The sequence below is a fragment of the Mugil cephalus genome, chromosome 20 (assembly GCF_022458985.1).
Source record: "Mugil cephalus isolate CIBA_MC_2020 chromosome 20, CIBA_Mcephalus_1.1, whole genome shotgun sequence".
Classification (NCBI taxonomy): domain Eukaryota; kingdom Metazoa; phylum Chordata; class Actinopteri; order Mugiliformes; family Mugilidae; genus Mugil; species Mugil cephalus.
Window position 1 is genome coordinate 4,901,225 of NC_061789.1, and position 107,062 is coordinate 5,008,286.

A 107,062-nucleotide genomic window follows, 5' to 3' on the forward strand; every position below is an offset into this window, starting at 1 on the left:
CTGAATGTATGCAGACCTGTTGCTGTGGCTGTAGATTGTATTCAGCTTCACATTGTTTGGTTTTAAAATGTGTGAGAAATTCCTTTAACATGATTGGACTCCATCTCTCACTGAACTTCATTGAGTGAGACAGTGTTTTTCCATCATCAAGAGTTTATGGTGCTAGATGTGAAGAGAGGGTTGCTGATTAAAAGAAACGTGACACGACGGCTTTAAGTCTGGGAGCAGGAATGAAAGTGATTCTGGGATGTGATTCATTCTGTGATAACCGAACTCTAATCATCGGCCAAAGTTATCACAATTCACCCACTAATAACCTTCTATTAACCTTCTCACTCTACTAAACAAGATTCAAGATTCAAGGTCACTTTGTTGATCCCCACAGGGAAAATGTTTTGTCCAAGAACAAAGAACATAAGTGAACCAGACATAGACATGGAATAAGAGTCAAAATGAACATAAAATTAGGTAAAATAAAATAAAAATAATCTTAAAAAGAAAGAGGTAGTAAATAAGAATTACAAAAGAAATATAGCGTCCAATCTACAGCCCTTTTTACCTGGAATATATAGCACTTATGTCCAGATATGAGATATATAGTCATTTTAAAGTGTCTCAGTCTCAAATATTCTCAGCGCGGCTCCAAAATGTCTTATTGTGGTGTTATATAAAGTGTAAAGTTTCTATAAAGTGTCTTGAGTGCAGATGCATAACAGTCAGGGCAATCAGCCAGTGAGAGTTGTTGAAGAGAAGGGATAAATTACTTTTATTACATGCAATAAGTGAAATTATCTTCCAGTAGCACACTTCTTGGCAAGACTTAAACCAGTAAATATATCCAGCCTCAAATAACCCACAGATATATAAAAACTGTTAAGCATTAATACAAATCATTATTTTATAGGAAAATGCAGTGTGTGAAGCATGGGGGTGGCAGCATCATTCAGTGATCACTGAGTCAATGAGTGTCCTCACAACTAAACAAAGAAACACTGTGTGTCCAATGTGTTATCGGCACTTCACATCAGTGTGACCATAAAACACACACATTCAACTGAACACCACAAACATGAGAAACAAAATAATAATAAAAACAAGAGTCTACTTTTCTTTTATCTTGTCCAATATATATATATATTTTATTTTTGATTGGATGTTGAAAAAAAAAATCTGTTTTCTTGGTTAATGTAAGAACAAGTGTATAAAAATATATACTAATTTTGAAAACATCTAAAAACATTTATTCTCATAAACTAATCTTCTAATGTGAATTATTATTATAATTAAAAGGTGAAGAAACGTTGTATGTATTGTTATTTTGTCTTTTATTGATGTTTTTTATTGGTGCAATTCCAAACCAATCAGAAGATGGCAGCAGGACGAAGCTCAGCTGAACCTGACTTTGAAATGTATTCTCCTTTCAAAATAACAGACTGTAAAAGGATGGACTAAATGCATCGCGTTCATGTAATGTATATAGGTATTTATATATTTAATTAATTATTTCTGCCATGTATTTATTTATTTAATTATTTGTCAGAATTGGTCCTCCATACAAATTTGTGTGGAATTTGTGGTGTTATATCCCTGGAAAAAACGCAATTAAATATTCACAACTCCAATTCCCAACATCCACTCCGCCTCAAGCTTGTACTCGTCTTCCGCATCTGCGCAGTGCGACGACACGTTGGGGCGAGAAGCATGGCGGACGACTCCACGGAGAGCGTGAATCCAGACAAGGATGAAACACTCGCAGGTTCGAGCAGTGAAGATGAGGACAGTCAAGATAACGGCGGCGAAGGCGAAGAGGCAGTGAAGACCTTCAAGGATCTGGTGAGTTTGTTTCAGAGAGCGAAGCAAGAAGAGGAGTTTTAGTTAGCTTAGCTATGCTAAACGAAGCTAATGATTTACGTAAACACAGCGTTCTCTTCGTTTTTAAAAGTGTATAACTGGTGACTGCCTCTAACAGGGTGTCACCGAGGTTCTCTGCGAGGCTTGTGAACAGCTGGGATGGAAGAGTCCGACAAAGATCCAAGTAGAAGCGATACCGGTGGCTCTGCAAGGTAGGAAACCACTTTAAACTCACCAGAGATGCCTTCACGGCCGCTCTGTTTTCTGTGAAACACGCGTGTTTACCTTACAAAAAAAGCAGAAATATCCGAGTATAATTACTACATTATGTGTTTTTTTTCTTTTTTACTTCTATACTTTATAACTACTGACTGGTGAAATAATTTAATAATAACTCAGATTATTTAGTTGTTACGGCACCTGTCAGGGGGTAGGATATATGACATTTAGTCCTCAAAAGTTGATATTAGAAGCAGGAAAAAGGGTAAAGTGGAAGGATTTTATCGACTTAAACAAGGATTTAATTGTGATGCGACGGGTTCAGATGGACTGCAGCTCTTGTGTGTGATGTTCCTGGTCTGCAGTGGTCCAAAGGAGAAAAGGAGGTGAACTGAAAGCAGGTTTATGAATGCACATGGGGAGTGAAGTCTGGCCTGTGTGGTCTGATCCACCAGACAAGCTGCTGTTACTTCCACAGGTTAACTGCGGAGTCTTGCAGAGATGACCATGCTTTCAAACTGGCACTCTCCAGCAGCTTGTCATTTTATCTGTGCTCCCTCCTCGACCTGCAGGGAAGGACGTTATCGGCCTCGCAGAGACCGGTTCGGGCAAAACCGGCGCCTTCGCTCTCCCCATCCTCCAGTCGCTGCTGGCCTCGCCTCAGAGGCTTCACACCCTCGTTCTCACCCCCACCAGGGAGCTGGCGTTTCAGATCTCCGAGCAGTTCGAGGCTCTGGGCTCCAGCATCGGCGTCAAATGCGGTACGTGTCGTTCATTCCTCAGCTGTGAGGCGTTCGCTGTCATGGCTCCGCGCTCATAACTCCGTCTCTGTTGCAGCCGTGATAGTCGGTGGAATCGATATGATGTCCCAGTCCTTGGTGTTGGCTAAAAAACCACACATCGTAATCGGTAAGACCACACCACTTCACGTTCTGCTTTATCTGACAGTCTTGTAGTTTTTATATATATGTATATATATAAATGTGCTCGCCCCATACGTTTACAGCCACACCTGGTCGGCTGATAGATCACATGGAGAACACGAAGGGCTTCTCCCTGCGAGCGCTCAGGTTCCTGGTCATGGACGAAGCAGACAGAATCCTCAACATGGACTTTGAGACTGAGGTCAGTAAATCAGACCCTCCTCACTGAGCTCATTCGTTCTCATTTAATCAGTATAAACATGTTTCTCATGTGGATCTAACTTCCTCTTGTGTTTCCTTTGGACCAGGTGGATAAAATCTTGAAGGTGATTCCCAGAGATAGACGCACCTTCCTTTTTTCTGCCACCATGACCAAAAAGGTAGGAGGATGTTCAGTTATATTTATTTCACTTATATTTATTAGTTTTATTGGAGGTTTTTGTGTCCCACTCCTTATATATAAAACTGGTTATTGATCTTCAAAATGGACTATTTCCCTCTCTTCCTATTACTTTCTTTACATCCATCAGAATTTCCATAATTTCTTTTTGAGCTTTCACCTTCCAACTAAACTCTGCAGCACCAATGACACAGTGTTTGTATGCAAGATGCAAAGCTGAGGTAGTGAGACAGATGAGTACAAGCAGAGGAAAAGTAATACGTTGGATCTTTAGTGGTAGTTACTACATTATTGAGATTGACACATTTTGCAGTTAATGCCTTAATGGGATACGCCAGCTGTATCACTCACCGTATTCCCCACTTTTGGATAAGTGAGATACAATGTTTTTAAATCAGTCCAGGTGTTGTCCTCATCCGGAAGAGCAGCTGTTAGCTTTAGCTTAGCATAGGCGCTGTAATGTAGCGTTGCCAATTAGCGGGTCGTTTGCAAAAGTGATGAATAAACTCAAGAATTTTCCTAATATAGAGGGTATACGTCAAAACTAGCGAAGTCTCCATGGTTACGACCACTGAGTGGCAATAAGTGACAGTTGAACATGGAGATTAGCAGCTTTAGCTTGAATCATAGAGTTTAATAGCATTTAAATTGTAAAATGAATTAAAAAATGCAAAAAGCTGTTGTGCGATTGACTGAACCAACAGTATTATATGGCTAAAGTTACTTCTCAGTAAAGCTCTTAGCGCTAGCGTCTTTTATTTAGCTACATTTATCATAACTGAAATTAACTTAAACTAATGGAAGCTGAGGCTAATCCACTTTTCCAAATCCAGACTAGTTCATATGGATCATTGTTGAGTTCAACTGTCCTTAATTTAATCTGATAATCCACATTTTTCCTGTCTCTTTGTATTTACTGATACATTTCACCGTGTTTTTGCCACTCGGGGGAATTTAACAGGAACTATACACATGACAATGCCACAGACTACTGGGAAAATGTGATTAATGTAAGACTTTTAGTTTCTGCTAATTTGCAGTGTTTGTCTTTTGACCAGGCTTTTAAATATAATTGTATTGTATTGGTCCGTGGGTAACGTACAGTCACACTGCAAAACAAATGACCCAGGGGAGCAAAAGACTGAGTCTCTGTCTGACCTCAGCTTGGTTGATTTAGGCAAAACAAACTGACTTGAAACACGAATTCAGAACAAAGACCTTCATGTGAAAGTCGCCGCAGTAAGAACATACCGATGCTCAGTTAGCTGTTGGCATATATCCCACTTGGAGCCAGCGTTAAGGTGGCGACACAGCAGTGCAACAAGTATAAATGCTCCACAAAGACTCTGACATCGACTACAAACCAAACTTTAAGTGTTGTTTCCTTTCACTAATGTCGATTCATTCGTGAACAGGTCCAGAAACTCCAGAGAGCAGCCCTGAAGGATCCCGTGAAGTGCGCTGTCTCCACCAAATACACAACAGTAGACAAGCTGCAGCAGTACTACGTCTTCATACCGTCCAAGTACAAGGTGAGAGTTGCACCCGAGAGCTAAACTCAGGCCGCGAGTCGTCTCCGCTTCAGGGCCACGGGGCACTGTGATGATTTTTAATTTTGTTTCCGCTGCAGGACTGCTACCTGGTGTCCATCCTCAACGAGCTGGCCGGCAACTCCTTCATCATCTTCTGCAGCACGTGCAACAACGCCCAGCGGGTGGCGCTGTTGTTAAGGAACCTCGGCATCACTGCGATCCCTCTTCACGGACAGATGAGTCAGGTAAATGTTTACACACAAACACACAACCTCACATTCTTTGTCATGGAAGAATTTCTAATGATGTTTTAAATTAAATTATAACATTTTAAGGAAAAAACGTTTATATCCTGTTAGAAAAACTAAAATAATCCGTGTCTGCTGAGTGCTCAGTAAGTGGTTTAAACTTCTTCCTGCTCAGAATAAACGTCTCGGAGCTCTGAACAAGTTCAAGTCCAAGTCTCGCTCGGTGCTGCTGGCGACTGACGTGGCCTCTAGGGGTCTGGACATCCCTCACGTCGACTGCGTTATCAACTACGACATCCCCACTCACTCTAAGGTACCGCGACGCTTCTACTCACATTAATGATTATGACTTCTAATGACGAGTTATTTAATCTGAGTGGATCCCTGGATCTGTGTGCCCCCCACAGGACTACATCCACAGAGTTGGGCGAACAGCCAGAGCGGGACGGGCCGGGAAGTCCATCACTTTTGTCACTCAGTAAGAAAAGCTTGTTTTATTTGTTTCTTCTCCAATTACATGATGTTTGATTGGATCCGTGTTTATGATAAACACACATTTGAGTTTTAAACATTTTTTTTTTTTATTTAAGGTATGACGTGGAGCTTTTCCAGCGAATCGAAACCTTGATTGGGAAGAAACTTCCTGCTTTTCCCACCCAAGAAGAAGAAGTGATGATGCTGGTGGAGAGGGTGAGCGAGGCCCAGAGGTTTGCCCGGCTGGTACGTCATCTTCATTTTTACCTTAACATTCGTACCCACACAAGTTAGGAAACCTTAAAGCCAACAGTTTTCTTTATCGTAACTGCTTAAATGTAGAACATTCTGAGGGTTGAGCAGAACTGTAGATTTTATCACTAACGGATAGTAGAAAAAAAAAAACGTGCATGCAGCTTAATTTAGTGGCCAAATGGCTTTTAAGTTATTCCAGATCAGACCATAATCGTCATTATTTCTTCGGCACATATCCAGACAAAATTATAAGGAGGTTCTCTGCGATCTTAGAAGCAGACATAGTAAAAAATGCAGTTAAAAGCTTAAATTTAAACTCAATTTTAATTGTTAAAGTGTGTGTAAGTTGTGTCAATCAAGCAGGTCCCCAACTAGCAAAAATTATTTATATATATATTATACATATTACTATTTTAATATCTATATGTATGTATTTTAAGTTTCACCAACACAGTGATCAGAAAATATAAATTTAGTGTTTAACATGAAATTTTATTTAGTATTTTATGAGGAAATTTATCACAAAAGTCTATTGTGGCGGCACCTATTGAGCATCCTTGGTATTGCACTTTAAACACTGGCATCTAGTTCAAGTCATTGATATTGCATCTTTGATTTTTAAAGTATCTTCAACTTGTGGTTAAAATACACAATAAAGGAAGTAAATTAAAGTTAAAAAGAATTATAAATAACTGCAAAAGTGGTTAATTACAGTAAACGTAATTTGTTGAAAGTAGTGAATAAATAGCTGGAAGTATAAATGGTTCAAATATAATAGCAATATATTATCAGGCAGTCTTGTATTTATCCTACAGTAGCAGATACTGAGGTTCATCTCAGGGTTTCTGATTGATTTCAATGAATAAAAACCGCTTCCCAATAAACGTGATTAATTGTCTTCCTCAGGAAATGAAGGAACACGGTGAGAAAAGGAAAAGGTCGAAAAGAGGAGATGGAGATGAGGATGACACGGAACAATCGAGCGGAGTGAGGAAGAAAGTTAGAGGAGGATTGGGTGCAGGAGGAGGAGGAGGAGGAGGAAGAGGAGGAGGAGGAGGAGGGAAGAAGAGGGGTGGAGCAGCATGGAGGGGAGGACGCTGAGCTTTTCTTACTTTCATAGATTGTACATAACTTCAACACACGATACCTTTTCCTGCGTTTGATGTAAAACTTAATTACTATGACGGCATGTTTTCCAGTATTCAGTATGGAAGCGAAAGACTATTTAATGACAAAAAAAAAAAGTGCTTCTCTTTGCTTCTGTATGAGACTTTTCCATTTGTAATAAAACGCCTCTTTAAACCCAGAGCTTATGTTTGTGGTACGATGATGTATGGTCGCGTGAGTTATGTCCACCGTAAAATGTGGTTGCTGACGCTTTCGGACACAAGAGGGAGATATTTCATTTCACAGCGTGGGAACTGGTATGACGACATACAGTCAAACACGGCTTTTTAAGTCCTACTGTGTAGGACGGAAAGAAAACGAGCAAACAAATAACTCAGTAAATATATGAATATGTCATTAAATGCACCAAAAATATTATTCTAATAATATTAACTTGTAAAAGAAGACCTGTTTTAGTTAACTTTATTATCCTTATTTATTTATCTTCCCATTTAACTGATTAAATCCATTTAATTATTTTTCTGTTTTGCTATTATACATTGTTTCATTTAGAGTTTTGTTAAATAGTAGAAAATTCCTTATTTAATTTATATCTTAATGTTGGTGTGCTAAATTTCATTCATTTGTATTTAAACTTAAATAATTTGACTTCTTTCTTTGTCTCTTAAAGGACATTTTGCTAATGTTGGATGACGGTAAGTGTTTCATATATGAACTTTTCTCCATGCAAATGACAGTACAAAATTAAAACTTTTTTGATGGCCAAAGTTTGTTAAAGGTTATATTACTGTTGTCCCCACAATCTAATTTCAGCTCTTTCAGTTTTGGCACATTCAGTCATTCCTTCATTACATATTTTGACTCCTGTGCTTTGTGAAGTTTTCTTTAGGAATATTTTGGTACAGGATAAAAGTAGAAAGTGTTTTCAGATCCAAACAAGTGACCATATTGGTAATTTCTCTCCGAATGACGTTGGTTTCCTGCAAATTCAGGATTTAGGTGTTGATTGACCAGTTTTTCCCACTAGATGGCCCCGTATTATTTGTAAAACTAAAATGATTCTGCAGAAATAATAGGGTTAGAGTGACTAGGACAAACGTATAAAGTAAAATAAAATGTTATTTTCCCCATCCATATGCTAGTTCATATGTATTCTGAATTTTTGCACTTTATCTTCTCCATACGTGGTGTTAATAAATTGGGTGACTTTCTTGTTTTATTGTTTGTTTTCCCCTTTCACTAGCATATTTCAATAGTTTCTAATTTATTTATTTGTATCTGTTTCTGTGTTACGAAGTTTTATTTTTGGCACATCTTATCCTCCATACATAGCCTGAAGAAATAATTTGGCCTCCTTGTTTTGTTATTTCTGAAACAAATATTTTTCTTTGAAGACCTATTACGCGAGGGATTACTTTTTTTTCTACGCATGTCCTCGGTTTGCAGCACATTTGGGGGGTTGGTTGGTTCCAGCCAATGACGGAGAGGGCGAGAGAAGGACCGCAAAGTGAGAGCCCAATTGTCTGTAGGCTGCATCTGGTGGGTGTGTGCGATGCCTAGATATTGGTGTGATAGATTTAAAGCGCTGTCGATCATTGCAGAAAACCCCCCTCAAAACGTTCATTATCAGTGAGTCATTAAAAGAGACGGGCATCGGCGCACGCAGATCCCATTTCCCCCCCAGGTGAATCATCCAAAAGAGGGTGACGGCCTTAGGCGCGTGATCTGCGTGATCGGTATCTATGCGCGCTCGGTCCGTCGTAGGCGGGCGCAGCAGCGGTCAAGTCCGCTCGGTTTAGGAGGGGCCCCCAGTGTGAGAGGCTGCACTGTGGCTGTGGCGCATACCGAAGCCCAAATATACATGCCTGCATTTCAATCGTGTGTAGCAGCTCGTCGCGTACAGGGGAGAGATCGGACCGCTCGGTGAACAGGATCTGACCGCTGCTTCGCTGCACCAGGTGAGTCTGAGTGAGGACCCGGGGGAGGAAAAGGATGGAGTATAGAATATTAGACAGTGGATGGAGGGGAGCAGAGGAGAGAGGATGGAGGTCTGTTTGGAAACTTTAGTCAGTTCAGAAGCCAGCTTTTCATGTAAAACACCTGACATTTCAACCTATGTCAATATTATAATTACATAACCACCAAGACAGTTCATCCCACACATCATCCTCTACACAATAACTTGACTTTTATATGTTTTTGTATTTACCGTAATACCACATTCAGCTGCCGGTTTATTACGGTAGCTGGATGTAAGTGAGCAGCAAGTTTTATACCTCCCATGGCGACAGCATAAGGTGGATTGTTAATATTCTAGAGCAGTAGAATAAAAGGTGATGATAAATGTGAGATTCACGACGTCGCTGCGTCCCGCTTGACGCGCTGTGCAGCCTGCGCAGTATGCGCATTGTTGTAATGCAGACTCCCAGATCCACGCTTAAGTCTGGCTTGTTGATGTGGACCAGCTTTAATGTCCTCACCATGCTGTAAACTGTTATTTATAGCAGTTGTGAGGCAAAGCATTTGTTTCCGTCGATGCACTGCATCGCACAGAATGACTGATGCCTTTAATGTGGTTTGTCGTTTAGTAACTAAAGATGTGCTGCTCTAAATGGAAGTATTAGTGATAGATGGCACTCACTATTGGTTCACATCATCACAAATAAACTGTTAGTAATCAACCTAATCAAATGGAGAAAAAATCCATCATCTAGCTGAACATCTAGCTCTGCTCTGCTGTACTGTTGTATTTACCCTATTATTTATTTATTGAGAACTTTATTATAGATTTTAGCAGTTCAGGTCCTCCATACATGTGACTTCCTTTTAGTTTACCCCATTTTATCCCCCTTTTTGTTATGTAATCAATATGTAGGGTATTTGAATTTCTCAATTGCTCTAAATTAACATTCTTTGTGTACTTGTGTATTTAAATGAGGTAGCTACTTAATGTCTCAAGAAATACTTTTGGCTTCCTTTTCAGTGGGATTGAGAGGAGTGGTGTACACCTTTGCTAGTTTGTTTAATAGGAAAACATTGCCTTTGTATAACCACATGAACACTTGATCTAATGTTATTTGTTTTCCCTCTGGTTGGCATAAATCCCTCCTTTCTGAGCATGTTTGTTCCAAGGGGTAAACATCTGATAATGAGTTTCCCGGAGGGACAGAAACATGGAGGTAGTAAAACAACGAGATGTTCAAACAAGTGTTTGAAAAGATAAACAAAGCTGGAATCAGTGTTCCAAGCTATCTCCATCTTGGTCATCTTCTCTTTTCTCAATGAGTATTGTCAAAAAAGGTGGAGGAAAGATGGCTGATTTGATGCTCCACAGCTGGCAGAATGTTGAAAAAAACTATTTAATAGCTAATGTTATATGGTAAGCATTATGATTAAATGATGAGTTCCCAGGAAGTACAGAAACACTGAGGTACAAAACAACCAGATGTTCAAAACAAGTGTTTGAAAAGATGAACAAAGCCAGAACCCATGAGGGAAGCAACACTGGAAACGTGGCTCCATTGTGGGTCATCATCATCCACAGCGATTGATGTTTTTGTACATGTAAACACAGATCACATTTAATATCTCAGATTCTCATCTGTCTCTGGCCGGTGACGCAGTTTTTCTCTGTTAAAGCTTCAAGCAAACCAGGCAAACACAGACCTACAACTATTACATAACTGTATTGAACGCTACCCAGGTGCTAACTGCAGTTCCCACTTATGGCCACAGATGTCACCAAAGAAAACTAAAATGCTCCTTTAACCTCCTAAGACCCTGCGTCCTCATATGGGGACATTACGTTTTAGGTTTTATTGCAGCTTATTCTGCTTCAAAAGTGGACGCCCCATTAAATTCTACAGTTAAAACTTATTTATTTATGCTTATTAATGTTTCTAGTTTTATATGACCAACAAATTTAACAAATTCTCAGTAGCAATGAGCTACAACCTTGCCAATTAATTAGCAAATACTCGTTTCAGGACGTTGGGACTTAATCGTTTGCAATTCTGGTTTTGCTTAGCCATGTTCAGGTATTAAAATAATCAGTTTTATATTTTGTCACACAGTGGTGACATTATTATAATATAAATAATGAATTAATCCCAATGTCCACATATGAGGACATTTTTTTTTTGAAAAACTACTACTTCCTGTTTAAAGATGGTGCTTAGTTTTTATACGTCTTAGGACCTACTGATCCCAAATACCTTGGAGAAGTTAAAAATGCAAAGCAAACAAAAGCTTGTGTCTCAGGAAGTTAAACATTGAGTAACTTTCCAGTGATATAAGCAAAAAATTGTGCTTTACATGCAATATCTAAGATTCTGATCCCTGTGTGTCCTAGGTGGCCACGTTGCTCTGGTAAAACCCAGCTAAAATGTCTCATCGGAGTGGGCAAGAGGACCCAGAGCGGTACCTGTTCGTGGACCGGGCCGTGGTTTACAACCCGGCCACGCAGGCCGACTGGACGGCCAAGAAGCTGGTATGGGTCCCCTCCGAGCGGCACGGCTTCGAGGCGGCCGGCATTCGGGAGGAGCGCGGCGAGGAGGTGCTGGTGGAGCTGGCGGAGAACGGCAAGAAGGTGGTGATCAACAAGGACGACATCCAGAAGATGAACCCGCCCAAGTTCAGCAAGGTGGAGGACATGGCCGAGCTCACCTGCCTGAATGAGGCGTCCGTGCTGCACAACCTGAAGGACCGCTACTACTCCGGACTCATATATGTAAGTGGCTTCAGATCTCTCAGGGTGTAGCAGTAGAGACTGTTATAGATTCAAATTGATGGACAGCATTTTTGCTTTTTGTTTTGGAAAAAGTGAAAGTGAGATCTCATATTTATCTTTACTCTCCTGAATTACATATATATATATATATATATGTATATACTCACACAGCGAATGACTGACAGTCAGACCTCTTCTAGTCTTTTAACCATTACCAGATCTCCTCTCGTTAGTGCCTCTGGGTTACAGACTGTTACCTCCCCCCGTGGCCTTCTCCCTCACCTCAGCTTAAGGCCGACCTCTTCCATAAACACTGCTGCTTTCAGTTTGTTTGTGTTGCTCCAGCCTTGTGCTGGAGGCCGTTGTCTGATGCCTTGACCCCTCTCTCTCTAAAACTTGAAAAAGTGTTTTGGTGCAGGGAGGAGTCCGTTATCTCCAAAAGTTTGCAGCCGTCTTTATCACAGCCTCGCTTCTGTCCCCATAATCTAATTTCACTGCCGCTCTGTGACGTTCCTCTTGTGATCTCGACCCATTTAGTGACATCTTTTCCAGGAATAGAATGTGGGTTAGCGATCACCTGAGAGATTCCGCTTTAGAAAGCTGCAAAGCAAATTGTTGCGCTCGTCAACTCCCGATACAACATCAGCACCAGCTCTCACACGAAGAAGCCCCCTGGAAGTTGTGATTATAAATTGCCAAATATCATAGTGCAAGAAAAGATTCCCATATGGCTTGAATTTCCACGCCTTTCCTTAAAGCTCCCTACTACGCTCCTCTTCAGTTTCTCTCAAATACCGTAGTGTCATCGTTTCGACTTTTTCTTGGTTCAGGGTTGGGGCTTGTTAATTGTCCCCTTGCCTGAGAGAAATTGAAAACATGTGTCCGACTGTGTTGGTTTTCTATCAGGAAGAGAATTCTCCCTGTTTGTCTCGCTTTGAGGAGGAGAAGGAGAGAAAAAAATACTCTTTCCAGCGTATTTGACTTACCCCCCTGGAGCTCTGCAGCACCTACTGCAGACATAATATAACGTCTCCTGCAGGCTGTGCTCTGAGTGGAGGTCAGTGGGAAGACTTCTGTGACTGATCATCACAGAAATGCAGAAGTCTGCTGAGAGTTAAAGGGCATAGTTCAAGCTTCCAGTCATGTTCATTTTAAGAGTAGCTAAAGTTTCAACTAATGTGGGAAACAAGTATAAAAGTAGCCGATATTAGCTTATTAAATCTGCTCTGAAAACCAGATTTTGGAAACCTTTGGTTTTAAGCAACTTCATGCACAGACCAACATTTCGTTAGCCTAATTAGCATAATTGTTTGATTGTATTCGGAAAACAAGAAAAAACTTCAATTTTAGCAAGCACGCACTGTGATGGTGCTGCTTGTTGCTTCTAAATGGGTCAAAAAGTTGCACTCGAACACATCACAAAGACTAGCCCACAAAGTGTCTTCTAGTTATACATTAGAGGAAATAACTCTCCATACCAGCAGGTGGCAGTAGTCTGCATTCATCATTGAAAGGGGGAAACAGGAAGAGCTACTACAGAGGGTATGCATGTGATGTCACAGCTAGCGGAAGTCTCCATGGTTACGGCCACAGAGCGGTAAAAAGCAGCATTAGCTTGAATCATAGCGTCTAAATTATAAAATTAATTATGGTGAAAAATAACCATAATGGAGAGTTGTTGTGCGAGTGACTGAACCAACAGATTTGAAAAGTAGCCAGATATATTTTTACAGATATCTGCCAAAGAAAAGAGAAGTAAATGGATCTCTGCAATAGAAGAAACAACTGAACACATAAGCCCCGGGCGGCAGTGACGTTACTGCACACTCTCTATTAGCTGGGAGGCTAAGAAGAGCTGCAAAGTGTCGCAGAGCGCTGACGTCTCCTGAGTCATGCTGATTGTGTGCTTGTCATTGTGAAAGATTTTTGGCTCTTGCCAGGTTCAGCTGTACGTGCCAGCTCGTCTTTGTCGTTTGCTTACTATCGTTAGCCAGCTTTTGGCTTAGTGACGCATGTTTCCTCTGCGAGGGTTTCAAGGAAGCTAAACAAACGTAAATTACTCTTACAAGACAAATGCCAACAGGAAATGGGAAGCGTGGCTCACAACACAGCTGTAATTCCCATGTTTGGCCACAGGTGTCGCTAAAAACAACACAACGGAAATATTCTCCTTTAAACATCCATTAAATTCCTGTGATATTATGAAAAACCGTATCATACTTTTGCTCTTTCGCGTCTTTTATCACACATTTTATTCTCCAGGAAACCTCTGACATGTGCCGGATTTTATTCCGTCCCATTCCACGTCTTTTGTCGGGCTCTCTGCCCGTCTGACAGCTTCATCCTTACGAAGCCAGTCATCCTGTTAGGGTCAACCTTTTCACGGGAGCAGCTTTTATATCTGTGAGGTGGTGAGTCACAAAGCTGCACAGCGGGCGACGGCACAAGAGCGGTCCCACAAGCAGGCCTTTGTGTTGTTAGATAAGCTTCAGCTGTCAGAAAGCCTCAGCATTCTTCCACGGGCGAAAAAGACCGTCCGTCTGTCTGTCTCCTGCCGCCGCCCACTCCAGCTCAATGTCTCTAACTTTCACCTCTCATGTCCCCACTTCTTCTTCTTTTTTTTTTTTTTTTTAAATTAAATTGTCAATCTACTCTAAAATTCAGTCATTCAGTGGGTCCTCCCGCTGTTCATGTGATTTGACACCATCTCAGTGTATTGATCATATTCCAAAAGTCTGAGGTGTTTGTTAACTTTGTTATGAAATCAGTCAGAGGGACGGTCAAAGTCTCCCGTACCCCGCACAGATCGATGGGACAGGGTGCCCTTTCCCAGCCTCTGGTATGGAGCGCGGTCCGTCAGTGCAGGCACGCCGCCTGACTGATCAGGGGTGGCAGATGGGGTCGGCTGTTGTGTCTGCTGTTGCTCAGCTGTTACTAGGCCACTGTATCCCTTCCCCTGGATCTGATTTCACAGTGGAAATATCACCTTCTCTTTCCTGGACAGGGGCAGCGGGCGCCCTGCTAGCCGCACGCTACTATTGCTAGCTGGCAAAATCCCCGTGGCGTTGATCCCCATGCAAGATTCTTGCACAATAATTGCCGGTTTGCACGTGGCAGTGGAGCGGTAATAAGCATGTGGAGGAGATGTTTCTTTTTAATTTGAAGGATTTGCCGTAGATTCAGAGGTTATTAAGGAACTCCTTTGCTAAATAAATAAGTAAATTCAGTCAACCGCTGTATTTATTTTTAGAGTTTATAATATGTTTCACAAGCAATGGAAGGGAAATGCAGATGCACCGATCTGTGTGGTTTTAACTAACGACATAATGCAGCAAATTACAATCTCCCCTTTAACCCTTCATTTGTCTGGAAACGTCCACAGTGAAAAATAAAGCCTCTGTGCTAGAGACGCACGCTACAGAACCCGAACCGATAGAGCGGAACAGGCTCCCTATTTATAGCATCTCCAGTTTTCAGATGCAGGGGCCGAATAAATTTTTCATTAGCCTCGAAAAAAGGAGAGTGGAGAGTTAGAGTTTCGCCAGCTCCCTCTAAACTGCCCTCCTCTCAGGTGAGGAGCAATTTGCAGAAAGGCTGAGAACACGGTTCAGCGTTTGTTACGCCTCTGCTGCTCCACTGGATTGGACCTCGGGGAGCTCTGTCAGCCGGATCATTGCTCTCTCACTCTTCATCTCCGTCTGCCTCCCACCCTCTCACTCTCCTTCAACACCCTGTTTTTTTTCTTTTGTATCAGCAGCGCAGCATCAGTTGCTCGGTGCTGACTGAGGGCCATAACTGAGCCGTTACGTAACGGCTACAGTCTGCAGTCTGCTCTCTGGGGGCCCGTCGTGAACCTATGGGCTGCTGAGTCACTCCCGGGTCCCAGCGCCTCGTCGCTCTTGGATGTAGTTTTAATTGTCGAGCGAGCGCTGTGATGTGTCTGGTGCTTTGATTTAGAACGATCCCTGCAGCACATGACAGGACAATTTAAATAAGCCAAGCAACTTAAAACAGAGGCTCAGCTGGTTATTACAGCCGACAGCTTGTAGAGTGCTTTTTTTAATTCACTGTTTATGAACTTCAATCAGTCATTCGGCATAATTGTGAAAAGATTTGAACCGAGTAGTAAAAACCTTTTACAGGTCATGCTTCTAAGTTACATTTTCTGGGCTCGTTCTGGACTCCTGAGGGCCTCCATCCATGCCGACCTGAGTGCTTCATAACATGAATGTGCTAAATATACATTTTTATTTAGTATTATTAGTAATTCATTTGCTGAAGTCCAGTATTTGAATGTCTTTTACCTTGGGGGGGGGGGGTCCTATGGGTTGAGTGTAGGGTCCTCTATTGTTCACCCCACAGATACTTGATTAGTTTGGGATTTTATGAAGTTGGAGGCCAGGTCAACACCTTGTGCTGTTGCTCCGAAGCAGTTTTTGTGTGTCCTTGAGTGCTATGGGGTTGAGGGGGGTGCCTGGTCTGGTCTGGTGTAGGTGGGTGCTACATGTCTAAGTAACATCCACATGAATGAATGTCAGGTCCAAACGTTTCCAAGCAGAACACTGAATTCTCACAAGATGGCCAATGTCCAATGCAATTTCCCCTGCCAGTGGTCATAATGTTATGGCCGATCAGTGTATGCGTACATGCGTTGAAGTGTGGGTAATCTTTACATTCTTTAGGCATGTGCTCTATGCACACCTGTGTGTGAGGTACACTGAGGTTAAACCCAACATGCCAGTGAAGTAGGTCATACCACTGGTACTCCTTTCTTTCTCTGTATCATCTATAGGGGGGTGGTGCGCAATGCAAAGCTTCTATAGCATCTAATGGGAAGGAGCCACCGCCCCGCCAGGGCCTCTCGCTCGTTCCCGGCTGCCTTGCTGCCTGGTCGAGTCAGCCTACAGCATATCTGAGAAGCCTTCATACCACACACACTCTCTGGGGAGGGATTGCCGGGCTAATTGCAAAGCCAAATGCAACGCCACAACTCTGAAACTCTGGCCTAAATGTTTGCAGGCTATTTGCTGCGACCTTAGAACAATATTCATACGGCCGCGTTGTGCTGTATTTATATTTTATGACCACCATTAGGGAGTTGTTATTATTTTTTTATTTTTTTTTGCTGTTGTTTTCTGTAAAACAAAGAGAGTCTGTTGAATATGTCCGTCTCTGAACAGCCTGCTCTGTGTCTATCGCTGCGCTGCGTGCCCACGGTGGTGATGTAAGTTCTTAAAAGTGGGTAATGACAAGTCCCGCTGCACTGATCAAATGCAGGCCAGATGATTTATAAGGCTGGAAATGTGCAAGTTCCTTGTAATCTAAAAGTCACTGAAGTATTACGTATTCTCTTTATTTCCACTTCCAGTTGTAAGGCTATCGACCATAAAGGCCTGAGACTTTATTTGACCATCTTAAGCCGATTTGGTAAAAATAGCTACAGCATCATTAGTTTGCTTTTATTCTGAAGCTCCTCTGAGCTACTGTGATGTCATATCACATCGCATCAACTTCCTTGATTAATGACACATCACATTCTGTCGTTATCCTGTCATACACAACAGCTTCCTTGATTATCGTATCGTATCGTATCGTATCGTATCGTTTCGTATCGTATCGTATCGCATCGCATCGCATCGTATCGTAACCAACTTCCTTAATTCCTCATGACCCCATTATATCATGTCACCTACTTGGATTTATCTATTGTACCGCAATAATATCGTAATCCTGCTTTTGGATTTACTTGATACTTTGATCGTATCATTTTGAATCGTATTGTGATCCCACATCACATGGCATTGTATCATTATCCTGTTTTGTGATGTCCGCTATTTTCATTTATCATATTGTATCATATCACATCATATTGCATCCTATAGTATCGTATCATATTGGGTCATATTGGATGGTATGATACGGTATGGTATGATATGGTATTGCACTGCATTACATTGCATTGCATTGCATTGCATCGCATCGCATCGTATCATATCGTATCGTATCGTATTGTATCGTATCGTATCGTATTGTATTGTATCGTATCGTAATCCTGCCTTATCGTCCTATCTTGATTTGTCACATCATATTCTATCATGTCTATCATGGATCATTGGATTTATCTTTTGTATCACATGATAATCCTGCCTTTGAATTCACTTGCTACTTTTATCGTATCATTTTGCATCATATTGTGATCCCACATCCCATGGCATTGTATTATTATCACGATATTATCTTGTCATACCGTATTGCATCGTATCGTATCGTATCGTATCGTGTCACATCGTGTTGTAAAGTTTCCTTTTTATCATATTGTTTCAGTGGCTTTGAGTCATCGTATTGTTATCGTGTTGTATCATTATCCTGTTGTATCGTATTGTATTGTATCATAACACATCCCATTGTATAACTATCCTTTTGAAACAATATGATTGTATCGCATCAGTTCATGATATATGATGATATCATGATGTCATATCCGTTACTTATTGTTTCGCATCGTCAGTTTTATCATAGTTGATACAATATAGTAACATATACAACAACGTATAGCATCACATCATATCATTATCTTGTCTTAACATCATATTTTATCATTTTGTATAAACTGCTCTGTTTTATCTGTTGTATAATAACTTCATCCTGCCTCTCTTTACTGCAGCTTTACTTTACTATTTCCCGTCCGTTAACTCCCCACGTTTGTTTGCTCGTCTTGTTCTTTTGACCACAGACGTACTCGGGCCTTTTCTGCGTGGTCATCAACCCCTACAAGAACCTGCCCATCTACTCAGAGAACATCATTGAGATGTACAGAGGGAAGAAGAGGCACGAGATGCCTCCACACATTTACGCCATCTCTGAGTCGGCGTACCGCTGCATGCTCCAAGGTAAGAGCAGCTCTTATACCGTCTGCCTGATTAGTTCATTTAGGGTATTTTTACCTTCACTCGCAGGCAGGTATGATTGGGTTACCGTGGAAACTGGGGCAGGTATATTAGCATTTTTTGTGCGTCTCAGACTTTATCTCAGTTGCAGGAATTGTGGAGATTGGCCGCATAGCACAGGAGATTAGTCTGTGAAGTGTGTGAAACGCCACAAGGTCATCAGTGTGTCATTTTAGGAGGGAAGGGGGTGGAGTCATGTAGCAGATTAACTACCTGTCAGGTTATCCAGCTTTATGGTGTGGTTAATGGGTAATTCCACGCTAATATAAAGGCTGTTGCACACAATCTTGAACAGTGTGAAGGATTTAAGATTGAAGCGTTGCGTTACATTGTTCGCATTGACCTTCTTCTCCATATTATTGGCCAGTGTTGTGGTTATGTAACGCTTTTGGCTCCCATGCGCCGTTATTTCTCCAAACCATAAAAAGGATTTTTTTTTTTTTTTAAAACCGCTGCAGGGATTCTTTTCTTCTCTTTTTACTTTTACAAGTTCAGGAGAAGACTTCGTACTGATGTCATTATTTGAGAAGGGCAAAATATGGGTTTTTATTCATATTTTTACGATTAGATTCAGCTTTTTGCGGAAAATTACAGCGGTCGAATCGTTCTTTTAATTATCAGTTAAAGATTTTTTTTGGTTTCTGCAGTGGAGCTGGGTTAGCGTAATTTCTGTGGCTCTCAGAAGAGTGAGTGCTGTGAAACAGCCCTCTAAGCTCCTAATAGTGGGTGGTGAGTGGTTTGCCTGCTGCAGCTGATGCCCTGATTTATAGAGAAAGTAAAAGACAAACAGAGATAAGGAGGAGACACAGAGAGAGGCCAACATCACCCTTCGGGCTGTTATTAAACGCACCTGCTTCTTTCCTTTCCTATGCATTCACCTTTTAGCTACAGCTGCTGCACGGTCAAACTAGCACGACAATATTAAACCTAGTTAGGGAAGAGCTTCACGACTCGTTTCTGATGGACACGATTTGCAAAACAACCCCGGACCCACAAGACACCGTGGGCGGGCCGATTGTTTTTTGAATCTCTGATGTAGAAGAACCGCTGTGATAAGCAGAAGCTTTATCGTGGCCTATCGGTGTTTAGACAGCTTTAGCCCGTCTGCTGTGCGCCGTCGCTGTCACTAGAAACAACAGCGACAGTTTATCCCCCCCTTTTATTTGTTTTGTTTCTCTTGGATGGTCTTTCTCATCTTGTGAGGGATGTGTTTCTTTAAATAGCACGTTTGAATAGCCGGCATTGCCGTAATAATAATAGAGGTAACCACCTTCAATCACCATCATGTGATGGTTTATCTCTGGATGGAATAAATCTGTTATTTCTGAGCATGTTTATCACACATGAAGTAAAAGAAAGAGTTTCCAGGATGGACAGAAACATTGATGTAGCAAATAAAAGATGAAGAAATCTTGTGGAGGCATTGGTGGAAAACATGGGTCTGTCTGTTATATTTTCCTTTTTAGAAAATAAATAAAGTTCAAGTCTGATGTCTTTTTAGTTGTTGTACATCTAAACATGTTTATCTTTTCAAACATCACTGTTGGAATCTCTGATGAGAACGATTTCCTCCCTGTTTCTGGAACCCCCGCTCTCCTCCGTGCATCTTAGACGATGAACCAAAAAGACGAGCCACATCTTCTTTTACTGAATGGACACAGTATTAGACTCAGACCTAAACGGACTTTATTGTTCCATAAGGGAAATGTCTTGGTCACAGTAGCTAAGTTGCACATAAAAAAACAAACAAAGAAAACAATCTTGAAAGCTGCTAGAAAAAAGAATAGGTGTAAGAAAATTAAAAAAAAATATATGAATAGATAATAAAAAAGACAAAAAATACATAAAATAAATAAATAAAATAGAAAATTAATAAAATATAAATTATACAAAAACGATAAGTACAAATCTACGATAAATTTTCTTTTTAACATGAATAAATAATTAAACAATAATTATTAATTAAACAAACACAACAAAATAAAGGCAAAAGTAAACCAACGAGCCAAACAGTCGAATAATAATAATAATTTCAAATTAATAAAATTAATATAATAAAAACACATTAAATAAACGAAAACTAAATAAATGAACAAAGTAATAATAAAAATATTTCAACAATAATCAAAAATGAATCAACCCACAATTAAACTAATAACAGAAAGGTATTTACAATATGTCCAAAAATAACCTGTAAATCAGTCATTACAGCTCCGAAGTAATAATAATAATAATAATAATAATAATAATAATGATAATAATAATAATAATAATAATAATAATAATGATGATGATGATGGCAGATAAACAAAGTAAACCAACTACTAATATTATAATAAAACAAACAATCACCAAAGAAGAATAAAGAAAGAAAGAAATGATGCAGTAATTTGGACAGAAAAGCACTGATATGAATATGAATCTGTTACAGAAAGGTGAGTTGTTGTACAGCTGGTACGAATGACTGGAGAATGAGCTCCTCTTCCCCCCCTCCCCCACAGTGTGGGTACGTCCGTGTGAAAAATCAGCCAGAATGCATTCATCTAGTGTCCATGTAAACTGTTAGGTCGCGAAGCCTGTAATTACAAGAAAACATCGTCCACGGAAACGCAAGGCATTGTCACCGACGGCCTGGCAGACGTCCACCGCTGCAGCTGCAGAGCTCCAGGGATTCTGTCTGATCTGCCGTGAGCTCCCTATCATTACACGCTGCTCTCGTGGCTCCGACTGAACCGGGTCAGAGCGTCGTCGGACCTCTCATTTATTCTACGCCGAGCTCACGTCGCTCCCTCTGAACTCTGCTTCTCTTCATCTCTTTACCATGTGTGCGCCGCACTCTAATTATAGTTTTTATGCAGGAACCAGTAACACTCATACACATACACGCTCCTATAAGCACGTTATTGCTATGCTAGATGTTAGTCGAGATCACGGGTGTCAAACTCATTTTAGTTCAGGTGGCCACATAAAGCACAAATGGATTTTAAGGGGGATAACCTATAAATAACTGCAAATCCAATTGTCTCCTTTTGTTTTAGTGCAAAAAAAGTACTCTATTTGATTCAACAGGGGGTCCGCGACCCCTAGGGGGTCTGTGGAGGTGCTGCAGGGGGGTCGCAAAATCTTTGGTTGATTAGACATTTTTTATATATATTTTTTAACATAAAATTCACGCTGCAGGTCGGATTAGACCCTGGCAGTTTTGGATGTAGGACACCTCTCTTGTGCCTTCATTCCTTTCTCTGCCCCCCCCTCCCTCCCTTCCTTTTTTTTTTTTTTTTCTCTCCCCGCTCATTCTTTCTTTTGGACCCCTCACATACGGGAAAGCCTGTGGAATGAGGTCAGCGCCGCTCCGGCTTTCCACAGCACGCTGGGCTAAATTCTACCAGCTGAGTCACCATCGGGGTCGTCGCAGCCGTCCGAGCTGACCCGTCGCTCGCTTGTCGCCGGGGCACGTCACCATGGATACCTGTGTGTCTGTGTGTGCGCGACCAAAATAACCTTCCCCTTCCCCTCCCCTCCCAGGATATAGAATAGAGCTGTCACTTGGTGAGTGACGGTATTTTCGCCCGCGGGGACTTTTGTTGTTGTGTGTTACCGACTGACTCCTTCGGTCTGCGTCATACGGCTACTGTCTTGTTATTTGGGATCTCCCACTGTTCTATAATTGCTTTCTTTCTTCTCTCTGTGAGCGGAGCAGCTGGCCTCTCTCTTGTTTCCACCCCTTTTCACTTTGCTTTACTCACCAGTGTATTCAGCCCTGTTCTTTCTTTCGCTCTTTCAGCCAGAATGTGGCTTGGAAGACACCGGAGGGGAAAAAATCCCCCCGTTTTTTGGTCGCCTTTCGCTTAACATGAAAAATACAAAACCGCGGCTCTGCTGGAAGCTCCGCGGTGGCTCCGTTCGCTTTGTTCCTTCCTCATCGGCCTCTGATCGGGAAACACGGGAGGACAAGTGCGGGGATTGTCCACCTTCTCATCACTCTTGGCCATGTCCGGATAGAGTTGCCATGGTTGCCATGGTTAGGCCTCTACGCCCCAGTTTTCTCTTATTTCACCTCCATATTTTATACTCTATATCTACTGTAACATGAGGTTGAGGCATACTTTCATATCCTTGTTTATTGAGTATACATACACCAATCAGGCATAACATTATGACCACCTTCCTGATATTGTGTAGGTCTCCCTTGTGCTTTCTGAGGGTGTCATATGGTGTCTGGCAAAAGCTGTAGTTGTTAGTGGGGGCCTTTGGGTCCAGTGGGTTGAGAAGAGGAGCCTCTGTGGATCATCATGTGTGGACCACAGCTACTTGATCAGTTTGGGATCTAGTGGGATCCAGGTCAACACCTTGTGCTGTTCTTCATGTTTTGTGAGTCGTTCCTAAACTCACTTTACACAATTAATTGAATTTTAGTCATGACCACGATTTTGGCTGCCGCCATTAAATTCATTTGAAATTCGGGCTCTGCTGCGTCTCTAATCGAGCACTTTCTCAACCTGTAGTCAGCCAACCACCAGGGGGCGAACGCATTGGTTGAGGCTTCATTAAGCTGCCTAAATAACAAGTGAACGCTCCTTGCAGCGGCAACTTCAGGTCACTTGGTGGACTGATGAGAGCAAGTCAGTATGTCGTGAGAAGAACATTGACTGCATACACCATGGACAAACCCACTGCGACGTCACCCATCGGGTTCTGAACCTTGAAAATGAAGCCTGACGTGGGCGGAGCCTGGATGAGCTTTACTCCGCCCACACTTACTCCAGATATGGACATTGGGGGTTTGTGTTAGATGTTGAGACCATCCCACTCAACTCTGTGCTACCTGTTAGCTCAGGCTACCACTTGTCACTCAAAATTAATTATGCAGAATTTTAAACCTTAATAAAAAGAAAATAAACTAATGTAAAAAAAAAAAATTCAACCCCCTTACATTGGTCATGAATAGTGAAAACTATTGAGACCAAATTTGTGTTTTTTGTACCAGGCTGTAAACATGTTAACAGCTGTAATAATGCTGTAAAGTAGGTCTTTTTAACATGGAGGTCTATGAGGATTTCCTCCCTGTTGGAGCCTCAAGTGGCCACTCGATGAACTGCAGTTTTTTGCACTTCTACATGGGTTTCATTGCTCAGACCCAGAGGTTGATGCTTGGAGAAGAAGCTACGGTATTGCCTTTTCTGTGTAAGCTGTAATTGTTTCCATTGAGTTGCACTTTGTAATAGCATCATTTTGGTCATAATCATGGAGCCCTATGTGTACCTGTGTCAAGAGTGTCACTGCTATGGGGTGGGGGTGACTGGTCTGGTCTAGGTTGGCGCTACATGTCTAAGTAACATCCACGGTTCATCTGTCATCTTATCTTTTAGTATTCTTTTAGTTTCTTCTTCCAAGGAAGACAGATTAGGCAGCGTTACATTCACAATCCATCCATTATTTTCTGAGTAATTGATTGGGTCCCTATCACTACCCCTAACCCTAACTCTAACCCTAACCCTAACTCTAACCCTAACCCTACCCCTACCCCTACCCCTAACCCTAACCCTTAATCCTAGGGCTGGTGCAACAACCTGGCAAAGATTAGATTAGAGAAGCACATTCTGCAGTAGGATTTCTTTTGGTTCTCTTGGCGCCAATTATTGCTGCGTTTTTAAGTTCTAAAGACACGATTGTCTGGAATCGTTCCTGCACTTTGGAGCAACACAGATGGCACTGTTTGCACAACGACTTCACAAATGACTGAACAAAGAGAAAGCAGAACCAACTGTCAGTTCATAGAGTAGCAGAAACCTCTGATACCACTGCATAAATGTTGAAATAGATTTCAGGTATGTGGCTGTTAAAAGATTTAAATTTGTGTCCGGATCGCAGACACATGTCTAATATATAAATGTGAATCTTTAAATGTCTGCCCTATATCAATACATAAGTAGTTTAGCGAAGCATCTTTGGTCCAACCAAACCTGCAGGTTAGCCAGTCTTCTCTTGCTAAAAAATTCAGAGGTTTGTGGATCAGATATCATTTTCCAGATTAAGTATCCAAATACAAATTGCATGTTAATACCAGGTGAACTTGGAGCCTTGGAGACTGTGTGTGGAGCTGTTAAACAGGGGGAAAGGCAAGGAGGAAGAAGGAGACACATTTAGCTTTGTTTGCTGCAGGGTGTGCAGACAGACCTGTCCTCGTTACAGCTGCACCTTTCACCGGTGCCAGGGCGCTGTTTGCTGACTTTGTATTTTCAAGTTAAACTAGTTGTTCTCATAGTTTTTAGTCATGTGTTGTTCTTTTGATTGCAGTCAAATACGAATTGCAGATGGACGAGGATGCGACTAGGTTTCGTAGGCCTTTATTTAACCCTGTAGAGAAGCTGCAGGGTTCAGAGATCCATCTGACTTCTAAACATGTTTAATTTGGATGCACAGCAAAGATGCTGTTTAATGGTTTAATGGTGCTGAAAATAGACTGTTGAGAAACTTCATCCAGTCAAATGGAGAAGAGAATAGACTATAGGAGGCAACACAACAGTCAGAGAAGTGGGAAATGACTTGGAGAGGTGGGGCAGGGACGAGGGGGGAATGTTGAAGGCTTTAATATTGACACAAGAGCCCCACAGACACAATCGACTACATTGATGGAGGCAATTTAAACGTGAAGAGTTGAGAGGAAGGAAGGTAAAGACCAAAAATTCAGAGGAGGGGGTGTGGGCAGAAGGGACAGAGTTTATGGGGGGAAACAGAGTAGAGGGTCCGGGGGAAAGGCAGAGGGGGCGGCCAGCATTGTGCCTGACAATGAGGGCTTTGTGCTGCCTGAAGGGGGCTGGGACCCGGGTGCTGTGTGTGTCGATGCAGGCAGGGAGGCCTGGAGTGGTGGAGTTCTTCTCTGGGAAATGAGGCCGCTGGTTGGGGCAGCGAGGGCTGGAGAGGAGAGGTGGGGAAGGGCACGTCCAGGGTCTGAGTGACGTGACAGGTGTGTGTGTGTGTTTGTGTGTGTTTGTGTGTGTGTGAGAGGACTATCTGTGCTCGTTCAACAAACATGTTTCAGACCATCGAGGGGAATCCCGTTTAAACAGCGTACCGCGAACACACACGTATACACACACAAATATGCACATGCAGCTGTGCGGTTCGTACAGGATGGAATCATATTTCTCTTTGAGGATCATGCATCAGCTCTGATTCGTGGTTTCTGTCCTCTTCACATGTGCATACCTACGCACATGCCAGCCATGCCAGTCTTTTAATATTCAGTATCTGATAAGGCTGGGTGGTATGACCAAAAATGTATATCACGGTGAAATCTAGGGACATTTGGAGCTTGTTATCAAGATGAAGTGAAGAAACTGGAACAATTAGGGTTTCATTTATTTTGACATATTTATTCATATTTAAACATATTTAGAATAGCAGCATGACCGACTACCGTAATAATTGTAGTCTGTGCGCCTCATTTTTTTTTTATCTTTCATAAAAAGCTAAAATTGGGGGTACAGCTATAGCCAGGGAACAGGTCATCCAAAACGGGGACTGTCCCCAGAAATTGGGGACGTTCGGTCACTCTAAAAAAAAAAAAATCCAAACAACCGACACGGCACCTTTCATTTGGCACAAGTCTTCTCGTTCTGCTGCTTAATTTTTCAGACCTTTCCATCTTCACCACGCCTCACAGTGATGCAGTTGTGCATGTTTAGAAGTGCTACATTGAAAATGAACCGGTCTGAAACATTGTCTCGTTGTGCAGTGTTCCTTACGTTGTGTAATCAAATACACCTGTATGTCGGTAGGTATAAACTGGTATACCGCACAACCCCTATCCAATCTTAAGTAAACCAAATTTCCTCCCTTTGACATTAATAAATCTTTTTCTTTTCCTAGACCATGTGTGACCCATGCAAGTGGATTAAGTCCAATAAATAGTGTTGATACTTATTACAAATGTAAGGTTCCACCGAGATGAACTCGGATCGCTGGATTCAGAGTCCAGAGTGCTGACCATTACACCATGGAACCACCATAACACCTTGTTCTCCACCACCAGCTACAGGTTCTCATGTTTTCTGCACCACTATAGCACCTATTTCAAGTTTCTCAAAGTGAAACTTGCAAAGTGTCCATGCCAGCTCAGCCTGCAGGCTCACGCATCGGCAGTCAACAGTTAACTGACCCATGGTGGTGTGCGTGTGTGCATACTTGTGACATTCATGCATCCGAGAGAAGTTGTGAAGATGATTTAAGGTGGAGTCACTTTCATGTAATGCCCACTCATTCTTGGATAGTGTTGTCATGAGAGACACATAGTGCTGATGCCAAAAGGCCTCGGCGCTGCAGATAGGGTTACCTGGCCTCTCACCGACACCCACAACCCCCTGTAGGCCAGTGGAGATGCTGACTGCTTGAGCCTCTCTGTCACTCTGTTTAATGAGCTACTGACTGCATTTGTCTATTTATTCATCTGCACTCAATCTGTCTGACCCTCAATGTGATACTGCAGTTGAATTTTTCAGTGTCTAGTATCACCTCTACTTGTTGGTGCTCCAGTAACCCACATTGCTCTAGTCAAACATGTAAGCTTCTATAAGCGACTATTCTCTTTTTTATATTCAGATTTAGTTCTCACCTGTTGCATTTATTCTGCTAATAATTTGAACAAAACATCTGAATATTTAGTCAGATTGAGAGAGGTCGTGGAAGTCTTTGTTAATCTGTTCCGGATATTTGTGCCTAATATCCAGATAGATAGATACTATATTCATCTCTATGAGAAATTCACAAAAGTGAATTCCGTCATGAACAGGATTCGAACCTGTGCGGGGAAACCCCATTGGATTTCGAGTCCAACGCCTTAACCTCTCGGCCACCATGACTGTATATGAATATGAACAATGATCCAGTGAAGCCATGTTGCGACTTTGGTGTCAGATTGGGCAGTACGGTCCGATTGTGGAGCCACACTTCCTACCACGCTCTACTCTACCTCCCCCAATCCCACAGGGCTGTGACATACTGAGTGGTTGTCATGGCAACTGGTAGTCACCATTACGTCACATCCTGTCCATTTTGCATCAATTAACTAACTAAAATGGAGCTTATTCAAAAAGATTGATACTTGAACATGCATCAACATTATATCAACTACCTAGAATGACAGAAACCATCCTTGAAAAAGTTTTTTTGGACATGTACTTTAGTGTTTTAGTTCAGCCCAAGTCGCATTCACTAACAAGGAGGAGATTGAGTTTATGATCTATGCTGCAGCCTCCAGCCACCAGGGGGAGCTCTACTAGCTTTGGCTTCATTTTTGAGGAACTGTTCCATCATTTCTCTCTGGTAGGAATAAATTTATTCTTTTTGCACATGTTTGCCATTTGTGGGATGAGTATCAGGGGAAATGAGGCAGCAAAATGACAAATTGTTCAAATAAAATTTGAACTGTTGGAATGTTGTAATTGATGTGGGCATTGATCTGGAAAACAACCTTCTTCTTCGTCCTCTTTCCCCTATTTCCTTGATGCTCCATTTTGGGTTACATCATAAGATAAGATAAGATAAGATAAGATAAGATAAGATAAGATAAGATAAGATAAGATAAGACACACTGGGGAAAGTTGGGGGAAAAAATAAAAACAATTAGTGTTCAATGGAATGAAGTGATAAGGAGGCTGAATAATAATGAGAAAATAAACATTTATGAATATCATGAGTAAAGACAAACTTCAGTAGAGGTTGCACCAAGTATTGCACCAATCAGATCATTTTAATTAATGTCTAGGTAAACACAATCAGTTATGGAGAAATATTGTCCCAGTGAATGTGTCGTCAGTGACACAGTTACTTCCCTGTTTGTGAACCCCTGCTCCCCCTTGTGCGTCTGGAATTCCTGTGGGGCTGCAGAGCTTAACACTGCAATATTAGAGGTACGCACACACACACACACACACACACACACACACACACATGAAAACTGCCTTGTCCCGTTGGATTACGGCAGGCCTAGCCATCACAAAGAACCACTGTGGACCAAACAAGCCACCCGACGGCTGCCATCTGCAATCGATTACATTGCCAAATGCTTTCTGCCATATCTCCCGCAACTGCTTTCCCTCCCCTTTCATTGGCGTGGAGGCAACACCCAACAGTGCAGGGCTAATTTTACACTCTCTGTAGGCACACTGTGTTGCAGCACTTAAGCTCTGTTAGTGTATAAAAAAAGTCAAAAACGTGTTGCTCAAACTGCCGCCTTGTCTTTTATGTCCTTGGGGAATAAGCCCAGCCCAGAGGACAGTGTTAACTCTATCTGAGATATTTGTTCAACAAAAGCAATAATGGGTGTTGTATTTCCTTGGGACCTTGTGCAGATAATCCCTTTTGACAGTGACAAGCAAGGAGATTGGATGGATATTAGGTGTGGCAGCACGAAGTCAATGACACACAGGAGTTGAATTGTTGGGATGTCGAGGGAGATTTGAGATCCTGTGTGTGCATGACTGTTTGAAGAAGGTTTGTGTTGGCACATTGACTTGTATGCTGACAAAATCACAGATCTTTTTTGGTTCCTCATGGGTAAAATGTAAAAGACAACAGGTTTGTGAAGGCTCTCAGACATCCAGGTCAAGGTATTACCAAAAAGCAAAGCCGACGCAAAGACATTGGGACATTTCACCGTCGTTCAAGTAGCTTCCAAATGACTAGCAGTTTAGGGCTAGAGGAAGAGTTAGGGTTAGGGTTAGGGTTAGGGTTAGGGTTAGCCTGACTGGGGTCTCTTACAACCAGTTGCCTTTTCTACAGCTTTGCATCTTTGGCTAAAGATCGGCGCACATAATCAGAATAAAAATGCATCACCACCTCAATCAGAACAGACTGACTCAGTTGGAAAGTATTTTTGAAACAGTGATGTAAACCTTTGATAATCTCTTCAACAGGAACACATTATCTCCTAATAACCGTGATCTTGATCTGGTGACATTCTTCCTGAGCATGTTGGGGGATAAACATCAGGTGAACTGACGAGTTCCCAGGGGGATAAGAAACGTGGAAACACTGAAAGCATTTGAAGATATGAACAAAACTGGAATCCATGTGTGCTCTGTATTTAATCAACTAACTTTTGATGTTCCGCATGTTTTCTGTCATGTAAACACATACGGTCATTTTATTCAGTGTCCACGTGAATCTCGGTGTAAATTTAGCCACGGATGAACTTGTTTTGCCCGGCTAACGAGTAATGGCCTGAATAGTGGTGGAGCCAATCAGACGCAAAGGATGAACCCCACCTTCTGTCGCTTTTGTGGGAAATGAGAACGCGACTGTTTGTGCTATTTTGACACCGCTGGCATTTTGTCTGGTACGACCACTGTGCTCAGTGAACCAAATAACTAGATTATGTGTTATTATGTTGCCATGTCTCAGTCTTATCCGTGTGATTGTGTTTGTGAGTAGTCTCTGGATCTTCTTCTACAACTACCCCACCCACCTATTGCTAGTATTAAACTGTCTCATTCCGACCCCCTGACTGGGAATTTGAGCTGTAAATTTCCATTCCACTGTCAACGCGCACATGTTGTCTCTTTGCTAGCATGCCGTATAACTGGCACATGTCCTCTGGGTAACTTAATGCAGCAGGATGGACATATTGAATTTCAAAGAGTCTTCTAATTAGTCATAGGATGTTTACCACACCAGTCCAGCACCCCTCCTTGTGAAACATGTGGGACTTGGTTCTCAAAGCCTCTCTCTCTCCCACTCTCTGTATCGTTGTATCTGACTCGATATCCCTCTGTTTTCCCTCCCAGACTTTTCTCATTTCACCCCTGCATGAGAAGCATTTCAAAAATGTGCTTTGTGGGACTTGAAAAGGGAAAGGCTCCAAAAGTCTGTCTGAAGGCTCTCTGTGGAGTACAGCTCAGACAGTGTAACACAAGCAGAGAGGCCAAGGAGCTGATAAAATGAATTAAATACTCAAAAGGCTCGACTTTCCATGCACTTTTAATTCTGACTTATTTCCCCCACCCCCTGCGGGTAGGTTTAAAGCCAATATTAGCAAAGACGAAGACACAATATTACATTTTTGTTGGGTCTAAGACTGGTTTTCTTGGCTCTTACTTTGAAATCCCACTGTGTCTGTGCTTAGACAATCTGAAACTCTTTATGAATGACGTTTGTTATGCCTGCTTTGATATTTTTAATCCAATATACATTCACTGTGGAAAAAACAAATCTCCAACCACTTATGTGATGTCTTTAGTTTTCATTTACCCCAACACTGTAATCTCTAATTTATTTCTACAAATACTTTTTCTAATTGTAAATTAATTAGAAGGGATGGGCTGATATTAGCATAAAAATGTAATATCTGGAAATGTCGGGTTTTGTAACTGATGTTCAACCGATGTAAGTTTCAGCATTTCCAAGCCTCCATGATTGCAGTATGCAACGTTTACTAGCACACGCTACAACAACAACAAGAACAACAAGTGGATTGCTAGCTGTGGCTAACAAGTTTGCTCGTCAGGTCCCTGACTAAAGTTACAGGAGATATAGTTTTGGGGTAAAAAGCCTGCACATATCGGTGTCAGCTGATATCGGTATCGGAAATTAAGAATTGGACAATATCGAGCATCCCAATTGACTTTATATAAGGATGGCCAATATCACCACAACATCACCTGTAGGGGTCCCCAAGAGTGGTTTTGAAGCTCAGCGTTGTGTATCTGGCTGCCGCCATCTTGGCAGCGCCTGACTCCTCCTACCTCAGTTTTTTTGGCACTTCCAGGTAAATCTGGGGAACACAATGTGATTTATAATGTAGCTAGCAGATATTCGAGTTGAATTTCAGAGACAATGTGTGCAACAGAATAAAACGTGGTGTTTAGCCACTTTCACTGTGGGAATCTTGTCCCATGTCCACAGGTCTTGTTGGCTACACTTTGAGGCAGTTTGGTTGCAGTTCTGCCTGTGGATTTGCATTGTTTCCACATACAGTATAAACCGAAACACTTGTCGCCCCATCCCATTGTAGCCGACAGCTGGGAAGTAGTGGGGTTTTGATGTGGTCCTGATTGTCTCGGCAACCCTCTTGTTTATTTTCCACTCCAAGTGTTTGTGAGCAAATGGCAGTTAGTTAATTCTTCTTGCCGTCACCGCTCCCTATTTGCTCTCTCTGCTCGGCCACTTCATTTAGGTTCATCCGATACTCCAAAATATCAGTATTCTGAATTTGGCGGTGGGAATCAAAGTGGTGGACGGTGTTTTTTGTCATTCAGCTGACCCGAATGCTGCCATTGATTGTCGACTCAAAGTTGAGACGAGTTCAACTTTGTTGTCCAGTCGCATCACGTTTCCAGTGACAACTCAATGAATTTCATTACACGGGCCCTCGTCGCCTTTTAACTTGTAGTTTGTTTCCAGTTTTCAAGTACATCCCCTCAAATTCTCTTTTCCCACGTTTTCTTTCAAACTCTTTATCTATCAGTCTGTTCATTTTGCCAAAAAGGGATCCCCGTGATCTGACGTGGAAAAGAAAGAGGTGGTGGGAGAGACGAATGAAAGCTTGGCTTCAAAAGAGCTTCCTGTTTTACACCTCAAGGTGAAAATGAGCTTCTTCTTCTGCCTTTATCTTTGTGTGTGTGTGTGTGTGTGTGTGTGTGTGTGTGTGTGTGTGTGTGTCTCCCTATACCCAGGTGGTCCCTCATCACACACACACACTCCTGTCATTTCCGGGAGGGTGGGGACATTCCATAAGCCGTTATGACAGTCTATTTCCGACCCGAGATCTCAGCTGCCAACTGTCATCGTATCGTCCTGCAGCTGAGTCAGACGTACTGAAACATGCTCAGGATTTTATCCGTTCAACGTGTCATTGTGCGACGCTCTAATTTTGTGTTTTTCCTCATTACGCCATGACTCCATTGTGCCACTCTGAGCTCTATCCCCTCGCTATCTCTGTTTCCCCCCCCCATCACTCTGCTATCTGTCCTCTTTCCCCCGCCACACCCTTCTCTGCCTTACTAGACTCTTCCCTCTCTTGGGAAGTATTCGCTTATGCCAGATGCACATCCTGTGACTCTCAGGGGGGTGGAGGGGGGCATTAGAACGGCCTCCGCCCATTTGTTCATTTGTTGCTGGTGAGAAAGTGATCTCACTGGCATGTTCCACCTATTGGCACAGAGTGATAATGACGTATCAACTAAAAAAGTGTAAAACGGTGCCTTTAATGTCACCTCTGTTGCTGAAAACAACACCTGTTCCCCACCCAAGAGGCCCCCGGTGCTGGAAGCGAGGGAAACCAGGGACATCCAAATTCCAGCTCACACACAAACACACTCACAGAGATACTGTAGGTACACGAGGCCAAAGGGACAGACAACTCTGTGGGTCTCCCTGCCCTTCTGTTCATAAACTAACAAATGCCTAACTGGCAGCTGGTGCAACAGCGTTAATAATGTGTCACTGGGCGGTTGCAAATGGTCAGATGTAAAGAGACTTTTAGCTGGATTGTCTAGTTTGTTTTTTAATTGCATCTCCCTAGTTTTAAGCCTTAAATGTCTGATGGCAGTTTCAGTTACAGATGCCCCGATCAAGATTTTTTGCCCCTCAATCCAATCATTTAGATCTGAGTAATTCATGTTTTCTCCTAGATGTGACTGGATTTAGTCCAATAAATATTTCTGTCAGGTTAAATGTAGTGTGGAGAAGGTAGCTCGTACCTTGACGCTGTTTCCAGGAAACCTTTCTCGTCTTTCAAACGCAGGTTTCAGTGTTTGTCGTTGTTTCGGTCACAGGATTTTGGTTCCTCCTCTTCTTCTTCTGTGAATTTTGACAGATTTGTTGCTAGCCAAACGCCACAAACAAAACAAAAACAAACAAAGAAGAAGTTTTGGTTGGTTTTGGTTTATGTAAGACCTAAAATAAATAACTACAAAAGCTGGGCCTTGACTGAAGCCTGATATGGATCTGATCCAATCATTTCAAAGAAACTGCTTGGATTGGCCCCAGTGGCAATTGGGATATCTCTAGTTTCAGAGTTAACGTTTGTAGGATGTTTTTGGACATTGTGCTTTGTTTTTCATCTTTTAACTCTACTTTTGTTACTCAGTCTCCTCAGCACCAATCTGGTAAATGACTCCATCAATGTACAGTCTATAGTGGGTGATGACTTCTTTGTTTTGGAGATTCTCCACCCAAAATACCATCTGTGGCTCTAAAGCTGTGTTCAGGCAGAATGCAAAGTCAATTTGAGACACTGAAGTCAAACGAAAGACACAATTTGCACAAACATGAGGTGAAAATGTGTGCACGAGTACTAAAGCCAGTTTTCCTTGGTGTTGAGAATTTCTCCGAAAAGGTGGATCCATTGCAAAACTGCCTCTTGTTGTAGAAATGCTGTAGGACATATCCCAGGCCTATGGGACCTGGCTTCAAAAAGGTCCGGATCCAGCCTCCGAAAAATCTGGATCCGTCATGATGGTCGGCAGAAACGTGCAAGACTTACGCGGTTTCACCCAAAAACCGTATTTGTGTGGACATAGCCGTAGAGTGGAGTAACATGACTTGATGACTCTGTGTTTCTGTCCCTCCTGGAAATTTGTCACCTGATGTTTTTTCCCCACGTAGAGCAAACATGCTCAGAAAGAATGGATTTATTCCAATAACCAGAGAGAAACCAGCAGATCAAGAGTTTACATGGTTATTAGGAGCTAATTTCTTCCTGTTGAATGGATTATCATAAGGTTTACACCACCCCTCTAAATCTGTTTATTCAGTTATTTCTCATTATTAGTGGAGTACCGTGCAATTCAATTCAATTTCATTTACGTAGCTTCAATAACAATACAAATTGTCTCAAGAGGCTTTACAAAAACCGGCCTGAAGGCAACGTTGGCGAGGGAAAAACCCCCTTGGTAACTTTAACCATAGCTGTTTCTGTACTGTATGATGGACTCTAAAACCTGATTGGTCACACATGTAATTGGCAGCAACCTTTTCTAAAACTTTAGAGATACAAGGAAGTTTATACATTGGTCTATAGTTGGTTAAAACCTCTGGGTTGAGAGTAAAAGTGTAATTACAGCAGTGGGGCACATATCCTGTTAATTAAGATAAGTTTATCTGATTTAATATGGAATTGTTAATTAATGGAAAAAAACCTACTTGAGCAATTTAGTCGGGATAGGATCTCAAAGACGTAGACTAATGTCCATGTAAACGTAGCAGTTGTTTGCTTGAGCTCAGGCTCCTTCTTTACTCCGTTCCACAGATCGGGGTGGAAATAAAGTGGCTGTTAGTATTAACCTTAATCGCCGCTGTGGGATTTATAGTGTCTAAGTTTATTTATCTTATCAGAACCGCTTTTGGAGGATGTAGCCTATTACCCCTTCCACTTAAACCGCGCTTAATTTGCATCTTATCATAATTGTCGGTGACAGTTATACACCGCAGGTTCCCCCCGGACCGCGACACTTCCCAGATCACGACGACTGCATTGCTACTTCTACTGTCTGGGAATGTGAATGAGCTCCGTCTCACACACACACACACACACACACTTTAACACACACTCAGCGCTTTGTTCCTCCGGTTTATAAGTAGCTCTGGATCCTGTTCTGCGTCAGCTCGAGGCCTCTGCGAGTAATCAGGCCGCCATTTTCATATCACCTTTGCACCAATATAGTCGACACTTTGGGAACTCGTTCTGCATGAATATATATATATATTTTTTTTTTTGTGTGTGTGTGTTTTGCCGTGGGATAATCCTGAGAGTTTACGAGAGAGCGGCTCGCTGGCTATCGCTCAGGATTTCACATGTGTGTGAAGTGGTTGCCATGGCGCTGGGATTTTCACCGTGTGCAGTTTGCGCTTTACGACTTCTTTTATGAAGCTTTGAATTGTGAGAGCTTGGGGCTTCAGTGTGGAAAGAAACGTGTTACATCCAGTTGTAAAGATCTCGTGCTCAGAGTTAAAATCAACAATTAAGAACACGCTGAGCGAGCCAGACGTTCGGGTTGAACTAGAACCGCGTTACCGAGCGCGGCTCATGGCAAATAGGCGTAATTATGATCCTTGCGTTAAGAGTGTTTTTGTAAGCTAAAGGTCTGGTTTCAGCTGCGGATGTGGAGAATGTTTTTGGTGGCTGCGGTTAAAGGAGCCATCAGACCTTTTCAGCCTGGAGTGTAAACGAGAAAGTTTGGCTCAGGGCTACCTAGAATTTCCGCGCAAACCCATTTTGCCACGCGAGCTTAACAAGAAGTGCTATTGTTGTTCTGTGTTTTATCAGATTAACTGCAAAACCTATATAATTCACGTTTACCATAATGGGGTTTTAATATGTTCCATATGTCTTTGATTTGGAAAATTATCCTCCTTAGTGTGGAAAATTGTCTCAATTGCGGGTACAGTGTTGACAAAGTCCATGGTGTTGATTGAGTAAATACGCCAGATTTACGACACGACGCGTTTCAGTGTTTCAGTTCATCCCATTCATTCATCATTACACAAAATAAGATGTTACAATCCCTTGAGCCAAGATCCGAGGCAAAACACATTTAGGAGCCCACGTCCAAGTGAAAAACAGACCAGCACGTTAGCAGTCAGCTACCAGCTAGCAACCAACAAGAAGACACCAGCTAACTAGCCTAGCCGTCAGCTGTATGCCCACGTAATCCCGTCCCCCAGTAGAGTGTGAGTGGGAAACGCCAGCATTCCCATGCACTGTAAAAATGAAATGGTCTACCATAGCAGCACAATGGCTATGCATGAGCATTGAGTTTTGCCTGATTGCCGGTTGGTCTTGTTGCTGGGTTATTCTCAGTTCTGTCTCAGACGAGAATGCAGTGGTCAATTAGTCTGGGGCCTTTCTCTGCGTTAGGGCTGTGCATATCAATCTAAATATCGATAGTATCGATACCAAGGCTAGTATTGGTACCAGATCGATATGTGAGTGCTGTTTCTCTCTTCTGAGAGAGTTTGACACTGAAATAGTAGCATCAGAAATAGTAGCATCACAGCAGCATCGCACAGCTGGCACTGATGCCATCATTGAAATGTGTCAGTACTCGGAAAAGAAGACAATTACTCGGGGTGCGGACCCACTTTTTGGTGGAAAATGAATGAGCCAACATTTCCCTCTCTTGCTGCATTTTTTCCTAAAATAATTATGTGCAGTAAAAGGGTAGTTGCTTAATTTTACACTGTTAAATTATTTTATATTGTGATTAGTTCACCCTAAAATATTTGTCCTGTGTTTGATCGTAAACAAGGAACTAAAGGCAAAATGACAAAGTTATTTGATGATTGTGACGACGAAGTGACGAAGTATCGATATCGGCGATGCTAGCCCTGTATTTACCTTGTATCGGATCGATACCAAAGTTCCCAGTATCGCCCACTCCTACTCTGCGTGGGTTCTTTCCGGGTACTCCGGCTTCCTCCCACCGACCAAAGACATGCTCATTAGGTTAATTGGTGATCTTAAATTAGCAGTAGGTGTGAGTGTGACTGGACAGACAGGTGACCTGTCCAGGATGCACCCACCTCTTGTCCAATGACAGCTGGGATTGACTAGATTTCCATCGACGTCACTCTCTAAGTTGGTGCAAGCAGCCTTTTTGCAGATAAATAACACACCTGCAGTTCTAATCACAGTCAGCACAAACCATTCAATCAATCCTGCTCAAAACACACTCAATCCAGTTGTACAACAACTCACCTTATTTATCCTTCCTATGTATATAGTACATATTTGCTTCTGTCTCTATTTGTACATTTGTGCATATATGCAAATGTTGTACACTTTTTTTTCTCATTTTATCATCTTACACCTATTTTTATTTGTGTTTTTTATGTGCAGCTGAGCTACTGTGACCAAGCAGTTTCCCTTGTGCATCAATAAAGTTTGTCTAAATCTAAAAACCAAATCGAAAAGTTAGTTCTCACTCAGCTTCTGCTAGTGGTATGATTTTCCCATTTAAACCCCACCAGTCTACAAGAAGTGATGAAGCAGCTTAGATGAAACATCTTCAAGAAACTCTAAAAGTTCAGTTGCTCTTGTTTTAGCATTTTTTTTTATCTACCATGACCAGGATGACTTGGAGCCCCCACAGAGATATTGAAGTTGGTTTCTTCCTTCATAGATTTAACGTTAAAATATGTCATTATGAGAAAAATATTTGAAAAAACTCTTGAAATATTAATGGATTCATTGGAAAAAATAGTCAATTGTTGCAGCCCTTATTGTAAGACTTATTGTTAATAAAAGTCACCGTGTGCGCTAAGAACTGGGACTGCACGAGGTTAAATAAGGTCGGCATAATGAGGGGTTATGGTAATGATCGGGGCTTTAGTGGAGACGCAGGGCGACGGGGAAATGCTCTGGAATGTGAAGAATGAGGGTTTGTTTAATCCTCATAGGGGGATAAATTATTAGCAGCGAAGGGAACCCTGCTGCGCAAGACAGGCCCATCTCTTATCACATAAGCCTCAAGCGAGAATGGTGCATGTGAGTGTTCTGCACCTGAGATTTCCTGAAAGGTTTCCCGTTAATCCCCCGAGGACTTTAACACACTCTCAGCCTCTGCCTCGTTTATATAATTTGAGATAATCAGTGACGTTTACAACAAGCTCAGGAAGTAAGTGCCACTATACGTTAGAGGGAGGCGTTGTCATGTCACTGCAGCGTTACTGATATTTAACTTGTGTCCAGACAGAGGCTGAGCTGTGGTCTTACACTGACATTAGCTTAATGATTGGTTTGCGAATCATCGAGGAGGAAATACTTAAAGGGTCTGAAAATGACGCTGAGGTGGTCAAATTGAAAACATGTGTGATTCCTTTCTAGCAGTGTCGATGTGAGTAATCTGGCTTTGCACCATTCATGAGAGGGGAAAAAATGGGAAACGAGAGCAACCGGATGAAAAGGGGGGGGCACACAAAAAGGGGGATAAGATTTATTGAGGCAGTAATGAGCTACTGGGGAGGGAATAGCACCTTCGGTTTGACTGGTCCACCCACCCATGCTTGCCTTGGCCTGGCCGTGGCCTAGAGTGGCATCCTGGGCAAATATGACCCATGCACTTAGTTGCCGTGGTGACGCAGGAAGCAGCAGCAGATGCCAGATGAACCAGATGGATGCACTCACTCAAGAGATTTTACCAAACAAAAGCTTTTTTCCGAAAGCTAAGTAGAAAAGCTAAGTACACACCTTTACTGTGACCAGATGCGTCGTGTCAAAGGCAGAAACAAAGCTGAGAATATTAAGGGTGGCATTTCCATTGGTATTTCCATTTGCAGACTAAAGTGGTGTGGCCCCCCCTTCTTGCCATGTAGGTTTGGATTTTGTTTTCCCTTAATAATAAAAAACCTTCATTTAAATGTGTTTGATGATCTGAAACATTTAGACGTGACAAACGTGCAAAAAATAAGAATTCAGGAACCGTTTTTGACACCATTTTATGTACTTGATGCATCGGTTTGATGGAAGAGGCGGATTTTCTCAGGACTCCCACTTCAGCTGTGGAGAATGTGGTCGATATCTTTTTTGTTCTTGTCTGACCTTCGGAGGAGAGACATTGGAAATGTCACGCTAGATTAAAGGAATGATTGGCAGTCGGGGGAGGATGATTGAAGGTACAATGCGACTTATAAAGAGAGAATCAGGGGTATGAAATAGATGTCAGACGAGACAAGCAGGGAATGATGTGACTGAAAGTACTGCTGTAGACTGTGTGCACTTGTGTCTGCTCACCCCTTTCAATTTCTTGAACAAATGGCAATCTCTTCCCATCAGCCAGGACTGACACGTAGCTTAGAGTACATCTCAACCCCACTTTCATTGCTGCATCCGCTGCTATTCCTGCCCTACAAACCTGGTCTGGTCAGTCTGCTGTGTTGTATAATCAGATAAATCTGCAGGTTATGAGGTTGTGATTAAGTCCTGACAAACCAAACCAACGTCAAAGGGAAACATTGCCTGTTTCCAGACCAAAAACAGGCACTTGAACACAACGCAGCGGCTCTAGCCAATGGACCTAGAACTAGAGGGAAAGTTTGGAGAGCAGCTAATTGCCTTGCAGAGCTGACCTTTAGCAAATCATGATGATTGATTTGTTGGTTTAGAGCAGATGCTAATGGTCTGACTTCTCAGTGAAATTATTTTGTTTCTGTGTACACAGCCCCATAAAGCTAAACAGCCTGGATTTCCATCAGTGTTACTTCATGTTAAAATATGTCATTATGAGAAAATGCTTGAAATACTAATAGATCCATTGAAAAGAATTGTTGGTAAATGGTGTCGTTTCTGAACCAAAAACTGGCACTTGAGCACATATATGAAAGGAAGTAACTCTCCATACCAGCAGGTGGCAGTAGTCTGTATTCGTCCCTGACGAGGGGAAACTGGACTTAGAAGTAGCTGAGTCATGCTGACTGATCTACAGATGTTTTTCCCATTCCAGATGTTACTATCATGACGTGGCACTGGATCGCTTGCAGGAACAGTCAGAGTGACTGATGTTGGCTTGGTGCATCATGGCCTTTATGCTCTTGCAGTAACGGGAGATTTCTTTTTAACATCAGGTTGACATTTAAGGACAAATTTTTACAAAATATGAAAGACCCATTGTTGTATTTTTGTCTGCATAGCCGGTTTTTCTGACTGCTTATACCACCACGGTCCAAATTTGGGGTTTGGGCTTTCAGCCTGACTATAGTGGCATGTTGTTGTTGGGTGTTTTATCCTGTGCAGATTGCAATCAGGTGCTAATTTCAGAAGCATGAGGTCACACATGCAAATTCCTTCCACGTTTAATCGTGTCAAGCTGAGCCGATGTTGCACAGGAGTGTGTGTTGGATCTTTTTATTCATGATGGAGTCGGGTGCCTCGTGAAAAAGCAACATGAGGTTCATATGAGGAGCATCAGGTCTGAGTAGAACCGTGACAGAAAGACTAATCAAACTTTGACCCGAGTTTCAACAGCTTTGTTATTATTAAGGGGGCTGACTGAAATCTAATGAGCAGCTAATTCATCATTCACACTGTTACCAGAAGTGTCGACCGTTGCAGGTGCGTCTATCTGTTGGTTTTCAAATCCAACAAAGTAGGTGTTCGCTGAGGAAACCATGGCAAAAGGTGTTCAGATGCACGCATTCATTTGTTGCCAAACTTTTGTCACTTGAAGGCCTTTGTCGCTTCAATATTGAACAAAAGGCAACTACTCTGGTGAAAGATTACACCTCGGAAACTATCGGAGCCACCTGTGAAAATCTGACCCACATCAACAGGGTGTGAGTAAATAGCTGAGAACTCTGTTGTTATCCATCAGAGCTGCTAACTAGCCATAACCGTTTTCTGGAAAATGGAAAGAAGTGAAAAACAAAGGTGCTGTGTGATCCTAGTCAGGCTTCTTTCTTCATATCACACACACCAGCAGATGTTGCAGTTTTTAGGTCACAACTGTAAGTTTCAGTCACAGTGAACAGCTACTGCCAGATTTCCTGATTCACTAAAGCTGATAAGAATGGAAAATGGGTTTAATGAGGAGCTTTGTGTATTTGTGGATGTGTTAGGTGAATCATATATAACAAAAAGCAGTTCCTTCTACCAGATCATTGGGTTTTAAGTTGCCCTTTTCTCATTGAGGACTTAATCCTACATGTTTAAACAAGCCATTGTGCTTTTATGACTTGTGTTAAGGTCACATTACGCATTGTCGCCAAGTCACCATTGAAGGGTTTGTCAAACCTCTGTTGGGGTTGTGATGCTATCCTTCATTTAGAAATGAACACATTATTGTTGGGTCTATTTTGGCTTGTAGAGTCGGTCGACGATCATCTATGACCAGCAGCATGTTGCCCTTTCACCGGTAGGCTGAACACACTGAACACACCGTTGCGGATGAGATCATTAGTCTAACTACATCCAGCATACTCACCTTAGATAGAACATAGGTCTTCAACAGGGGGTTTGCGACCCCTAGGGGGTCCAAAGAGGTACCGCAGGGGGGTCGCAAATTCTTTGGTTGATTAGACATTTTACATCTTTGCCTCTTGTACAGAGTAGGCCCCGCCTCTATTGCTGCAGAGCCAATCATGAGGTTGTATATTACACACTTACTCTGTTAGCTTCCCCGCAACTGGCCAAGAGCCTATTCAGTCCCCAGGTTTAATCCCAGATGCATGCTGCAATATTAGCAGAAGAGAAGCTAACAGTGCAGCTGCTAACATTAGGATGGTAGGTGTGTTTATATTTATGCTAGTTGCATGGCCACCCTACTGTTGCACATGTTTGAAATTAAAAAAATGAATATCTGAACCTGTTTATTATTTGAACAGCTTAATATTGAATGCAAAATGATAATAATAATGTAAATTTATAAAAAGCACTAGGTCGAGTTTAATATAGAACACATATAGTAGGTAGGGGGATCCTACTTAATCTCTCCATCAGTTTGGGGCCTGAAAAATGTTGAAGACTCCAGCCTTAGAAGCTAAGTTGAAACTCTTTTGAAGTAGATCATAAAAAGTAATGAACAAGTCATTAAAAGGGAAGCTGAGTTAAAAGAAAGAAAATCTATTTGCATATTTTGCTAAATGTGCCTGTTGAGTGAATAGTAGAAACATTCTGCTTATTTGCCAGGTAATAGAGGAAGGGCAAATGCAAACTTGAAACCAAACTTCTTTCATATGTGTGAAGGAAATGCTTCATGATAAACAGACATTTTGGAACACTAAAGGCCTACCGTACTCACTGTCCACTTTAATCATGTAACCACTGAGTTAGAGCCGTCGTCGTCTGGAGTTACTATTTGATGACGGACGTGTCAGTTCCCCGCTGATTCTGGCTCTTTGTAGTCCTCTTTAGTGACCTTCGGAGCTGAGGGGGTCACTCCCTTCATTGGGCATAGCTAATCCTGTCATCTGGACTTTGGTCTGAGCTCCTCTGTGATGAAAGGTGTAAAAGGGCTTTGGTTAAGAGTCTGGATGGGTGTCCGTTTATGGCCAGTGCGCGGCCTGGCTCTGCAGGGCAGCTCTGGATGCTGCAGCCAGAGGAATGCCTGCAAAATGTGCTCTTGACACAGACTCGGTTCATGTGATTCTGATGCTGGTGGAGCAATATTTTATGTCTGTCTCTCATGAAAGATAATACTGTTCATTTAGAAATCATGGGTTCGGCCTAATAGGTGATGTATTTGCGCGGTGAACCAGACTGAAAGTTGCATTTTAGTTTGTTAAAGCTGAAGCAGTTTTACCACTAAAGACCATGTTTGTAGTTATTCTTGCTTTTAAAAAAAACAACATGCAAAGATGCTAACTGTGTCTTTTTTTTTCTGTTTTCTCTGAACAGACCGCGAGGACCAATCAATCCTTTGCACGTAAGTACTGCAACTCTCCTAAATCCTCTCCTCTTCCCCACCGAGCTCATTTCTCTGTTAGGACAGATGGTTCTGTTGACAAAGCAGCTTAATGGCGTGGAAAATTAAACTGTCCCAGGTTGAAGACTATATAGCTTCACCTTAATCCCATAATATGTCTCACTTCTTGTCCTTGTGTGTGTAAGAGTCACAACTCTTGGTCTTTCTCCATCTCCCTTCATGCTTCTGGCCCGCTGCCATCGTTCCTGCTGGGTTGTATTTAAAGACTAGTTTCAAATAGCTTTTTTTTTTTTTTTTTGAGGATGCTGGGCTGCTCTACCCAGTGCTGAGGGAGTTATGAGTGCGGTTTGGTGGGCCTGCCTTCATCCTCCGTGGCAGAGAGTAATTAAGTGCCACTCTGTTTCTGCAGCGAACAGACAAGAGCAGTTGCATAATCTGCCCTAAATACTGAAAACTACACCCTCTGTTGGTGACAGTGGAGCCATTCTATTCTATTCTTTTTTTTTTGGTCTGTTTAGTTGTTCAGTTGTCATTTGTCTTTGCAGAAAATGCGCAACTTTTGACCTTCTTGTGCATAGAATTAAAGAAAACCTTGATTAGTTTTGTACTTTAGCAGTTTTTGAAGAAAAAATCTAAATCTTGTATTTACAGATAAATGCAAATGTCCAAGCATAAGAAGGAGTATATAATAGGAATGATGGAGGTGTTACTGAACCCCCACAAATACTGGTAAACTTTTGGACCTGGCATTCATTTGTGTCGTAACGTCACAGAGACCCTCCCCTCGACCCATAGGGTCCAAAGGCCCCCACTAACAACATGGCCCATGTCCATTCTCTGATGAAGCACAACTGTTTTGGAGGAACAGGGGAGACCTACACAGTATTAGGTCATAATGTTATGCCTGATCAGTGTATTGTAAAGTTGGCTTTAAACGAAAGAAGTGCCAAAAACTGCAGTTCCTCAAAAAGACTACTTGAGGTCGACTCCAAAAGTGAGTCAGTCCCCAACTTTCAACAGAAATGAGGACGTTAAAAGTCCAGTTTTCCATTAATAAGAACTGTATGAAGGATAATTCTTATATAATACACCTATTTAAATAATATAAGTTATATCTTAGGGTGTGGCCTCTCTAGCTGTCAACCTCCACTCACTCTGCACCTCTCTGCAGATTCAGGCCAAGATGGCGGCGCACAGAGCTGCCGCATTGAGCTTCGAAAACCTCCCTTGAGGAATCCCCTCAATATTATCGAAATTAGCCTCAGAGAGCTGCTTTGAGAGTCATATGAGAATTCTGTTTGACCCGCTGACTCATGAGAACAGTGAAACGGGAAATAGTAAAACTTCCAATGTAAAACGTCTCTTCAAACCACATGTTTGCATCATTTATAAAAGTAAAACTATGAAGACTTCACGCCAAACTCCGATAGCTGACCTATATTCCTATGCCCATTTTCTGCATTCGAGGACTCGCCCGTTAAATTCTAGCTCAGCAGCTAAATCTGCAGTGCACTCCATGTGCAGCAGAGCTAATGGCAACCTATACTAAAGCCACTGGCATGCAGCTAGATGTAGTGTCGCTGGCCTGGTTTTGCCGTTGGGTTTTCTGGACTCTGAGCCGTGTGGATGGCCCTGCCTCAACACAGCTATCATTAGAAACAGCCCAGAAGCGGGGCCTGGAAACTTAGGAGACCGTTTCACCAAAAACCACAGCGTTCTCCAGTGAAACAGACTCACAAACAAACGGATAGATTAACAAAGAAAAGCCTGATTTTTACTCGCTCGCCTTGCCTCCCTTTTCCCTCTCTATTCATCGTGTCTTTTGGGTTTTTACAAACTTTCTTTCTTAGCAGCTGAGATAATGAGTGGGAGTAATTTTGGTGTTGGGTTTTTACCACATTTTGGTTGTGCTCTACCAGACAGATTATTTCCTAAAAATGTGTCTTAAAAAGGTTCTAATTTATGTTTAAACCTCTCACTTTTTCACACCCTTTGTTTTCAGGGGCGAATCAGGCGCCGGCAAGACCGAGAACACGAAGAAGGTCATCCAGTACCTGGCCCACGTTGCCTCCTCACACAAAGGACGCAAAGACCACAACATTCCTGTGAGACCCCTCTGCCTACGTTTCTCCTCCTCTAGCCCTGGCAAAAAAAATCCTCTCCTCTCCTCTCATAAACGCCAGAGAGCGTGCAAAGCTTGATATCACTCTCGTTATTTTATGGGTAACCAGCGAGCGTTTAGCCTAGCATAACACTGTAAATAGCTAACTGGGCTCCCCATTTGTTTAATCAATTGAAAAACCAAAGTATAATTGAAGTGTTTGTGTACAAAAGTTTTTCTTGGCTGGGATCAGCATTATTCCTCTCTGCCCGGTTGCCGGGCAACTGCTCAGAGCCAAGAAATTATAAAATAGTGAAGAGTCAGTTTTCCCATCGTATAAACAAACATGGTTTTAAAAGGGAACGTTGGCTCAGGGTTTAGGATTTTTTTTTTTTTTTTTCCTTTCCCGACAATTGGATCAGCACAGATTATCTCGTTATGTGTGGCATTAAAGATCCACCCTTAAACCTCCCGAGACATCGAGAAACTCGTCAGTCCAATTTAAATTAAACATGTTTGAATCTGGATAATCACGTTCAACATAACCACGATAGAAACGAGTCTACAAGAAGAAGCAGCAGCTGGTTTTGTTGTCGATTAGAATGAACTAGTGAACATGACCAGTACCTACCTGTTCTGTTTCTGTTGGACAGAGCTTGGCTAGCTGACATCTTATTCAAAAGAAATTTTGAAAAGCTAGGCTAATGGCTGTAGCATTCAGCAAAAACTTGTGAGAGTGGTATCAATCTTTTCATCTAACTCTAGAACTTTTGCTTTTCCCAAAATGTGAAGCTGTTCCTTATATGTACAGTAACGTTAATGTGTTCTAGGTAAAGTACCTACAAGTACCGCCAATGAAGCAGCTAGCAGCGTTAGCAATAAAACATTCCTACCTTTCAGGCTAACAGGCAATCCTCTAGAGTATGCTATGTTGAGATTGTTGAGACTGAGACTATCCGTCAAAAAATTAGCTGGTGAATTTAAGTACGCCGATTCTGTTTAATTTGGACAGAGCCTGGCTAGCTGCTATCTTGTTTAATGGCTGTAGCGTTTAGTGATATCAGGTTTTTCATCTAATTATCCATCTTTATCAAGCTTTTCCTTACATGTACTGTAATGTTAATGTGTTCTAGGTAAAAAAAACTGCTTAGCTTAATTTTAGAAAGCTTTACTTATCAGCTAACCAAACAGATGTTCACTGACCAATCACTGCTAATGCTTCATGCTATCCAATGCCATTCTGCTAGAGTGTAGCCAGTGTATGTACTGGTGTTCTGTTTCCTGACATGAGCGCTTCAGGTTTTTAACACTTGCATTTGTTTATCCGTAACAAACAGCCCGAATCCCCCAAAGCATTCAAGCTACAGGCAAGTGTATCCTCCCCCTTTCTCAAAAACGACTGTGTGGTCCTTTTTTATATATATATATATATACATGTGTTTTTTGTATTTTTTGTCATGCTTGTGTGCATTTGCATGCCCATTCTCTCTAAATCTCTGCCGCTTCCGCGACAACGTTGACGGACTAATCTAAGCTCCTTTCTTTATGAGGTATTTGTTTGTGCTGGCTCAGTCTCCTCACATGATTGTTTGAATCTGCCGTCAAACCAGCAGGCTCATGATAATAAAACGCGTTGTTTTATCAGTCGGTGCCGGTTTATTAGAACGGTTGGAAACCGCTTTTATTGGAAACACATGTCGTGTCAAATACCTGCCATTAAAACTTTACGTGGCTCTGGTTTGTTATTTCAATTTACTCGACAAGAACAGCGTGAAAGACAGACCGCAGCCTCACTAAACATCTCTCCTCAAGCTTCATGTTTCTTTAATCACGTATCCAGAGATAGCAAGGACCGTTCCAAAAGTCTTTAATTGCATGCTTTCCTTTTGTGATGTATTATAGACGCATGTTTAGAGTTTGAAGACAATTTTAAATGATTTCTGTAATGACTTCAACCCATCTTCTCTTTCTTGTGCTTTGTTTATTATTTTTTTTCTGCCTGATTTTTCCAGAAGCTATTTTTCTTTCTCCCGTAAACCAATACCCGATGTCTCTCTGAAAATCTAATAACTATCGGAGCGGAGGGGAGTCCTGAAACCTGCAGCTTTCGCGTGCACGCAACTCTCTCTTTTTCCGAGTGAATTCGTGTTTAAGCGTTTCGGTAGCTGACCTCCTCAATGCCGCTCTCCCTCTGCGTTGCATTACGGCCGCCTCCGAGCGCCGGGCCAGAGGAATGTAGAGCCGGGGATTTAGGGAGAGGAAAGACATGATGCAGGAAAAGACGCAGAGCAGGCTTTTTGTCATTCCCTCAATGAGAAAGAAGAGCAGGCACGCCATTTGTAAATGGATGTATACACCGTAGCGTGGAGAGTGACTACTCCCTACTGTTGTCGGCAGTTTTTCTGCAGGGACTCGTGCATTCATCAACACATTTAGACAGGCCGAGCAGACCGAGCAGAGACATCGGAATGCTGCATGAAGGATTATCCCGCTCCTTATACTTGTATATTTTTCTGCAAAGGTGCTGCATATTGTATTTCCATGTGTGGCCCATATGTCTGTCCAGAAAGATTAAACTTTGAATTTAGACCCCTGCCAGAACTCAACATTCTTGTTTCCAGACCTCTTCTGAGATTGTTGTTTCCTTCTGTTTTTTGTTTTTTTTTGTGCTGGTGTTGTTTCTGTCTCGTGGCGCCAAGAAATGCTTGGAGGATTAACCCCGTAGTTTTTTGTTTGTTCATTTAATTGTTGCGACATTCGGTTCGCGCGTTCACAAGTGTCAGTGAAAGATTGAGAGGATCTGTTTGTGGGTTTCGGCATGGTTTGGATTTGCACAAGAGGTTCAAAGCAATACTCGTTTCGCCCTATTAAACCTTGTATACCGATCCGGCATAACATTATGACCACCTCTCAAACTGATGAGACATTAAGTAGGGACCCTCTACCTGCTATATGGGTTCTGTATTAAACTATTTATAAAGATTAAGCTTTTCAAATAACACACAGGTTCAAATATTCTTTTTTTTTATTATTTCAAACGTGCAACAGTAGAGTGGCTGTGGGACTGGGATTTCACCTCGGGACTGAATAGGATCTCGGCCAATTGCAGGGAACCTGACAGTCAGCAACATATTTTAGTTATCGAGGTCTAGTTTAATATAGAACACATATAGTAGGTAGGAAGGGGGTCCCTACTAAATGTCTCCATCAGTTTGGGGTCCTTGTCCTGAAAAACGTTGAGGACCCCTGTCCTAAAGCATGTTTGTGTGTCTTTGCTATGGGGTGGGGTACAGGTGGGTGCTTTCATATCTAAGTAACATCCACACGAATGAATGCCAGGTCCAAACGTTTCCCAACAGAACATTGAATCCTGGCTGTGGTCATAATGTTGTGGCTGATAGGTGTATGCGAAAGGAATTTTTTGGTTCTGGCCCCTGTGGAGTTTCAAATAACCTGCTAACTGAACATAACTAAGAACTTTTGTTTTTCTTTAACTTTATTGACAACACTGAATTAAATTAAACACTGTGATTGAGGTGGTTAAATGCGGCATTTTATTCAGATTGTTAACGGATTATTATCAAGTCCACAGAGAAGAATCCTCAGTCTGTTCAAGACGGGGTCTAAATTTCCTATTTTTGGCTTTGGCTGAGCTTCTAGGGAATTTTCCAACCAACCGCCTCTCAATGCAGGTTTTGAGATTTTGGGAGGAAGCCATCATTACCATCGTGGTGGTACACTTTTTTCCTTTTTGTTGTATATAAATATGGTGGTGTAATCATCACAGCCGGAGGAATGTCTTAGACGGGAAGAGGCCTCTCACTCCTCGACTCAAACTAACCACTCTACTATAGGCCGCTGAGGGTGATGCCTACTTGTGGTTTCGCTGGTTCTGTCAAATTGTTTGGCTTTTCTTGCCGCTTGTCGAGTTCGCTTCACAGAAATCACACCGTGCCGTGGTTGGTTTTCGTAAAGCCAGCAGATAAACTGTCTGACAGGTTGTTTTACATCATACAGACCTGGCTACGTCTTTCTCTTCTGCTACCCACATTTAAGCCTTGCAAGCTTCCGTACGTTTTACTAGATGCACAAAAATAAAAATAAAAAAAATACATGAACAAATAAAAAGTCAGGAGTTGGAAATGTTTGACATTTGGCTTGTTACCCCCTTTTTTTTTTTTCTCCGCAGGGTGAGTTGGAACGCCAGCTCCTGCAAGCCAACCCCATCCTCGAATCATTTGGCAACGCGAAGACGGTGAAAAATGACAACTCATCTCGCTTTGTGAGTTTGCAGCCCCTGTTAAAATCATCATTCTCTCCAGTTAAATATACAGCGAGTCCGGATCAGGTCCAGAACAAACCGACAAGCCGACTATCGGTTCATTTTACACTTGCAGCAACACGTGTGTGCAAGGAAACGTTCATAATTCCAACTGTGGAGTATATACTACATGTTTATGTCCAGTTTTTATGTTCCTATACAGTATTTTAAAGTCATAATCTGATATATCATTAGGCATTTGGCTTTGTGCAGCCTCCATGTTTTACATTTATATCATATTTTATAGAGAAAACTCATGTACTTTAACTATTAAAAAGAAAATTATAGGCATTTGTGCACATTTGCGTACAAGGTTTGTCTTTTTAAACACTTTAACATGTAAAAGTGATACATCAGAACACTGTGATGGTCAAGAACTTTCACTCCAAGCTTTTTTGGATAAACCATGTGGTTGAGATTAACCACATGAATCACCGGCGGACAGATGGGCACGAACTCAGTGTCAGGAAACCACACAGATGCCTGAGATTCCTCCTGACCGGTTAACCTGGCGCTTCCTAATATAGACATCTCGCTCCTCGACGCTTTTCTTTTCTGTCATCGGCAAGAATTCACAAGGTGGTATTTAAAAACGCAGCTGCGCCCCGAGGGAGGTGGGGAGGGGGGCAACAGATACAGGGAGGACAGCTGCACTCGCGAACACGCTCTCGTCATTCGTATTAACCTGTGAGCTGCGATGACTGTTAACGCAAATATGCGCATTGTTTTTTGTTTGTTTGTTGTTTTTCCTTGCAGGGGAAGTTCATCAGAGTGAACTTTGACGTGACGGGCTACATCGTCGGGGCAAACATTGAAACCTGTATCCTCATCATTGAAGGAGGAGGATGTGGGAAAATAAAAAAATAAAAGGCAAAGCGAGCTGAGGGCAGGGTGCACGTTGAGTTTAGGGAGCAGTGGTAGGGTTTCACAAGTCCCCACAGCTTATGTGTAACCACAAAAAAAAACAAAAAAAATTCCCCCCTTCGACCAGAAAACGCTAGAGAGCATTTAGCACAAAAGAAATCATTATTCTTCATTCTTTTACATTTTTAGTTTGTTGTTCCTGACGAGGAAAAGAATAAACTTGTCTGGTTTCTCTAACGTTCCTCGGGAGAGTAGGATCATTTTTTTTGGCTGCTCCTAAAGCGTGACAGGGACGTTTCTTAACCCCGAACCCTCTCAGATCTCCTGGAGAAGTCGAGGGCCATCAGGCAGGCCAAAGATGAGAGGACCTTCCACATCTTCTACCGCCTGCTGGCCGGGGCCGGAGAGCATCTTCGAAGTGAGTGTCACCTCACCGCTCGGGATCTCGGGATAAGTGACTCGGGGGTGGGGGGAGTTTGCTCCGGGGGAAGGGAACAAAAAGCTGGTTTGAATTAGAAGCACCGGAGCAAACAGTTCCCTCTTGTTAGCGTCTAATTTACCTCGTTAGCACATTGTTTCATGGTGAAGTACAGACACTGACAAAGCCACACTTTACATATTTCTCCTGTGAACTAGTGGATTTAGAAGGTCGGCCAAGTCTCCGTCACTTACGTAATTTGTCTCGGAGCCTTTGACTGGATCTTTTTTTCTTTTTTCTGGGCTATCGAATAAATTTAATAATTGTTTAGTAAACAGCAAACATTTGTTGGAATAACAAGAGCTTGTGTCGTGGTTAAATGTGATGAGATGGAAGGAACATGAGGGGATGAGGGTGGGAGATAGAGACGAGTAATAAGCAGCAGAAAGGCTGATAGAGAAGAAGAGGAGGAGGAGGAGGAGGAGGATGACTGCACGGTAAACGATTTGAAAGTCAGGGTCACAATTAATTTAAAGGATGGGAATTTAGGAACTGGCTTGGAGAACTGAGGTAAGTGTAAGTAGTGAACATGCTTCCTGCACTTGTCCAGTGCATTGTTTACTTCAGTTCTTGAAACCAGTTCCAAAGTTCCCATCCTTTAAATTCATTGTCATTCTGGCCAAAAAAAGCAAAAAAAATATAAATGTGGCCGCTTAGGGATTCCGTAGTTATCTTTTCTTGTGCATTTTTTTTTTTTTGGCCATTGTATTTTATTTATTTTATTATTATTATTGTTAGTTTGATTCTATTGCTTAATTTTGTTTTAATTTATTTATATATTATTAATACAATTTAATGTATTATTATTTTTTATTAATATATTTTTATTTCTGTTTATTTTAATATTTAAATTATTATTATTTTCTAATTCCACGCAGTTTTAAACTGATTTTTTTAAGTGCAACTAAGCTATGATGAATTTCCTTTGTGGATTAATAGTCTGTCTAGTCTTAAGAGAATTAAACTACAGAAATAGCCCAAATTAACCACAAGACTGTGCATCCAGATATTAAACCTTATTATACTTTCGCTTAAGCTTCATTAACATAATTTAAATTGTAACGTTTCAGGACAAAATGGCCTTAATGCACTTTAAAGACACTCTAGGCTGGATGACTTGTTGTTGCACAGACATGTATTATGATTATGATTAAAATTGACATTGACTCCATTTCTTCCCTTCCCCTTCTTCAGCCGACCTGCTCCTCGAAGGCTTCAACAGCTACCGCTTCCTGTCCAACGGTAACATTCCCATCCCAGGCCAGCAGGACAAGGACAATTTCCAGGAGACGATGGAGGCCATGCACATCATGAGCTTCTCCCACGACGAGATAGTCTGTGAGTAACGCTTCCAGATGTGTCCCCCGATTCAAAGTGCACCTCCTTTCTCTCTCTCTGACGTTACCTAACTCCCCCCTGGGCGTCAGTAAAGTTTAGTCTTGTCCGGTCCTTTTCTAGGCATGTTGAAGGTGGTCTCCGCCGTGCTTCAGTTCGGCAACATCATCTTTAAAAAGGAGAGGAACACCGATCAAGCCTCCATGCCCGAGAACACAGGTAAACACTGAGCTCTCCTCACGAGTGATTCGTGAATATCAGGTAGGTACCGCAGAGGGCTGAGGGGTCACAAAATCTTTGGTTGACTAGACATTTTTTTTACATATATTTTTAAAATTTTGACCCACAATTTTCCCCACAAATTAAAATTTCCTTACATACACATGAACATGAATCCAACATATTTCAGTAAAGTCTCAACAGAGCACCACACTAGACCTGTCAATCTAAGCTTCCTGTATACGGTAGGCCCCGCCCCTATCGCTGCTGAACCAATCAGGAGGCAGCATGTTATACACTGACTCTGTCAGGTTTCCCACTATTGGTCGAGAGCCTATTCCAGATGCACACTGCAACATTAGACATTTGTTTTCTTTTCTTTATATGTTCAGGTATGTTTATGTTTATGACAGTTACACAGTCGTCCTACTGTTGCACGTGTTTGAAGCAAAACAAAAAAAATATATATATATATTTGAACCTGTGTATTATTTGAATAGCTTATATGGTAGCTTATATTAAAATAATTTCTTTCAGAAGTTCAGTTTTAATGTATTTGTTTGAATTCAGCATCAAACGTCCATCAAATTCGGGAGATTCAACAACAAATTGGTGATTTTATGAAACTGAATGTCACGTATTCTCTTCTTCTTCTCCTCCCAGCGGCGCAGAAACTCTGTCACCTGCTTGGAATGAACGTCATGGAGTTCACCCGGGCCATCCTGACCCCGAGGATCAAAGTGGGACGAGACTACGTGCAGAAGGCACAGACCAAAGAGCAGGTGAAGTTGCACCGAAGCCATTTATTGATTGATGAAGGCGCAATAATATCTACGAAGATGAAACCCAAAACTCCGGATTGGAAAAACGTCCAAATCAATTAGAAACTGTATATCACCGGAACCTGAAAAAGGTTCATTTTGTCTCTGATTTTTATCAAACTCATAGCACATGTTTGGACAGGTCATCCGCCAAAACATCTGGGCCATAATTCTCGCTCGGTGCCCGACGTCCGTACCTTGTCTCACTTTGATTACCTATTATTTATGGATGTCTTTCATGTTAATCTCCTTGGTTTTTTATCTCAGGCGGACTTTGCTGTCGAAGCCCTGGCCAAGGCGACGTACGAGCGGCTGTTCCGCTGGCTGGTCCATCGCATCAACAAAGCGTTGGACAGGACCAAGCGGCAGGGGGCGTCTTTCATTGGCATCCTGGACATCGCCGGCTTTGAGATCTTTGAGGTAAAGATTCTGGAGCCTTAGTGCACAACAGAAAACATGATCTTTCTACGGTGGATGCAAAAAGTAGTAATTTAAGGTTGCACACGCCAACAGTCGGTTGTTGGGTGTTTTTTTATTTATATCTTTTTTCCTATGACAGGTGTCACTTTGGTTTTACCGTGCTGACGTAGTTTGTATTTTTTAAAATTAATGTGTAAAAGTTTGAATATGATTTATCATTGTTTGAATTTTTCAACAATACACCCAGTGGTCCGACGTGACGTAAAATTCAATTCATGCGAATGAATAAATCACTAAACAAGAGACTTTTTTTTAATTTAATCTCCTTCCAGCTGAACTCGTTTGAGCAGCTGTGCATCAACTACACCAACGAGAAGCTGCAGCAGCTCTTCAACCACACCATGTTCATCCTGGAGCAGGAGGAGTACCAGCGGGAAGGCATCGAGTGGAGCTTCATCGACTTCGGCCTCGACCTGCAGCCGTGCATCGACCTCATCGAGAGGCCGGTCAGTGGCAGCTCTTCTCCGCATGAGCGTCTGCTCTCGAATGTGATGTATTTAACGAAGTATGTCTTCTCAGAATAACCCCCCGGGTATTCTGGCTCTGCTGGACGAGGAGTGCTGGTTCCCCAAAGCCACGGACAAGACGTTCATCGACAAGGTCCTGCAAGAGCAAGGCACCCACACCAAGTTCCAAAAGCCACGGCAACTCAAGGACAAAGCCGACTTCTGCATCATCCACTACGCAGGAAGGGTATGTACATCAGGCCTGTTAACTTTACTATTACTAGTAATAATAAACTTATATTTATAAGTTAGCACAATTCATGCATAAAATGCAACACAAAGTGCTTGTCACAAAAGACAGTAAAGACATTTGTCAGAAATAAAAAAAGCATAAAAACATGTATGTAAATTCCTAATAAAAACAAGAAAATAAAAGCATGAATAATAAAAAATAAAATAAAAAATAAATAAAAGCATGAATGATAAAAAGCCTAATAAAAAAGCAAAATAAAAGCATGTATAATAATAAAATGCCTAATAAAAACAAGAAAATAAAAGGAGCCTAATAAAAATATAAAATAAAAGCCTAATAAAAAAATAAAAGCATGAATAATAAAAAGTCTAATTAAAAAAACTAAGTAAAAGCATGAATGATAAAATGCCTAATAAAAAATATAAAAGCATGAATAATAAAAAGCCTAATAAAAAGCAAAATAAAAGCATGAATAATAATAAAAAGCCTAATAAAAACAAAATAAAAGCATGAATAATAATAAAAAGCCTAATAAAAAAGCAAAATAAAAGCATGAATAATAATAAAAAGCCTAATCAAAACAAAATAAAAGCATGAATAATAATAAAAAGCCCAATAAAAACAAAATAAAAGCATGAATAATAAAAAGACTAATAAAAAACTAAGTAGAGCATTAATAATAAAAAGCCTAGTAAAATCATAAGCACATAAAAACGCATCTCAAGCAGAAGCAATGCTTAAAGATGTGTCTTAACATTTCATTTGAAGGTTTCAACAGATTTAAAGCTCCTAAAACCCTCAGGTAGACGAGTCCAGAGCTTAGGGCCATAATAAGCAGAGGCTGCCTCTCTGTGCATTTTGGTTGAAACATTTGTAACAATCAGGAAATTTGAGCCTGAGGATCTTTACATATATCTTTAACATGTCAGACAGAGGTAATTTAGAGCTTTAAAACCCAATAACGCGCTGCCGCATTTAGCACGAACTGCAACTTAGAAATTGCTTCCTGCATTCTGGTTGGTAGTTAAAAATGCATTTTGCCAGTTTTAGAAGACAATTTAAGTTCCCTTCATAGCCTCAGATCCTCTGTGCTTTCCTATATATACAGTAACAGACCCAGCTCCTCTGCCAGCGTGGTTAACCAGGTCGCTGCTCAAAAACAATAGCCCGGTTGTGGAGCTGCCGCCGCATCAGGAAAAACCACATCTGGTTCGCATTGGTGTGAGATCTTTGAGTCTTTGATGCCTGCTGCTTACATAACGGAGGTTTTCAACTTTCACCTTTCGCGCGGCGGCCTGCCATCCGCGGAGAGGAAAACGATACGGCGCTCCAGAGCATTCCAGAGGAGACACTTGTCGGTCGTGGCGCAGAATCGGAGCTCTACCTGTATCGCTCATGGGCTCACGGAGTCCAAACATCTGTCTCGGGCTTCGCTCTTATTATGACATACAGGAAAGATAGATATTTAGGATCCAGTAATGAATACTTGATTGAATTTAAAATTCATCAAATAAATATTCCATGACAGGCTGATCCAGAGGAGGGAAATTAGTGAAAACAGTCTGAGTTTGTTTCTTTCTTCCAGGATTCTGATTGAACCCAGATGAATTTCTTACATTCTTCTTCTCAGGTTGCCATCGGTGTCAATTACTTATTATATTCTGCTGGAATCTGACGCTCATCATTGTATGTCAGACGTTCTTTTTTTTAAAAAAAAAAAACATACACGCGAGACAAAACTCGAACTCAACACGGTACGGTTTTCCTGTCTGCGCTGCTGGAAATTCATGCATCCACCATCAATCTTCCACGTGTCATCACACATGACCTAGAAGTATCATGTACTCCTGTTTGTAGACGCATGTATAAATTCATGCTTTCGGTCTGTGAAGCATTTGGAGACAATTGTGGTTGTTATCGACGCCAAACAAATAAAATTGAGTTGAATTGAAAAGCCCTCGTTTTTTTAGCCGTTGTGCAACTTGAAGCTCAATCCACTTGGATTTTTACTGACATGTGGTTTTTCCTTTATGTGATTACAACTTCTACAACTACTGCTTTCTTTACACGGTCTGACGTGCCATATGCAGCACATCTGCTGCAGAGACGTGTTCCGAAACAGCGTTAGCCATGAATCTAGCCGTCACTTAAGATGTACTGCGCGGGTTTTTGCAGCCAAGGTGGAGCAAAAGACCAGAGGCAGTTAATCAGAGAAGAAAATACACAGTATATGTGCTGTATGTTGAAATTAGCAACGACCACCAATATGAAGCCTGATGGCTGTCGCACAAATCAGAGATACTTCACCTCTTTTGTTATCAATCTTTTCCATTTTTCTCGCCAGCTAATTTTCAAAAAGATGGAGACTTAACTCCTTCGAGGCTTAAGCATCTTATCCATTATTTGTTAAAGGCTGGACCAAGGCTGAATTTGGGGTAAAACACTTTGAAAACAATGATTTGGACCTCTGACATATATGAAACCTCTGATATATGAAATTCACATAATTCAGAATACATTGGGCCATCAATGATGACAAGATGCGGCACAACAACCACAGACCAGGACATTAGGGCCCCATGTTTCATGGTGTGATGAGGTTCTTGATGCTGGAACGTGGTGGTACCAACACGAAGCCTAAACATTTGTAATATCTTCCAGTCTTCTGATCAACAACTCTTTATCTGAGCTCCTCAGAAAGCTCCTTCGTCCGTGCCATTGTGCCATTGTAGTTCAACAATCATGTTGTGAAGATCAAACTCCAGGAAATTGATTGGAAACACTCCTGAACAGATGGAGTCAAATTTGAACGTGAAACTAACCTGTAATCCTAGAGGTGCACTTAACTCCCCCCCTCCCTCTCACTGATATATAATATGTAATATTGGCTCATTTTCCTGAAGAAATATTTCCGTTTTATTTGTTTAATTGGGTTCTTTTTATGTACCCGTCAAAATTTTCGAAATTTCTGCATGAAAATGGACGAAAACAAGTCCTAAAGCAGACAAGGAGAACCCAAAAAAACGAATGAAACGGAAATATTATACTTCGATATTTGCTCATTTATAGAGTTGAATCGTTATGGATAAAGGTGGATAGAAACTTGACTATTGGCATGTAGAGGCAGGTGGTGGTGGGGAAGTAGATTAAGTTGGCAGGTGAATGACGGAATGACAGAGACCTTCAATGGAGATTTTTGGGACATCCATGGAAAAGTGGTTTTTGCTCTCCTTCTCTTTCATCTGAGCAGTGTGGATATGCAACAAGTCGAATTAACGCTGGCGTGTTTCCACAGGTGGACTACAAAGCAGACGAATGGCTCATGAAGAACATGGATCCTCTGAACGACAACGTAGCCACGCTGCTGCACCAGTCCACCGACAAGTTCGTGGCTGAGCTCTGGAAAGACGGTGAGTCGTTGCAGAAGCTCGGTTCAGTTTTGTACAGACGTGTATTGATACCTGATGAGTTTATTATCAAGAAACACGAAGTGGACGTAAGGTAAAGTCATCCTAGACCACCATCTTCTCTCTGAGCTCAGTGATGAATGGTGTACGCCGATCAGCCACAACATTATGACCACTGATGGGTGACGTGAATAACGTCGACCATCTTGTGACAATTCAGTGTTCTGCTGGGAAACTCTAGGACCTGGCATGTGGATGTTACTGTATGTATGTAGCCCCCACCTAGACCAGACCAGGCACCCCCACCCCATAGCAATGACAAAATGGTTTAGGAATGAAAAAAAAAAAAACAACAGGACACCCTCAGAAGACCCATGTCCATTCTCTGATGAGTCTTAACTGATTTGGAGGCACAAGAGAGCCCTGCACATTATTAGGAAGGTGGTCATAATGTTATGCCTGATTGGTGTAATTGCTAATAATGCATTTTCTGATGGCAAATACTCACCTTCTGGACTAATCTCCTTTTAATAAGCAGCTATAGTAACCTAAAGGTTAACAGTTTTCCTCTTTAACAGCTAATTAGCTGTTTAGATGTTTCATGGTTCGAGTATAAGTGTGTGCATGTCAACTTCTCTCTTCTTCACTCTTCCTCACTCTCCTGTCTTCTTCTTCTTCTTCTTCCTCTTGTCCGTGTCTCTCTGTTGCTGTAGACATTCAGACGTTTCAGAGAGCCTCTTTCTATGACAATGTGTCTGGGCTCCATGAAGCTCCAGGTGAATCATAGTTAACTCCTCAGCTCCACGTATCGCTGGCTGCTCCTCCTCCTCCTCCTCTTCCTCTGACCACACTGTGCACACCTTATCCAAACGCTCCCTCCTCCCGTCTCCCTTCTGGCTTTGCATGGCTCGGCTCTGGTTGCATTTTAAAACCTCCTGATGCTCAAAACGTTCCTTCTTCTTCTGTTGTTGTTGCTGGCCGGTGACGAGCTAAGCCGAAAGAAAAATACGTCTCCCGACTCCTCTGATAGTTTGAAGTTTTTCATTTGCTGGACAACTAACAGCAGATGGAAATAAAATGTCTGCGTCCAATCTCATTTTGGGGATCGGCACTGGATCAGGAATTGATTTAAGTTCCTGATTACGTCTCTGCTGACATTTATATGAACTAAAACAATAAGGGAACCTGCATGCCAGACATCTGATCCACCTCTGTGCTGATAATCATTCATATTAAAAGACAAAGTGTTGCTTAACTGCTGTCCAGATGTAACCTTAAAGGAAAATACACAAAGGTTGTGCTCTCGATTGCTTAAATTAGACATGGGAGCATTTCATTTCTCAGAGTTTTGATTTGTGAATTTTTTATTAGCTTCGGCTTATAAGGACAAATTTTGAATTTGGATTTCATTCCCATGCATTTTATTCCGATAAATGAGTCATCATTCCCTGAAAATTTAAAGATAAACAAAGATATTAAAAAGTGCACTGTTTTGCACCTTGATAACCGGTGAAAATATATGTCCTAATGTGAAAGCAGAAGCAGGGAGGAATAAGAATTTGAGCACATATGATATAAAAATGAGAAAGAAGAATGAATGCAACATATTTGAGCTTATTTGTCTTTGTAATTCGTATTAATTGGAAATGAATCCACAGAGATGTGTTAAATCCCAGCAGGACACCAAGATGCTAGACCTAAGAACACAGAACCAGATTTAGGGTTAGGGTTAGGGTTAGATTTTACCATTTGGTTGTTTTGGTTCTTTCAGCATTTCAAAATTTGACATATTGAGGCCTTATTTTAGTGTATTTTTCGTATTTAAAAGGTCATATCTCCCTCGCTTCTAAAACATTCAAGATCTCCCTGAGAGAAACCATCTGCTGTCAAATCCTTGCCTGTAAAACCAAACCAGCCGCTGTCTCGTCCTCATGCTCAAAGAACAAACCTCGTCCCTGGCATCATTTTCCAGACAAACATTCATATCGACATTGTTTTCACACTGAATCAAATCTCCGTTTTAGTTTCTTACCTGTCTTCCTTGTCGTCAGTTGACCGGATCGTGGGTCTGGACCAGGTCGCCGGCATGAACGAGACGGCGTTCGGCGCCGCCTACAAGACCAAGAAGGGCATGTTCCGCACCGTGGGGCAGCTGTACAAGGAGCAGCTGTCTAAGCTGATGGCCACGCTGAGGAACACCAATCCCAACTTCGTCCGCTGCATCATCCCCAACCACGAAAAAAGGGTAAGGTCTCAATTCTCTGGGATTGTCAAAGGGATTTCTGTAGTTGCAGATGCACCTGCGGCAAATAAACTGACCAGAAATAATGTCATGTCATTGCATTGTTTTTTTGTTTTTTTTTCCTCATCCAGGCTGGAAAACTGGACCCCCACCTGGTTCTGGACCAGTTGAGGTGCAACGGTGTCCTGGAGGGGATCCGGATCTGCAGACAGGGCTTCCCCAACCGCATCGTCTTCCAGGAGTTCAGACAGAGGTGATGTTTTAGAGCTCGTGTTTCTAAGTTCTTGAACTGATCCGCCACAAGATTAAAACCACTGACAGGAGAAGTGGATGCCCACCTAGACCAGACCATGCACCCCCACCCCATAGCAATGACACTCTGCAACCATCCCCACCAGGAGCAGCAAGGTGTTAACCTGACCTCCAAAGTCACTACGTCCCAAACTCATCAAGTATCTGTGGGATGATCCCTCCCCTCAACCCATACTACCTAAAGTAACAACATCCTGTTGCCCTCAGAGGGTCCATGTCCAATCTCTGATGCATGACAACTGTTTTGGAGGCACAAGGGAGACTTACAAAACATAATGTTATGTAAACTTTCTCTCCAATAACTCTCTCTTTTTTAAAATTTGTGTCCAGGTATGAGATCCTCACTCCTAACGCCATTCCCAAGGGCTTCATGGATGGCAAGCAGGCGTGCGAGAGGATGGTAAGGAACCGTTCGAAAGGTTTCTCATCACAAACAGCATCTGAAAACTTAAGTCTTTACGTCCTCACTTCGTTCTCTTTGATAGATTAAAGCGCTGGAGCTCGATGGCAACCTCTTCCGTATTGGCCAAAGTAAGATCTTCTTCAGGGCAGGAGTCCTGGCTCACTTGGAGGAGGAGAGGGACCTGAAGATCACAGACATCATCATTTACTTCCAGGCCGTGTGTCGAGGATATCTGGCGCGCAAGTGAGGGTTAAATTAGTCAATGCTGCCCTGTATTTGAGAAACACTGTTATCTCACTCAGTTGTTATTCTTTCCAGGGCCTTTGCTAAGAAGCAGCAGCAGCTCAGTGCACTCAAGGTTCTCCAGAGAAACTGCGCTGCTTACTTGAAGCTGCGCCATTGGCAGTGGTGGAGACTCTTCACTAAGGTGTGGACACAGTTCTCAAACTACAGTGCATCTAAGCTCTCAATGTATGCACCAAGAGCTCAAGGTGTTTCCTCTAACTGTCCATGTTTGACCTGCAGGTGAAGCCGCTGCTGCAGGTGACCAGGCAGGAGGAGGAGATGCAGGCGAAGGACGAGGAGCTGGTCAAAGTGAAGGAGAAGCAGATGAAGGTGGAAGGAGAGCTGGTGGAGATGGAGAGGAAGCATCAGCAGGTCGGTTGCGATCGCGAGTTGGAATATTCTGAAGCTCGTTCTTCAGCGTCGACGCTAACGGAGGTATCATTTATACGCAGCTGATGGAGGAGAAGAACATCCTAGCGGAGCAGCTGCAGGCCGAGACGGAGCTGTTCGCCGAGGCCGAGGAGATGAGAGCTCGCCTCGCCTCCAAAAAGCAGGAGCTGGAGGAGATCCTGCACGACCTGGAGTCCAGGCTGGAGGAGGAAGAGGAGAGGTCGCAGGGCATGCAAAACGAGAAGAAGAAGATGCAGTCCCACATCCAGGTGTGTCCAAGAGAGTGTGGACGACTTTTCAAAGCCATGACATTTACCTCAGGGGCGTCACTAGGCTTAGCCCCCAGGAGATGCACAGGATGTGAGCGAACGTAGCTAACAGCTAGCTTCATAATTTCAGCCGTTTTTTTAAACACACTGCAACAACAAACACATGTTTGTTGACTAAAATCATGATTGCAATTTCAAACCATGAAAAATGTTACTTAATTAGTTGAATTAAATTAATAATAATGAGTGGAATGGAGTGGATAAGGACGCAGTGAAGCGGCTTGTGATCATATATAATGATTTATTTAAACTCATATTCTGGACATTTTATATTGAATTTGTCAGCACGCCACCAAATTATTTCGGCACAGTTAACAACGTCAGTGATTTACCTACATCTATATTCCAAAATGCAAACATGCACAGTGCTAATTACGCTTATGTGTGTGCAGGACCTGGAAGAACAGCTGGATGAAGAGGAAGCTGCCAGGCAGAAGCTGCAGCTGGAGAAAGTGACGGCCGAAGCTAAAATTAAGAAGTACGAGGAGGATCTTTTGCTGCTAGAGGACCAGAACTCCAAGTTCCAAAAGGTGAGAATGAGCGAGAGAGAGAAAAGACTCTGAAAGTCTGCAGAAGGTTTGAGAGGCTATGGCTGCATGCTAACCCGAGTCCACCCTTTAGGAGAAAAAGCTGCTTGAGGACAGAATCAATGAGATGACGTCCACGTTAGCTGAAGAGGAAGAGAAGGCCAAAAACCTGGGCAAGGTCAAGAACAAGCAGGAGATGCTGATGGTCGACCTGGAGGGTAAAGGAGTGACCTGAAATACAGATCACTGAGAGCCGTAAGATGTGTCTTTTATTAACCCCCCGTCTTCTTATTTAGAGAGACTGAAGAAAGAGGAGAAGACGCGGCAGGAGCTGGAGAAGGCCAAGAGGAAGCTGGACGGGGAGACGTCCGACTTCCAGGACCAGATATCCGAGCTGCAATCCCAGATAGAGGAGCTGAAGGTGCAGCTGGGCAAGAAGGAAGAGGAGCAGCAGATGATGCAGTCGAGGTAGGAGACAGAGAAGCCAGTGTTGCATAACGGCATGAGCTAAATATGGGGTTTAATATCAACTCATGGAGGGAGATAAGTGCCGCTTAGTCACCACATTTGTTACAGGATATGTTCACGCCAACCCAGCATTTCACAAGACACCGATAAAAAAGAAAAAAATATACATAAGGCTGATAACTGACTATTTATCCTCTGATTCTCACTGCATTGGAATGTGTTTGCAGTCTGACTGGTGTGTGGGTTATTTGAGTCTCCATCAACAGTTGGAGGAAGCAACAGTTTAGGACAAACAGTGACTGTGCTGCTGCTGCTAATGCTGCCACCTGGTGGAGATTTTATGCAGCTGCATGAGCTCGAATAAAGTTTTTTTTAAAACGTTGATGTCTTGAGGTCCAGTCAGAGCCCAGCAGGAAACAAAAACAAGAGGATAAACAATAAATCAAACAAAGATGGAGAGGAAAGACTGTTTGCGTGAAGTGGGTATTAATGAATAAATGTGTATGTAACTGTACAGATATTGCACAAGGAACAGAGTTAAGGAGCCATATGAGTGGTAATTTGTGGTGGTATTCATAAGTTTTCCCAATTTTTCAATTTTCATCTGCTGACTTTTTAAGATAGATGGAAGGATAGATGATGGATAGGAACCCTAACACTGGAATGAGTACCATGAATAGCGCCTAACCCTAACCCTAACCCTAACCCATTGTTACAGTCTATACCTAAAACAGATCAAGCATTAAGATGAGAGATTAAAGTAAATGTTTTAACAGAAAGAAACCTTGAGCAGCTCATATAACAAGGATCCATCTGTTTGAGGCCCTGTAGGGATGTGGGACAGAAGAGAAGGGAGGAGAGGAGGACGATGCATTCATCATCCATACATCAGACATACATTAACCACATGTGCATGACACAAACCATGCTTTCCTTAAATTGTTCTTTGTCATGTACCAGGGGTGAAGAAGAGGTGAGCCATAAGAACAACGCTCTGAAGCAGGTCAGGGAGCTGCAGGCCCAGCTGTCTGAGCTGCAGGAAGACCTGGAATCAGAGAAGCAGGCCAGGAACAAGGCCGAGAAGCTCAAGAGGGACCTGAGCGAAGAGCTTGAGGCGCTCAAGACCGAACTGGAGGACACCCTCGATACGACAGCGGCCCAGCAGGAGCTAAGGTGAGCTCCGTTCTAAAAATACTTTTAATAGACTGTGGGTTTTCTTTTTTTGGCAATATCTTTTCCATTGTTCTCTGCAGGACCAAGCGTGAGCAGGAGGTTGCGGAGCTGAAGAAAGCCATCGAGGAGGAGACTAAAAACCATGAGGCTCAGATTCAGGAGATGCGACAGAGGCATAGCACCGCCCTGGAGGAGCTGTCTGAACAGCTGGAGCAGGCCAAGAGGGTAACAATCAGAAACAATACCAGACCTCACACTTTAATGTTTACTTTTTACACTAATGTTAAACATGTGTAGTTCAAGGCCAACCTGGAGAAGACCAAGCAGAGCCAGGAGAGCGCCAACAAGGAGCTGGCCGGGGAGGTGAAGAGCCTGCAGCAGGCGAAGACCGAGTCCGAGCACAAGAGGAAGAAGCTGGAGGCTCAGCTGCAGGAGTTCATGGCCAGGGTCACCGAGGGGGAGAGGGCCAAGGGGGAGCTGGCCGAGCGCTCCCACAAGCTGCAGGTGAGGAAAGAGGAACGCTGATTTGATTTAGTCGGCATCTTATGAGGTAACTTCCTGTGCATTCAAGAGGACAGCACACATAACTGTTGTTGTAGTAATTGAAGTATAAACATAAGGAGGTGGAACCATTTACACATTTTGAAGCAAGATAATGCAACTTGAATGGATTTACTCTATTTTATTTGGTATTTGGATTATTTCTAACTGCATTTATGGACAGTTTTAGTTAAATGCTAATTAATTTTCCTCCCTATTGTGCACTGTTTAAATATGTGTCCAATCCAATGACAGGGACACAAATTTCTAAAAGCTGGTCAGCTGGTACCAAGAGATCATGTATTTTCAGTTTCAGTATTCAAATAACGTCTTATCACATTATTCTGGTACATTATTTGGTCCTAGCTTTTATTATCAGATGTCAGTTTTGGGATGTCTCGTCTTATACACAGGGAAATGTTTTCTTTAATATTTGGGGTTTTAGGTAAAAACAGAGGAAAAATAAACTCCATATTTTTCTGTATATAATTAGTTTAGCTCACATCTCATAGATTCCTGGACAGTTACATAGTCTCATTTTTTGAGGTTGACTGTGTTTGTCTTATATTAATAAAATATGAACCAAAAGTTTCAATGTGACTGACTTCATGCAGAAACAATGATTTTTAAATCAGAATCAGCTTTATTGGCCAAATATGAGTGCACATAGAAGGAATTTGACCATTTGCTCATTGATACAAAACAGATCGCTTAAATAAGCGTAAAAATAAAAGCGTAAAAAAAAAAATGGAAACCCGTTCAACATAAACTAGACTTTCAGGATAAAAAAAAGAAAAGAAAAAATAAAGGTCAGGAGCAGATGTTATATGCAACGGACTTGAACAGTAAGTGTACACAATTAACGAGGAGCTTTACTGGCCCACTTCCTGACCCTGGACTCGTACAGGTCCTGGATGGAGCGTTCTTCAGATCATTAGCTGCACATTTTCAAATCTTTTAGACTTGAACAAATTTCCTGGTTCTAACCTCTTCGTACAGACCGAGTTGGACAATGTGTCCGCCCTGCTGGAAGACGCAGAGAGGAAAGGGATCAAGATGGCCAAAGATGTCACTGGACTAGAGAGTCAGCTCCAAGACACACAGGTGACAAGAAGAAGTATTTTGTATTAGTATTAATCGTGTTTTCTTTTTAAGAATCTGAAGAATCTGTTCTTAAATAACTGGGGCCGTGTTTCCTTTTCGTGTAGGAGCTGCTCCAGGAGGAGACCCGTCAGAAGCTGAACCTCAGCAGTCGCATTCGCCAGCTGGAGGAGGAGAAAAACGCTCTGCAGGAGCAGCAGGAGGAGGACGAGGAGGCTCGCAAGAATCTGGACAAGCAGTTGTTGACTCTGCAGGCTCAGGTAAAGACGTCATCTCATGTGTATAGGGAACAATCAGATTTCTGTTCTGGTTTCGTTCTGATTTGGATTTGGTGTCCGTAGCTCTCAGAGAGCAAGAAGAAGCTTGAAGATGATGTGGGGACGATTGAAGGCCTGGAGGAGGCGAAGAAGAAGCTGCAGAAGGACCTGGAGCTGTCCAACCAGCGCCTGGAGGAGAAGACCATCGCCTTTGAGAAGATGGAGAAGACGAAGACGCGTCTGCAGCAGGAACTGGATGATCTGACCGTGGACTTGGATCACCAGAGACAGATTGTGTCCAACCTGGAGAAGAAGCAGAAGAAGTTTGACCAGGTGAGAATCATCATAGGTGGATTTCTTTCAGGGACGGAGAGCCTACATTCGCCTACACTTTATACTTGTGCAAATCATTCTGTAAGCATGAGTAGAAGGTTTGTGTGAGGCAGAAGGACGGTGAGTTTTCTGTTTAGAAGTCACCATGTTCCTAAACATCCCATCTCCTTTGTAGATGCTGGCTGAGGAGAAGAGCATCTCCGCTCGTTACGCAGAGGAGCGCGACCGAGCCGAGGCCGAGGCCAGAGAGAAGGAGACCAAAGCCCTGTCCATGACCAGAGCTCTGGACGAGGCCCTGGAGGCCAAGGAGGAGCTGGAGAGGGTGAACAAGCAGCTCCGAGCCGAAATGGAAGATCTGATGAGCTCAAAGGATGACGTGGGCAAGAACGTGGGTGTCACCGCTATCTCCCCCTGTGCCCCTTCCTGTTCTTTTATTCCTCTCGTCTTACCGTTGTTCTCATAATTCTGTTTAGGTCCACGAGCTGGAGAAGTCCAAGCGCACTCTGGAGCAGCAGCTGGAGGAGATGAAGACTCAGCTGGAGGAGCTGGAGGACGAGCTGCAGGCCACGGAGGACGCCAAGCTGCGTCTGGAGGTCAACATGCAGGCCATGAAGGCCCAGTACGAGAGAGACCTCCAGGGCCGGGACGACCAGAACGACGAGAAGAAGAGAGCGCTCGTCAAACAGGTGAAAAAATGAAACATTCATTTTAATCCCTTGTGCTACCGTTTCCACACTAACGGCTCGTGTTGTGTCCTCCTCCCAGGTGCGAGAAATGGAAGCAGAGTTGGAGGACGAGAGGAAGCAGAGGGCTTTGGCTGTAGCTGCGAAAAAGAAGCTGGAGATGGACCTGAAGGACATAGAGGGACACATAGAAGGAGCCAACAAGGCCCGAGACGAGGCCATCAAACAGCTGCGCAAGTTACAGGTACAGACCCGAGAGTTTGGATTATTTTAAACTTTACACGCCTTCCATTACTGATTTTACGCTGCTTGCTCCAGGCCCAGATGAAAGACTATCAGAGGGAGCTGGAAGACGCCCGGGCTTCCAGAGACGACATCTTTGCCCTGTCGAAGGAAAACGAGAAGAAGCTCAAGAGTCTGGAGGCCGAGATCGTTCAGCTGCACGAGGTCGGGAACGCCCCACGGGTCTGTAGCTAAATGAAATGACAGTCTGATAGAAGGTACAACATTTTCCTCTCTGCAGGATCTGGCAGCGTCTGAAAGAGGTCGGCGCCACGCAGAGCAGGAACGGGATGAGCTGCAGGATGAAATCTCCAACAGCACCTCTGGAAAGTGAGTTAACCTGTTAATAGACGCATCTTTTTTGGCACAAATAGAGTTTCTGGTCAGAAAAGTAAACTTGAAATCCCCCCAAAAATGATGCTTGGATTCTATGTTGCTTGTGTCAGTGTTTTTCCGGACATATGATAACCTGCAAGTCATAGTAATAACAGTAGTAGTGAAAGCTGTTGGATCCACAAGTAAATTACAATTTAAAATGGAGCAAAAATGAATATATTCAACGTAAGCAACCAGTTATTTCTGCAACGTCAAAAGAATATGAAGTGATATTAACCAGGTATTAATCCAAGCACTTAGGTACCAAAAGAGATCTTTGGATCCCATTTGTTCCAGGTTTCCATCATTTGCGTACCTCTGACGTGTATTATATTTTTTTTTCTTTGTGTCAGGTCGGCTCTGATGGATGAGAAGAGGAGGCTGGAGGCTCGTATCGCCCAGCTGGAGGAGGAGCTGGAGGAGGAACAGGGCAACATGGAGCTGCTCAATGACCGCTTCAGGAAGACGACCATGCAGGTGGGGTGAAATGTCAGAGTAGCTCCTGCTCTGCGTAGTTGATTAACCCATTTAATGAGTAACTAAAATTGTTGACATGGCTAATAATTTTATTTTGCTTCTTATTGTGTGATATTAATAGTCTGATACGATTACTTTGGGATTTGGGACTGAAGGCTTGCTAAGTAGTTTCGACTTTTTTAAAATCAAATTGACAACTGTGATGTGTTAGCTTGCTTGGCGACAGTCTGTGACAAGGCATTCTGCAAAGAATATGTTTGTATTTACTGATCTGCTCTTTGATAAAACATTTTATTAACAACTGGAAATTTCTGAAGAAAAAGGGTCAAATTTGGGCGCATTGCTGCCATCTACTGTTTAGTTCTAGGTCACCGTGACGTCACCCATTGGATTCTGAACCTCAAAAATAAAGCCCCAAGTGAGCAGAGCCCGCTCTCAAAACAATCTCAAAATAAAGTCTCAGTATCTTAGCATAAAGACTTAGTATCTAAAGATAATGACTTAGTATCTGAAGATAATGACTTACTATCTCAAAATAATTATTTAGTGTCTAAAGATAATGACTTATCTCAAAATAATGACTTAGTATCTACAGATAATGACTTTGAATCTCAAAATAATCTCAAAATAAAGTCACAGCATCTCAGAATAATGACTTAGTATCTAAAGATAATGAGCTTGAATCTCAAAATAATGACTCAGTATTTAAGCCGTATGTGTGTCACCCCTTGCTCTAAAACTTAACCTCACCTCCTACTGCCCTTTGAATCTGTCCGTCTCCTTTAGGTGGACACCTTGACCACAGAGCTGAGTGCAGAGCGCAGCACGGGCCAAAAGAGTGAAAACGCTCGGCAGCAGCTGGAGCGTCAGAACAAGGAGCTGAGGGCCAAGCTGGGCGAGCTGGAGGGCTCCGTGAAGAGCAGGTTCAAGGCCTCCATCACTGCCCTGGAGGCCAAGATAGCACAGCTGGAGGAGCAGCTGGAGCAGGAGGCAAAGTAGGAGCTGCTTCCTTTACTTAATACTGATAAACCTGGCATAAATCGGTTCATACTGTGAAACATTTATAACCACTGCCTGTTTCTCCACTGAAGGGAGCGAGCGGCAGCCAATAAGATCGTGAGAAGGACCGAGAAGAAGCTCAAAGAGATCTGCATGCAGGTGGAGGACGAGCGTCGCCATGCCGACCAGTTCAAAGAACAGGTACGGGAAACTCAGATCAACCACTTTCTGGTTGACCTGTCATTATGTTAGCCTTTTTACAAAAAACACCTATTTAGGACATGTTAGTTGTGTTGGTTGAATCCTACAATAGGTTTTATCAATGAAATCAGAAGAGAATTAGCTTTCCAATGACATATTGCATGCAGCATTTACTCAAACACAACCCATGTACAGAGCTCAGATTGAAACCCTGCTGCTGTCCCATATATTATAAGGGTTAAGTTACTTGAACAGTTGTGTTTCATTTCCGTGCGTGCAGGTGGAGAAAGCCAACTCTCGTATGAAGCAGCTGAAACGTCAGCTGGAGGAGGCTGAGGAGGAGGCGACGAGGGCCAACGCCTCCCGCAGGAAACTGCAGAGAGAGCTGGACGACGCCACCGAGGCCAGCGAGGGCCTGAGCCGGGAGGTCCACACACTCAAGAACCGCCTCAGGTACAGAGCAGACGGCTAAAGCTTCCACTTCCACCAGTGATTTAAGAAAGCTACATCCACTCAGTAGAGTTACTCCTGTCTCAGTTTAATATTCACTTAGGTGGAAAAATCAGGAACAGACATTTTGACATCTGACATTAATGACTTAGTCTCTAAAGATAATGACTTTGAATCTAAAGATAAAGACTTAGTATCTAAAGATTTGGGATTTATTTGGTTTAGAATCTCAAAATAAAGTCTTAGTATCTCAAAATAATGATTTAGTATCTCAAAATAATGATTTAGTATCTAAACATAATGATTTATCTCAAAGAAATGACTGAGTATCTAAAGATAATGACTTAGTATCTAAAGATAATGACTTAGTATCTAGAAATAATGACTTTGAATCTCAAAATAATCTCAAAATAAAGTCTCAGTATCTCAGAATGAAGACTTAGTATGTGAAGATAATGACTTGGTAACTAAAAATAATGATTTAGAATCTAAAGATTATTACTTTGTATCTAAAAAATAAAATGACATAGTATCTACAAATGATGACTTAGTATCCCAAAATAATGACTTACTATCTAAAGATAATGACTTAGAGTCTCAAAATAATGACTTAGTATTTAAAGATAATGACTAAGTATCTAAAGATAAAGACTTAGTATCTAACAAATAATGACTTTGAATCTCAAAATAATCTCAAAATTCAGTATCAGTATCTCAGAATAATGACTTAGTATCTGAAGATAATGACTAAGTATCTAAAGATAATGACTTTGAATCTAAAGATAAAGACTTAGCATCTAAAGATTTGGAATTTATTTGTCTTAGAATCTCAAAATAATCTCAAAATAAAGTCTTGGTATCTCAAAATAACGATTTAGTATCTCAAAATAATTATTTAGTATCTAAAGATTATGACTTATCTCAAAGTAATGACTTAGTATCTAAAGATTATGATTTAGTATTCCAAAATAATGATTTACTATCTAAAGATAATGACTTTTAATCTCAAAATAATCTCAAAATTAAGTCTCAGTATCTCAGAATAATGACTTAGCATCTGAAGATAATGACTACGTATCTAAGGCTAATGACTTTGAATCTAAAGATAAAGACTTAGTATCTGAAGATTTGGAATTTATTTGGTTTAGAATCTCAAAGTAATCTCAAAATAAACTCTTGGTATCTCAAAATAATGATTTAGTATCTCAAAATAATGACTTATCTCAAAGTAATGACTAAGTATCTAAAGATAATGACTTAGTACCTAAAGAATAATGACTTTGAATCTCAAAATAATCTCAAAAATAAGTCTCAGTATCTCAGAATAATGACTTAGTATCTGAAGATAATGACTAAGTATCTAAAAATAATGACTTTGAATCTAAAGATAAAGACTAGTATCTAAAGATTTGGAATTTATTTGGCTTAGAATCTCAAAATTGTCTCAAAATAAAGTCTTGGTATCTCAAAATAATTATTTAGTATCTCAAAATAAATATTTAGTATCCAAAAATAATGATTATCTCAAAGTAATGACTTGGTATCTAAAGATAATGACTTAGTATCCCAAAATAATGACTTACTATCTAAAGATAATGACTTTGAATGTCAAAATAATGACTTATCTCAAAGTAATGACTAAGTATCTAAAGATAATGACTTAGTACCTAAAGAATAATGACTTTGAATCTCAAAATAATCTCAAAAATAAGTCTCAGTATCTCAGAATAATGACTTAGTATCTGAAGATAATGACTAAGTATCTAAAGATAATGACTTTGAATCTAAAGATAAATACTTAGTATCTAAAGATTTGGAATTTATTTGGCTTAGAATCTCAAAATTATCTCAAAATAAAGTCTTGGTATCGCAAAATAATTATTTAGTATCTCAAAATAAATATTTAGTATCCAAAAATAATGATTATCTCAAAGTAATGACTTGGTATCTAAAGATAATGACTTAGTATCCCAAAATAATGACTTACTATCTAAAGATAATGACTTTGAATGTCAAAATAATGACTTAGTATTTAAAGATAATGACTTAATATCTGAAGATAATGACTTAGTATCTAAAAAATAACAACTTTGAATCTCAAAATAATCTCAAATTAGTCTCAGTATCTCAGAATAATGACTTAGTATCTAAAGATAATAACTTTGAATCTCAAAAAAATCTCAAAATTAAGTCTCAGTATCTCAGAATAATGACTTAGTATCTAAAGATAATGACTTTGAATCTCAAAATAATCTCACAATTAAGTCTCAGTATCTCAGAATAATGACTTAGTATCTGAACATAATGACTTAGTATCTAAAGAAAATGACTTAGAATCTAAAAAATAATAACTTTGAATCTCAAAATTATCACAAATTAGTCTCAGTATCTCAGAATAATGACTTAGTATCTAAAGATAATTACTTTGAATCTCAAAACAATGACTTAGTATCTAAAGATAATATCTTTGAATCGCTAAACAATGACTTAGTATCTAAAGATAATGACTTAGTACCTAAAAATAATCATTTTGAATCTCAAAATAATCTCAAAATTAAGTCTCAGTATCTCAGAATAATGACTTTGTATGTAGAGATAATGACTTTGAATCTCAAAATATTGACTTTGTATCTCAAAATAATGACTTATAAGCTCAAGATAGTGACTTAGTATCCCAAAATAATGACGCATCTAAAGATAAAGACTTAGAATGTGCAAGTATCTCAAAATAATAAATATAATATAAAAGTAAAACTAGTGTCTTAAAATAATGACTTAATGTCTTGCATCACATAACACAGTTCCACACCACGATATCTTTTCATGTTTAAATGCTCATTTAGAGAAGTTTTCATAGTCACTCACAGAATATATTTTTAATCACACTGCTGGACATGTGTCTCCGTATATATCAGTACCCTCTCGTAACCCTCCCCCCTCACTGCTCTCTGTCCTGCAGGCGTGGGGGTCCCATCAGCTTCTCCTCCAGTCGCTCGGGCAGACGTCCGTTGCCGGTAGAGGGAACATCGTCCCTGGACCTCCTGTCTGACGATGAGCTGGAAAACAAGATCACCGACAACAACGCCAACGAGACACCAGCGCCCCAGCCAGAGTAGAAGAAGCCTTAGCCTTCGCTTTCCAACCTGCAAACCCCTCAGCCCCAACAGACAGCTTCAGCCGTGACTCTCCTCCTGCTCCACCTCGGCTAAACTAAACTAATGTCTATAGAAAGTCCAGCATGATCTCAGCAGAAAGCACCATCTTCCTGAGCTTTCTTTTCACCCCTCAACCCTTAACAGACACCAGCAGTTTAACCCCCAGTGCTTCCTCGAAGGCATCGCTGAAGTGCATAAGAAGAAGCACGATGCTGCCTTAGCCTCTGAGTTGAGCTACAGGGCTGCACAAAAGCAACACGGCTGAATCCCTGCACACATTGTTAGGAAAACACAATCAGAAGCCCTTTCCTTTTCTGTTCAGTGATTGTGTCTGGGTGGTAATTATCTTCTGCTGGACCAGTATTTAGCTGTTTAAAACGCTTCCAAATCAGCAGCACGATTGCAATATTTGAAAGGAAACGCTCATGATTAAAAAAACAAAACAAAAGCTTCTGACTTTATTTTTTTTCATGAACCCACAAGGTTCTGTATGTCTTAGATATTTTAGTTGAACTGTAACTGAATAGTCTCTTACCGGTCCTGTTCTGGGGTCGTTTGCTTGCATATGAGTATAGAAACGTGACCGTAAGCTGCCTCGTTGCCTCAGCTCTTTTTCCACCGGTATCGGTTTCTCAAATGTTTGACGGTAGGTCAGTGTCGACTTGTAACTAATCTCCTCTCGCTTACTTCTCCTGTGCCTTTTTCTCGCTCACTCAAAACACATTTACGTCACATATATTGTTCATATATTGAACCATGCGTAATTCCATTAAGGTATTTTCATAAAAAATAAAAACAATAAAAAAAATATATTTTGCAAATGTACTGAAATATTAGTGGGAACCTGACTGTCTTCCTCCAGCTTTCATGTCGCCATGATGATTGATGTGTAAACCGTGTGGGATTCTTTGTAGATGGGTGCTATGACTTTTCTTATTGATAACTTTTGTACTTTTTGAGTTATTGAGATTTAAAAACGATCTAATAGACAGCGACTGTATTTATATCTCTGCTATTGTATGCAATACAGACTCCATTCATATGCTCAGTATTGCACATTGAACCACTGTACCTATGCTCATTGTCATGACATGTACAGTTTATGAGTCATTAGGAGAATAAAATGCATTAAAGTCTATGGAACCCAGTGTGAAGCTTTACTCGAGTACTGTATTTAAGTTTGAGCCTCTCTACACCATAAAACATCATGCATACACATTAATTAGGCATCTGTTTACTTATAATATTAATATTATATATATTAATAAAAAAAAAAATAAAAAAAAAAACATAAAAGAAAATATACTGACCCCAACTCTCAGATACCTCAGGATGAATTCTCCTCCTCTAATCTTTTCTGGTGACTTAATTAGAATAGCAGATAAAATTATTCCACACTAAACTAAACTACCGTAATATTTTTAAAAATAGCTGAGGTTTTGTCCACTTATTGCACAGGGAAACTTCTAAAATCCAAAATAAAAGAACAAATTGATTAATGTGTGATTATATGCACCACGAATCACTTTAAAACTGAACAATTTTATTCGTGAATTTTTAAACGTATTTTTGCTTTTACAAATATATCTATTATTTAATTTTGTCTATCCTCATAATATTTCAAGAATTTTATTTATGCTTAATTAAGCAAATAAGAAGTGCAGTCAAAATTTTATCAAAGAAAAGATCAAATAAAAATGTTTCAGCAAATACTATAATATAAAAATATATGTAAATAAATCCATTATTATTACAGCAAATATATACATTTACGAAATATTTAATCTCTTATTACAGCCATTTATTTTATTTTTATTCTGGCAGTTCTGGTCCCCCATACTCTTAAACTAGAACTAATGATTTTTTAATTAAATTAATTCATCCCTATGTGTAGTTATTAGAATATTATTTTTTGTGTTTTCAATGCCATATATAGTTATTAAGTGAGTAACTAATTCATATTTTATTTTATTTTATTTTATTTTTACTTTTTGTTGCTCCATACATTTAAGCCAATAATACAATATAACGTATATAACGTATTATAATACGTTGATGATGGGGATAAGTACAACAAAATATTTTGATTTCTATCTTTATGACTTCACTTGATCTGCATCAACTGGGGAGGGAGTGGTGGAAAAAAGTTCACCAACTAAATTGTAACAAAATATTTCCAATAAATCTCTTTCACCTGAACGAACCGCGCAGTGAACGCGCTACGCTCTGTCAGATGAGGCGATAACGTATCTAATGCGCCGAGTTGTGGAAACAACTTCTGTAATCCTTCATCATGTGACTCATAGTAATAATCACTCCATACCGAAGCAGAGGCGGATGATCTGGTGGAGCAGTCGGTCCACAAACCTTCTAAGACAAACACCTCAACACCCTCCGGTAAGTGGAACCTTGTTCGGAAATAGAGAAAAGACGGAGAAGTTTCTTTTATTATTATTATTTTTACTGGAAAGAGCTAGAACAGACAAACTAAACACATATATTACACTGGTCGGAGACGTTTAAAGGCTCAGAGCCGAAACTTTTTGTCACCTGCAGCTGCGCTTCTCCTGATCAGCGTGTGCGTAAACCCGCGTCAGTCTGGTGCGTTAACAGACAAAGACCGAAAGCCAGTAATGGGCTCGGTTAATTGTAGGGTTCCGCATATTTCCCCCCCACAACACACGCGTTTGACCTCGGCTCGCTCCCTGACATCGAATATTCAAATGCAAATCAGCCGGTGAATCACAGCCGGCAGAGCTGTACTATAAATACGGACCCAAACACGTCCTGTTCTCTCCGCAGGTCCTCGGCAGAGGTGAACCTGCTGAGCGGGAGAGAAGAGGAAGAAGAGGAAAAGGCAGAAGACGAAGAAGAAGAAGAAGAGGCGGGAAGAAGTTTCGCAGGTGGAGAAAGGCGCACAGTCGTATGATGTCCGTTGTGGGCGCGCAGCCTTTCATCAAACCAATGCAGTCGTCACCTTCCGTTTCGCCTGGCATCCAGCGGAGACACACGCTCCCCGCCAGCGAAGTCCGGCCGCTCAACACCCAAGATGCCATAAGCGTGTTTGAAATCGAGAGAGAGGGTAAGCGAGTCATCTTCTGATTTAAACGGAAAATAAGCCTTAAACTATTCAGATAAAACCATTTGTAGCATCAACACATCGTTTTTTTTTCTGTGTAATTTAACCACTTTCCTTTAATTTGCCTTTTAAATGTGTATTCTCAATCACCAGTGTTGCGTTTTTGAGAGATTTGAGCTGCCTTAAGTGCGTGCGTAAAAGTAGTGCCAAACGATGATTGCGCATGAGCCAATCTCCCTGTCCCTCCCTCTGTCTCTCTCAGCGTTTATCTCGGTGTCAGGTGAGTGTCCCCTCCACCTGGACGAGGTGCGTCACTTCCTCACGCTGTGCCCAGAGCTGTCCATGGGCTGGTTTGAGGAGGGCCGGCTGGTGGCTTTCATCATCGGCTCCCTGTGGGACCAGGACAGACTCACCACAGTAAGACTCCACTGTTTCCAGCCCACCATGTAATTAAACCCGGTGTGCGATTACAGTCCTAACTTCTACACCCCTGTCCTCCAGGATGCCCTAACTCTGCACAAGCCCTGCGGCTCCACCGTCCACATCCACATCCTGGCCGTCCATCGCACCTTCAGGCAGCAGGGCAAAGGCCCCATCCTGATGTGGCGCTACCTGCAGTATCTCCGCTGCTTGCCAAACGTGCGCCGGGCGGTGCTGATGTGCGAGGACTTCCTCATCCCCTTCTACCGCAAGTCGGGCTTCAAGGTGCTGGGGCGCTGCGACATCACCGTGGCCAACCTGACCTTCACCGAGATGTGGTACCCCATCAGCGGCCACGCGTACATGCGGCGCAACAGCGAAGCCATCCGCTTCCCCCAGCACCCCTTGACTCTGCCCCTGACAAAGACTGATGAACACGTTGACGTATGACATGCTGACGAGATCAGACGCCTGCGCGGGTCGTCTCTGAAAAAGGAAACAGTACATAATAAACCAAGGTTGTACCACACTGTCTGTGATGTGTTGCACGTGTAGTGAAGTAGTAGTGAACTCTAACTGGAGTTACATGTCGCTTATGGTAGACATTTGGATTTGTGGTTGTACAGTAAGCTGTCTCCCGCTTAGCACCTTTCTGGGCTTCTCACAACCGCGGCCTGACGTCAGTGACCAGGCTTTAGCCGCTCAGTAACAGCTCCTCCTGCTCCTCCTCCTGCGCTATTAGGGGGCTTTAGCTAATGTAAACATCGGGGGATTTAGAAGAGGATCCACTCATCAGTTAGCCCGTGGTCCAACAATCTTACTGTACTTTAACCAGCATGCACGCTGCAGATCCTGGTTAGCTGGGGCAGCTGTTTCAGTTTGGGAAACCAATGTAATGTGTTTTTTTTTTTTTTTTTTTTTTTTTTTTTAAGTTTGTGTCTGTTGCAATTTAAATAAAATGTTTTATACTGTTTCTTAAGATGGAAAGTTAATGCTGAGAAAAAAATGTTTTCGCCGTGAGATGAAACAACCTGTTCATACATAGTATAATCATTGGGAGTAACTTAACACAGAGTCTGCCATCGTCTTTGGTTGTCTCCCGCTCTGTCTCCAACAACACAGGTCAACCAGTGGGAGGCCACACGCTCTTCAATGGAGCTTTAATCCATGACACAGTCAACGACTCATGTCTAATCCACTAAAGGACCAGGGCGAGCAGCTCCAGCTCCTCTGAAGGACAAACCTCGCCCTTAGTGCACACCGCACACACCAAACAATGATACTACAGTAGTACTCACAGGTGCTCTGACACTAAATCCAGTTCACTATTTGATGCATTAGATTTTAACTCTTTATGGGTCGAGGAACCATATTTGGTAACTTCAGCACATTTTAAATTGCGTCCCTGTTCCTCTCAGTGATGTTTAGAAGCATGTGGTTTTCATTCAGCCAATCAGAGACGATCAAAGGAAACATTGTCAGGTCTAATCAGGGTGTAATGTGGTCTATAAGGTCCACCTCTGCATGAACGCTGAGCAGAACTGATTAGTCAAGTACCATGAAGAAGAAGAAGAAGAGTCCTAACGTTGTTTAACATGATAATGTTAAGTGTCTGAATCAGCTCTTACGTTCTAATGCCCTAAATACATGTTTACATTTGCTTAGCACTTAAGGAGGAGGAACCATACATGTTAAATTCATTAATCTTGAATTTCTCCATGATAGAAATAAAAATTAAAAAAATGAAAGATTTGAAAATTTTCACCAAAGTAAAACAGTCTTCTGACCTCCTATGTCTTCAACACTAGGGGGTGAAATTTAGAACTTCCATGAGTGGTTTCAACGAGGGTTAAAGGTGCTGAAAGAGAAGAGTTCATTATAGGTTAATATTTTTCACAGAGCTGATTTAATTGTTGCTACCATAAACTTATGATACAAATATCATACGAAAAAATAGAAAAAAAAATGTGGAGAAGGTGCAGAAAGAGGCAACATTTTAGGCAACATTTTAGTCATTGTTTAGTATTTTTATAGTCTTTTTTTGTTTTTCATATTTTATAAAATCATCGAATACTCACTACCCTGAACTCACGCTACAGTATGATAGATTATAATACGATAGAGAAACTATATCATGCATTAGACGTCGTCATACGATGTGATACAACACGATATGATTGAGAGATTAAATGTGCAGAAATAATCATCACTAAAGTTAATATTTCTATTAAAACTGATTTAATTCTCACTACCCTGAACTTAGGATACGATAGAGGAACACGTTTATACATTCACAAAAATTGTGCTATTATGTTTTTCTTTGATTCACTGCATTTTTACAAATGGGACCACACAAACCAAAGTTCCCACCACAGAGGCATCATGGAGCAAAGAAACCAAACATCCACTGTCAGAGCAGGATAACTGAGTTGAAATTTGACCCTGATTCAGGGAACCAGAAACCTGATGTCAAGTTGTGACGTCTCATTTTTTCTTTTCTTTCTTTCTTTCTTTCTTTTTTTTTTTTTAAAAAAAAAAAAAACATCTAATTTTTCACATTTTCTGTCCTGGGGATAGAAATCTGCAGAATGATGACAGCTTGGAGCGTTATTGATGCAGCCAGCTGGCGTCTCTGCACAATCGGCCGTCGGTGAAGTTCATCTGAAGTTTCTTCCCTCCGGCAGAGGAAGGGGAAAGCAAACAGAACGAGGCCTTGAGTGCTCTGAACATTACCGTTAAAGTTAATAACATATTGTTCATATGTATTTCCTGTACCTGACACCTGATTTGAATCGCTGAGATACGTCACGGCTATACGGAATGTTGATTACGGCTCTCTGATTAGACATGACTAGATATGGAGTTGGCATGATTGCAGAGCAGACGCACAGGGGGATTCATTCATGAATAGATCCAGAGAGATAAACATGCACATGTTCATTGTCAAGGGTTAAACCATCAGCACTGTAGTCTGGTATTATAAAAACAGTAATGGAGCAAAACAAAGAAGAGCTGCCAATTATTATTATTATTAGAGAGAAAATGTGCCCTTTGTGCGTCTACGTACTGTAGCTGGACATGCTGGGATATTTTGGGTTATGGGCTTTTTATGGGGAAGACAGGCGTCAAACCACTGTTAGGTTGTAAACTCTGTGAAAAACAAAAAGAAAAACCAACAGTAAACACAGCAAGCAACCATCAGGAACACATCCTTCAACCCTCCTCTGGACACAGAGTGGGGCCACTTTGGCCTCCAGACAGGCTCATGTGCAGTAATCCCACAAAGTCCTTTCAGCCATCGGGTAATCTGGCAGGCAGACATCCCAGCACAGAGGCCACATATTCCAGCATCTACACCATTTACTGTTAAACGTGGCGTCACGTTGCCTCTGATAGGAACAAGAAGAAGAACATTCGAACCTTTCCTGGAGACTTTAGAGGTCTGTTTACAGTCAAGGCGCAGGAGCACCAAATCAATTACGACGTCGCTCATTTGCTGATTAAAAAAGAAAAAAGATGATACATATAAGCCAGTGGATCAAAGTCCTGATGTTTTAGTTGTCTGCACATTCCCGTAGAGGTTGACCTTATTAACCTTGACACGACACATGGTTGTACATGAGTCACATTTAATCTGTATCCTTAATCCATCATTTCCAAGCATATGACTCACCGGGGTTTACAAGCTTCAACTAAAGCTATTTTACCACTAGAGACGCGTCATAGTTACAGTACACGAGGAGCTGGAAGCGAGACGTTTACTGGAAATGCGCCATAAATCCAACGCTGCAGCATCACATTAATCTGGTCATTAAAGTGGTGCCCCGAACAGCAGACACGACTCTAACCTTGCCTGGTTTATGAAAAGCATTGGTTAAGTTTACATGCCCTCACTACAATCATGCAGTTGTTAATATTTTAAATAACAAAACAGATAAATGAATGTGTATGTTGTGGAGTTTAATAGGAAATTATGAACATGACACCAACAAAAACAACACAAAGTTCCCTGAAACAGTACTGAAAAATCAGATGATTCACATGTACAGTTCCACCAAAAACTATAATATTTCCAGACTTTTCAGAATGAATGCATATAGACATACTGATTTCACAAATTAGTGATAAATACACCCTTTAGCACCAATGGCCGTAAGCAAAAAAATCTGTGGTACATCTTAAAGTGAATCTAGGCTGTTGTTAGAAGAGCTAAACCGATAGTTTGAGTATGAAGGAGCATTTGTAGCATCAGTGGAGGTGACAGGAAGCAACAGGAGCCCGGTGCTGGCGTCTTTCTTACACCGCTTCATCGCCTGTTTGTATGACAGCTTCTCTTTAGTGATGGGGTCCACCAGATCCTTCGAGTGGGAAGACTGGTCTTGCAGCTTGCTCGCTGTTGTGCTGTCAATCAGCTTGGTGGCGACAGCTTCTTGAACGGTGAGGCGGCCTGCTTTGGTTGGATCCACCAACCCACCAGTGAGGTACTGCACCTCCATGTATCTCATGGCATTTTCTTGGGGAATATAACCTTTCTGCGCCGCCTGTCCGACTGCAAGACGGGCTTTGGTTACAGGGTCCTCGACGCCGGTGAAGGCCTTCTGGGCGTTCAGGAGCTTGTACATGTGGGTTGTGTCGATCAGACCTCGTTCCGCTGCCTTGTGGACGGAGAGTTTATCCTTTTTCCCCAGATCAACAATTCCACCGGTGGCTGCTTGGGCCTCGAGAAGCAGCAGAGCTGTGTTGACGTCAATGAGTTTGCGGGTGAGGGCGCTTCTCACGGACATGCGGCTCTCAGTGGTGGTGTCGAACATCCCTGAGATTGGGAAATACTCTTCACCTCCTGAATGGCTGAGGTTGTCTAAGCTGCCACTATGTTTGGAGTTCAGGCTGGAGTAGGAGGATCTCAGGGATGAAGGCATGGAGTTCAGAGAGGTATGGCTGGTTTTGGTGGGGGATCTTGGGGCGACTGGAGGAAGGTATGGTTTTTGTACCTCACCTACAACAAGCAAGGCAAACTCAGAGATGGTCAGTTTTCCTTCCCTGTAGCGACTAATGTCGTACTCAGTCAAGCGTCCATCTCTCAGTGCGTCCTTCACGGAGTACTGCTTCCCACTCTTGCGATCCTGCAAAATCGTCATATCCCCATCGGGACCAGTCGAAGTGATTTCCTCCCAGTCGCACTCGAGCTCTGACAGTTTGATGTACTGGTTTCGATCGATTAGTCCTTGCAAGTAGGCGTCGTAGGGAGACAAGTCTTTTCCTGTTTCCGGATCGAGGATGGTGATCTTAGTAGAAAGATTTGTCTCTCTGGTGTGAGTTTCAGCATGGTCTTCTTTCTTGATGCTGCTCTGCAGCTCAGCTATTAGTGTTTCTCTCTGGTGTATCTTGTCCTTCTCGTTCAGGATCTGTTTCTCCAGCCGCTGCAATTCAGTGGATGTCTTGAGGCTCCTCTGTCGTGCTATCTGGTTCCTCTCACTCAACAGCTTGGACTGTTGCTGGAAGGTTATGCTGATGGTCTGCCTTTGAGACTCAAGTGCTTTGAGTTCTTTGAGAAGATCCTCCTTCTCATTTTGAATAGCATCTCTGTTGGACATGAGAGAAGTCTCCTCCTGAAAGGTCGCAGATTTAGACGTCTGCAAGTGGTGTATTTTAATGCTGATGTTCTGCAAGTCATCTTCTTGGTCCCGTCTGAGGTTTCTCTCCTTTGAAACGAGCTCTCTGAGATGTTCCCTTTCAGCCTCCACTGCTGGGTCTTTCTCTACACGAACGACTTCTCTGTAAACAACTTTCTCAAGCGATTTTTCCTTTTGCAAAATTTCCAACTTGACCCTTAGGTTGCGAATCTCTCTATCCAGACGACTGATGTTGGCGCTCTCAGACTCCAAGTTGATGCGTAAATCATCAGTGAGTTTTTCCAGCTTAGGGTCCTTCTCCACTTTCAGCACCTCCTCGATTATGATTTTTTCCTCAACTGGTGGCGGGGTGTTCTCCAGCTCGAGGATGCGTGACTTAATCTGCCTGAGCTCCGACTCAACCAGGATCTTCTTCTGGCGATCATCCATCTGAGCCAAGGTAAGCTCTTTTTCTTGAATCAAAGCTCTGAGTTGCCTGACCTCTAATTCCAGCTTTCTGCGTGCTTTCATCTCATCGTCCAGAGTCTTGTTTAGTTTTTCATGCTCCAGCATCTGCTTGGGATCCTTCTGAAGACGAACCACCTCCTGCATGACGACTTTCTCCTCTGGCTTTTGCCTCTCAAGGACAATGAATTGGTTCTGGAGGTCAAAGAGGATTTCCTCCACACTGCGGCGTTGCTGTATTTCCTCTCTCACGTTCCTTCGAAGTCTGTCGGCCTCCTTCTCCAGCAGAGGGTCATTCTCATATTTGATTACTTCTTTATTCACTAACTTCGTCTCCACTTTGGATTTTTCAGCTTTCAACTCATCTCTTTCTTTACGCAGGTGAATCAGCAGCTCTAAGGTTGTGTCATAGTTGACTTGCAGACGGGCGACTTGGTTGTTCAGCCTTTGTAATTCCCTGATGACCTCAGGGCTCTTCTCCTCTTTGATCACCTCCTGGGTCACCTCCTTGTACTCAACTTTGGGCTTCTGCCCCCGCAGGGTAGTCAAGGTTGTTAACAGAGTGTCGATTTCTTTCTCCGTGTCTGTTCGGTTTCTGCCTAAGTCCTGAAGCTCTTTTCTCAGTCGAACCGCTTCAACTTCCGTCTCAGGATCGACTCTGTAAATCTCGTTGATGATCTCCTTGACCTCCACCTTTGGACGGAGCTTCTCCACTTCACCGTAACGGAGCTGCAAGGTGGTCAGGTCCTTCAGCAGGATAACATTCTCATCCTTTTCTTCTTCCAAGGCCATTCGTATCTTCCTTGACTCTTCTACTAGCTCTGGATCTTGCTTAATTTGTTTCACCACCTTGGTGACAATCTTGGGTTGGATGGCGGGGATGACCCTCTCTAGGCTGTTTATTTGGCTCCTCATACTGAAAACATCATCGTTGAGGGATTTGAACTGATATTCCTCTTCCGCAATTTCATTTTGCAACATGAGAACGGCTTTCAGCATCTCCGGGTCTTTCTCGAGCCTCACCACTTCCTTCTTAACAACCGTCTCCCTGATTTTCGGCTTCTGCTGAGCCAGGACGGTGAGCTCAGTTTTCACGTGAACCGCCTCGCTGTCTCTTGTTTGGAGCTCCAGCCGAATCCTCTGTATCTCATCTCTCATCTTAGCTGCCTCTTTATCGAGCTGAGGGTCTCTCTCGTACTCTGTGAATATCTTGGTCACTAGTTTGGGTTCGACTTTGGTAAGCTCTGATTCCAGTTTGATAATCTTCTCATTGATCATTTCTATCTCTGAATGGGTACTTGACCTTTTCAGTCCTTCATCCTGGATTCGATTTCTCAGAGACTGTAGCTCCACTTCCAATTTGGGGTCGCGGTAATAGTGCACCACCTCCTTCTCCTCCAACCTTTCCACTCCTCTCCTGTTTTTCAGAGACAAAAATCGCTTTCGGTAGGTTTCCAGGTCTTTTTCAGCATGTGAGCGCCTGGCAGCCTCCTCACTTAATTCTTTTTTCAGACTATCAGTTTCCTGCAGGTTCTTCTGACTCTGTAGTTGCAGTTGCTGGCTGACAACAACCTGACTGGCTTTATCTTCATTCTGCACACAAACAGAGAAACAAGAAGTTCAGAGAAGATGAATATGGATAATGGATGATTAAGCATAAAGTGTGAAAATTATATAATGTCATACCCTCGTCGTTCTGATGTTCTTTGCCGTCCCCAGCTGATTTAGTAGCTGATTGTTCTCTGCGGACACTTCAGCGAAAAGCTTCAGCAGATCTCTTTCCTGCAGTAGAAGAAGAAGAAGAACAAATTACACTTTTTACTTTTTTAAAAAATGATTCCTAAGTCGTCTTGGTTAAACTGTCTGAAACCATACCGATCTCTGCACGCCCTGAGCCAGAGTTGACGTTTGACGTTTCTTTGTAACTGGTTCATCATCATCATCATCCTCGTCGTCGTTGTCGTCTTCATCAATCAGAGTGCCACGGTAAGTGTCTGACTTAATCTCATACTCCTGAAAGGAAATGAAATTATTTATTTATTTAGGGATTAAATTATTGTAGGACTCAGACTGGTCGATATTCAGCATTAAAAGATCAGTAACTGATCAGAGAGGCAAACAAAACTTCATCTGGACATCCCTAGTTGTAGATATATAGTCCAAACTCACATTTAATATGCCCTGCAGGTCACGGGAAAGATCCTTGACTCGGTCCAAATCACCTGACTTCTTCTTGATGTCCTCCACCACTTTCTAAACAAGGGACAAAAAAATCATTATAAAAACTGCATTTCATCAGACTTGAATTGTACTGAAGCCGTAGATAAATAAACACTTCTACTCACTTTCTGAGAATTCTGCTTGGCTGTCATCTGCTTCACATCATCAGTAGGTTTGATCGTGTTATCCGGCAAATTGATCAAGAAAAAATCCAACGACTGAACCGCATTCTGGAAGTCTTGATTTTTATTGGTCGCTTCCTTTAAGAGACCGGCCCTAAAGCAAAATGTACACGCATATACATGAGTTCACAAACTACAGATGATCATAGATTTTTTTTTAGCTAGATTTTTTTCCTCCTCACCTCTCCTGGAGCTGATGATCAACATTTGCGTAACGGTTCTTCAGGTTTTTCACCTCGTTCTCTTGCCGGCGGATGTCGGGACAGTATTCATTGAAACCTTTCTGCAGGGATCTGCACGCTTGCTTTGTGAGGTCCAAGTCTTTACCTAATTTATTCACCTCCTCTTTCTTTGAAGCAACTTCCTTTCGCATTAACTGGACAAAAAAAAAAGAAAGAAAGAAGGACATTAAAAAATGAATTCTGACGTGTCATATTCTCTTCTTAGTTTTTAATGTCTTTTAACACGACACCTGCAGATTCTGGTTGCGATTCAGAAGAGCGTGAGGTTGATCGAGAATGGCGCCATCTTTAGCCAGCTGATCTTCAAATCCAGAGACAATCCCGTCTACCTTCTGAATCTGCTTCTCTAGGAAGATGGAGGCAGACGCTCTGGGGGAAAGGACAGAAACCAAGGAGTTAAATCACAAAATGCATCTTTAACCAGAATTAGAGTCAAGCCACTGGAGTTTCAGCCTACTCCAAAGTAGTCAAGATGTGATTTTTATCTATTCCTGCCCAGATTCATTTAATAAAATAATAAAAGTGACAGATAAGTTGACTGTTGACTTTTTGGGTATATATATTTGAGATGTCAGAGTGAGCTTGAACACCACCCAAAAGCTAATCAATTCAGCATTTCTTCAAAGTGATTGTTTTTTCCAGACTTACAGGAATTCCAAATATCTCCGTTTCTGAGATATTATGTCCCTGATAACGTGTCTGAAAGGCTACAAAAGTATGGAATTAAACCAAAGATAAATGAAGCTGGAATCAGTGTGGACAGCAACGTTGGAAAGATGACGCCATCTTGATCATCCCCTTATGGTGAAGTTGTCAATAAAGTTGGGAAAAGAAACTACTCTTAATCTTAGTTTAACTGAATCTTACAGCTCACCGCATTTTAACCTCTTGAGACCCGGCGTCCTCATACAGGGACATTACATTTTAGGTTTGTTGCAGCTTATTCTGCTTCATTTAGACCTATCATCCTCATGGGGAGACACTTTTGTCTGCCATGTACTGGTAGCGGAGATTTTTGTAGTTTGATATGACATGCAAATTTAACAAATTCACAAGTACACGATTAAGGACGTTGAGATTTCATCGTTTCCAATTTTGCTTTTGCATTAAAATAAATAGTTTTATAGTTTTGTATACATTGATGACTTAAATTTTAATATACAATGAAATAATCCCTGTGTCCACATACAGAGACCCACATTTTTTTTTTTTTTTTCAAAAACTACATCCGGTTCAAAGATGATGCTTATTTTTTCATACGTCTTGGGTCCTAGGGTTACGGTGATGTTAATCTTATCTTAAAGAAATAAAGAAAAAAAAGAAAGATTCATTCCAAACAAATACTTGGATCTCAGGAGGTTAAAAAGTTCTACTCAGACTGATGTTTTTGGCACAAATAAACACTAGTGTGGAAGCCAGACTTTTGTTCTGAAAAGTCTGTCTGGAGTTTCTCTCTTGGGAACTGATTATGCTCTAGCAATGATCTGCAGGACCAATGATGTGATTTTGGTTTGGGCAGAAGAAGTCTCACATTCAGTGTTCATTTCAAAAACAATGTGTCAGAAATTAGTTTTACTTTAAATGCTTTCTTACTTCTTGTTATAGAGATCAAGGAGCGTGTTGAGGTCATTGATCTTGTTGCTGGCTGAGCTTAGTTTAGGCGGCAGCATAGAGGCGTTGGGCCCCAGAGGCTTTTTGGCCAGAATAGGATCCATCTCCCTCTGAATGGCGGCCTGCTCCGACTCCAGCTTCCTTACAGCCAGGGCAGATTTCTGGAGGGCAAAAACAACATTTAGAGGGTTCCCAATTCAATTATTTTACTGTTATTTTATCAAAAGTCCAGGTTCACCTCATGCTCTTGAAGCCTGTTCGCCAGGTCTTGTGTGGGGGTGCAGTTGTCCAGCGGCGCCCTCAGTCTGCTCAGGATTTCTTTCTCATTCTTCTCCAGAGCTGCGTTGACCTTGTCTATGTCACTGACGAGCTGTGAAGCTTTGGGGTCCTCTGGTGCACTCTGAACAGCAGCTGAAGAAAGAGAAGAGAGTTGCAATGAAACGCTGGAAAAGCTCTGAATATTCAAGACTTTTTTTTTTTGGTCAATCTGGAAAAAGAAAGCGTTTCTTCTCACCTGCCTTCTGAGGGCGAACCACCTCCGTGACGGGGCTCTTCAGGGAGGCCATCAAGTCAGATCGATGGCTCTTCAGGGCTGTCAGCTCTCTGTCAAGGCTGAACACACACACACACATATATTTATGTTTGCTTAAAATTCATCACAGGGGGAATCATAGGTCACGGTTTAGGCTTTATTTGGCCAACCTCCTGACTGTCTCCTTGGCCTCTTCATCAGGAGGCGGGATTGTGAAACAAACCCCAGGGAGGGTTGATGTCTTCCCACTGCTGTTCTGGACCTCCCAGTTGTCATTGTCCGTGTTGGACTTTAGGATTAGCGTCTCACCTCGAGTCACAAAGTCCTGAAACAGACAAAACGTTCCTAAATTCATTGTACTTATGAGAGGCGGCGCCTGTTATGAGCCGTGGATGACGTTGTTGTTACCTCTTCGTCTGCCCAGTCGCACAGGGCCACCACCGTGGTGGGTTGGGAGGGCTTGGTTCGACGTAGCTTCAGGGGCACGACTTTGTAGCTGAGATCCTTGAGGGCCTGCAGGCGCTGCTCGTTCCTCTTCACTGCTGGTTCATCTGCCTGGATGAGGGCATTGAATAAGACTCATCAAAACCGTTGCATCTCACTAACTGATTGGCAGAAGTAGAACAGATCTTTGAAGCAACGTCAGTCTGCAAACTGATATTTGGAGGTTTGCACCAAGGAGTACTTTAGTTAAACTTGGCAGTTCATTAGGTACACTAGTTAAAAAAACAAATGCATTCTATCTATCTACAAAATTCTTGAAGCAGTTTCTCTGTTGCCCCATTTTGGAAAAAGATTCTTGGGTTCATGGAGGCTATTAAGTCGGGACAAATATCTTTTGAGATTGTTATTAATTGGGTGTAAAAAGGCTCTGACCAGAAAATGGCCTGAAGGGATAAGCCACCCCTATAGAGATGAAATTTAGTCACCCACCGTATTCCCCAGAGTTGGATAAGTGAGAAAAAGCGTTTTTTAAAATGGTCCAGGCATTGTCCTAATCCGGCCTAGGGCAGATATAGAATTGGGACTAGCAGCACCTGAAAACCAGTCATGCCGGCGGGTTGATGGAAGTTGGGGGTTTTCAGGTGCTGTCTTTGTGCCTGCCAGTGGTGATTTGTCGGAATATAGTCCCAAATCTATATCTGCCTTCGTGTTAACTGCATTGACATTTGTACTCGATGTGAATGTACAGGTCACAAGAAGTAATTAGGAAAATTCTTGAGTTTATTTATCACTTTCGCAAACGACTGGCTAATGGCAACACCACATTACAGTGCCTATGCTAAGCTAAAGCTAACAGTTGAGCTTTCAGATTAGGACAATGCCTAGGACCAGTTTAAAAATGCTTATTCTCATTTATAATACTGTGAGTGACTGAATTTCACATACGGGTGGCATATCCCTTTAAGAAAGAGTGGATTGATATAATATATATGTTATGGAGAGAATTACAGTCAAACTAAGGAACCAAACTGACATTTTTTGAAGAGAACTGGTTAAAATGGCTCAGCTATGTGAACAGAACAGTCATGAAGGAGGAGCAGTAATGCGGGATCTTTGATATTAAATTGCATCCATTCACTAGTGTACCTAATGTTTTGGCAAAAGAGTGTATCTGGATTTATACACGCCCACTTGGGGTAAAGATTAAACGCCTGTTTCCAAGTTTGAGTCAGCAAAACATTTTCAGATAAACCTTCACCATGACAAATTCTAAACAAACACTTTAAGTCAACACAGGTGCTCAAGAATCTAAATATTTAAATGTGCACAACTGAACAGGTCACTTCCCACAGAGCGGCTTTTAATTTCTTTGTTTGTTTCGGCTCATTTTCCGGGTTTTACTCGTCACTAATTAAAAGCCGAGCAGATTTTTCCCAATCTCCGTCTCTCACTGTCGTCAAATATGGTAGAAGAAGTGACTGATTCTCTCGGAGATGAAATTATACAAAACTTCTTCATTCTTCAAACTTCTACATTCGCACCAAAATGTGTGATCCACCACTCGGACAATTAGACTGCAGGTGGAGCTAATGTTTAACTGACATGATTAAACATTGAATTCACAAACGTGAACTGATGTGTCACATGATAAATAAACCTGCAATTACCACGTATTGCCTTAGGTGTCGCCAAAGAGAAGAAAACAGACCTTTAAATGTCATAACTATAAATGGATTTAATTTTAAAGTTTGGTGTTTTTTAGATATTTTATTCTAGTGATCATTAAGTATATTTACTCAAGTTATGTACTTAAATACAGTTTGAGGTGCGTGCACAGTTTTCTGCTACTTATACTTCTAACTTCAACATGTTTAATTTATTTAACACTTTTAGTTACTTTAAAATGAAGGATAATAAAAGAAGCTTTCAGTAGAGATATTTTTAACTATGCTTACTGCACTTCACTGTGGAGAAATCCCAACGGTTTGTAACACAACCTGTTGTGCCATATGCACTAACACAACCAAATGAAGAGGAACATTTTGCCCATTTTTTGCCCATTTTGCCCAATTTGCCCAAAATGTCCCTAAGGTTGCCTGAGGGTTAAATAGTCGTCAGCACCTTTATTTCTGGGGAAACACATGGTCAAAAGTCATTAAGTATATTTACTCGAGTAATGTACTTAAGTACAATTCTGAGGTGCGTGTTATACTTCCACTTCCCCACGTTTTCCCTCTAAACTTCTGGTTTCAGTAAATGTTCCAAAGATCCAAAGATATCTTACAGAAGATTGTGGAGGAAAATATCTATAAATAATTTAATGGTCACTCACTTGCCAAATCATTAGGTACACTAGTGACAACAAATGTATTCTACTATAACAGATCTTCCACTAAATCCTCCTCCTTGTCAGTTTTAATGTTTCAACGACATCAGAATTAAACCGCACGATCATTTTTGAGGATGGATTCAAGTGTCTGTTGTTTAGTCTCTTAATGTACTCTTTAGCTAAATGAAGCCATCAGATATCAGCGCTGTACCTCCAGAGCCAGCAGGATCTCAGGGTTACTCATGTTGGACAAAGTCTCGGGGTCCAGATTCGAGCGGAGTCTCTGCAGCGACTCTGCCAGCGTCTCTGCGTCCAGCTGGAACTGCAACCAACAGCCACTTCTAGTTAATGAGCTGCCTGAAAACATCTGGACATCTCAGCCGGTCGCAGCGTGAAGCCGCCCTTACCTTCTTGTAGATGTCAATGTTGTCCAGGTGCACCTCCTGTGCCAGACACAAGTTGAGGAAGGCTTGCCACTCGGCCTGCACCATGTCTTTGTGCGCCTGGCGGAAACAACAGATCGGTTCAACGTGAGCTCAGACTCTGGCTTTATTATAGACATAGGTGATTCCTGACTGATGCTCACTTTAATCGTTGGTGTGCCCGGATGATCCTTGTCCATGAGTTCTTCTCCTTCATCGAGCAGCTTGTTGATCTCGTGCTCATGAGCCAGCAGTCCATTGGTTTTGAATTTCTTTAGACAAACGTAGGAAATATACGTCAAAAATCGACTCCTATTTAGAACCAAAAGTAAATTGAATGCTGTTCATGAACATTTTGGAGCTCATTCATGGTCTTGGTCTCTTTTGAAAGACAAGACTCTGAAGTTTCCATCACAAAAGTCAGAATCAATCTAAGTGGTTTTGTTCTTGAGTGATCGAAGTATGTTTTACCATTGAAATCAGAAGAAAGTTACACACTGCATGCAGCATTTACTCAAACACAACTTGTGTACCGAGCTCTGATTGGTTCGTAAAGATACTGCTGTCCCATATGTGATTCAGAGGAATGATTCAGAGGAATGTTAAAGGGTTAATAAACTGGGGCGCGGTCCCTCACCTCGTACTCCATGCGGATGCCCGATGGATCGACCATGCGATCACTCCAGTCTCTCTGGAGGAGCCTCTCCTGTTGGCCGGACAGGTAGATCAGCTCTTTGCTGCAGCTCTGCATGTAGTCGTACAGCGAGGCCAGTTGGACGCGCCTGCGCTCGGACGTCTCCTGCAGAAAGAAGCCACATGTAGGTCACGACAGCACAAATCAAATGACCACACAGAAAAAAAAAAAACAAAAGAACCTACGAAAAGTTCAGCATATTTCTCTTTGAGTGCAGCGTACTGCTCCTGCAAGCAGATAAAGTGTAGATGTCAACAAATGCGTCCTGCATGACATTATATTACTGTATACGTGAGCTGCTTCGTGCTGTTACTTTTGAGGCGGTGGTGCTTGGCTGCAGCTGGGCGCTGTAGGCCTCGATCTTCTGGTGCAGGATGTTATGTTCTGCGATCTGCTTCTCTACATCCGACAGCTTGGGCCCATAGGCCTGAGATTGTAACTGTTTCTGCAAAACACAACGTTACGCAATAAGCAGCCGCGCGATCTGGCTGGTTAGCTGCTTAAACGGAAGCGTCAACGAACCAGGTTTTTGTCCAGCACGGGACCCCAGTCGATCTTCTGCCTCAGGTCCAAGTCTTGCACCTGGTCGTACAGATCCCTGTAGGTGGTGCAGTCCCTCGCCCAGCGGTCGTGCAGATTTTTCACACTGACAATAAAAAAACAAGAAGGTTTCTCTTAGAGCTCTTGAAGCTGCAAAGGACAATGTGGAAAAGCCGACTGGTATGTGACGGATCAGGTTCCAGGCGTTGGCGTTTGTGTTGTAATTAGCGTGTGACAACTCAGACAAAAAAAAAAAAAAAAAAAACTCACTCTTTCTCGATCTCCGTGGCCTGAGGGTGCTGCAGCTTCTTGGCTTTGTCCACGTCCATGAACAGGTGCTTCAGGAGGCTCTCGGCCTCCGCCAGATTATCCGCATTCTCCTTCTGGTGGACCAAGGCCTCGTTGTTTTTCTCTCGCTCCACGTCCTGCACAAGGTTACGTTGTGAGGTTGAAACCTTTTTGTTTTATTAGCAGGTGTTGAGCAGAGAGCGAACGTTTGCAGACTTCTTACCAGCTTCAGCAGCTGCTCCGAGCGCAGGATGTTCTTCTCCACTCGGTCCGCATTGCTCTGCATGCGAGGAATCAGCACAGCCAGGTCCGTGGCCTGAGCCCTGGGTTAGAAACAGAGAAAGATGACGGTGAAAATCCTCCAAACTAACGCAGAACGTCTGCAGAATCCAGAGCATGGAGGTGTTTCTTTAACCCTAACTGGTTAAAGACATGAGGAAGCTAATTTTGACTCCACCATAAAATAAACAACATAACAGCACGCATTCCTATGTAACTTTCATTTAAGTAGCTTCTAGGGGAAAGTAATGGGAGGTTGCTAGATGTTTTTTTTGTGTGTTGTCAAATGATTGTAGTGGAGTTAAAGGTAAAATATTTCCTGATTAAAGTGAAGTAGAAGTGCACAGGTTGACAATGTCTGGAGTGATACTAAAGTGAGTTTATTTATATCCATTCATTAATTTTCACACAAGAGCAAATAGATGTTAAATTTAACGGCGCACGTGCAAAACAGATAAAAGACTTAAAAAAAAAAGATTCCTTTGTTGACGCGTCGCAGTTCCTCACATGAATGTCAACTATTCACCCAGACACACCCGGGCGAGGACGCGGGGGACACACCACGGGACAGAGAGGAGTGTCCCCCTCTCCTTCCTCTGTCTGAAGGAGTCAGGAATGTGGTTTGTGTGCGACATTCCTAAAGTCACACCTTTCTGCTCTTATCAGATGTTTTTTTTTCTTCTTTTTTTAATTTAAATCTTTGAATTAAATGAGAATTCTTGGATTTTTAGGATATTTATTCTCAGGAAATAATGGAAACTGGGTTTGAAATTAAATCAGAAGGCCAATCCCTTGGATTAAGACAGAATTTATTCACCCACAAGGGAAATTGCTTGTTCATAGTAGCTTAGTTGCACATTAAAATAAATAAAAAAAAAAAACTCCTGAGAACCACAAGTAAAAAAAGAAAAAATCAAGGTCGGTAAAAATCTAGTAAAATAAAATAAAAATATTGATACAAATTCTGTAAAATAAAATAAAGATAAAAATCTAAAATAATTCTAAAATAAAAACCAAAATAAAGGTTAAAAAAATACAGATACAATGTAGCAAAATAAAATAAAATATAAATAAAGGTTAAAAAATCTAGCAAAATAAAATAAAATAAAATAAAGGTAAAAATCTAGTAAAATAAAATATAGGTTAAATCTAGTAAAATAAAACAGTATCAGCAAAAATGTACAGAATATTCCATATAAACTAATGCACTAGAATCCAAAACAAATATATCTCATACAACAGGAGAAGTGATAATAATCTAGAGATGATATGAATGATAAGATCCTTAAAGAACATCTTCATTTTCTCAGATTCAGGCTTATTTGTCATGTGCAGGATGAACACGGGGATTAACGAAGTGGACGAGAGAAGTGGGTCATCTCAACCGTAAGTGGCACAAAAACAATTTAGCATTTTTTTTTAACCTCAGCTTTTACCACCTCTGCTTAAAAAAAGCTCCAACATGTATCTGAGCCCATTCACCGCTGCCTCAGCTGGAGCGTGCAGCTCCTCAAACAGAGGCCCTGCCCCGCCACTCCCTCCTCATTCTCCCGCAGGTGACAGTCTCAAGTCTTTGGTTTCAGGGCCACGCCTCACCCGAGAAGGGGCCCTAAGTGTTCCACGGTGACTCGGGCCCCCCCTGCCCCCCCTCGACTTAAAGCAGTGACCCTGAGAGTTGGGCTGCACGGGCCGACTCCACCACAAACAAACAAACTTTCTCTTTTGCAGCAGCGGAATTCAGAAACTCCCATGCGCTGGCGTATTAAAATGGACTTAGAGCCACGATACACCCCTTAGGTAAAGATACACATCAAACTATTGCGGTTGAGTCGAGGAGTCAGGTGAGGTGATAGATAAAAAAAAAAGTCATGAGAGCAAATAACGCCGTTCTTTCTCCTTTTAGAGAATGACTGACAGGGCCTCCACTGCCTCCACGGCCTTTGATGGTGCATTTTTTATTGTGTATTGTCTGGGCAAATACAAACGTAAGGGAGGAAACAACGTGAGGGAAGACAAGAGAGGTGACATAAGAGTGGGGAAACCTGACCCACAAAAAAAAAAACCCAGAAACACCAGAGGGAAAAAGAGAAAGCGAGAGAGAGAGGGAAGCGTGGACTCACTTGCTTATCTTCACAGGGCTCGTCTTCGACATCTCTGAGGGAGTCTGTGCGCCGGAGTAACCTGAGTCCAAGTGTGTCTCTTCTCCAGCTCCACTCTTCCCCTTTTCTCGACTCCCTTCTCGTCTCGCTCCCTCTTGCTGCGGAGAGACTCCCCTTCGAGCGTTAAGGAGCGTCCACCTGTCTCAGCTCCTCCCCGGGGAGGACAGGTGTGTCGTCAGGAGGAGCAGACCGGGCGGACCTGTTCCACGCCGCCGCCGCCGCCGCCTCCTCCTCCTCCTCCTCCTCCTCCTCCCGGTCACAGTCCCCGCTTCACACTCTCCGGGAGGTTTTTTTTTTTTTTTTTGCTTCCAGCCATTTATTCTGGAGACTTCTAAGAAATGTTTTTTTTTCTCTTCTTAAACCAGAAACAACATCGTGATATTTCTGTACATTTTGAATCACGCAACTAAGATAATAATTCCTCTTTTTAAGTTTCTGCGTCGGAGCATTTGACTCGTTTTAAGTGTTTTGTTCCCAGAGTTAAAGTTATTGAGTTAAAAGCTTAAAATCAGAACCAGCAGTATCTTAAAGGTGCATTAAAAAAATAAAACGCATCCAGATCCCTTTCACATCCTAATATTATATTAAGCAAATATAATCTGATCTATTAATATGGACTAAACTGTTGCACTGATACATATTTTCCTTATATCAATAAAAAAATGTTATTATTTTGTATAAAAACACTCACTTTGAGATTTACTTGAGGCTAAAAAAGTGTTTCAAGCCAAATTTTCCTCTTCTATTGGCAGATATTTGCATATTAAGTAATATATTCTTTTTCTTGTTTTATTTTTCTATTTTTTTTTGTTGCGTTTTGATTTTTTTTTTTTTTTTTTTTTTAACAGTGTACAAGGCCCTTGCTTCAGGCAACAAAAGATGCAGCAGGACATTATTAAAGCACTTTCTACGAGGAGGAATGTAGTTAAACGAGTCGCTCAGGCCCTTATGACTGAGACCATCGTTACCACTCACTCATTGTTTGGTTTAAAAGCTTAAAAATCTGGATCTTTTTTTTTTTTTAAATGATTGTATGAAAAGCAGAAAGGATCCGAAGAAGAAAACTTTAATTTAAAACTGGGAAAAGAGTAAATACGTGCATGTGTGTGTGTGTTATTAACCGTGTCTGTGTTTCACTCAGAGTGGTGAAGGATGGTATCTCTCCGTGGTTATCAGACACACGCCCTGTGAAATTACCCTGCAGGAGTCAAGGTCTAACGCCAGGAATGCAAACGTCACCTCCTGCCAAAAGGCTGAAACTGTGCAGTTGCATGCGCATAATCTCGGCTAGGAGTGTATGTGTTTGTGTTGGGGCCGAAGTCAGGTATGCAGAAAGAATAGGAAGGCGGAGAGGAGGGAGCTGCAGCCGAGGCGAACAATGCGACCTCTTTACGCATCGGTTGGAGAGTTGGAGATGGCTTCGGTGTGACGCTGCGTCTCATGCTTGCGGTGGGTGTGTTTGACGCACACCCGGCGGAGAACCAGCGCCCACATACCTGTCGGGGAGAGGGACGGGCTGAGGAGGAGGTGGAGGAGGAGGAGGAGGAGGAGGGATAATAAGTTAAAAGGAACTGACAGCTCAGAGAAAGAGAGTGGAGGGACAAGAAAGGCAACTGAAAAGTGGCCTCAGGGTTATCACACCTGGCCTTGATCTTTGTCTGCTTTTCTTTTGTTAAAAGCCGTGCAATTAATCAAATGGAGAAAGAAGTAACAGTGAAGAGGAGTTTCATCACGTTTTAAAAACAAAAATGAAGCTAAAAAAAACTGCTGCAGTTCCTCAAATGTCCACTAGAGGCTGGTTCAATATCCACAGTCCTCCGAGCGAATACGTAACAACCGCAACGAGTTTTAGTGTCTTCATCTAACGAGACCATAAATGAAGTCAGTGATTAAAGTTATGCATAATTAAAGGTGTAGCTTAGTGACTCACCGGTTGCTAACCGTCCGGCGTGCTCCGCTTACGCTGCACCTTTTCTGACCATTGTTACAATTAGCAAGGACTTAGTTGAAACCGGGCAACGCCAAGGGCGACCGGAGGCGCCACACCGAGCTACAAATTTTTTTTTAAATAAAAAATTTTTCTTCTTAAGCTTTATTCGGACAAGTATACTTAAGAAAACAATGCGTCTGCGAAGCGTTCTCAGCTATCTAGGTCGTGCTAATCCAAAAAAAGGCAACTGGACTGGTTTAGTTGCCTTTCTTTAAAACGTCTCTCGGACAGAAAACAATGAGACAGTTGTGTTTCTGTGTATACAACAGCATGCATGAAAATATAACACAAAGGTACAAAAAAAAAGGCGCCAGGGAAACTACGACAAACTGAACGGGCAATATAGAAGAATTAACCAAGTAAATAAATACATGAAACTGTTATGAAAGCTTAAATAAATCTTAGGTTTCAATTGGTTTGTGGCTAATGTTGCCAGATACTGTTTGGTTAGTTGGAAGAAATCGGTTTCTTTTTTGAAAAATTTGGCTCAATGAATATAAAATTTGGTTAAAATGACAAGCAAATTGATGACATCGTACGATACACCTAACAACCTGTCGAGCGCTAAGTTGTCGCACTAAAAACACTTCATTTATTTTTGTCGTAGAGGCTAAAACACATAGCTAACAGGGGTCTGGGTGGTTTTAACCAGTCGTGTTTGAGACGGTTTTGGTCGGAGGAACATTTCATCGTAACCTTTCATCAAGAAAGATGACGGAACAAAGTGTAAAAAGTCAAAAATTAAAGTTAAAACCTTCACTTTCCAAACCTTCAAGAGTCCAATACTCCAAAGTAATCACATTAACTATTATTATCACAGGATACGAAGAAAAACCAAATTATTAGCCAACGATAACATGTTTAGTTACTCATCAGAGTCATTTATCTGTGATTTAATTGTTGATTTCTACATGGAAAGTGTCTTTCCTGGATGGACGGCCCACATGTTTGGATTTGCTCCCACGCTTTTTCCATTTGAGCCGGGAGGGAGGACGGAACAACAAAAAGGAAGTGCACCAAGCTGGAATAAATGTGAACACATCTTCATCATCTTTTGTCAATGAATTTGAAGGAAAAACTTGTTTGAAAGCAAACAGAAAGACTTAAGCTTCCCAGACTGTGGGGAATATTAGACTCCAGCCACAACATTATGACCAGGAGTAAGTAAGTGACATTTAAACCATCTTGTGACAATTCAGTGTTCTGCTCGGAAACTGTAGGACCTGTCATTCACGCAGATGTTACTTAGACATGTAGCACCCACCTAGACCAGACCAGACCAGACCAGACCAGGCAGCCCCCACCCAATAGTAATGACACTCCTTGAAGGCGGCAGCGAAAACGTTTTAGCAACAACTCAAAAAATCATGAAGAACAGCACAAGGTGTTGACCAGGCCTCCAAGATCCCTCACCAGACCCCAAACTGATCCAGTATCGGTGGGATGATCCACAGAGGCCCCTCCCCTCAACCCACAGGACCCCCACCAATAACATCCCGTTACCATGAAACCACCCTCAGAAGGCCCACGTCCATTCCCTGAGTCACAGCCGAAGGTGGGTGGTCATAATGTTATGCCTGATCGAACCAGCCGCACAAATACCTTTGGCTTACCTGAGTGGACACAGCTGCTTATTGACCTGGTCTAGCCCACCTGTTTAAACTCCACATTGCGCAATCGCCTCCAAGATAAGCCGGTCCAACACCAGTCATCATTCACCTGCACTCAATCACCAACAATCTACCTTTTATTTACTTTATTTCACATGATAACATATGGTTTTCTACTGAATTTAGAGTTAGGTGCGATTTAAAATGTGTTGCCAGCAGCAGGGTGTGTCCATTGTTACATATCAGAAGAAAGATAGGAAAAAAAAAAGGTCATGTCAGTCATTAAGCTCTGTAGTATTGACAGTGTGCGTTCCACACATACTTCCAGGTCACAGTTCTGTAAATATGTAGAAAGCAATTTAAATCGGCCGCACCCAGAGCAGCAGCAGCAGCAGCAGCAGCAGCAGAAAGCAGAGAACACTCTCTAATCTGTAATCAGTTTGTCGACCTGTGACCAGGTTTGAGTCTTTGATTGTGTGAGAGTGAAGGAGGTGGAGCGGCGGCAGGTCGGCCGAGCGGAGACGGCGAACGTGGTCCAAGGAGAAGATATAAAAATCTGAGTCCAAGTAACACAGCCAGCGCGTAAAGTTGAGCAACCTTTATCAACGATGTGTCACACGTTCGCGAGTTTATGCGACTGTGCTTTCCAAGAGTTTCCCCACTTGTTCTGTTCTGTCCTGTTCTGTCCTGTGTGATTAAAGCTTTAAAAAAAAAACACTTTTACACATGTTGGAGTTAAATCAAGTGTTGATTCTGCAGGTTTGAACATGTTAAATTTAATACTTTGTAAGGTTGTGGATTAAATTTAAAACCTACACAAATAGAGAAAATCAAAGACCCACAATAAACTCAGGATATCCCTGGGGGGGCGGGCTGCGAGGAACGGAAACGGTTTTATTTCTGCATATGACTAATAGTTATATTCCTTATGTAACACGACGGAACTAACGTAGGCCACCAACGTATTGAACAAAAAAAAAAAAGGCAAATGAAGCGGTAATAAATGGATGTAAGGATGTAAGACTCGACTAAATTTGTTTTTTAAGGCCTCAAAATTTAGACTTCCTCATGCCCTTTTCCTTTTTATTTATTCTTTTAATAACTAAGCATTGGTTACTCTTTTTGATATCATATTTGGCATTTAGCAAATTTTGATATTTCAAAGTCAGATTCCATAATACTCAGTTTTTATAAGTCACATGTCTTCAATAGGGGTCTGCAAAGCCGCAAAGTCTCTGGCGGATCAGACATTTTATATATATTTTTTAAATTACCCTCCAATCAATGCAAATCCAACATATTTAGTAAAAGGATAAATGTATTTACATACATATCTCACTGTATATCTGTATGTTTATGTCAGATATACTCGTTTTTGAATTTTTGAACCTGTGTATTATTTAAATATCTTAATATTGAAAGCAAACAACCCCATATATTTATAAATATAGGCTGATTTCAATATAGGACACATATAGTAGGTAGGGGGGGTTCCTACTTTATCTCTCACCAGTTTGGGGTCCTTGACCTAAATTGCTACCTGCATCATAAAGGGTTAAAGTCCTGAGATTAATCATCCTTTTCATATTCATGATTAGTACGTAAATGGATTAAAAGATTTGTGTGACAAAGACAAAACTCAACTATTTTTAGGGCGTTCATGAAGAGGAACACCTTTGTCCCTTAAAGGTTAACAATGGAACAACTTTAAAATCAGGTTGGTAATAAAAACGAGGCCGACAAGGAAAACGAGTTGCTATAAATCCCGGCAGCAGTGACGAGAAACTACAATGACTAAGACTTAAAAGAAAGAACACAACACACAACAGGTTTGATCCTGTTTGTTTTTTGCTACATGTGTTTTGGAAACACTCGAACGTCTCACCCATATTTCCTACTGCTCAAGGCAGGAGCCTCCTCTCATCTTGGGCTGAATAGTTTTGCAAAACCTGACACCTGCTGGACAGTCGAGGTAACAGCACCAGTGTTTTCTTTAAAAATGAACAGAAGAGACAAGTTTTTTTTTTATATTTTGTGGGGTTTATTTTGAAAGATCATGCAGTGCACGTCCACGGTAGGAGCTTAACATCACTTTCAATGATACACATGAAAACCAATACAGTTGTAATTACCTAGTACAAAACTTTTAACTACTGAGGAATGTAACAAATTAAATAGTGATAAGAAAAAAAAAAAAAAAAAAAAAAGTGTGCAACGCCTCTACTGCTGCACTGCAGATCTTAAAAAGGTTCGGATAAAAGGTTGTCGAGTAATCCTGCTGTTTTTGTAAATACAAAAAAAAAAAATAATAATAATCTGGATAAAAGTAGAAGAACTTAAAAAGACAAAAGAAAAAGCAATAAATTACTTCTTTCAAGTGTGTGTGTGTGTTTTTTTTTTTTACTGAGAGAACTGAGGAGGCATGGGGTACTGCCCCAGCGGAGGGTGCTGCTGTGGAGCCTGTGCCTGTGGGAAGGGGAACTGGGGGTGAGTTGTGCCGTTCTGCGTGACGCCCTTGTTGGGGGCGAACTGTTGGGCCTGGAAGTTGGTCTGACCTCCGAAGGCGCCCGTTTGGCCGCCGAAGCTGGACTGTCCGTTACCGTTGTAGCTCGCGCCGCTGAAGCCGTTGCTGCTGCCGTTGTTGTTGTTTCCCCCGTAGCCTCCGTTTTGTGAGTTTGAGCCGAAGGCCTTACTTGGTCCATTGTCAAAGCCTCTACCATTATCCCTGTCCCTAAAACTACCAAAGTCGCGCCTGCCAGAATACCTATCCCGACGGTCGTAATCACCACCTCTGCCTCCCCTTGAACGACCTGAAAGGAGCAAAAGACAAATATAAGAAAAAGCGGCACGGCCAGATTGTCTTTTAAATATATATATATATTTATGTTTTTTTAAAAAAAAAAGTCTGAAAATGTCAAGGTACCAAGAATTGTGATAAAACCTATCCACTTCTCAGAATAAAGAGCAGCAGAAAAGAGTGGCTGCGGGGTCACAGCACAGTTTCTGTATCTCACCAATTGGATTTACCTCCTCTGTCTTCTGCCATCTGGAGGAGCTTGGGATTGATCGCCTGGTTGGCCTCGCGCAGCACAGAGACGAGGTCGCTCGCCTGCCTCATGTTGTTCGGAGTGAAGAAGGTATAGGCAGTGCCCGTCTTTTGGCTTCGAGCCGTTCGGCCAATGCGGTGGATATAGTCCTCAGAGTTGTTGGGGTAGTCAAAGTTGATGACAAATTTCACGTCTTCAACATCTGTAAGATTACGTTGCGGTGTGTGGCATAACAAGGAGGAGGACAACACAAGAGATGTGCGTCGGTGCCAACACGACAACCAGACCAAAAAACAAAAAAAAAAGGGGCAAGTTAGTACTGTACTGAGGCGGGGCGGCTAGGTTTGCCCACAAGGCTGCAAAAAGACTTGGCATTAAAGACAAAACATTTTACTCCGTGGGGAGACTACGGTGGGAAAAGAGAAAGGATGCACACTCCATTAGCTTCTAATCCAGTGAAGGTAAAATAAAAACCCTCCCCTGATGAGGGCCACTGCCAGACCACCCTCAGACAGAATGGATCAGCAGTCTTACCATTTCTGGAGTATGCATTCACTAGTCCATTCCCATTGCAGCACACGCCCAACAAACTCTCAAGTGACCCTCACGGTGTCTCTACACAGTAGAGGCGTCTATGCGCACTACTGCCTCCTAGTGGGCTTGAACTACCACTTAAACGTCCCCCTTGTCTTGCACTCTCTTTTCTAAAAGCTCACACTCGGCAGCGAGACTGTAGATCTGAACCCGTTTGCAGGATGTCTACAGTGCACCCACTTCTCAGCATGGCATGATTTTTTCCACTTGATCATAATGTCTCTCGTTGGCAGGTCTCGACATGACTTTGAAACGCAGGCGAGGGAGGAGTGCGAGCTTGGATTTTGTCCAACTGTGTCCAACTAGCATGTCCCACTGTCACCAAAAGCGCCAGTAGCCATGTCATTACAGAGGTGAAGTGCATGATCGATCGGACAGACTGCTCTCCAGACAGAAGTTTAGGAAACTGCGACATTAACGCCACCCATGCTTTACGAGTCTGCACAACAGAAAGCGCCTTCTAAGTGACTCGAATTACTTGCATTACGGTGCCCAAACATACATGCAAGGCAATAGGAGACAGTGTAGCTGGGCTTTGAGCTGGGACAGTTAGAGCCTGGGTGTGTGAAGCAGTCCAAACCATTGCCAGAGAACAGACGGGCATGTGGGGGAGGAACTGTGGCCAGCCCTCAACTCGCCCCCCTTTTAGGCAGGCCAGCGCGCTATGCTGCACTTGGGCCTGGTCACCTCTGTACATCTGCACGACTGGGAGACCCGTGCCTCGCCAGTCAGGACACCTCCAAGAATCCTCCTTCCCCCTCTGGATACCTGGGCTTGTCATGCCAAGGCCCTGCCATACAGACTGCTCCTTCAGGTCAGGGGAGAAACTCAGAAAGAAGCAGAAGAGTTAAAGAAAGCAAATACACTTTCTTTTTTGAAATACATTAAAAAGTGTGTGAGGTGTTCAGGGAGGATACTGACCTAGACCTCTGGAGGCAACGTCTGTAGCGATGAGAATAGGAGCTTTTCCATATTTGAACTCTGCAAGACGATAAAGAAATCAGAATCAGACGTATGTTGTCGAGATCCGGCGGTTTAAATGTATTGGTTGGTGCATATTTACCATTGAGAACCCAGTCTCTTTCCTGTTGGCTTTTATCTCCATGGATACCCATGGCCGGCCATCCATCCCTCCTCATCCTCCTTGTCAGGTCATCGCACCGTCTCTTTGTCTCCACAAAGATGATGGTCTTGTTCTCCTTCTCGCTCATGATCTCCTCCAGCAGGCGGATGAGCCTAAAAGAATTAATTCAGACACTTAAAAACTCTGATTTTCTACAGGCGAACGCGTTTCGTTTTTCCCGCTGTGGACCAGACACTCACTTGTTCTCCTTCTCTCCATCATTGCAAACATCCACTATCTGCAGGATGTTGTGGTTGGCGCTGAGCTGCAGCGCACCAACATTGATCTGGACGTACTCCTTCAGGAAGTCTTCTGCCAGCTGACGAACCTCTTTGGGCCAAGTAGCGCTCCACATCAAAGTCTGTCGGTCAGGCTGTACAAAAAAATTACAACACATTAGATAACGTACAAAATGAGAACGTGTATAACTCGTGTAGTTCAGGTCGTGAAATTCAAACGACGTGAAAGAGGCGTACCCTGATCTGGTCGACAATTTTCCGGATCTGTGGCTCGAAGCCCATGTCCAGCATTCTGTCGGCCTCGTCCAGCACGAGGTAAGTGCAGCGGCGAAGGTTCGTCTTTCCTGCCTCGAGGAAGTCGATGAGCCTGCCTGGGGTGGCGATGCAGATCTCCACACCTTAAGAAAAAGACATCATTAAGTCTCAACTCTTAAAATTACTATTTGACACAAGTGCTCAATAAAAAAAACGGTTAATACCTCTTTCCAGGTCACGGATCTGAGGTCCCTTTGGTGCTCCTCCGTAGATACAGGTCGACTTGAGGCGAGAAGCTCTGCCGTACTCTGCGGACACCTGTTGCACCTGCTGTGCCAGCTCACGGGTCGGCGCCAGCACTAAACACTGTGAGGAGCGAAATTACACCATTAAGAAATAAGAAAAAAGTTGTTTGCTGCCTATTTTTAATAGTAATTTATACGTCGTAAAATACCATCTACTTACAATTGGACCATCTCCACGCTCCAAGAAAGGTTGGTGGTTGATGTGCACGATAGCAGGCAGCAAATACTGTAGAAGAAACACAACAGCAGTCAGTACAGAACTACATTGCACTTGTTAAACGAATCGCAAGGTCGACGAAAAACTTTTATTCTTACCGAAAGCGTCTTGCCAGAGCCGGTCTGTGCGATGCCCACCATGTCCTGGCCACTGAGAGCCAGAGGCCAGCCCTGAGCCTGGATGGGAGTTGGTTCAGTCCAGTTTTGTTTGTTGATCACGTCCATCACATAAGCTGGAGGAGGGAGAGGAAGAGAAATGATTATTGAAGTTCCACGAAAAAAAACTTCTTTTGTGATACAATTTTAGATGTGTTTTTTTAAACTTACAGGGGAAGCTGGCTTCGTGAAACTTTGTGATTGGATTCGGACATTCCCTCCCCTTCACTGTAATCACTTTGGTTCTTCTGTATTGTTCGACCTCTTGCTGCAGAGATGAAGCGAATTAAGCGTGAGTGGTCGGGGCGCTTGCATAACAGCAACATGTGCGGGACACGCTTTAGGGAAACTGTTGCATAACGCTGTTGCATGCATACATACCGGAGACCTCCTGGCAACGTCGGGATGCTGCTGATAAAAGTTTTTCTCAAACTTGGGCAGCTCGTCCAGGTTCCAGTGTTTCTTCCGCAGTCGGTCGCCGGGGTTGCCGAACTTCCCTCCTCCTCCGCCGCCGCGGTTCCCACCGAATCGAGGAGGGCCGCCGCCATAGCTGCAATCAAAGGCGCATACGTACACGGATCATATTGAGGGCAATAAACACGGCGGTTTAAGAGCACGGCTTTAACTGCGTCATTCCGGAAAATTACATAGCTGCCATATACTTTCCAACCAGTAGAGGAACAATGGAGGAGCCGGCATTTTGTATCCGCATTCAAGTTGCCACATGGCGAAAAGCCGACAAACGAAACCAATCAGCTTCACTGAGATGGTCGTAAAGTAGCGGCGGTTATTGTTCGTGTGAATGATATTAATATCACTGCAATAGTTTCCTGTATTTGACTTTTACGAGGCCTCCAGAGGGATAAATTTAAACTAGCTATGCTAATGCTATCCCGGTACACGAGGCCAGACGAGGCCTTGAGCCAGAAGACAACGGCCTCCGTGAAATCCCACCTAATGTGGATAAAAGGATTTTTCAAGAAAAAACACCGGTAACACGTATATTTCTCAACTTGGTACGTTTAAAAACACAAAACTAGAGCAAATTACATTGATTAATCCGAGTCTTAGCCGCAATATTTAGATAAACGGCTTTTTTCTTCGGTTCTAAATCGTGTCGGCCATTTTTATTGACCGTACGAGCGTACGGAAAAACGGTTAAAACCAGAATAAAATTCACTACTCACCCTCTGTCTCTATCCCTGTCCCTGCCGCGATCTCTGTCGGCATATCCAGGCATGTTGTAAACAAGTGTATATAAATGAAAAGATAAATAGAACGAGGTTTCAAGGTAGACTTAGAGACGAAAAACCCGGCCGGCGAAGATACTGAAATGCCGGTAACGTAAAAAACGAGGCCCGTTTTATGGCAAGAGGAAGTCCCTTCTTCCTATGTATTCATCCGCCACACGGTTCATACCTCACAACGTAACAAGAAAACTAAAAACATAAAGCAGATGACGTAACTGCGTTCAAACTATTCTTTTGTATTTTTGTTTATTATTATACTTGACGACCTGAGAAGACAGCGTTCACTTTGGGACCAGGGACTAGTGTTTTCGACGATAGTGACGAAGACTGGCGGGTGGATATGTACTAAACAGAAACTGGTGATCCGCCTTCACTGTGCTTCCGCTATATTACGGTAAGTGACGTAATCAGGACCAACCCAAACATATTTTTTTTCCGCCATTTTTGACTTTTTTTTTCGAAGTAATTTTGACTGTTCGAAATGTATTAAAGATTCGTGTGAGTAAATGTAGTGTGTATGTGTATATTATATAATATTATATTATATTATATTAAACCTCGGCAGAAAACAACAACAAAATAGAAACAGTTATCTATTCAAAAGAAAGACAATAGAGGACCAAAGGGGTTTAAATAATAATTAAAAAAAATAAATAAAAAATTCTACAAAAAAATGTGAAGTAGTGAATCTATTTTCAAGATGCCATGAACCATATTAATACACATAAAAACGGACACCTGTTTTATAATTTTTTAGGTAAATATAATATCTTTACGGAGTAACAAAACAAATAAATTCTGTATGAATGATGCGGCTTGACAAAGAAAATAATTATATTAAGGATCAAGAAACTTGTATAAGGAGGTAAATATAGTCTTTTCATGACACCATAAAAGACAAATTATCTTTGAATGTGGTCATAATTAGTTAAGATAAATATGGGCTCTTATTAAAATGTACAAAACAACAAGAAATATACTTCACATCTTTTGTGTTGATAAATATCACTGGTGATGTTTTTTTTCTTCTAAAATTGGTACGTTTGAAATTAAAACTAGCATGAATTACAATGGCAATTATGGATAAATATGATTATTCAGAAGAAAGTAATTGTATGGAGGCGAAAAAAAGTGTTACAAAAACAATTGGCCCATTTGAAAATTAAAACTAGTATGAGTCACTCTTCCTACTGACCAGAATATTTAGATAAATGGATAATTTTAAGATTTGAGAACGAGAAAAGTTAATCAAAATTAAATAAGAAAAAAAAAACAGAATATTGCCATTTAAAGTATGTCAGAAATACGTTATATTTTCTAACATACATATTATATGGTGGGTCACATGGGCTAAAAAATATAAATAAATAAAGAAATATGTAACTATAAAATAACAGAATTATCCAAGATAAATATGGTCCATTATCTTCTAAGCTATGCTTCTCTACAAAACAAAAATGGGACTCAAAACCTTCCTCGTGGTTATTTTTCCCCCTTTTTCTTTGTCCTCCTTTAAGCCATCTGCCATAAATTTGAACCTAATCTATCAGTGAACACACGACGTTTTGCTGTTAACGAGTACGTCTAAGAAGCTTGAAGAAAAGACAGGAAACATCTTTATACAAGGCCTTACATTGTTAGACAAAGGCAAGTTTAATTAGAACTAATTACACACAAAAATAAAATACTCTTACAAAATGATAGTGTTAACTTACATCAAATTGCATCAGTCAGCTATGAGAGATATAGTCCTGCTAGTGGATCATGCTATTATTAAAAAAAAAACAAAAAAACAACAACAAAAAAAACAAAACAAAACAGCATCTCTCAACTTGTTTAATAAAAAGAAGTGGGATGGGAGGGAGCTATGGGACGTTGCTGAGCGATGTAGTGTAGGAAGAGGGCGATCAGCTCGTGTGCACTGGACTTAAAAGGTGATCAGCATCTGGGTTCAGGAGGAGGAGGAGTCGTCGCTGTGGCGGCGGCGGCG

The 107,062-nt window shown here is 42.0% G+C and overlaps 5 protein-coding genes and 1 non-coding gene across 10 annotated transcripts; 3 read left to right on the forward strand and 3 right to left on the reverse strand.

Moving 5' to 3' along the window:
- Positions 1-1,661: 1,661 nt before the first annotated feature.
- Positions 1,662-7,208, forward strand: ddx47 (DEAD (Asp-Glu-Ala-Asp) box polypeptide 47). The gene is made up of 12 exons (XM_047570834.1): positions 1,662-1,833; positions 1,970-2,063; positions 2,643-2,831; positions 2,908-2,979; positions 3,077-3,195; positions 3,302-3,373; positions 4,809-4,925; positions 5,024-5,170; positions 5,349-5,486; positions 5,581-5,651; positions 5,764-5,893; positions 6,809-7,208. The coding sequence occupies exons 1-12, from the start codon at positions 1,702-1,704 to the stop codon at positions 7,001-7,003; spliced, it is 1,476 nt and encodes a 491-aa protein (XP_047426790.1). The 5' UTR covers positions 1,662-1,701; the 3' UTR covers positions 7,004-7,208.
- A 1,436-nt stretch (positions 7,209-8,644) lies between these two features.
- LOC124997441 (myosin-10) lies at positions 8,645-73,917 on the forward strand. Of its 4 annotated transcripts, XM_047571128.1 has the most exons (43): positions 8,645-8,988; positions 11,382-11,759; positions 18,493-18,649; positions 43,035-43,062; positions 45,065-45,167; positions 46,501-46,530; positions 49,353-49,445; positions 50,241-50,304; positions 50,668-50,766; positions 52,021-52,164; positions 52,285-52,380; positions 53,044-53,162; positions 53,469-53,621; positions 53,954-54,127; positions 54,201-54,374; positions 57,676-57,790; positions 58,501-58,563; positions 59,839-60,032; positions 60,161-60,282; positions 60,672-60,741; positions 60,827-60,987; positions 61,063-61,171; positions 61,270-61,401; positions 61,482-61,688; positions 62,141-62,278; positions 62,370-62,493; positions 62,572-62,743; positions 63,704-63,916; positions 63,997-64,141; positions 64,214-64,420; positions 65,456-65,560; positions 65,665-65,817; positions 65,899-66,147; positions 66,323-66,535; positions 66,621-66,833; positions 66,913-67,074; positions 67,149-67,277; positions 67,354-67,442; positions 67,841-67,964; positions 68,751-68,959; positions 69,056-69,164; positions 69,445-69,617; positions 72,574-73,917. In XM_047571128.1, the coding sequence occupies exons 2-43, from the start codon at positions 11,415-11,417 to the stop codon at positions 72,728-72,730; spliced, it is 6,036 nt and encodes a 2,011-aa protein (XP_047427084.1). In that variant the 5' UTR covers positions 8,645-8,988; positions 11,382-11,414; the 3' UTR covers positions 72,731-73,917. The 4 variants fall into 4 exon arrangements, with proteins under 4 accessions (XP_047427084.1, XP_047427085.1, XP_047427086.1 ...); XM_047571129.1 differs by lacking the exon at positions 46,501-46,530; XM_047571130.1 differs by lacking the exon at positions 58,501-58,563 and having other exon boundaries at positions 8,646-8,988.
- trnas-cga lies at positions 27,486-27,567 on the reverse strand. The gene has a single exon. It is a non-coding gene; the product is annotated as a tRNA-Ser (tRNA).
- Positions 73,918-75,097: 1,180 nt separating the features above from the next.
- On the forward strand, positions 75,098-77,531 carry LOC124997799 (serotonin N-acetyltransferase-like). Its single transcript, XM_047571796.1, has 4 exons — positions 75,098-75,166; positions 75,572-75,851; positions 76,111-76,265; positions 76,350-77,531. The coding sequence occupies exons 1-4, from the start codon at positions 75,107-75,109 to the stop codon at positions 76,716-76,718; spliced, it is 864 nt and encodes a 287-aa protein (XP_047427752.1). The 5' UTR covers positions 75,098-75,106; the 3' UTR covers positions 76,719-77,531.
- Positions 77,532-80,207: 2,676 nt separating this feature from the next.
- On the reverse strand, positions 80,208-94,501 carry LOC124997798 (envoplakin-like). The gene is made up of 22 exons (XM_047571795.1): positions 94,249-94,501; positions 92,073-92,172; positions 91,832-91,986; positions 91,544-91,667; positions 91,335-91,466; positions 91,207-91,248; positions 90,965-91,126; positions 90,492-90,599; positions 90,313-90,408; positions 90,117-90,227; positions 87,541-87,687; positions 87,303-87,457; positions 87,115-87,212; positions 86,839-87,011; positions 86,583-86,761; positions 85,220-85,358; positions 84,930-85,123; positions 84,691-84,841; positions 84,515-84,598; positions 84,221-84,358; positions 84,032-84,127; positions 80,208-83,938 (listed from the first exon to the last, which is right to left on the reverse strand). The coding sequence occupies exons 1-22, from the start codon at positions 94,278-94,280 to the stop codon at positions 80,447-80,449; spliced, it is 6,108 nt and encodes a 2,035-aa protein (XP_047427751.1). The 5' UTR covers positions 94,281-94,501; the 3' UTR covers positions 80,208-80,446.
- Positions 94,502-99,904: 5,403 nt separating this feature from the next.
- On the reverse strand, positions 99,905-105,177 carry ddx5 (DEAD (Asp-Glu-Ala-Asp) box helicase 5). Of its 2 annotated transcripts, none has more exons than XM_047571201.1 (12): positions 105,010-105,177; positions 104,204-104,372; positions 103,994-104,090; positions 103,766-103,899; positions 103,611-103,676; positions 103,370-103,511; positions 103,128-103,288; positions 102,852-103,024; positions 102,592-102,764; positions 102,450-102,509; positions 100,915-101,136; positions 99,905-100,697 (listed from the first exon to the last, which is right to left on the reverse strand). In XM_047571201.1, the coding sequence occupies exons 1-12, from the start codon at positions 105,060-105,062 to the stop codon at positions 100,288-100,290; spliced, it is 1,860 nt and encodes a 619-aa protein (XP_047427157.1). In that variant the 5' UTR covers positions 105,063-105,177; the 3' UTR covers positions 99,905-100,287. The 2 variants fall into 2 exon arrangements, with proteins under 2 accessions (XP_047427157.1, XP_047427158.1); XM_047571202.1 differs by having other exon boundaries at positions 100,633-100,697; positions 100,902-101,136.
- Between the last annotated feature and the right edge of the window lie 1,885 nt (positions 105,178-107,062).

What these genes read in the sequence shown, in the direction of transcription:
- ddx5 (XM_047571201.1), bottom strand. Translation starts at nt 105,062, where the DNA reads ATGCCTGGATATGCCGACAGAGATCGCGGCAGGGACAGGGATAGAGAC. An exon ending in TCACGAAGCCAGCTTCCCCT is followed by an intron (nt 103,900 to 103,993) that starts GTAAGTTTAAAA and finishes TCCCTCCTCCAG; the next exon opens with CTTATGTGATGGACGTGATC. An exon ending in GCTCTGGCAAGACGCTTTCG is followed by an intron (nt 103,677 to 103,765) that starts GTAAGAATAAAA and finishes TTTCTTCTACAG; the next exon opens with TATTTGCTGCCTGCTATCGT.
- ddx47 (XM_047570834.1), top strand. Translation starts at nt 1,702, where the DNA reads ATGGCGGACGACTCCACGGAGAGCGTGAATCCAGACAAGGATGAAACA. An exon ending in CAGCATCGGCGTCAAATGCG is followed by an intron (nt 2,832 to 2,907) that starts GTACGTGTCGTT and finishes TCTCTGTTGCAG; the next exon opens with CCGTGATAGTCGGTGGAATC. An exon ending in ACATGGACTTTGAGACTGAG is followed by an intron (nt 3,196 to 3,301) that starts GTCAGTAAATCA and finishes CCTTTGGACCAG; the next exon opens with GTGGATAAAATCTTGAAGGT.
- LOC124997799 (XM_047571796.1), top strand. Translation starts at nt 75,107, where the DNA reads ATGATCTGGTGGAGCAGTCGGTCCACAAACCTTCTAAGACAAACACCT. An exon ending in AAACACCTCAACACCCTCCG is followed by an intron (nt 75,167 to 75,571) that starts GTAAGTGGAACC and finishes TTCTCTCCGCAG; the next exon opens with GTCCTCGGCAGAGGTGAACC. An exon ending in ACCAGGACAGACTCACCACA is followed by an intron (nt 76,266 to 76,349) that starts GTAAGACTCCAC and finishes CCTGTCCTCCAG; the next exon opens with GATGCCCTAACTCTGCACAA.
- LOC124997798 (XM_047571795.1), bottom strand. Translation starts at nt 94,280, where the DNA reads ATGTCGAAGACGAGCCCTGTGAAGATAAGCAA. An exon ending in CCGTGCTGGACAAAAACCTG is followed by an intron (nt 91,467 to 91,543) that starts GTTCGTTGACGC and finishes TGTGTTTTGCAG; the next exon opens with AAACAGTTACAATCTCAGGC. An exon ending in AGATCCTGCTGGCTCTGGAG is followed by an intron (nt 87,688 to 90,116) that starts GTACAGCGCTGA and finishes GCCCTCATCCAG; the next exon opens with GCAGATGAACCAGCAGTGAA.
- LOC124997441 (XM_047571128.1), top strand. Translation starts at nt 11,415, where the DNA reads ATGTCTCATCGGAGTGGGCAAGAGGACCCAGAGCGGTACCTGTTCGTG. An exon ending in TGGAGAGGAAGCATCAGCAG is followed by an intron (nt 61,402 to 61,481) that starts GTCGGTTGCGAT and finishes ATTTATACGCAG; the next exon opens with CTGATGGAGGAGAAGAACAT. An exon ending in AGATGCAGTCCCACATCCAG is followed by an intron (nt 61,689 to 62,140) that starts GTGTGTCCAAGA and finishes ATGTGTGTGCAG; the next exon opens with GACCTGGAAGAACAGCTGGA.